The sequence below is a fragment of the Lucilia sericata genome, unplaced genomic scaffold, assembly GCF_015586225.1.
Source record: "Lucilia sericata isolate MDLA Ls3-8-SP2 unplaced genomic scaffold, ASM1558622v1 Contig000084F_arrow, whole genome shotgun sequence".
In the NCBI taxonomy this organism is placed as follows: Eukaryota; Metazoa; Arthropoda; class Insecta; order Diptera; family Calliphoridae; genus Lucilia; species Lucilia sericata.
In genome coordinates, this window is record NW_023994117.1 from 90,385 (window position 1) to 212,280 (window position 121,896).

At 31.9% G+C, this 121,896-nt stretch overlaps 17 protein-coding genes across 23 annotated transcripts; 10 read left to right on the plus strand and 7 right to left on the minus strand.

Annotated features, from left to right (window-relative positions):
• Positions 1 to 484: 484 nt before the first annotated feature.
• On the plus strand, positions 485 to 2,616 carry LOC119599645 (synaptic vesicle glycoprotein 2B-like). Its single transcript, XM_037949520.1, has 7 exons — positions 485 to 602; positions 666 to 990; positions 1,060 to 1,438; positions 1,512 to 1,838; positions 1,918 to 2,050; positions 2,119 to 2,275; positions 2,412 to 2,616. The coding sequence occupies exons 1-7, from the start codon at positions 485 to 487 to the stop codon at positions 2,614 to 2,616; spliced, it is 1,644 nt and encodes a 547-aa protein (XP_037805448.1).
• A 5,136-nt stretch (positions 2,617 to 7,752) lies between these two features.
• Positions 7,753 to 10,088, plus strand: LOC119599669 (synaptic vesicle glycoprotein 2B-like). Its single transcript, XM_037949543.1, has 7 exons — positions 7,753 to 8,001; positions 8,069 to 8,393; positions 8,467 to 8,845; positions 8,919 to 9,245; positions 9,324 to 9,456; positions 9,526 to 9,682; positions 9,819 to 10,088. Exons 1-7 carry the CDS (start codon positions 7,884 to 7,886, stop codon positions 10,021 to 10,023), a joined length of 1,644 nt encoding a protein of 547 aa, XP_037805471.1. The 5' UTR covers positions 7,753 to 7,883; the 3' UTR covers positions 10,024 to 10,088.
• Positions 10,089 to 17,373: 7,285 nt separating this feature from the next.
• On the plus strand, positions 17,374 to 19,628 carry LOC119599646 (synaptic vesicle glycoprotein 2B-like; the record flags this gene model as incomplete). Its single annotated transcript, XM_037949521.1, has 7 exons — positions 17,374 to 17,615; positions 17,683 to 18,007; positions 18,078 to 18,456; positions 18,530 to 18,856; positions 18,935 to 19,067; positions 19,141 to 19,297; positions 19,436 to 19,628. Coding segments are annotated over exons 1-7 (1,632 nt in total), but the record flags the coding sequence as incomplete, so codon positions are not given.
• A 10,611-nt stretch (positions 19,629 to 30,239) lies between these two features.
• Positions 30,240 to 34,628, plus strand: LOC119599648 (synaptic vesicle glycoprotein 2B-like). The gene is made up of 7 exons (XM_037949522.1): positions 30,240 to 30,468; positions 30,538 to 30,862; positions 33,166 to 33,544; positions 33,615 to 33,938; positions 34,001 to 34,133; positions 34,195 to 34,351; positions 34,424 to 34,628. The coding sequence occupies exons 1-7, from the start codon at positions 30,351 to 30,353 to the stop codon at positions 34,626 to 34,628; spliced, it is 1,641 nt and encodes a 546-aa protein (XP_037805450.1). The 5' UTR covers positions 30,240 to 30,350.
• A 3,422-nt stretch (positions 34,629 to 38,050) lies between these two features.
• On the plus strand, positions 38,051 to 45,758 carry LOC119599675 (synaptic vesicle glycoprotein 2B-like). The gene is made up of 7 exons (XM_037949550.1): positions 38,051 to 38,195; positions 38,261 to 38,585; positions 38,656 to 39,034; positions 39,093 to 39,419; positions 42,212 to 42,344; positions 42,408 to 42,564; positions 45,414 to 45,758. Exons 1-7 carry the CDS (start codon positions 38,135 to 38,137, stop codon positions 45,616 to 45,618), a joined length of 1,587 nt encoding a protein of 528 aa, XP_037805478.1. The 5' UTR covers positions 38,051 to 38,134; the 3' UTR covers positions 45,619 to 45,758.
• On the minus strand, positions 45,688 to 46,347 carry LOC119599676 (peptidyl-prolyl cis-trans isomerase-like). Its single transcript, XM_037949552.1, has one exon. It carries the CDS (start codon positions 46,036 to 46,038, stop codon positions 45,718 to 45,720), a length of 321 nt encoding a protein of 106 aa, XP_037805480.1. The 5' UTR covers positions 46,039 to 46,347; the 3' UTR covers positions 45,688 to 45,717.
• Positions 46,348 to 46,428: 81 nt separating this feature from the next.
• LOC119599688 (peptidyl-prolyl cis-trans isomerase CYP19-2-like) lies at positions 46,429 to 47,075 on the minus strand. The gene has a single exon (XM_037949571.1). It carries the CDS (start codon positions 46,945 to 46,947, stop codon positions 46,630 to 46,632), a length of 318 nt encoding a protein of 105 aa, XP_037805499.1. The 5' UTR covers positions 46,948 to 47,075; the 3' UTR covers positions 46,429 to 46,629.
• Positions 47,076 to 49,710: 2,635 nt separating this feature from the next.
• Positions 49,711 to 56,870, minus strand: LOC119599639 (peptidyl-prolyl cis-trans isomerase-like). 2 transcript variants are annotated; one of them, XM_037949504.1, is made up of 2 exons: positions 56,436 to 56,815; positions 49,711 to 50,530 (listed from the first exon to the last, which is right to left on the minus strand). In XM_037949504.1, the coding sequence occupies exons 1-2, from the start codon at positions 56,685 to 56,687 to the stop codon at positions 50,105 to 50,107; spliced, it is 678 nt and encodes a 225-aa protein (XP_037805432.1). In that variant the 5' UTR covers positions 56,688 to 56,815; the 3' UTR covers positions 49,711 to 50,104. The 2 variants fall into 2 exon arrangements, with proteins under 2 accessions (XP_037805432.1, XP_037805433.1); XM_037949505.1 differs by lacking the exon at positions 49,711 to 50,530 and adding an exon at positions 50,765 to 51,310 and having other exon boundaries at positions 56,436 to 56,870.
• Positions 56,871 to 64,376: 7,506 nt separating this feature from the next.
• LOC119599680 lies at positions 64,377 to 66,914 on the plus strand. Of its 2 annotated transcripts, none has more exons than XM_037949556.1 (4): positions 64,377 to 64,499; positions 65,010 to 65,495; positions 65,557 to 65,815; positions 66,076 to 66,914. In XM_037949556.1, exons 2-4 carry the CDS (start codon positions 65,087 to 65,089, stop codon positions 66,161 to 66,163), a joined length of 756 nt encoding a protein of 251 aa, XP_037805484.1. In that variant the 5' UTR covers positions 64,377 to 64,499; positions 65,010 to 65,086; the 3' UTR covers positions 66,164 to 66,914. The 2 variants fall into 2 exon arrangements, with proteins under 2 accessions (XP_037805484.1, XP_037805485.1); XM_037949557.1 differs by having other exon boundaries at positions 64,441 to 64,712.
• A 1,768-nt stretch (positions 66,915 to 68,682) lies between these two features.
• Positions 68,683 to 75,593, minus strand: LOC119599697 (cell division cycle and apoptosis regulator protein 1-like). Of its 2 annotated transcripts, none has more exons than XM_037949589.1 (12): positions 74,820 to 75,593; positions 74,447 to 74,763; positions 73,750 to 74,253; positions 72,325 to 72,859; positions 71,536 to 71,641; positions 71,046 to 71,473; positions 70,787 to 70,978; positions 70,133 to 70,722; positions 69,896 to 70,074; positions 69,592 to 69,827; positions 69,427 to 69,530; positions 68,683 to 69,365 (listed from the first exon to the last, which is right to left on the minus strand). In XM_037949589.1, exons 1-12 carry the CDS (start codon positions 75,459 to 75,461, stop codon positions 68,843 to 68,845), a joined length of 4,356 nt encoding a protein of 1,451 aa, XP_037805517.1. In that variant the 5' UTR covers positions 75,462 to 75,593; the 3' UTR covers positions 68,683 to 68,842. The 2 variants fall into 2 exon arrangements, with proteins under 2 accessions (XP_037805517.1, XP_037805518.1); XM_037949590.1 differs by having other exon boundaries at positions 72,337 to 72,859; positions 74,820 to 75,591.
• LOC119599702 (band 7 protein AGAP004871-like) lies at positions 75,546 to 78,089 on the plus strand. The gene is made up of 6 exons (XM_037949597.1): positions 75,546 to 75,589; positions 76,902 to 76,963; positions 77,025 to 77,172; positions 77,232 to 77,597; positions 77,666 to 77,831; positions 77,893 to 78,089. The coding sequence occupies exons 2-6, from the start codon at positions 76,906 to 76,908 to the stop codon at positions 78,007 to 78,009; spliced, it is 855 nt and encodes a 284-aa protein (XP_037805525.1). The 5' UTR covers positions 75,546 to 75,589; positions 76,902 to 76,905; the 3' UTR covers positions 78,010 to 78,089.
• Positions 78,090 to 80,915: 2,826 nt separating this feature from the next.
• On the plus strand, positions 80,916 to 82,462 carry LOC119599699 (aminoacylase-1-like). Its single transcript, XM_037949592.1, has 4 exons — positions 80,916 to 81,033; positions 81,128 to 81,622; positions 81,735 to 82,152; positions 82,212 to 82,462. The coding sequence occupies exons 1-4, from the start codon at positions 80,949 to 80,951 to the stop codon at positions 82,414 to 82,416; spliced, it is 1,203 nt and encodes a 400-aa protein (XP_037805520.1). The 5' UTR covers positions 80,916 to 80,948; the 3' UTR covers positions 82,417 to 82,462.
• A 2,070-nt stretch (positions 82,463 to 84,532) lies between these two features.
• Positions 84,533 to 86,086, plus strand: LOC119599698 (aminoacylase-1-like). The gene is made up of 4 exons (XM_037949591.1): positions 84,533 to 84,714; positions 84,808 to 85,302; positions 85,372 to 85,789; positions 85,852 to 86,086. The coding sequence occupies exons 1-4, from the start codon at positions 84,630 to 84,632 to the stop codon at positions 86,054 to 86,056; spliced, it is 1,203 nt and encodes a 400-aa protein (XP_037805519.1). The 5' UTR covers positions 84,533 to 84,629; the 3' UTR covers positions 86,057 to 86,086.
• LOC119599700 (band 7 protein AGAP004871-like) lies at positions 85,990 to 88,724 on the minus strand. Of its 4 annotated transcripts, none has more exons than XM_037949594.1 (6): positions 88,552 to 88,724; positions 88,351 to 88,498; positions 87,928 to 88,293; positions 87,693 to 87,858; positions 87,505 to 87,640; positions 85,990 to 86,193 (listed from the first exon to the last, which is right to left on the minus strand). In XM_037949594.1, exons 1-6 carry the CDS (start codon positions 88,607 to 88,609, stop codon positions 86,105 to 86,107), a joined length of 963 nt encoding a protein of 320 aa, XP_037805522.1. In that variant the 5' UTR covers positions 88,610 to 88,724; the 3' UTR covers positions 85,990 to 86,104. The 4 variants fall into 4 exon arrangements, with proteins under 4 accessions (XP_037805522.1, XP_037805521.1, XP_037805524.1 ...); XM_037949593.1 differs by having other exon boundaries at positions 86,043 to 86,176; XM_037949596.1 differs by having other exon boundaries at positions 86,043 to 86,176; positions 88,351 to 88,474; positions 88,552 to 88,596.
• Positions 88,725 to 91,454: 2,730 nt separating this feature from the next.
• Positions 91,455 to 98,115, minus strand: LOC119599679 (aminoacylase-1-like). Its single transcript, XM_037949555.1, has 7 exons — positions 98,010 to 98,115; positions 97,666 to 97,758; positions 92,867 to 93,211; positions 92,372 to 92,518; positions 92,007 to 92,290; positions 91,809 to 91,945; positions 91,455 to 91,745 (listed from the first exon to the last, which is right to left on the minus strand). Exons 2-7 carry the CDS (start codon positions 97,748 to 97,750, stop codon positions 91,541 to 91,543), a joined length of 1,203 nt encoding a protein of 400 aa, XP_037805483.1. The 5' UTR covers positions 97,751 to 97,758; positions 98,010 to 98,115; the 3' UTR covers positions 91,455 to 91,540.
• Positions 98,116 to 105,516: 7,401 nt separating this feature from the next.
• On the minus strand, positions 105,517 to 110,089 carry LOC119599685 (aminoacylase-1-like). Its single transcript, XM_037949561.1, has 7 exons — positions 109,982 to 110,089; positions 109,653 to 109,745; positions 106,883 to 107,227; positions 106,487 to 106,633; positions 106,127 to 106,410; positions 105,928 to 106,064; positions 105,517 to 105,864 (listed from the first exon to the last, which is right to left on the minus strand). The coding sequence occupies exons 2-7, from the start codon at positions 109,735 to 109,737 to the stop codon at positions 105,660 to 105,662; spliced, it is 1,203 nt and encodes a 400-aa protein (XP_037805489.1). The 5' UTR covers positions 109,738 to 109,745; positions 109,982 to 110,089; the 3' UTR covers positions 105,517 to 105,659.
• Positions 110,090 to 117,120: 7,031 nt separating this feature from the next.
• On the plus strand, positions 117,121 to 121,573 carry LOC119599683 (aminoacylase-1B). Its single transcript, XM_037949559.1, has 6 exons — positions 117,121 to 117,581; positions 120,011 to 120,355; positions 120,433 to 120,579; positions 120,650 to 120,933; positions 121,004 to 121,137; positions 121,210 to 121,573. Exons 1-6 carry the CDS (start codon positions 117,494 to 117,496, stop codon positions 121,412 to 121,414), a joined length of 1,203 nt encoding a protein of 400 aa, XP_037805487.1. The 5' UTR covers positions 117,121 to 117,493; the 3' UTR covers positions 121,415 to 121,573.
• The last annotated feature ends 323 nt before the right edge of the window (positions 121,574 to 121,896 follow it).

The following is a 121,896-nucleotide window of genomic DNA, read 5'->3' on the forward strand; positions in this document are numbered from 1 at the left end:
TTTATTTATTTTATAACATAAGTGTAATTCCACTCCCTTCACCTCGTGCCAGAGGAAAGTTTATTAAAATTCGATAAAAAAAATAACAGTTAAAAGTAAATACGAATAAACTTTATTGCTAACTATCATCGTGTGTAGACGATCGTCAAATGTTGTGTATATTTTGGCATTATGTTTGTTAAAATACTACATAAAAAAGATAATTTCAGCATCACCTAAAAATAATTGTGATAAGAAATATTTATATTTAGTAACCAGACACTAGTATTTTAAAAATAGTGCTAAGACACTCGACAAGAACAAATCTTTCGGGTATAAATAGTTAAATATTCGAGCATTTAGAAAAAAATACTCATTCGCTTTCTTCGGACAATGAAATAAACAAATAGTAGTTGTAATATAACAACATTTTCACAGTTTCCTTAACGGGTGTAGAGTTTAAATATTTTCATTATATTACAATAGTAAATATTTATAAATAAAAATGGTTATACAATCTGAACCAATTACTATTTCCCCAATTGAGGAAACTATGGAAAAGAAACCCAAAGTACCAGAACCATTAAGAATTGCCACCATCGATGAAGCTCTGGAAAAGACACGTAAATACATATCTTCAATAAAACATCAAGTTTAAAAGTTAATATTATTATTTTCTTTCACAGGTTATGGAAAATATAATACACAACTTATTATATTTTCGGGTTTGGTATTGAATAATGTGATTTTGGAATCGGTTGGCATTAGTTTTGCTTTGCCTGTTATAGCCTGTGATTTAGATTTGTCTTACCAAGAGCAAGGCATCTTAGGAGCTGTTTGCTTTTTGGGCATCATTTTTAGTTCCCATTTATGGGGATTTTTGGCAGATACCAAGGGCCGCAAGGAGACAATGAGACCAGCTCTACTGTTGGCTTTTTTGGTCACATTGATATCTAGTTTTTCCTACAATTTCCTAATGATGGCAGTGTTGAGATTTATAAATGGAATATTGTAAGTATAGAACAGTTATTTGACAGTAACATTTTATAATAATAATGTGTTGTTTCTTTTCAATTTTAGAATATCGGCTGGTTCCGCTACTATTTTTGCCTATTTGGGCGAATTCCATTCACAAAAGAATCGTAACAAAGCTATCATGTGTGCAGCATTCATAAGTGCCTTCAGTGCTGTATTTCTTCCAATTCTTGCATGGCTTTTTATTAATCAAGATTGGGAATTGGATATACCATTTCTACAGATTGTCTTTAAACCCTGGCGGTTATATCTAAATGTATGTGGTCTTTCCGGACTTGTTTGCTGTGTTATTTTAAGTTATTTACCAGAAAGTCCTAAATATTTATTGGGCTTAAGTAAATCAGATGAAGTTTTGGATATTTTAAAGAATATGCATCGCAAAAATATTAAAGGAAATAAAAATTTTCATAATGAACAATATACGGTAAGTTAGAGGAAAAACCCCCAAACAAATACTACTCTGAAGTTATTAATACTGGTATTTCTCTATCCAATAGATTACAACCATTTTACCAGATTTGGATACCCCTCAGCGCAAAAAGACCTCGGATGATCCAAAATCATTTACATCAATATTACGCTTAATATGGGATCAAACCGCTCCACTATTTATGGGTCAACACATACGCAAAACTTGCTTGGCTGCTTTAATACAATTTATTACATTTTTCACTGCTCATGGTCTTTATATGTGGTTTCCTTATATTCTCAATACTACCATGCTATATACGCAGCAATATGAGGAACCTATGTGTCTCTGTGATATTTTAAAGTTTACACAATCCTCGAATTTCTCTAATTCAAATAGTTTAGAAGATGAACAGGTAAGAATGGGGTTTTGAAAATGTCAAATTTGTGAATTCAGTCCAATAAAAACTATAATATGATTTCATTCAATTTTAGATGGAAAACACCTGCACAACAAAGTTAGAAATCTCCACCTACAAACACACGATCACATTGGAGGTTATGTATGTGATGTTGATGTTATGTGTGCTATTTGCGAGCAAAAAATTCAATCGCACTTGGATTTTATGTAAGTGTTCAGTAGCAGCGGTTTAAAACATATGCATCTTAACTAATTTTAAAAAATTTTTATTATAGTCGTAGTCCTTGCTGCTTCTGGTGTTTTCGGAGTTTTGAGCATATTGATCAAGATACCTCTAGTAGCCATTTATATGATCGCTATTATGTTGTGTTCAGGTGTAGCAACAAGTGTTATGAGTGCCATTGTAGTTGACATCTATCCAACAAATTTAAGGTACTTAGTAGGCCAGATAATATAACAAATTTATAATATATTTCATGAAAAGTTGTTCAGAATTATAGTTTTTCTGTAAATTTACTTTACTATTGATTTACATAGGGTGATTTAATTTATGTTCCTTTACTTTCAGAGCAATGGCTGTTTGCATTTCATTAATGCTGGGACGCATTGGCAGTGTCTCGGGTAGTTATATCATGGGTGCCTTAATAGAAAGTCATTGTGAATTAGCTTTCTATACATCATCATTCGCATTAATATTGGCCGGTTGTTTGGGCTTCCTGATGCCTAAAACCCAGGACAATAAAAAGCAAAACAATGACACTCAGACTATTTAAATATGTACAAATTAGTTTAATGTTAATTTAAGAGTTTAAGTTATTTAATAAAAATATTATAAAACAAACTCGTTTTTTCTGTTATGGGATCGTCAGATAGATTCATAATAGTTTATCTCGAGCCAAACGGGTTTAAATTATAGCTGAATTTTGACTCATTTATTTCCTTCTTAACAAGAATATAGTTTTCATTATCAACTTTAATATCAAATCGGAGGCATTAACATACTTGAGGCAGAATATAAAAACTATACCAATATTCGTTTGTTTTAAGTTTTTGTCATAATATTTGGTACCAACTAAAGCTAGATAAAATTGTACATCACTGCAAAAATGTCAAGTGTCTAGCTTGTCAACTGTTTTCGTAGTGAGCTAAATAATGATATATTCAATGAAAGTGTTAAAAATTTGATATCACCCAAGTATATAACGTTTATAAGAATGGAACCTTAAGGTAAACATCCTTAAATAACCTGCAAAAGTCATGGTCACTGGTAAAAGCACTAATCACCAATGAGCCGTTAAAGACCTTATCAGAATGATTAGACTACTTCTTTACAATTCAATAAGTATTTTGGCTGCCTTTTTTACATCCAGTCTTGCAAATTTACTATTCGAGGACTGGTTGATAGTATCATTGAATCTATCAGAGATTATTATATTAGATGTTATCTTTAAAATACGGGGAAATATCATTGTTGCTATTATCTTTTTGCCAATATACTAATTAAGACAATTTTGTATACCCTATTCTAGTGAAGTGAAGCGTATCTTAGAGTGCGTTCTGTATCGATATTACAACATTGTGCGAGCATCGTCATTTTGCTTTAATATCTTACCGCATATTCTGAGTGTTCTTCTGCTAATGCTCACTTCAAACGAATCAGTGGCTGTCGATAATAATAGGACTTTTTAGCCCCACCAAGCATATAGAGTACCTACTATGCACCATGGATATTTGACTATGGAATATGATCTTTTACAAGTAATGATTCGGCGATTCTTTAAAGTTAAAGCAGTATTTCGGAAATGTAAGGTTTCACGTCTCCAATTCGCTCGCTTTTGGATGAATAATGCTGCTCGCAAAAGTTTGTAAGCCCCCGTTGAGTTTGACTACAATCTTCATGGATTAATATCTTGACTGGTCTGGGCGATCATTGTTTTCTACGTTTAAATCACCACTTCTAAATTGTACCTTGAAATCAATGGAACAGATACACCATAAGATTTGATGAACCAACCATTAGTCCAAGTAAGACCCTTATCTTGGTGTATTGCAATCCTGGTGATGTCAATTGACTCCTCGAAATTTCCTTGGAATGATTTGACATGTGGTCGAACCAGAGAACCACATAATCTGGTACTACGGGTGGCCAGTTGCCCGCAGGATTTGTCCTGGCTTGTCAGTTGGTTGAGGTTCCTTCAGGATCCACGTAGTGTCTGTGGTTTAAACCCAAATTCGCGAGAAGAGTAAGTTGCGGTTAAAAGACTGATGTACGGTGAAATCTATATTTCGGGATAAGTTTGGTGCTGTTACCGAACTTATCCCGCTGTTCGGTGCTGTTGCCGAATGACAATAGATACCCCACAGAGGAGTGACTGTGGGACTAAGCGTTCGAAATGAGTTGGTGTTAATTGGATATGATACAGGATGAATGTAGGGGTATACGAACTGTTCTCCTATGAGTGTGTCCGATAAATGAAAAGTATGCAACGTTGAATGGTGATGGATGAAAGGTATCTTATACAAGTGATACCATTGAATTTTCCTTCCTTGTCCAGGTATGTTTAGAGTAAACTCTGTTCATACCAGATTTACCACAGTGACTAAGAACAAAGTCTCGGTTTATTTGATGGATTCGTATTTCGGTCTACCGGTTACGTCTCTAGGGGCAACAGCACCAAGCAACTAAACAGAGGCCATCCTATCGGTGTAAAGGGAGGTGATGTTTTTGCATCTGGGAAGTTAAGCAACGGAGCAATGGTCAGAGATTAGATAGCTCAAGTATGGACTGGAAATTCCATATACTTTAATTGCCACATCTATGTAAGAAGCACAAGAAGTGAGTCGTCACAGAAGCTCATCCAGTGGTTGAAAAAAGACCACCGTGAAATGGGCCAACACGGCAGGTATTCACGTAAAGCACTCGACATTAAGTCATTAATTTATGTTCGTGTGATTATTAAAAGAAGTTCTTTATTGGAGATATGATCAACAAATTTACGTGAGTTAAAGTGGCCTTTGAGATATGTAGGTATTTATAGCCGCTAAAGCGCCCTTCAGACGATCAGACTTTACGTACGACAAGTCTAATGAAAAAGTAACATGAAATTCTATCCGTATGACAAAAAAGAGAATAAAAGTCCTATGATTTATATTTTTTGTGTTTACACGATTGGCATAAAACAATAACAAAGTAAGATGGAAACAGTTGTTTCACTTTTTTGTATGTGTTTACATAAAAATACATCCCTGATCTAATGCGACTTGCTTGTTTTTTGAATTTTCTCCCAATGTGTGATGATTTGGTTACATATTGCGTTTAGACGATCCCATCCGTTCTCTTCTACACAAAATTTTGACAGATCATATTACTTGTGTGCTCGTGTGAAGGGGGCTTAACCAAATATAGACATTTGCAAGTAAATTAAATAGAATCCTTTGAAATTTGTATAAAAGTGGAGAATAATCAAAAAAAAATTATAAAACGTTTAATTAACATTAATTCCCCTATTCATAAAAGCTTAATTAAGTTATTGATGGTTTATTATAGGAATTTTGTACAGAAAAAGTACTTAATAAAACATAAATAAATCACTAATATCTTTATAAATACGCAAGTCAATGATTTACATAATTTTATAAACAGTTTTATAAATAATAACAATTTAAGAAAACAAAAACTAAGAAAATAAATAAACAAAGTCTAGATTAGAGAACTTAAACATAATTTAATTGTTAGCGCCACTACTTTGTTTTTTCTATATTAACAAATTGTTTATATAATTTATTTTATAAATAAAAAATTTAGCAGTTAGTACCCATTTAAAAACTATTTATAAACGGTATTTTCTTACTTATTTTTTACCAAAATAGAATGGTTGCCATGTATTGTATTATATGCTTCTTTAATATTACATTATCACTAATAAATCTTCTTACTTTAAACAAAATTGTTTATTTATTTTACTTTCACACGTTTGTTTTTGTTTACTATTTTTCGCGACAGCTCTTGTTTATTTACTTTTATTTTGAAAAATGTCTATTCTGAGCACATAGTATTTAAAATTATACTATTTTCATATCTCAAACAAACACGTTTATTAATTTATGATTGAAAAACGCAAATCGTAAATGAGTCTAGTATAGCTGTTTATATATGTAGTTATTCAAATATCAAATCACTTTAAAATTATTTCATGTATTATTAAAGATGAAACAGTGGGATCATAATTTTTGTCTATAAAGAAATGCCGACTCTATCAAGGAACCTGGAGGGTCATGATTGGATTTACGAATATGCCTGATAACACGTAATTTAGCTCTGCGTTGACAACACAGGTTTTATAGTTGATGTTTTATCAGTTATTTTAAACTGACGTATGCAGGTGGTATTAACGGGATAATAACAAAACTACTGTCTAATTGTATTATTAATATTAAAATATGTTTGGCCTTCTGCCTATTTATGTATAAAGTTGTCAATGACTTATTTTTGGTTTATTTAACAGTTTTTTTCGTAAGATTTTTCATTTAAATAGTCTACTTCATTAATTATTTATGAATATGGGGATAAGATGTACTTCCTTATGGTGTCATGGGAACCTCGACCACATGCTGGTCAGATATTAGAGACAGTACAGTATATGCGGGAATAGTAGGCATAGAGCCAGTGGCTCCATCCTGATCTCAGTTGTGACAGAGTATTCTTCTTTTCCGCTGCAAGTTTTTCTCTATTTCTTCTATAGATGGTGGGCGACCTTTAAGTATGACATTCATGCGTTAACCTTAAACCACGTTATTGATTGCCTCTTTATGAGTGTTATTTAAAGCTCCTATATACGAAGAAACAAAATACGATCCGAGGTATCATACATATAATTATTTTCGTATGCTCTCGTAGGTCCTTCCTAACATGCAACGGGGGAACATACAACTGTGTGATGTTAAAGTTGGGATGACTCCCAGTAGGAACTGTTTAGTCAGGATAGAAGTATGCTTATTGATTGATTGTCCTTAGTTTTCTTATGTAGGTGGTGTTCAAAGATCATTTGCATGCAACCTGTAGGTAGTTCGTAGAGCAGTTTTGAATATTTCTCCACTAGATATAAATAAGCGAAAAAGGCTTCACTGGAGCAGCATAAATGTTCACTGACTGTCCAATTGTTTTGTCGGCAAGCAAATGAGGTGCTGCTTTGAGGTTATTCGCAGTTCATAAGGTGGTATTTTGGTAGCTTTGAACATTTTTCCACTCAGCGAAGTAGGTCAGACTGGAGCAGCATAATTAACTACAGGCCGGCCGGTCTAACAACAAGGTTTCTTTATCCATGTCCCAAGTGCTATTGACTAGCGCTTAGAGGACCTTGTTTCTACTTTAAATCTATGAGTAATTGCAGTGGAATGAGTTGAGGAGAAAAACATTATGTCAGAGGTTACCCAAAAATAATTTTACTTTACGTCCAGTGAAGAAGTTGTGTATTTCAACAAGATAACTTTTCACAAGATCCCTAAATGATATGCGATATCAGACAGCAGTTCTCATGTGGAAAATATAATTGGCGTAGTTATTAGATCCTGAAAACCTTAAGTCAATTATTTTTATCAAAAAATTTAATATGAACAATGACTTACACAATTTTTTCTTGGGGTATTCTTAAACAGGGAAATGTTTATTTAAATTCAATAAACTTAAGTACAGTCAAGACAAACAGTACTTTTCTAAAACAATTTGTCGTGTGTAGACGATCAGCAGATGTTGTATATTTAGGAATTATATAGTTATATATTATTCCAAATAAAAAAGATAATTAAAGCATCTTCTAACTAAAAAAGAATGATAACAAATATCTACTAAATAGCACTTAGACAAGTTATTTTTGGTATAAATAGTTAAATATTCACACATTTAGAAAAAAATACTCATTCACTTTCGTATGGCTATGGATTAAAGAAATAGTAGTTGTGGATCAACATTGTCGCGGTTTCCTTAACGGGTGGATAACATTAATAATATTTTCGGCAAAATTATAAATAAATAAAAATTAAAATGGTTATACAATCGGAACCAATCACAATTTCCCCAATTGAGGAAACTATGGAAAAGAAACCCAAAGAACCAGAACCAATCAGAATTGCCACCATCGATGAAGCTCTGGAAAAGACACGTAAATTTCTTCAATAAAAACATCAGAAATCATTAAGTTTAAAAGTTAATATTATTTTCTTTTACAGGTTATGGAAAATATAATATACAACTTATTATATTTTCGGGTCTGGTATTAAATAATGTGATTTTGGAATCGGTTGGCATTAGTTTTGCTTTGCCTGTTATCGCCTGTGATTTAGATTTGTCTTACCAAGAGCAAGGCATCTTAGGAGCTGTTTGTTTTTTGGGTATCATTTTTAGTTCCCATTTATGGGGATTTTTGGCAGATACCAAGGGCCGCAAGGAGACAATGAAACCTGCTCTACTTTTGGCTTTTTTGGTCACATTGATATCTAGTTTTTCCTACAATTTCTTAATGATGGCAGTGTTAAGATTTATAAATGGAATATTGTAAGTATTGAAGAATTATTCATTACATTGTCTGGAGTAGTTATTTTTAAGAACATATTTTTCTTTATTTTAGAATATCGGCTGGTTCCGCTACTATTTTTGCCTATTTGGGCGAATTCCATTCACAAAAGAATCGTAACAAAGCTATCATGTGTGCTGCTTTCATAAGTGCCTTCAGTGCCGTATTTATTCCAATTCTTGCATGGCTTTTTATTAATCAAAATTGGGAATTGGATATACCATTTCTACAAATTGTCTTTAAACCCTGGCGGTTATATCTAATTGTATGTGGTCTTTCTGGACTTGTATGCTGTGTTATTTTAAGTTATTTACCAGAAAGCCCTAAGTTCTTATTGGGCTTGAATAAGTCAGATGAAGTTTTGGATATTTTAAAGAATATGCATCGCAAAAATACTAAAGGAAATAAAAACTTCCAAGATGAACAATATACGGTAAGTTAGAGGAAACAACTCCAAATCAATACTCCCCAGAAGTTATTAATACTGGTATTTCTCTACCCAATAGATCACAACCATTTTACCAGATTTGGATACTCCACAACGCAAAAAGTCTTCGGATGATCCAAAATCATTTACATCAATATTACGCTTAATATGGGATCAAACCGCTCCACTATTTATGGGTCAACACATACGCAAAACTTGCTTGGCTGCATTAATACAATTTATTACATTTTTCACTGCTCATGGTCTTTATATGTGGTTTCCTTATATTCTCAATACTACCATGCTATATACGCAGCAATATGAGGAACCTATGTGTCTCTGTGATATTTTAAAATTTACACAATCCTCGAATTTCTCAATTTCAAATAGTTTAGAAGATGAACAGGTAAGAATTGGTATTTAAAATTTCAAACTTCTGAATTCAAACAAATTATAACTTTAATATGATTTCATTTAATTTTAGTTGGAAAACACCTGCACAACAAAGTTAGAAATCTCCACCTACAAACACACGATCACATTGGAGGTTATGTATGTGATGTTGATGTTATGTGTGCTATTTGCGAGCAAAAAATTCAATCGCACTTGGATTTTATGTAAGTGTTCAGTAGCAGCGGTTTAAAACATATGCATCTTAACTAATTTTAAAAAAAATTTTATTATAGTCGTAGTCCTTGCTGCTTCTGGTGTTTTCGGAGTTTTGAGCATATTGATCAAGATACCTCTAGTAGCCATTTATATGATCGCTATTATGTTGTGTTCAGGTGTAGCAACAAGTGTTATGAGTGCCATTGTAGTTGACATCTATCCAACAAATTTAAGGTACTTAGTAGGCCAGATAATATAACAAATTTATAATATATTTCATGAAAAGTTGTTCAGAATTATAGTTTTTCTGTAAATTTACTTTACTATTGATTTACATAGGGTGATTTAATTTATGTTCCTTTACTTTCAGAGCAATGGCTGTTTGCATTTCATTAATGCTCGGACGCATTGGCAGTGTCTCGGGAAGTTATATCATGGGTGCCCTAATAGAAAGTCATTGTGAATTAGCTTTCTATACATCATCATTCGCATTAATATTGGCCGGTTGTTTGGGCTTCCTGATGCCTAAAACCCAGGACAATAAAAAGCAAAACAATGACACTCAGACTATTTAAATATGTACAAATTAGTTTAATGTTAATTTAAGAGTTTAAGTTATTTAATAAAAATATTATAAGCCAAAACTCTGTTCTTGTTATTTATCGGATTTGTGCTATGCTTATCGATATTAATATCCTGCTGATCTTATGGTCATTTTAAATCCAAGATTAGTTAACACTGGAAGCGTCATTTACGATTAAGTTTAATAAGAAGAGAAGAATGATATGAAAATAGTCTAAAAACTAGAAGAGCCTCAACCTAGTTCCTGTAAAGACGATATATGCAGAAGTATATGTACTAGAAAATCCGAACTGCAGCAATACTCTCAAATTTGTCTAGGAACCTATTTCATACCAATTTATTCCAGAGACTCTATATTAGGCAGGTATGGAAAATTTAAATAAAAAAGAGTACCTTTTAGGTTTAAAAGTAGTAATAATTTTCCAATAGAATATACACTAGAATGTAGCCTTCATTATAGAATAGACTACAGACTAGGCTACAGACTAGGCTACAGACTAGGCTACAGACTAGGCTATAGACTAGGCTATAGACTAGGCCATAGACTAGGCCATAGACTAGACTATAGACTAGACTTATAGGCTATACTATAGACTATACTATAGACTAGACTATAGACTAGACTATAGACTTTACTATAGACTACACTATAGACTAGACTATAGACTAGACTATAGACTAGACTATAGACTAGACTATAGACTAGACTATAGACTAGACTATAGACTAGACTGTAGACTAGACTGTAGACTAGACTGTAGACTAGACTATAGACTAGACTATAGACTATATAGACTAGACTATGGACTAGACTATAGACTAGACTATAGACTAGACTATAGCCTAGACTATAGCCTAGACTATAGCCTAGACTATAAACTGGACTATAGACTAGACTATAGACTAGACTATAGACTAGACTATAGACTAGACTATAGACTAGACTATAGACTAGACTATAGACTAGACTATAGACTAGACTATAGACTAGACTATAGACTAGACTATAGACTAGACTATAGACTAGACTATAGACTAGACTATAGACTAGACTATAGACTAGACTATAGACTAGACTATAGACTAGACTATAGACTAGACTATAGACTAGACTAGACTATAGACTAGACTATAGACTAGACTAGACTAGACTAGACTATAGACTAGACTATAGCCTAGACTATAAAATGGACTATAGACTAGACTATAGACTAGACTATAGACTAGACTATAGACTAGACTATAGACTATAGACTAGACTATAGACTAGACTATAGACTAGACTATAGACTAGACTATAGAATAGACCATAGACTAGACTATAGACTAGACTATAGACTAGACTATAGACTAGACTATAGACTAGACTAGACTAGACTAGACTATAGACTAGACTATAGACTATACTATAGACTAGACTATACACTAGACTATAGAATGTAGCGTTGTGTAACCCTATAACGGATCATATCTCGACCCATCCTTAAAACATTATATGTCCTCTTGAACACAAATGGAATCGAGCTAACCAAAAAATGGAATGGACGACTCTTGTTTGTGTTAATACGAGAGAGAGTCGCTAATTCATACAATATCAGACGTTCAAAGAACTTAAGTCTAATGTCCGCGAAGGCAGGATAGAGCCAAATAAAGTGTTCTACAGTAGTCGATGAATGGAATATTTAGTCTCCTAGCATGCACATCCATAATACAGTGTCCTGTAAGGTCTCCTACCAACAGACGTAGTCTTATCGTTGAAAGCCCAATCAAACAGAGACCTTCGCTCGTCATAGAGAAGTGATAAGTCAAGCAGTTAAGTATTTTCTGCACAAATTATCTCGTCTATGCAGACCCGTAAAATTTTTGCTGGACATCCACCAACTAATAACTTTGATATAAATTTAATAGTAAAATTTTAATATAAAAACATGATTACAATAATAAAAAATGCGTTATAAAACGTTTAAATAACATTTAACATGGAAGAGTAAATTAAGATCATTTCATAAAACTTTTTTTACGAAATTTTGAGGAAGAATATAAATAAAAATAAAATCTAGATTAGAAAACTTAATCATAATTCAATTGTTACCGCCGCTTCTTTGTTTTCTAAATATTTAAATAAATTTAGAACAATTATCTTTTCTTTTTTTATAAATAAAATTCAGCACTTAGTACCCATTTATAAACTATTTAAAAATAGTGTATTCTTAATTTAATTTTTTAACCAAAATAGAATGGTTGCCATGTTTGCAAATATATATTTTGTTTTTAATATTACATTATCACTAAAAAATCTTCCTCTATTATTTTTTCCTCTATTTATTTTGCTTTCACATGTTTACTTTTGTTTACTATTTTCGAGAGTGATCTTGTTTATTTACCTTTCCTTTGGAAAATTGTCTATTCTGAGTAAATATTTGAAATTTTACTATTTTTATAACTCAAACAAGTTTATTAATTTATGGCCTAAATAGTATATGTCTAGCATACTAGTTGTGTAAACAGTTATAAAAATATTAAAAAACCCCTTAAAAGTATTATTACATGTTGTTTTGTCTGAATACATCTTATGAATGTTTATCGTTAAGTCCAAAATATCAAAACTTTTTTTACTTTGATATTACAGTGGACGTCCACTAGTACGAATTATATAGTGTCAGGCCCTTTCGTAATACCGAAAAATTCGTATTATTGAACAACACATTTTGTATGTTTAAAATATTGGATTTTATTTATTTTTGTTTTATTTTTCATGAAAAATTACATAACGGAACAAAATATAATAAATATGTATTATTTTAAATAAATTTCTTGTACATAAACAGGCATAAAAGGGACATATTTACGTATATGAATTGTTAATTTTGAAAGTATCGTGAGTCCAATGGTTGAAATGAGATATATGTAGAAGGTTTTAAATTTTAATGTTTTTAAAAAGATGTGTGCCAAAGACAATTTGCAATTTACATATGTGTTCTAAAATGTATTAAAATGTTCAGATTACATAAAACTTTTATTAGAAACTTGAATGGAATATACCACAATTCTCTAATTTATAATTTTCTCTTAAAAATTAGAATAGTTATCCTTAAACCCATTGTTTGGAATGTGGAGTCACACTACTTTCAAAATTAACAGTTCATACATACATATGTATGTATATAAATATCATTTTACTTATTAAAAAATCCATCATTTAACATCGATGTTTATTACATTGTAAAATGATTCTTACGGCTTTTTCAATAACAGCGCTTTTGAGGCTTCAATATTGTTCTCAGCAGAGTTATTGTCGGGAACTAATAAAATACTTTCCTCATTGGCGTTATCATCCAATTTAATTTCTTCTCTTGGGTCATCAAAATTCCAATAAAATAAATTAATAACACTAAATAATTGTTGATTTGTAAATATACATGCAGTAAATTGTGTGTATAGGATTTTTAAAAATACAAAACACTTGTAATAAATACAAAAAAAACTTCAAAATTACTGAGCTTAAGGTGAATGATACCAAAATAATAAAATAAAAACATAATAAAAACTTCATTCATACGTAAATAAAACCAAAATTCCCATAAAAAATGAGTTATTCGTACTATCGAACAGAAAAATTGTGACTTTATTCGTACTATAGAGTAGACAATGCAACAATTTTGCCATTCGTATTATTGGATATTCGTAATAAAGAGTGTACGTACTATTGGACGTCCACTGTATTTACAAACTTACAGGTGTAACGTTGATATTTTTAAATTGTATATCAAAACAATTAGAAATTATATAACCACAGACTTTAGCTTTGCGCTAAGTAAATTTATGGACCTTTGGTCCAGTTGAATGACGAGTAGATAAAATACTTAACCGATTCAAATTTAATAGATTTCGTTCTTTGAATAATACCTTAAAATTGCAAAATGTAATTACAAGGCATCGGTATTGTAGAAATAGTTTTTATTTTACAAATTATCAAAATTATTTCGAGAAAAAATTTCTTTAAACTTTTATAAAAGAACTAACAGCATTGCTAATAGATCTGCGTTGACAACACTGGTTTTATAGTTATGTTTTATCAGTCATTTCAAACTGACGTATGAAGATGGAATTAACGGAATAATTGCAAACCACCTAATCTTTTAAAACTGCTGTCTTATTATTAATTTATTAATGAAAAATATCAAAATAAGTTTGGACTTTTAAGTTGTAGAAAAACACTAATCACATAGTTACAGCAAATAAATTTCATGATAATGGTAATTGAAGGACATAGGCCATGTACAATAACTATTACTAAATGTATAAATTGTTTTTTATATGTATGTAACATACTGGATTGCTAATGGACCCAGTCGTCATACGTTGTGCAGTAACGAGAATATGTCTGCTGGAGCCGAGAATATGCAACTTGTTACAAGAACATTAATTTAACAACTCGATCATGGAGGATATGAATTTGGAATATATTTTAAAGTTATTATACCCTGATGTTTGTAACGCACAAAAATATTGGTCCTACACCCACCTTAAAGTATATCGATCGACTCAATCCCACTAATCAGTTTCTGAGTCGATTAAGACATGTCTGTCCGTCCGGCTGGCTGGATGTACATGTAAACCTTATACGCAAGCTACAGGTCACAATTTTAAAGGTATTTTGATAAAATTTGGAAAAAATTTTCGGCACAAAGACGATGCCTTACCTTCTGATTTAGGAGTTTTAACTCATAACTACGTCAAATATACTACTATCTCACCAAAAATTAGTACAACTAAGTTTTATATAGGCATAAATGACCGTGCCATCGTTTGACCCTAGTCCCCATACAAACCCCCCTTTAAAAAATAACTTAAACGTCCAAAAATTTACTTATGACCATTAGTATAGCGATGAAATTCAGCATAACTAACCTTTATATAAAACTAGCTATACCCAGTGTGCTTTGCTACCCTAAAAGCAATATGTATAAATAAAAAAACCCACTTAACGATTTTGAAAATTCTAACTACAATAGTTTTCCAGATTAACAATATGTTACATATGAGAGATGCCAAGCAAATTATTGCTAGTTCGCCAATTTCTATCTATCTATGAAAAAATTGTTTTTAATTCATATATGTGGTGCCAAGCCCCCCCCCCCCCCCCCATTGAAAGTCCGCCCGTTATTTCCTAAATGTTCACATGAATGTCAAAGTTCTTCATGTAAAATTTGAAGATTCTAGCTCTAATAGTTTCTCAGATATACGAATTTTTTTATTTAATTCATGTGGGGGCTTCAAGCTCCCCGGATGAAAGTCCGCCCTTTTTCCTCCAAAATATTCAGATGAATATTAAAATAATTTGTGCAAAATTTGAAGAATCTAGTTCTATTAGTTTCCCAGTTAAACGAAATTTCGTATTTAATTCATATGGGAGGTACCAAGTACCCCATTGGAAGTCCGCCCGTTATACTCTAAATGTTCAGATGAATGTCAAAGTTCTTCAAGTAAAATTTAAAGATTCTAGCTCTAATAGTTTCTCTGATATACGAATTTTTCTATTTTTTTCATATGGGGGCTCCATGCCCCCAGATGAAAGTCCGCTTTTTTTCCTTAAAAATGTTTAGATGAATATTAAAGTTCTTCGTGCAAAATTTTAAGAATTTAGTTCTATTAGTTTCCCATATAAACGAATTTTTTTATTTAATTAATATGGGAAGTGCCGCTCCACTCATGGGTAGTCCGCCAATTTATTACCCAAAAAAATTTTGGGTAAATATTTGCAAAATTTTAAGAAATTAGTTCTAATAGTTTACCAGATAAACTAATTTTTGTATTTAATTTATATGGGAGTTACCACGCCCCCTAATGCTAGTCCGCCTACTTTTTGTCCTAAATGATCATATTGACACTAAAGTGATTCCGACAAAATTGTCACTTTAACTGTTATATTTACTCAAATATACGGATTTTATATTTTCTTAATATGGGCGTGGTTCCTCGCCCACTTGAAATTTCAAAATAAAAAGTAGCCTATTACCTATTCCAGACATGCAGGAATACGCTGTGAAAATTTCAAGAAAATCGGTTCAGCCGTTTAGTAGTCTATAACGTTCAAACATACAAACAAACACACATTCATTTTTATATATATAGATAGAAGACAGATTACATTCCTCTTCCCAATTTCTTGAGGAACAGCCTATATTTGACCCTAACTCCCATATAAAGCCTCTTTTAGAAATTTAGTTTTTCATCAATAAATTGCTTAAATACATCGGAATCAAGGTAAAATTCAACATAAAAGATTTTTTATTTAAAATAAATAATTTTCAAAATATACCCATGGTGTAGGGTATCATATAGTTGGCCATGTCCGACTATACTTTCCTACTTGTTTCCTTACTAAAATCTTCCTCTTCACTAGAGAACGTTATATACGATGCTGTACAATGCCATAGGGCCTCTTGGGATAATGAAGCGGTGGATAGAATCACAAAGATCCTATGGGGTGACACTAACGAGAGCAGGTCGAGAAACCTCCTCAAAATGGGTGGATACACAGGTTTATGATCATAGCTATACAAAATTGGACGAAAGGATTAAAGAGCATGTTGAGAGGACTGTATAACTCTGGAGCACTTTCTTTGCCATTGTCAGGTTTTTGCCAAAAAGATCAAATATCTTAGGAGTGATATTATATTATTATTATATAACATCCCTCAAGAACACTGATTGTAAAATTCCTAGGAATTACGTCCGGGAAACAGAATTTCTAGACATTGGACGATAATACATTCACTGAACACTATATAAGGCCCAATAGGGCCTAGGTATATTTCTTCGGATTTGATGTAGATACAATCTCCTATCAGCATAACATTAATTTATTTGTATTTTTGAATATTCTATGTACGTGTATACTGAGAAGATCCATACTAGACCAACTAGAGTCAAGGATGTGGTGAAAATTTCTCAAATACCCATATTTTAACAAGAAATCATAGAGCTTAGAATGAAAAACCTTGTCAATTTTTATATGCTAAAAATATGAGCAATGACTTGCAAATAATTTCTTTTGGGATATACTTAAACAAAAGTTTGTTAAAGAATACCCGACAGACATACTTAAGTACAGTCAAAACAAACAACACTTTTTTAAAACAGTTTGTCGTGTGTAGACGATCATCAGCAGATGTTGTGTATTCAGGAATTATGTAGTTATATATTAATCCACATAAAAAAAGATAATTAAAGCATCTCCATACTAAAATAATGATAACAAATATTTAAAATTAGTACAAAGGCAACACGTTCGCGGGTATAAATAGCTAAATATTCACGCATTTAGAAAAAAATACTCATTCACTTTTGTATGGCTATGGATTAAAGAAATAGTAGTTGTGGATCAACATTGTCGCGGTTTCCTTAACGGGTGGATAACATTAATAATATTTTCGGCAAAATTATAAATAAATAAAAATAAACATGGTTATACAATCGGAACCAATCACAATTTCCCCAATTGAGGAAACTATGGAAAAGAAACCCAAAGAACCAGAACCAATCAGAATTGCCACCATCGATGAAGCTCTGGAAAAGACACGTAAATTTCTTCAATAAAAACATCAGAAATCATTAAGTTTAAAAGTTAATATTATTTTCTTTTACAGGTTATGGAAAATATAATATACAACTTATTATATTTTCGGGTCTGGTATTAAATAATGTGATTTTGGAATCGGTTGGTATTAGTTTTGCTTTGCCTGTTATCGCCTGTGATTTAGATTTGTCTTACCAAGAGCAAGGCATCTTAGGAGCTGTTTGTTTTTTGGGTATCATTTTTAGTTCCCATTTATGGGGATTTTTGGCAGATACCAAGGGCCGCAAGGAGACAATGAAACCTGCTCTACTTTTGGCTTTTTTGGTCACATTGATATCTAGTTTTTCTTACAATTTCTTAATGATGGCAGTGTTAAGATTTATAAATGGAATATTGTAAGTATTGAAGTATTCATTACATTGTCTGGAGTAGTTATTTTTAAGAACATATTTTTCTTTATTTTAGAATATCGGCTGGTTCCGCTACTATTTTTGCCTATTTGGGCGAATTCCATTCACAAAAGAATCGTAACAAAGCTATCATGTGTGCTGCTTTCATAAGTGCCTTCAGTGCCGTATTTATTCCAATTCTTGCATGGCTTTTTATTAATCAGGATTGGGAATTGGATATACCATTTCTACAAATTGTTTTTAAACCCTGGCGGTTATATCTAATTGTATGTGGTCTTTCTGGACTTGTATGCTGTGTTATTTTAAGTTATTTACCAGAAAGCCCTAAGTTCTTATTGGGCTTGAATAAGTCAGATGAAGTTTTGGATATTTTAAAGAATATGCATCGCAAAAATACTAAAGGAAATAAAAATTTCCAAGATGAATCATATACAGTAAGTTAGAGGGAAAATTCCCAAACCAATACTCCATAGAAATAATTAATACTAAAATTTGTTTACCCAATAGATCACAACCATTTTACCAGATTTGGATACTCCACAACGCAAAAAGTCTTCGGATGATCCAAAATCATTTACATCAATATTACGCTTAATATGGGATCAAACCGCTCCACTATTTATGGGTCAACACATACGCAAAACTTGCTTGGCTGCATTAATACAATTTATTACATTTTTCACTGCTCATGGTCTTTATATGTGGTTTCCTTATATTCTCAATACTACCATGCTATATACGCAGCAATATGAGGAACCTATGTGTCTCTGTGATATTTTAAAATTTACACAATCCTCGAATTTCTCAATTTCAAATAGTTTAGAAGATGAACAGGTAAGAATTGGTATTTAAAATTTCAAACTTCTGAATTCAAACAAATTATAACTTTAATATGATTTCATTTAATTTTAGTTGGAAAACACCTGCACAACAAAGTTAGAAATCTCCACCTACAAACACACGATCACATTGGAGGTTATGTATGTGATGTTGATGTTATGTGTGCTATTTGCGAGCAAAAAATTCAATCGCACTTGGATTTTATGTAAGTGTTCAGTAGCAGCGGTTTAAAACATATGCATATCTTAACTAATTTTAAATAATTTTTGTTATTATAGTCGTAGTTCTTGCTGCCTCTGGTGCTTTCGGAGTTTTGAGCATATTGATTAGGATACCCCTAGTAGCTATTTATATGATCGCTATTATGTTGTGTTCAGGTGTAGCAACAAGTGTTATGAGTGCCATTGTAGTTGACATCTATCCCACAAATTTAAGGTACTTATTAAGCTATATTGTACAAAAAGCCATACTTACATATTTTGCGAAAAGTTATTTAGGATTTCAGTTTTTCTGGACTTTTACTTTTCCAATGATTTAAACAGTTTGATTTAATTTATGTTCTTTTATTTTCAGAGCAATGGCTGTTTGCATTTCATTAATGCTGGGACGCATTGGCAGTGTCTCAGGAAGTTATATCATGGGTGCCCTAATAGAAAGTCATTGTGAATTAGCTTTCTATACATCATCATTCGCATTAATATTGGCCGGTTGCTTGGGTTTTCTGATGCCTAGAACCCAGGACAATAAAAAGCAAAACAATGACAATCAAAATATTTAATTATAATTTTGTTACTGTTAATTTTACGTTTAAGTTATTTAAAAAATAAAAATTAACTATACAAATTTAAGATTTGTTGGCTATTAAGGAAAATTTATTCATTTAATGATTAAAGTGAATGTTGTTTACAACTTTTGTTATTTTAATAGGATAAATTTGCGTCAAACATACATACATGTGATCAAGTAAGAAATGGTTTTGGAAACTATTTAAAAAACAGGGATTACATTTTGAACAAATATGAGTATCAGAAGAATCCTCTTAAAGAAAGAAATATTAATAAGATAGTGCATTTCTCTTGGACTCAAGGAAAGTATTTTTCTTAGTCTTATTGTTGCCCATAATTATGCGATCAAATGTAGATCTTCCTATGACTTCCAAATATGTTGCTCACATTTTACGAAGATATGGAAGCAACTAATGGAAAAAGCCTAAGTATAAACTCGTATAATGCCCAATATGAAGTCGGGGAGGAAATTGATTCCGATCTCCAAAAAAATTTGTAGAAACAATGTCAGATCGTATTTTTGAAGTAATCCACAGCAAACGAACGATTCCCTTTATTCCGCATAGGTGTAAACGCATCTTAAGAAACACATTAGAGTTACTTAAACCAACTTGAAAGAAAGTTATATGAAAAGCCGGTTTGTTTAGGCTATCTACTCAAAAGTAATTCTAAGACGATATAGATCAAATATTTGCTTTTGTATTAAAAATCTTGTTAAAATCTATTAAAATAAATATTCTTTTCAAACACTAGTTTAAAATAGATTTTGGAATATAAAGCAATTAAAGTAATTGTTTCTTTTCCACCCACAATAAATAAAACAAAATTATTGTTGTTATGTATTATTTTGTGCTAAAAATATCGCATTATCTCTGAGTAATCTTCCTTTCTTAATTATTGTTAGTTTACTTATATATTTCTTATTTTATTTTCACACGTTTTTACTTTTATTAACATAGTTTAGCTTTGTTTATTGTATATTAAAAAAAATTGTCTGTTATGAATATTTGGAAGTGTTCATATCTAAACATTTTCAATAATTTATGACAGAAAAACTTAAATTGTAAGAAATAGCTGCATAGTAATATACAAATTAAACAAATGTAAGGTTATATCCCTTTCACACGATGCAATTATTCGTCATTCTTGCTCTCATTCATCATTCAATTCCCAATTACACACTGAATGACATGATTGTCCATACAAAATTTCAGCTGCGAATTACAAAAGCTGTACGTAATTCAGTTTGAATTACGTACGAATTACGAATGAATGAGTGTCATCTCTAATTTTTATCGAGTAATTATCATAATCAGCTGCTTGTTTTCACTGGTTGGAGACAAATAAGAAATAAAATTACAAAAAAATGCAAATAAATAGAAAATATATATCTTAATTGTTAAAATAAAGTAATAAACTTCTTTTTGTATCATACACACACACAAATATTCCAACAAAAAACAACATGGCGATGAACTGTCAAAACGAATTACGAATGTATCGTAGAAACGGGTTAATTGACTATTGTCATTAAGAGGCCGATTTAAGTAATTCAACTGCTCACGTGAACTTGGCATTAGACTGTATATGTATGCAGTAGCAAAAACCTTAAGTAAATGTTGTCATCTTATAGCGAAAAAATCTTAAAGAACATTTACGGAATATTTCGGTGGATTCCCGACCATTGTTTAACGGAAAACGGAAAATGTTCGCTACACTCACGCTTCAAAATAGTATAATAATATTCATAAAATAAGTTGACAACACTTCTTTTATAGTTAGTGTTTTATAACTGTTATCATCTTTGACTGACTGACGTATGTAGATGGAATTACTGGGATAATAACAAACATAATCGTTTAAAACTACTGTTTTATTATTTTATTGAACAACAAAATATTGCCAAGTCAATAGCAAAAGTAATAACATCAACTTCTACATCAAACTGAACAGCTGCGAAATTTTTTTGTCAAATTGAAAGAGTAAAGTTATTGATGGACTGGTGACATGTGAGAAGTGTAATCGCATACTAAAATGTAATGGAAAGCAGACGTCTGATCTAATCCCCCACAACTGTAACTATGTTGCAAGAAGCCGCAACGTTGATTTAAAACAAGTTACCAGTGCAGATAAGGATAATTATTTGTCGCAATGGTTTGTGGAGGACTGTCGTCCATTTTCAATCGTAGACGGCGAAGGTTGTAAAAGAATGACACAATTGATACTCAATATTAGAATAAGATATGGAATTTTCGTAGATATAGCCTACATAGTGCCCAATTCCAGAACAAAATCACGCCGAATAAGTGACATTGAAGAAGACAAATGATCGAAAATAAAAGAAGGAATTGAAAATTTCAATAACGAACGGAACTGCATCCATAACTACAGAACTATGGATTGACAACATTGAAGCTTAACTAATATAGGAAGAAACATTATAAAAGCTCTTAACGATCAAAATCGGGTTGACTGTGGAAATCACCTGTTGATTAATGGTTTGTTTTCACAGTTTAACAGCACAATTAAACTAAAGCCATTTTTCCAGGCTTCCAAAAAGTTGAACAAGTATTCTAAAAAGACTTCTTTTTCATTCTTATTTCAATCAATTTCTAATCATTATTTTAAAATTCAAATAATTTCTTCAATTAATACATTGCATTGAATTTTTGTTATCAATATCAGCTGATTGTAAAACACCACCTTATGTGAATTCGCCTCGATTGCATTTCCTAGAATAGTTATTTTTCTTTATTATTTTTCCTCGTCACTCATAATTGTAAAAGGATATTTTATAGGAAATTATTTCAAAACTTAAATCATCTTAAAATTCTGCGATTCTGATTACTTAATGGTAAACAATGATGATATGCAAATATTTTCATCCCTGAGTATATTTAAACAAAAGAAAGTTTATTTAATTTCGATAAAAATACAATCAAAAACAAATACAAAAATTTGACACAATATGTCGTGTGTAGACGATCAGCAGATGCTGTGTTTTTAGGAATTATAATGAATTATATAAATCCACATAAAAAGTTAATTAAAACGTCACCTAATAGCAATAATGATAACAAATATTTGGAAATAAAACACTTAGACCAAAATATTCGAAGCTTTTTCGAGTTTCATTACTAGATTTATGAGCCGGAACTCTATGGCTTTCATGTCAGGTTTGGCTTAACCAAACTTTTATATAACACATATCCAAGATCAAGGATTCATTTAATGCAAATTTCCTTTAGATAATATCCTTGACGCCTTAAAAGTTCAAACTTTTGGAAGTAATATTATTATTGTTGAACATAATAAGTGGAAAACATGCAAATATTAGGATAAATATGGGATTGCATTATCGTACGTAAAAAAGCGAGGTCTTGGTGTAATTAGAAACTAGACTATAACATGTTTGTGGCAATAAAGTTATAAATATTCAGGTATTTAAAGAGAAATGCTCATTCACCTTCGTCTGACAATGAATTAAGCAAATAGTTCAACATTATAGTTTTTTTTATCACGTATATTCTTGGTATAAATAAAACTAATCATGGTTATACAATCGAGACCAATTATAATTTCTCCAATTGGGGAAACTATAGAAAAGAAGATGGATAAACTTGAACGACTTAGAATTGCCAACATAAATGAAGCTCTAGAAAAGATCCCTAAATATCTTCAAACATAATAAATTATTATTTTAAACAAACTTTCATTCACAGGTTATGGAATATACATATAATGCCCAACTTATGTATAGTATTTTCGGGTCTGGTATTGAATAATGTGATCGGTGGGAATTAGCTTAGCTTTGCCTGTTATTGCCTGGCTGACTTTATATGTGGTTTCCTTATATTCTCAATACTACCATGCTATATACGCAGCAATATGAGGAACCTATGTATGTGTCTCTGCGATATTTTAAAATTTACACACATACAACAGGCCCTATAGTAACTGTTTAGAGAAACTATTATAAAGCTGTGATGATATATAATTCCTCTTTAATTTGAATAAGAAATTTTCAAATTTAAATGCACTAAATGTTTCTAAAGAATCAAAATTTAACACATCCGTGGATAAATAAGATAAATGTTAAGTGTGTCTGCATAATATTCTAAATATTCCGAGACAATCCTACGCTTTATTGTAAAAAAGTGCATGAAGTATCGAACATAATATAGTATATTCCATGATAAAAATAAAGAAGGTAGTGTCAATCAAAAATTTTTTTATCAAATAAGGATTTTTGAAGTTTAGTTTTTTTGTGAGCATTATATAAAGCGTTGCCACATTCTTAAAAATGATTTTGATTTTCGAGAAATTTTTTACAAAAAATGTGTAATTTAAAATTTACAATTTAAATAATAATGTACTATTACATTATTTTGGAAGTTATTTTTTCAACTCCTGACTATCGCTTTCTTATATGTAATTAAAACACGTGACTATTTTTGTTGGTATATTAAGTAATAATTTTTTTTCATTTTTTTATTACTATGCAAATATTTTGTATCATTTAAATGGCGGTTTAAAAACCGAATTCGAAAATATGTTCTCCCAATATAAAACCTTTTAACAATTTTTTTGTCCAAATTTACATTAGTTTTGTGCAACAAATTTAGCATATAATTTGGGTTACTTGTCAAAGAATTTTCATTAAATGTTAAAAATGTTGAATTTAAACGTTCCAAAAGGCTTAAAAAACTTGTGTTTGGTTTGTATAATCCACCCTCTGACAATAAATTTATATACGAATAATTTTCATCTTTTTCTTCCGATGTTCTAAATCCAAATTCGGTAAGACCCATTTTTGAAATTATATAGCCAGCAAAGTTTTCCAAACCATCAAATTCTATATCATTTAATTTATAAATATTTTCCAAAAACTGCTCAGTTTCTTGATCTTCTGTAATCTATAAAAATAATTAGATTTATATGTATGTATAAAGTAGGATCAACATTTATTTGCCTCAATTTGTTCATCATTGTCTATTGGAATTTGATTAATTGGGATAAAAATTTGATGACTTAACGTCACATCAGGATCTAATGTCTGAAGTTCCAAAATGTTTTCATCACAGTTTTGGATATTCGCTTCCGAACAAAGAATATTTTCATTGCGATCTATTTGTATAGTAAATTTTAACATTAATATATGATATATTTGAGAATTCCTTAAATGTACCTAAAAGATACGATCGAAAACGATATTTAAATTGTAATGGTGAGGGGTGATCATGCAGTCCTCCCTTCGCACGGATTGCACTAAAAAAATTCTCTAGGCCATCCTGGTTTAGTTTTGCAGTGAGCACATAAACCATTCCGTAGTTTTGCCTTAAATGATCAAGTAAAAGTGGAAGTGCATTATTATTTTGTAGAATCCCTGTTTGAAAGGGAAGATGTCCACTTTGACGGGGCGCAAATAAATTTTTCACTACATCTGACATTTTTTTTAAATATTATTTTGGTCTATAAGAGCCAGTCCATAAGCCTTGCTTAAGGGTCGGGAATCTTTCTGCGGAGTTCTGATATTAAAAATGTCAAACCAATCATTAAAAATTTGGAAAAGTTCGGAACACTCCACGAACTTTTGGTTGTCCCGACATAAACCTAGTTGTGCACAACGCTTTAGGGCAGTTGCTGTGGTGTGAGAAAACAGCTTTGTAGCAGTTTTTACTTTTTGTCTGGCTGTAGAATAAAAAGAAATTATTTTGACAATATTTGTTTTTAATTTCTCCCTATTTTGAAATTTTTAAAATGACCATAGCAAGACCTTGTAGAACACACTATATACATACCTGCGCCTTTTACGTTTAACATTTCAAGTGACAAATTTTTTGAAATATTTAAGTCAAACTCGCATAATGAAATGAGTTCTTCTATTATGGTTTTTGTTAAACGAGTATTTCCAAAAAGGTATCCGTCGTCTACAAAATGATTTAGCAACAGTTTTATTAGGTGAGGGACGTCAGCGAAAACGAAAATCAATTTGTTTTCGTCGGAAGGATGTTTAAAATAGCTTTTATTTGCGGATATATCCATTGATTTCCAAAGTTGTTGGTTCTCAGGGCCCAAATCGCTGACAGCTGCTACTACCGTGAAGCCAATTTGGTATAACTCCGAAATTATTTTTAACAGTGTGCTTTTTTGCATTTTGAAATCAAAATCATAAAATATGGGTTGTTTCCAATTCCCACGTAACCCACGAACCATTGCTACTTGAACCATTCTTTTAGGAGGTATGATAATATCTTTTTTCCTATCATAGGCCCACTCTTCTCGGCACTTCATTTCATCGAAGCAAATAACACATAGTTTTTCTTCGACACCTAGTTCAAATGACCCCATATGAGACAAAGTTTGGACCTGAATACCTGGCTCAACGCTTAGTTTTGTTGCCCACCTGCGAAGTGTTGATGGCGATGGCAATGGGTAATTATTTTTTCGCAGAAATTTGTAGCTTCGTGGGCCTGCTGAATAAAGAGAAGTTGCAAAGGAAATGTCTTCTAATGTATAGCGAGGTACTTTCGGAGGAATAGACAAACTTTTGGATTGATTTAATTTTGGTATTGCTTCACTATTTTTGATTGTATTCAGTTGAAATTCTAAACTTGCTATTTTTTCTTTTAAGTTAGATACTTGCTTATCAATTTCTAATTGGTAATCTTGAAGTGAAATGCTATATAATACGATGCAAGTTCATATAACAAATATAAAACAAGTAGATAACTATAATCGGACATGCCCGAAATATGATTAAATTTAAAGGGATTTAAATGAAGAAGATATATGTAGAATTATGGTATGTGTACCAAATTACCAAATTAAAAGTAACTTAGAACACAACTATTTCGTGGACATATAGCTTCCATGAGGACGGACTTGGTGAAGTATTAAAAACATAATAACCACTATGCTAATATTTTGTACTATTTAATTCAGAACTACTTACACAGTTTGAGTACTAACACTAGTGTAACTCTTCCTTACAACTTTTTGGGATATACCTTCGTCTTTTATTTTACGACTTCTAAATCATAGAGTTTATTTATTAGTATATAAAACTATTCTATAGTTATCTACCCACCCTTCCAAATATTCGTCTCGTTCTTTGATATATTCTTCCAGATACTCTTCATAATGTTCATTGCCAATAACATCATTCAACTCACTAAAATACTTAACATTAATAAACTATACCACTGTTAGAGGGACAGAATCGATTTTTTAGAAATAAATCTTCTTCCTTTAAGAAATGTTGTACTTTTTGTAATTGAACTTAAATAAAATGTGAGACAGGAACGGAACATAGAGATATTGGCCTAACATTTCAAATCTTTAACTTGAATTCTCCGTGGCTACGTCTAGGTCAATTTTTATCCCGATCGGACTAGCAGTTTAGAAATTTCAGATTTATTTCCAAAAAAAATTCGATTGTGATCGGAGATATGTATATACATACCTCAAAACTCAATGTTTGCAGATCAATTAGTATTTTAAAGTTACCTTGTGGTCATTGGCACAGCATTTCTATCCAATCTTACACGTTTTGCATTAACTGAAATATTACTTTTAAGGAAATGGTCGGAGCATACCATTGGCTCTTTTGGCAAATCTTCTTCGGAAATTTTACATATATCTAGCCATTGTTGTCGTTTGTTGGGTAATGTAGGGACTTTAAAAAAATGTATGCTTAAATTTTTGCAAAAATATTTGGTATTTTCGCAGTTGGGGAAAATGCAACTCATTCTTGGTTATTCTTAAAATAATGTTCACAAATTAGCTTTTTAATATTTGAAAATTAAGATCTTCCCTTTAATTCCAATTTAAAAGTAAACGTTTTTATATTTTTCAATATTTTCCAAATGAATGAAAATTATGTATTAAATTTTTTCTTAAACTTCAAATATATGGTAAAATTTTAAATTAATATGGTATTACTATTTTTTTGAAAGCGTCAAAATCCTTAAGCATGTCAGATATAGAATTTTAAAAAATATAGAGAGAATGACACTACCTTCTTTATTTTTACCATGGTATATTCAAATGCAAAAATCCCAGTATATAGTAAAAATGTTCTAAATTCTGTTGCTTTAAACCTTTCTACCTCCTGAATACTTCGGGTATTTCTTGTAAATTATTTGCGATCTGATTTTTTAAAGTTTTGATTACGACATTTAATTTACGCTAAAATCATTGATTTTACTACTCCTAAACAAATAACATGCATGTAATCGGAAGGAAAACTTTTCAAAATATCGATAGGAAGTTTCTCTATGTACATTTTGTCAAGAATTCAGTTACGATTTGGGTGTTCATAGCGTTCTAATTTGGCTCTTTTTTATTAGTTTAGCCTATGAGGTCTTTAATATCGGGTACCAATAATCTGGCAGAGGCGTCGCATATAAATGGATCAGTAAATTTGAACTCTTCGGTAATGGTAGTCCGTCTATATTTATGTTATATTTTGCTATTGGAGTTTTTTATCTATGCCAATAATGAATATATTCCCTGAATCCATTTGCACCTCTAGTGGGTTTTTCAATATGCGGATATCTCAGGAAAGACCAGAAATCTTCTTTGAAAACATTTTTAACAAATCATTATATACGATCCCATACTTTAACTATGCTGCTAATTCCTACCTAAATATAGTTCGTTAGTTCGTCAGAATCACTAAAATTAAGTAAGTGCCGGGTAACTACATACATATATTTTGGCCCGGAGAAACCCCACCGACCTCCTTATAGGAATTTTGAGCATCAAACAGAAAATTATCAGAAGTATTCCTTGGTCTCCACCAGTTTTATATTTAAATGGTCTCCACCACCAGGTTATATCGAGACTATTGTATGGTTTCCATCAGTTGAACAGACACAACTCGTATTGTTTCTTATATCGTTTATTAAAATACAGAATTCCGATATCTGCTTGCGAACAGCCAATTGTATATTTACATTGTAGAAAGCCACGTTGTAAATATAAAGAAAAAACATCTTCAATATTTATAAAAAATACAATTAAAATGAAAAACTAAATAAATTAACGCACTTATATGAATTTTTTGACAATTTATTTCACTTTAAAGCACTTTTTTGAATGTTTACTTTATGAAATAATTCTACTTCTGTTTAATCTTCTTAGAAGCTGGGCATTCATAGGAGAATGATAGTTTGACATTGAATACGAAATAAATAAACAAATGAAAAACAAACGTAAAGTTATATGAGTTTTTTTAATGGAAATTATCAGCAACATTTTTACAGTGTAAACTAATACAAATATACACACGATACGTAAATACAAAAGGGTTGTGAATTGGACAAATGTCTGAGTTATGTTAATTTTCACCGTCATTACTCAAAAAATCAAAAATTATGGAAGAAGATGGGAATAACAATGCAAAAGCCTGTTGTTTTTTGTATTGTTGTAGTGATACATATACATATCTGATTATTGTATCATGGTTAAAACTAATAAAAACGTTTTATTTTCTCTTTAACATTTCATGTTATCAACAGCGTTATCGTATTTTTTTCAATGTCTTACTCATTAGTTATCGATATAACTATCATCTCTAAGATATTTAGTTTGAAGAAAAAATAATCTTAATTCTACAGCGTCATCTAATGAGTAAACACAATTGTGTACTAAAATATTTAATAATTATATTATTTAATAGAGGGCGCTAATAAAGTATGTGTAAACCTGCACCGGAAGTGGTGTTAAATGCCCAAACAATGCACAAGCATTCTGTTATCTTTAAAAATAACATTTGGTTGTTTATATTGTAGAAACCGTTTTTCATAGATGAAGGTAATCAAAGAAAACAAATCTAGCTTCGTGAAAAGGACTAGCTTATCTTGCTTAAGGTGTTTTCATTAACAATGACGCATTCTTGGACCAGCACTCAGGGGATAACCCCTATTCATGCAATGCATTATGTTGGAACTAGGAAAAAAGGATGTGGAAGAGAGGATAGAGAGAGTAGTGTTTGTTGCAGAAATTTTCTAGTGAATCAATAGAGTTGGATACCCTATTGTCAGCAATGAGTACCTTGTCTTCTTATCTACTAGCATTATCCTTTCCACCTTTAACGAATAACCAAAGTTTGCCCCGAGGAGCAGTAACAACTTTTCTGCGGCCACTGAATGGACGAAACAGACAAAAGAACTTCTTTACTTCTATTAACAAATGTATTGAGATTTCGGTGTCAAAATTTTGACCTATGAAACATTTCTAATCTTCTGGACCAATGATGAAAAAGAATTCCAACAATATTCCCATAATATACATAAATAATAACACTTCAAAAATTAACTCCCTGTGTGCGCTAGAGGAAAGTTTTATTTAAATTCGATAAAAGTACAGTCAAAAGTAAATATGAATTAAGTTGATTACAATCTATATCGTGTGTAGACGATCAGCAGATGTTATTTGCTTAGGAATTATGTATATTGATATAAAGAGATAATTTAAACATCATCTAAATAAGAACAGTAATGATAACAAACATTCAAAAATAGTACACAGACTAAAACAAGTCTGCGGATATAAATAGTTAAAAAGAAATTTGCGCATTTAGAAAGAAATGATCATTCACTTACGTCTGACAATGGATTAATGATAGAAGTGGATTAAAAAAATTGTACTGCTTCTTACACGTATAAAACTCTATTTACGAAAATTTAACAATAACCATGGTAAAACCCACAGAACTGACCACAATTGCCACTATTGAGGGAAGTATGGAAAAGAAGCCTATAGAAGATGAACCTATTGTAATTGCCAGCATTGATGAAGCTCTGGAAAAGACACGTAAATATTCAAAATATTCTAATAACCTTTAAGAAATTAAAATTTCAAAAATTTTTCTTTATTTTATAGATTATGGAAAATATAATATACAACTTATAATATTTTCGGGCCTGGTATTGAATAATGTGATTTTGGAATCGGTGGGCATTAGTTTTGCTTTGCCGGTTATTGCCTGTGATTTAGATTTAACCTATCGAGAGCAAGGCATCTTGGGAGCAGTGTGCTTTTTGGGCATAATTTTCAGTTCCCATTTATGGGGATTTTTAGCAGATACCAAAGGACGCAAGGAGACTATGAGACCTGCTTTGCTGTTGGCTTTCTTGGTTACACTCATATCGAGTTTTTCCTTTAATTTCATAATGATAGCAGTATTAAGATTTATAAATGGAATTTTGTAAGTATTATGCAATTGTGGACTTAATTGGAAAACAGTGTTTTGGTGTTTGAAAAGTTTTACTAGAATTCTTGAATGTTTCTTCAAAAGAAAAATAGAAAATTAATGAATCTACCAGAATTGTAAAATGTTCTATGTTGTAAAAAGTACCCATACTTTGACATCAAAACAAAAATTCTGGTCTCATGTTTGCATCACTTAAATGACATTTCCAATATTAATTTGAAGTGATATTCGTGCTGAAAAACGTTGGTCACCTACATGGGGACTTAATCTCCATCGAATTACCTAACGTCTGCACTGGCAGGCTGACATTTACGTAATTATATGGCGGCGAGAAACATTCGAGAACTAATTGCCGGTTTTAACAGAGAAACTTTTTATTTTGTGTGTGAGAAAAAGAGAACGAAATATAAACCTTCTTTTTCCCCCATACACAAAATCAAAAGTTTCCCAAAAAAGTTTCCCTGTTAGAACCGCCACTAAATAGCCAATAACATATGCATATGTATATACTTACGTAGACAGTGTTGCATTTATCAAGACTCTAACGTCAAACGTATCAATATAGAAATGTATCTCAATTGAATTTATTTATAAAATTCATGAAGGTATCGGAGCAAATAAAATTATTAACAAATAGCCAATAACATTATCGACGAATTTGCTACTAAAAAATCGTCAATAGTGGTCCACTGTTATCACTAGAAGAATATCCAAAATGTTCTTTCTTTCTAGGTCCTTGATTATCCTGGCCCCTGATTGAAATTCATCAGATCGCGAATGCATAAAGGTTTTAGCCGAAAGAATCGAGCAAAACTTTTTATGTGAATGTCCGCTCTACAAGATCGAAAACTGAAATATCTTAGTAAAAGTTGTTAATAGAAATTCATAAGATCACGTTACGACAGCTACTGCAGAAAGTCCAGGCATGGAAAATTCAGTACTTTAGTACTTTTCGATACTTTCGGTTCTTTTTCTAACTTATAAACTTTTGGTAAATAGTACGCATAGTAGTCAACAGAACAGTTGTAGTCTATAGTCTAGTCTATAGTCTAGTCTAGTCTAGTCTATAGTCTAGTCTATAGTCTAGTCTATAGTCTAGTCTATAGTCTAGTCTATAGTCTAGTCTATAGTCTAGTCTATAGTCTAGTCTATAGTCTAGTCTATAGTCTAGTCTATAGTCTAGTCTATAGTCTAGTCTATAGTCTAGTCTATAGTCTAGTCTATAGTCTAGTCTATAGTCTAGTCTGTAGTCTAGTCTATAGTCTAGTCTATAGTCTAGTCTGTAGTCTAGTCTATAGTCTAGTCTATAGTCTAGTCTATAGTCTAGTCTATAGTCTAGTCTATAGTCTAGTCTATAGTCTAGTCTATAGTCTACTCTATGCTCTTGTCTACAGTCAAGTCCATACTCTAGTCTATAGTCTAGTATATAGTCTATTATATAGTGTAGTCTATGAATTAGTCTATAGTGTATTCTATAATCTAGTCTATTGTCTAACGGAAAGTTAGTTCGGTACATGCTTTAAAACCTGAAAAATACTCTTCTCTTACAAGTACTATTTCAAAATTTCAATTTTCCATGCCTGAAATATCTTACCACAAACCACGGGATATGTCACTGGCGAATGTTATAGAATTTGTTAGAATTAGGCGACAGACTGTTTTTTGGGGACCTTGAGAATAACAAGACGTTCCAAAATATTAAGGATAAATTTTAAGGGTATCGCAAAGAGCCAAATGATTTCCGAGTATTCTCGCTAAATTGCGAGCTTCCCATATAACTTAAACGACAAGTTATCAATGTGACACCCTTTAGTACACCTTTGCGTATGAATTATTGGTATTGGTACATGTGTTCTAATAACTTTTCTTTATCGCATCTTACTATTTTAAGTTCAAAATAACCATCAAGGTGCTTCATCAGGCGAGCATTTTATCTTACGATGAGAAACACCTTCTTTGACTCATACATACTTTATGCAAGCAAAATATATATTTTTTCCATTTGAAGAAGCAATATAAGTATTTTAATCACATTCATCTGACAGTGGCACGATCGCGTTAAAACTATAAACAATTAAATAATTATACATTATAATCTTTATGTGAGCAAACAAACAAACATTTTACTTTTCCTGAATTGAAAACATATGATAAAAAATACTACTGTGAAAAAATACACATAAAGGTCCAAATATTTATTTACTCATGGAATTAATCAAATTTATAATATTTCATATTTTGCATAATGTTAATATCAAAATCTTTTAACATTTTAATAATTATTTTTCCTCTTTTAGGATATCGGCTGGTTCCGCTACAATTTTTGCTTATTTGGGCGAATTCCATTCCCAAAAGAATCGCAACAAAGCTATTATGTGTTCCGCTTTAATAAGTGCTTTCAGCGCCATATTTCTACCAATTATAGCATGGCTTTTCATTAATCAAGATTGGGAACTGCAGATACCATTTCTGCAGATTGTCTTTAAACCCTGGCGTTTATACATAATCGTGTGTGGTCTTTCTGGACTTGTTTGTTGTATTATTTTGGGCTACTTGCCTGAAAGTCCTAAATATTTATTGGGTTTAAATAGGCCCAGTGAAGTTTTGGATATTTTAAAGAATATGCATCGTAAAAATACGAAGGGGAATAAAAAACTTAAAGACGATAAGTTTAAGGTAAGATTTGGTAAAAAATATATATTAATAAACATATAATTATTTATTCCTTTACTTGTATGTAATATAGATTACAACAATTTTACCTGATTTAGATACACCATTACGCAGAAAGTCTATGGGCGATAAGAAATCGATTACTTCTATATTACGCTTAATATGGGACCAAACCGCTCCCTTGTTTATGAGACAACATATTCGTAAGACCTGCCTATCGTCTCTAATACAGTTTATTACACTTTTTACTGCTCATGGCATCTATATGTGGTTTCCTTATATTCTCAATAATACCATGTTATATACACAACAATATGAGGAACCTCTATGTCTCTGTGATATTTTAAGAGTTACCCAATCCGTAAATTTTTCCAATGCTAATAGTTTAGATAGTGAGGTTAGCATCGTTATTAAATTGTTAATTTCTTTAATAACATTTTAATTTGTTTTTAATTTTAGCTGGTTAACACCTGCACAACAAAATTGGAAATATCTACCTATAAACACACGATCACATTGGAGGTAATTTATATGACTTTGATGTTATGTGTGATTTTTGCCAGCAAAAAATTCAATCGTACTCCCATTTTATGTAAGTTTTTAAATTTAATACAAATATAAACTAATCTTATATTGTAACTTCCATATTACAGTCGTTATTCTAGCATTGTCTGGTATTTTCGGCATTCTCAGCTTGATAATCAAGATACCTTTAATAGCGATTTATATGATCGCCCTAATGTTGTGTTCTGGTCTAGCTACAAGTGTCATGAGTGCAGTTGTTGTAGATATTTATCCAACAAATTTGAGGTATGTAGACAAATTGAGAAGTCATGTCTTTGGAATTGTAAAATTTTCAATATAATCAATATATATTTACAGAGCTATGGCTGTTTGTATATCATTAATGCTGGGTCGCATTGGCAGTGTATCGGGCAGCTATGTATTGGGTGCCTTAATAGAAACTCATTGTGAATTAGCATTTTATACATCATCATTTGCATTGATAATGGCTGGATGTTTGGGTTTTCTAATGCCTAAAACTCAGGATAATAAAAAGCCAAATAATGACAATGAAAATATCTAATTAAATCTATAATTCATTATTAATTAAGTTATTTATATATATACTACTTATTTACACATTTAAAAATAAACAAGTAACGGCTGTGCCGAATCATGTATACCCGCCATCAAATCATTGCCGAAAAGAAATGCTTCCTTATAAATAAACTATGATATTAAAGAATCGATGCTTTTGTTATTATCAAAACAACAAAACCATATACATATATCGAGAGGATCAATTATGCACTAATCCTCCTAAAATTTGGTAGAGAAATTTTAGGGTTAATTTGGTCCGATCCTTACAAAATTAAACAAAAATATTAAGGTTCCTATAAAATATGTTCATGTCAAATTTCATCGCTATAGAAGCTTCTTTTGGACAGTTATGAGCGTTAAAGTCATTTTCTGAAGGGGACCTTATATGGGGGATAGGGTCAATTATGGACCGATCCTTATAAAATTTAACAATGATATTAAGGTTCCTATAAAATATGTTAATGTCGAATTTCATCGCTATAGATGCTTCTTTTAGACAGTTATGAGCGTTAAAATCATTTTCTGAAGGGGACCTTATATGGGGGATAGGGTCAATTAAGGACCGATCCTTATAAAATTTAACAATGATATTAAGGTTCCTATAAGATGTTCATGTTCATTTCGAATTTCATTGCTATAGATGCTTCTATTAGACAGTTATGAGCGGTAAAGTCATTTTTAGAAGGGGTCCTTACATGGGGGGTAGGTCAATTATGGACCGATCCTTATAAAATTTTACAAAGCGATTTAGGTTTCTATAGAATATGTTCATGTCGAATTTCATCGCTATAGATGCTTCTTTTAGACAGTTATGAGCGTTAAAGTCATTTACTTAAGGGGACCTTATATGGGGGCTAGGCGAAATCGTGGACCGATATTGCCCATTTTCAATACCAAACTGCATCAATATAAAAGGTCTGTGCAAAATTTGAGCCCGTTTTCAACAGACAGACGGACGGACAGGGCTAGATCGTCTTAGAATTTAATAAGGATCCAGAATATATATACTTTTATGGGTCTTAGATGAATATTTCGATGTGTTACAAACGGAATGACAAAAACAATATACCCCTCATCTTTTTTGATGGTGGGTATATAAATTATACGTAAGAATTATTAAAAATTTTGAATTAATTTGAGTAAAAATGCTGCATGTATTCAGCTATTCCTATCAAGATTAAAAGCGTTTTCAGAAAGAATCAAGCAAAAAAATCGTTGAACAATCATCCAATATAAAGTGATATATCCTATTCTTGCTATCCAAGGTAAAGGCTTGCTTTAAAGTAGTGATTATTTCTTGGATCACCATCAACGTTTTCAGGATTGAACGCAAGTTTGATGCGATCTTTACGGAGATGGACTATGGTCCTAGAAGGCGTTTTGCGAATGTCAGGACAACCCTACTGTTTTTAACCAGACTACCACCACTAGTTGTTAGTGGTGGTTCTTTACACTCAGCAAGGATCAGTTTGTGGCTTTTAGCATTTGATGTTTCCAATAACTAAATCGCACTAGCTGCTAACTCTGGTTGAAAATTTATTGCTCTGGTGTATGTTAAAAATTTTCCATTGTGATACCCTTATATTTATTATTCCTCCCTAATTTGGAGGTCTTTCTATTAAATTTGTCCTAGCTACCGATACTTCTAACAAATTTGTGTAACTTGTTAGTCCAGAGAATAGGCTTGTGGCCAAATATCAGAGTCCGTGCTCTTGTAGATCAGGGCAGTCGCATAAAAGGTTTTGTACCAATTCATCTTTCTTACCCTCATGCAGAGTCCTATAAGTATGCCAATAAGAAACCTTAACAAATTTCTATCAAACTCATTTGCCGTTAAAGACCGTCTACAGCATTTTCGATTTCCGATTCTTAGTCTTCTTCAAAACAGTTTTGCCCGAGAACGATCCGTTAGTTGCACATTCATTGGCAATTTTATATTCCCAAATGCCATTGTGTCCTGGGACGAAAATCAATTTGACAGAAAGAAGCTAATTGTCGACGTTCTTAGATTTTTTTCTCAGATGTTTTTACAGGGCAGTATTCTCATGTTGGTATTCTGAATTAGGTCTTAACAAAGCTTGATGGAGGTAAAAATACGAAATGCTTTACGTGAACACCCGCCGTATTGGCCTTATTTCACGGCGGTACTTTTACAACCACAGGGTAGCTGATTAGACGACTCACCACTGTCCGTTTGTGTATCTTACACATGGTGCTGCCAGTCCATGTACAAACATTTTGCTCAATTACTCAAGCTATCTTATCATAAACCTTGCACATGCCCGAAATATGAAGGAAAATTCAAAACTTGTATAAGATACATTACATCCATCTCCTTGCACTTCTCATTCATCCGACACACTCACTGTGGGTATATGGATTGGTAAGAACCGCATATCCCTACATCCATCCCGTATCATATACACTTGACACGAACTCAATTCCAACGCTTCCATCCATAGTCTCGCCAGAATTATAGATTTTACCGTGTATCAGTCTTTTAACCAAAATTCACTTCGAATTTGGGTCTCAACCAATAACCGGCACAAGACAAAGTCCGAAAATCTGTCTTGTAGGTTACCGGTTCCTGTGGTACTAGATTATGTGAAAGACCGAGGATATATTTAATCGTCACCAGTTTATAGTAACGGTAGACTAGAGATATTGATATAACACCAAGATGGGGAAAGTTCATCATGGTATCTTGCCACTGGGGTTGGACTTAGATTCGGTTAACGTACATGACTGCTGCGATCATATTTCAGAGTGATTAACTGCAAAGGACAAGACAAGTTTCAGACAGATGTGATTTGGTTTCCACCAGATTAATGTGTGCAATGTAAGGTTTAAAACCTCATCACTTTCCGATGGTTAATGGGTATGACAGCTATAGGAAACGAAAGTGACATAAGTTGTATATCAAAATCTTACATTTTGACCCCTATTTTTCCCAAGAAGTATTCTAAAGTCATAGTCACTTTGCATTAAGTTAAAAAAGTTATCTAAGTGTTAACAATAGTCAATCTTAAGAGATAATAAGTTAAGGCATCAGACAGCACACTTTACTCTCAATTCTATTTTTGTAATAGATTAACGTTCATTTAACGTCTCTCGTAAAAGTCAAATTAGTGACTACTTACGCCAGAAGAAAGTTGTATTTAAATTCGATATAAAGTAAAAGTAAATAAATAAAGTTTATTACAATTTATTGTTTGTAGTTAAACAAGCGAACGTACGAACATTAGATATTTACTTAGGAATTAGATATAAATATATAGCGAAGATAATTTAAGACAATACCACATCTTGAAACAATGGTCTCTGAAAATTGTGATAACATACAACAGCCACCATACATATTAACGGGTCTGCTAGTATAAATGTTTGAAAATATCGTGCATTTAGAAAATAATACTCAATCACAGACATCTGGATGGATTAAATAAATACTCGTGTTACGTTTATAGTATTTTTAAAAGAATCATTAATATGGCAAAACAATCGGAACCAATTACAACGGCCACCATTGATGAAGCTTTGGAAAAGACACGTAAATAAAATGAATTTAAACTAATAAGTGAAACCGAACTAAAACGAATTCTCTGTTATTTGCAGATTTTGGAAAATTTAATATTAAACTTATAGTATTTTCGGGTCTTGTATTGAATAATGTGATATTGGAATCGGTGGGAGTTAGTTTTGCTTTGCCAGTTGTGGCTTGTGATTTGAATTTGTCTTATCAGGAGCAAGGTATCTTAGGTGCAGTGTGCTTTTTAGGCATCATCTTTAGTTCCCATTTATGGGGATTTTTGGCTGATACCAAAGGTCGCAAGAGGACAATGAGACCCACATTGTTTTTAGCTTTTTTAGTGACATTTGTATCGAGTTTCTCCTTCAATTTCGTAATGATGGCAATATTGCGCTTTATAAATGGAATATTGTAAGTATTTGTGATTTTAAATTTGGAACTGTGAATTGTTTCAATTGTGTGTATTATTTCATTATTCCAGAATATCAGCCGGTTCTGCTACTATTTTCGCTTATTTAGGCGAATTCCATAGTCAAAAGGATCGCAATAAAGCCATACTATGTGGAGCTTTAATGAGTGCGTTCAGTGCTGTATTTTTTCCAATTATTGCCTGGCTTTTTATTAATCAAGAATGGGAATTTGATATACCATTCTTGCCGATTGTTTATAAACCCTGGCGTTTGTATTTTCTTATGTGTGGCGTATCTGGACTTGGTTGCTGCATATTTTTAGGATACTTACCTGAAAGTCCTAAATATCTGTTGGGCGTCAATAGAACACAAGAATCTTTAGATGTTTTAAAGGAAATACATCGTAAAAATACTCATGGAAATAAAAATCTAAAAAACGACCAATTTACGGTAAAAATAATAATACTTTTAGTAATTTGATTTCTTACACTTTTTCATCTTCAATTAGATTACCACTCTATTGCCCGATTTGGATACACCCATACGCAAACAAGGTATTGATAATCCCAAATCAGCTTCGTCAATGCTAAAGCTAATATGGGATCAAACAGCTCCATTATTTATGAGACAGCATATTCGTAAAACTTGCTTGGCGGCCGTTATACAATTTATCATATTCTTTACTGCCCATGGAGTTTACATGTGGTTTCCCTATATACTTAACAATGCCATGTTGTATACACAACACTATGATGAACCTTTATGCCTTTGTGATATTTTAAGATTTACTCAATCCTCGAATTTTTCCATACCAAATAGTTTAGATGTTAATCAGGTAAGTTTTTTCTAATTAAGTATACATTTTAATAACTTTTAATTAATTTTCCATCATCCAGAAATCTTTTCATTCCGTTAGTTTAAAATGATAATGTTTGTTATTACATTAGATCATGAGAAATACGCCTAGGCTATTGGACCGGTTGTTCGTTCCTCTGATAAGAATAGACCTCCGGACTGAAAGAAACTACCAACAAGCCCACCGCAATTAATAAATCCCACTTTATTATTCTTGGGCCTCAGAGGTCTAATCCTCTGTTATTACTTCTCAGAGATCTAATCCTCTGTTACTGCTTATGTCTAAAGTATAAGTTTTGGATGTCAGTGATAAACTTAGTGCACATTATACTCTTTGTGGCTATTGCCACATTTCCTGGACCCTACTTGAGTATAACTTCTTTCGTGGTACCACTGTGAAATTCTTCAAATTATACTTATGGGTTGTTGGACCTGGCTTCAACAATTTTATCATATATTGCCTTCTTAGGCGTATCGGTTTTAACAGTTTAGCAGGGTCAAAAGACTATGACCGTTTTCATCTGCCAAAACTTGTAATTTCCTGAACTGCCCCCTTTTTTCTCAGAAGCCCTGTGGTCTGTGTTTTGTTAGAAAATTTAGTGTAACTGCAATAGTCCCTGGTCAAGACATGACCTTGCTTATGAAACCTGTGGTATAACTTTCTTTATGCCTCAGTCATTATTGTTTTTCTTTGGCGGTTCACATTCCATTTGGGAATCTTAACCGCATAATAATATTGTATGTTTGCTAAAGGATTGTTGGTCGTAGTGAATACTACATTTTTGGACACATGGCTGAGCTTTCAGGAATTCGTTGTTCCGTCGATGTTAGTTGAACTACTTGGAAAAGTTATAATGTGGACCATACCACATCTGCCAATAGGACCGTAGTATGGTCGGATTGACAAAGCTGGATGCGAAAGAAAATTCTCGAGAAGACTTGTAAATCATCGGAGGATTATCAGATTAAATTGACATATGTCCAAACGGAATTTGCGATCGATGATGTAGGAGACATTGAAACTCCCAAAAATACTTTTCTACCTTATGGGATCGCTAGCACAGCTATTACAACAGCTATGGCCCATGGTTAAGGAGGCAATCACCCCATAAGCCACAGGACCAGATGAAACTTTTGCAGATGGAGGCAGGAATAGTTTTAGTTCATCTGGCAAAGATTTTCACTGCATGCTTAAAATTCGCATTTACTCCAATTAAATGGCGGGATATTATACCCAAATCTGGAAAACCAAGTTATGCGAAACCAATGTTCTATCGACCGATAAGAATTACGTCCTTCCTACTTAAAGCCTTGAATAAAAGCAAAGACCTCAAATCAGTTTTATGTTGACCGGGTGCTCCGTAGCTGTATTAACTATATGCTAGTGAACAAATGGATACGCTGCGAGATGAACGATATAACTATTAGGAAAACTGTGTTTCGCGGTACACCACAAGGTGAAATTTTGTCGCCTTTACGAATCTGTCTGGTAGAAGTAGACCAGTCTGCTATGCAGACGATGTCATAATACTTCTATGAAAGGATCTAAACGATTTGTCTAGAAGAGCTGAATAGACTCTGAATACAGCCATGAGCTGGGCTCAACCGACAGGTCTCAATGTTAATCTCGGCGAAGAGGGAAATCTGTCTTTTCACAAGTATATTAAACCCCACTTCCTGGGCAAAAAGATAACGGTGACTAAAAGTGTAACATCAAACTAATACTGGAAGTTTATCGTACATTCTGCTTGGCTATAAGTGGTTCCTTACCTCAACCAAAACACTGGAAACGTTGCTAGATATTCCTACCATTGAAATATATATTCATATCTTATATATGTTTCAATGATGCACCATTAGGACTTACAGCCGAACAGCTCGTAACTTTAGGCAAACTGATTAAAAGCGTTTAAGAACACGTTGTCTATGTATACTGAACACATTGGAAGGTTATAAACAATCATCTGACATGTTCGATAGCATACCAGACACTTAATATTTCGCGCACTTTAAAACACTGATCACATATAGAATGTCGTGGTCTAGAGGAATATTAGAAATCCATTGCTACACGAATGGATCTAAATTTGAGGACTGAAATATACTACCCTCTACCTTACTATAATTTTATTTAGCTTCCAGACAGAAGTCCGAGCAATAACGAAATTGTAAAATGCATAAAATTAAGATATTTACCGACAACCAGACGTTAAGGTTTACATCATATAGGTACCAGAACACTCGGGAGTAGTTGGCAAAGAAAGAGCGAATGTACTAGCTTTAAAGGTAAGGGAGCTCGAGGTGGTTAACCTGACAGACGCCATGTTGAGAGAATCCCATAAGGACTCTTCGTATAATGAAACGGTGGTTATACGATGGTTAACGAGAGCAGGACAATAACCCTCCTCAAAATGAGCAACTCTTAGGTTAGTATGAGGGTACGTTTTCTGAGTGGACATACAAAACATGCGAATTCAGACAAATGTAGAGCATGTAGAAAGGACAGTGAACACTTTCTTTGGCATTGTCGGGCTTTCGTCAAAACTAGATCCAAATTTCATGAGAGTAATGTTATTCCAGATATAACATCCCCCACGAACACTGATTGGAAAACTCTTAGGAATTACATCCAGAAAAATGAGTATAAGGATTTTGTTTTACCAACAAATATATATAGGTGTATTTCATCTGATTTGATGTAGTATACATCCTCCCTCCTATCAATCTAACCTTTAATATCCTATAACAAATATGTTCTTATTATAATTTCAGAATGATAAAATGTGTACAACCAAATTGGAAATATCCACCTACAGACATACAATTACATTGGAATTCATCTATATATTTCTGCTGATATGTGTGATTTTTGCCAATAAAAAATTCAAACGTACTCCAATTTTATGTAAGTTTATTTTTTCTAATTTTTAAAATATAAATTATAATTTCAACAATTGTTTTTGTGTAGTTACAATTCTAGCAACTTGTGGTCTTTTTGGCATTCTGAGTTTGTTAATCAGCATTCCCTTGGTAGCGATTTATATGCTGGTCATTACGTTGTGTTGTGGTTTAGGCACTAGTGTCATGAATACAATTGTAGTTGATATTTATCCCACAAATTTAAGGTTTGTATGTTAGATTTCTTATCATAATACACTCATTTATTTTGTTGGCTATAGTTAATCTATATATATAAAATTCTAACGTTACTGACTGACTGACTGACTGATTGACTGACTGATTGACTGATTCATCATCGCACAGCCTAAACGGTTAAAGCTAAAGAGCTGAAATTTGGACAGGGGGTTGGTCTCCCACCAAATAGATCCACTAAGACGGGATTTTTGGAAATTCGAATGTTTAGGGGGTAAAAAAGGGTAAAAACGGGTAAAATCGGTAACCTCATATCTCCTAAACTAGAAAAGATACAAAAATAGTTTAAAGCTTATCGTCGTTCATTTAAAAAATAAGCGGACAGGTGTCTGGTACTTTTTTCAATTTCGGCCCCTTTAGGGAATAAACGGATAAAAACTGTATTTTGGTACTTTTTTTGCACCCCATGTATCTTTTAAACCAGTGAACATTCAAACAATATTTTTGACTCCTTCATAACTTGACGAAAAAATAAAAATATAAATTTAGTACTTTTTGGTTATTCGGATGTTTAAGGGGTGAAAATTGTACCTATTTTTGGTACTTTTTTCATAAAACATTGATTTTGGTTTATTAACTTATACATATAAATACATAATAGCGGGCTCCCACTACGATGTTGCAACATTTTGGAATATAATTTTTATTTCGTTAATGGGTAGAAAAAAAGTACCAAAAGGGGTAAAAACGGGAAATTTGATTTTATTCAAACACAATGATCCAGTTTAGATAAAATTTTTAGATTTAGAAACACTAAATATGCTAATGAGGTTATTTGGAACCCCGGTACCAAGTGATATTTTTTGGTACTTTTTCATTCTCCATCTGGTACTTTTTGAGTTTTCTTTGATATTGAAATCGAAACATGAAATTAATAATAATGGGACTTTTAGGTACTTTTTCGTTCTACACAGGTATTTTGTTGAGTTTTCTTTAAAATTAAACCTAGAAGCATGAAATTAAGCATGTAGAGCACGGAGTAAGTGAGAATCTATAAAAGGGGACTTTTTGGTACTTTTTCGTACTTCGACTGGTACTTTTTGAATTTTCTATAATATTGAACCTAGAAACATGAAATTAAGCATGTAGAGCCCGTAGTAAATGAGAATCTATAAAAGCGGACTTTTTGGTACTTTTTCGTTCTACAAAAGTTACTTTTTGAGTTTTCTATAAGAAATTAACATGAAATTAACTATGTAGAGCCTGGATTAAGTGAGAACCTATAAAAGGGGACTTTTGGTACTTTTTCGTCCTTCGACTGGTACTTTTTGAGTTTTTTATAAAATTTAACCTAGAAACATGAAATTAAGCATGTAAAGCCCGGAGTAAATGAGAATCTATAAAAGGGGACTTTTCGTTCATCAAAAGGTACTTTTTGAATTTTTTATAATATTGAACCTAGAAACATGAAATTAAGTATGTAGAGCCTGGATTAAGTGAGAACATATAAAGGGGACTTTTTGGAACTTTTTCTTTCTTCAAAAGGTACTTTTTGGATTTTTGTATAATATTGAACCTAGAAACGTGAAATTAAGCATGTAGAGCCCGGATTAAGTGAGGACCTATAAAAGGGGACTTTTTGGTACTTTTTCGTTCTTTAAAAGGTACGTTTTGAATTTTCTATAATATTGAACCTAGAAACATGAAATTAAGCGTTTAGAGCCTGGATTAAGTGAGAACCTATAAAAGGGCACTTTTTGGTATTTTTTCGTTCTTCAAAAGGTACTTTCTGTGTTTTTTATAATATTGATCCTAGAAACATGAAATTAAGCATGTGAAGCCCGGAGTTAATTAGAATCTATAAAAGCAATCAGGGACTTGAGTGAATGAAAATTTAAACTGGAATATTTTCTGGTACTTTTTGAATTTTCTATAATATTGAACTTAGGAACATGAAATTAAATAAAATAGGTTTTTTGGTACTTTTTCGTACTTCACTGGTATTGGTACTTTTAGAGCTTTCTAAAATATTGAATATATAAACATAAAATTAAACACGCAGTATCCCAATTGAACGAAAATTGAAAAAGGATACTCTGGTACTTTTTGTTCTTTTACTAATACTTTTCGAATTTTCTATAATATTGAACCTAAAAACATAAAATTGGACATGTAGCTTCCTGATTGTATAAAAATCTTTATGCGATTTTTTTGGTTTCTGGTTGAAAATTAAACATGCGTCATCCTGATTTAATGAAAATATATAAAATGGCACTGTCTGGTACTTTTTCGTTCTTCAACTGTTTTTTTTTTTAAATTTTCTGTAATATTGAGACTAGAATCATAAGATCAAAGAGTTCTCTAAAAGGGGAATTTTTGATATTGCAGATATATATACATTTACAATAATGATATTTATTTTATTTCATTACGATGAGGGTAGCGAAGCACACTGGGTATAGCTAGTGTTATTATAATTTTAAAAAACACGAAAATGTTTATTGGGAACAAAATGTATTGCTACATTAGTCAAGGACTCTGAATTATTAGTTTTATAGTTTACAAAACGAATTGCGGCTAATCGCATAATCTATAAAATTAGCAGTCAAACTAAAATTTTAAACTACAGTTATAAATATAATGGAACAGTAGCAGAGGTGGTGAACTAATGAACCCAAGTAATTTAGCTAATAAAACTAAATATACAATTACTGTTTGAAAACACCCAAGCTAATCCGCTTAGAGTCAATGACATACAAATTATATGATATTGACCAAAGAAATATTCTGAAATATGATTTTAAAAGAAATTTCTTAAATTATATGGAAGAGAAAGAGAAAATAATTTGAATTATGTATATCTTCTCAATTACATTTTCAGAGCCATGGCAGTGTGTATTTCATTAATGCTGGGACGCATTGGTAGTGTTACCGGAAGTAATGTAATGGGTGCCTTAATAGAAACTCATTGTGAAGCTGCTTTATACAGTTCCTCAACAGCTTTAATATTAGCAGGTTGTTTGGGTTTTCTAATGCCTAAAACCCAGGATAATAAAAAACCAATGGAAGATAATGAAAGTAGCTGATTTCAATAAATTACCTTAATAATTAAGATTTTTATAAAGAAATAAGTAGATAAAGTTATAAACTAATTGTTTTTTTTTTTTTTTTATTCAAAAAAATCTTTAATGTTGAAGTTGTCCAGAATCACTGATAACAATTGTCTTGCCAGTCTTACCCGATTGACTACCCATTGCTTCAATTTTCTTAACAATATCCATACCTTCGACCACTTTACCAAATACAACATGACGATTATCCAACCAGGAAGTTTTAACAGTGGTGATGAAAAACTGTGAGCCATTTGTATTTGGGCCAGCATTGGCCATAGACAAAATACCTGGTTCCGTATGTTTTAAAATTAAATTTTCATCATCAAATTTATTGCCATAAATCGATTTTCCACCAGTGCCATTGTGCGCCGTAAAGTCTCCGCCCTGGCACATGAAATTGGGTATGACCCGATGAAACGTTGAACCCTTATAGCCGTAACCCTTTTCGCCAGTACAAAGGGCTCTAAAATTCTCCGCAGTTTTAGGCACAATATCAGCGCGCAGCTGTAAATAAATATTTAAAAAAGTGCAAAAATAAACCAACAACTTTAAATATCTGAAACTTTCTTTATTGCCTACAATACTTAACCATAAATATATTTTATTCTACACAGAAAAAACTGAAAAACGATTTCAATTACCAAAACCTCGTTTTCAATTATTTTATTTTTTGAAGTTCAACCTATAACAAAAATTGTATATTCAATTACTACTTATAATTGATTTCGTACACAAAATTTTTATTTTTTTCTATTTTTGTTGTTGTTAAATACGTATTTGATTATACATTTTTATGAATCAAATACAAAATGAATTGAACCCTTTTAAAATTTTTGATTAATCGTTTAATTGAAAATTTTTTAAAAATAATTTTTTCTGTGTAGAAATTTTTATTCAAAATTAAAATTCCTGCAATTATGGCCCATTTTTTGCAACAACTATAACTATTTTCATTTTCAGTAATTACCACCATAACAACTTAATCTATTTCAATTCACCACAATCCTCAATAACAATATGTTTCATGGGACGTCCTTCGGGACAACCATAAGATTCGATTTTCTTAACAACATCCATACCTTGTATAACTTGACCAAACACTACATGTAGTCCATCTAGCCAAGGTGTTTTTACGGTGCAAATGAAAAATTGCGAACCATTAGTATTAGGACCTGCATTGGCCATGGATAGAATGCCGGGACCAGTATGTTTTAGTTTAAAATTCTCATCCTTAAATGTAGTGCCATAGATTGATTTGCCCCCGGTACCATCGTTCTTTGTAAAGTCGCCACCTTGACACATAAAATTCGGTATGACACGATGGAAAGTGCAACCTTTGAATCCATAACCTTTTTTACCCGTACATAGGACACGGAAATTTTCTGCTGTCTTTGGAACCACATCTTTGCGTAACTGAAAGGAAATTTAGGTATGTACCTCAAAACTGGTCTCATATTGGTAAAAAACTGATTATGGAAAATTCTGATGAGATGAATGTTTATTAAGCAGGCATGGATCAAAAGCAGCTAATGTTAAAATCAAGGATTTCATATTTCTAAAATGTTTCTAATTTAAAACCATTTAAATATTTTCAAGAAAATCCAAAAAGAATTTGTATCAATTGCTATAGAAAAGATCCAATAACTAAAGGCCTAAGACTCACCACCACCCCTTTGTGACTTGCAAAGAACATGCACAGCGGGAAAAAGAAATATACACGCCAGGTACCAAATTGACACCAAACTGTTTATAATTTTTTTCAATAACATCCTTTGTCAAAGTATATACATGTGTACGTACGACAACACTATATACACATATATGTAATGTTGACAACACTGCAACAATTCATTGTCGAAATCTAATTTTTATACACATCCGTTGTCTAAACGTTAACAAACGTGGTAAGCTCACTATTGACAAACAATCCGTTGCCAATAGAGAGCTTACCACGTTTGTTAATATTTAGACAACGGGTGTGTATAAAATTTAGATTTCGATAACAAATTGTTGCAATGTTGGCAACGTTGATTTGTCAACATTACATAGTGTTGTCGTACGTATGTATATAATTTGGCATCGAATGTTATTGAAAAATTATAAACATTTTGATGTAAATTTGGTACCAGGCATATGTATATTTCTTTTTTCCTCTGTGTGCAAGTCACAAAGAGTCCATGTAAAAGCACTTTGCTAAAGTACTCTAGCAATTTAATCTCTGACCATTTGCTGTCCCGTTGCGGAATGTCCTGCAATCTTCAGACCATATCTGATACTTTGCACGACAAAATACTCAACCACATTGGTTGGATGGCTTCTGTTCTTTCAAACTCCATTTATAAGACAAGATATCCACACACATTGCTGTTGGTCGGGTGTAAACAGAGTAAACGCCGAAATATACCCAGACAAAGAAGGAACATTTACATTCATCACCATTCAAGCCATCACACAAACCATTCATCCGATAAACTCATGGAAACATTTATCTGACACATTCATGGCTCACTGAATCATTCTGCATCCTTTCCTTGAGATATCAACACATTCACAACATAAGTATAATACCCAGAGTCTGTGATTTCAAAAAACAACCCAAGGAATCTCAACAATGGTCTGTACAGGACGAATCCTGTGGAACACTAACTCCCTTAGTACCTTGTAGTTACCTAGTCAAACCGCAAGTCAAAAAATCCCGAAGTCATTTCACTCCTCCAAATTCTATGTATGTATGTATGTATGTATGTATGTATGTATGTATGTATGTATGTATGTATGTATGTATGTATGTATGTATGTATGTATGTATGTATGTATGTATGTATGTATGTATGTATCTATGTGATGATGATCTCTAACAGGTTATATCCTAAGTATTATATGTTCTCTATCAATTAAACACATAACCTCAGTCTGAGGTAAGACGAAAGCACGTGTTTAATGCAAACAAGGCATAACTTGGAGTGAGTGAGACGCAAGTCTGTCGAAAGCTTGGCAACAAACACAAGCTTGACCATCCTTTTAAAGTAAGACGCGAGAGTTGTTCTCCAGCTCAGATCTAACAACAACAACAACATACAGCATCATTTGGTACTTGTGAAAACAATGTAGAACGCGTTAGGTATGAAGCTTTATGTTGTTATTGCCACAATCAGAGATGAATGCTTAGAAAATTAAGCATTTTGAGATTTCTGTAGTATTAAACCTAGCCCGGAGTATTCAATAGGTGTTATTCTTAATTTTCTATAATATTCACCCCTATTCTGCATTTCGATTATGTACGTTTCCGCATTCAGTTACGCTACGATCGAAAATTTGTATTCCAACGAAAAACGGAATCGTAAGAAACAGAAGAAGCAATTGAATTTTATTTCAATGCTTTACGATTGTGTGTATTCTACATTACGATCGTAACTACGTTTCTGTAAGTTGCTATTTTAGTGACTGAGCTTCAAATCGAAATGCAGAATACGAATTGAAAGGCAGAATAGGGGTGATTGAACCTAGAAACATATCACGTTAAGAGTCCGTAGTGAATGAAAATCTGTGGGAAAGAATTTTTGGTACTTTTACGTTATTAGATTTTCCGAATTATTGAACCTAGAATGATAAAATCAGACATAGAGGATGGAATGAACTGGTATCTTTTAACGCAAACAGTAACATACAAAATAAAACTTAAACATTCAAAGATCACCAGTAATGTTTGGTTATGTACGTGCGAACTGTTCTTCTTTCCGAATGATGTGCTTTACAGAACTAATAGTGCAATTGTTTATCTTATAATAAAACCAATAAAGCAATGGAACCAACAGAAGCTTTAGATACAGCAATTTTATAACTTAAGCTTTTGCTTGTTTGATAAAAAACCATGTAAATTAAAGAAAAAATATACTACAATTGAACAGAAGCTTTCAACAAAACGTAAAAAATCAAACTACGCCCTCAAAACTAGGCAACAAAATCGATCAGCTAATAATCTAATTACTAGTGGCTTTTTCTTAGCTATTTTTCTACACGAATGTTGTCTATATAAAATATTGAATTGAATGAAACACAACATAATTTTGGACAGGAAAAAAGTAGAATGTTTTATTTTTGTAAAATAATAAAAAAAGGTTTTTTTTTGTTTTTTATCTGGGAATAATATTGAGAGAACAATATAATTTATACTTTAAGCATATTTCTTCTTTTGTTTTAATTCAATTGGTAATTTTTACGATTTCAAACTATGTTTTTGTGTGAAAGAGAGAAGAAACTGAGAACAAATTGTTTTAAATGATTTTCATTTTTTTTTTTTTTTTGTTTAACATTTTATTTGTTCTAAATGATTTAGTTTAAATGCTTTTTCATCTTTCATTTGTTGTATTTGCTGTTGCGATTACTCTTAAAATTACTAATATTAAAATAGTTTTTGTTGTTGTTTGTTGTCGTTTAGATGATAACGATGGCCTTCTGCTTACAGAGCACCACAGTCAGCGACAACAATCTTCTTGTTTGTCTTGCCGGATTGGGTGCCGTAACCTTCGATTTGCTTAACAACTTCCATGCCTTCAACGACTTGACCGAAGACAACGTGTTTGTTGTCCAACCAAGCGGTCTTGACGGTACAGATGAAGAATTGTGAACCGTTGGTGTTGGGTCCAGCATTGGCCATGGACAAAATACCGGGACCGGTGTGCTTCAAGGTGAAGTTCTCATCAGCGAACTTGTTGCCATAGATGGATTTACCGCCGGTACCATTGTGGTTTGTGAAATCACCACCCTGGCACATGAAGTTGGGAATGACACGATGGAAGGAGGAGCCCTTGTAGCCGAAACCCTTTTCACCGGTGCAGAGAGCACGGAAATTCTCAGCGGTCTTTGGAACAACATCGCTACGGAGCTGCAGAAAGAAGAATACGCACACACATGATGTGCAACAAATGATTATTTATGTTTTGTTCTTTTATTTTTTTAATACTATTTATTAGTAAATTTGTTTCTGATTTCTTTTTGGAAACACTGACACTTTTTAGTGGATCCATACTTGAGTTCAGCAGTGTGGACAGACACATTCTCATAACACACCCACAATAATTACTTAGTAAATAAAGTAAGTAAATAAGACAAATTAAAATAAAGTGTTTAGACTATATATTCTGCTTAATATTTGCTCTTACATATTATGACAAAGAATATTTGTAAAAAAAATTAAGAACACATTTTGTACTTGTATGTAAATTATGACTATGAACTATTGCAATTGACCACTATCGGCTATAACGATTCTCTTATTAGTCTTTCCCGATTGACTACCCATTTGCTCCATCCTTTTAACTACATCTAGGCCTTCAATAACTTTGCCAAATACAACATGGCGATCATCCAACCATGTTGTCTTAACCGTGCATATGAAAAACTGTGATCCATTCGAATTGGGCCCAGCATTGGCCATGGAAAGGGTACCAATTCCGGTGTGTTTTAAAATAAAGTTTTCATCATCGAATTTATGACCATAAATCGATTTACCGCCAGTGCCATTGTGAGCAGTAAAATCACCACCCTGACACATAAAATCCGGTATTATGCGATGAAAACATGAACCCTTATAACCGAAACCTTTCTCACCAGTGCACAGAGCACGAAAATTCTCGGCAGTCTTGGGCACAACATCGGGACGTAGCTATAATAATAGTAATTGTAATATATTTTTTTTAACAAAAGCAATGCAAACAAGTTTAAAGAGTATACGAATAAACAAAATCTATTTAAATTCATTCAAGGATTATTGATTTCTTTTGTAATAAATCCTTTTTTTTAACTACTAGGAATAGTGTCAGAGTAGTTTGAAACTATTTTTCATGGGGTTATGGAGTCTTTTATCAAGTTTTTATGAGTAATAATAAAATTTGCCTTAAAAACTTTTGAATTCTTTTCAACATCTTTTTAGTTGTGGTTGAAGTTTGCTTCACTGGAGAAAAATCTCCTTTAGATTAAATATCGTCCAAGTTATATATGTATGTATGTATTCCATTAACAGCTTTAGAATTCTAACCAGTTTTATTTGTTTATAAAAAACAAATTTAACAAAAAAAAAAAATTGACATAAAAATTGGCAACAACAGGTAAACTTGATAATGAATCATAACAGATTTATTATATCTATTCTAATAAAAATAACATACTGTTTAAAACACATTCCATTTGAAATAGTTATGACATCAGTTGAAAATACAAAACAATAGAGATTACGTGATGGTAGAAAAAAAATTAAGAAAAATTTTAGCAAATTACAAAAAAAAACCTACATTGAAATAAAAAGATTAATCAAGTTATGCTTAATTAATTTATAATAACTGCTTATTCAAACTGGTCATTCCCCCCCTTGTCATACATAACCTAATAGTTTATTTTATAATAAAACATGTAAAGCAGGTTTATAAGCTGCCAAATAAATCAAATCCCCTGCCTCTCCTTTTATCTTAGAAACCATTCCTTTTAGTTATAACAATAAAGAATTTGTTTAAAAGATTTATTTTTAAATTCTAAAGGCAAATTGTTTGGAAACTTTATTTTTCTTTTCTAATTTTAAGAAATCCTTGTGATTATCTATAACTACAACATGAAAAAATAAAAAGCTAACAAAAAAAAACAACACTTTCACATGCTTTTAACCCAATTCCAATTATTGTCTACACTTTTCAAACAAAATTAATACATTACATGGCCTTTGATTTGGTTTTATTGTTTTTTTTTATTGTCATCATTATAACTATACTTTTTTATGATTTAAGGACACGTGTGTCGTCAGATGACAACAATAACAAAGTGAAAACAAATAAAAACAAGTAAGAAAGTATAGTCGGGCGTGGCCGACCATATGATACCCTACACCAGTTATGAATATTAAATGTGATTTATTTTTCATAATATCGCATTTATCTTCAATATTCCCTTGTTCCGATACATTCAAGCAATTTATGGATGAAAAACTAATTTTCTGAAAGAGGCTTTATATGGGGGCTAGGGGCAAATATGGACCAAGCCCGATACAATTTTGTGAATATATTTATATTTACATAATATTTTATTGTGCTGAATTTCATCGCGATATTTGTGTTTATAAGTTAATTTGGGAGATTCAAATAATTTTCTGAAGGGGACTTTGTATGGGAGCTAGGGTCAAATGGGGCCCGATCTTTATGAAATTTGGCAGGGTTATCAAGACTTCTATAAATCTTAGTTATGCCGTATTTTATCGATATATCTGTATATTTAACATAATTATGAGCTCAGAAGCCCTTTTCGGGGGGTTCTGTGCTATGGGGGCTAGGTGAAATAATGGACCGATTTTAACCATTTTCAATAGGCTTCGTCCTTGGGTCAAATAAAACATGCGTGCCAAATTTCATCCAATTATCTTGAAAATTGCGACCTGTAGCTTGCGCACAAGGTTTACATGGACAGCCAGCCAGCCAGACGGACGGACGGACGGACATAGCTTAATCGACTCAGAAAACGATTCTAAGCCGATTGGTATACTTTAAGGTGAGTCTAGGACGAATATTTTTATATGTTACAAACATCAGCACAAATCCAATATACCCTCCCCACTAAAGTGGTGTAGGGTATAAACAGTAGACAGTTAAATTATTGACCAACCTTTCAACTATATACAATAGTAATTAATCGATTATCTCATGCCAATATAGAAAGTATATAAAAAACTAAAAGTAGTTGTAGTTACAATAGCACAATTTTTATATTATACAGTTTGACAAGGATGATAATGATGATGATGATGGTGGTGTAGTAGCATTCTGCTTTCTACCTTTTGTCATTGTCATTTTAAATATTGTTAATAGTTTTACTATTCTAAATCATTCTTGCCATTAGAATTAATAATATGTTTGTATGTATGTATGTACTAAAAACAAACATTTAAACCTGTATAATGTTTCATTATAACAAATGAAAGTAAAATTAAAAGTTAATAGGTATATATCTGTATATACATATACACAAAGTAGACATTTAATAGTGCAAAATTACTTTCTAAAATATATAATTTTTTTATGATAAATTATATTTTCAATGTCATGTCCTTTTTTTTTTGATTTGTTTCTGGGTATTTTTTTAGCTATACGTGAGTTCGAATATTTAATCTAGTTTTATAGACAAGAGGAGGAAAGTGGGAAAGTGTGCAAGTAGTATCTAATTTGAATTTATAATTTTTCGTGGAACTATGCAAACAACAACTAGTGTTAGTATGTAGTTTATTTTCTTTAGTTTTATATTCACATGGGTGGAGTTAATGAATCCTTAATTGCTTTTGTTTGTATTTTAAGGACATTATAAATATTTTAGTTATTTGACGTTACATAAAACTTTTATAATGCTTTAATATTTAAAAAACACTTAACATTTTGCCATTTCTATTAACGTTTATAAAACAACTATTAGAACAATTTTAAATTATTAATTCATAAATCGTGAGTAATGTCGAGAGATACTATATGCAAAACTCAACTACGTAAGTTAGTACCTACTTAATTGTTAAGAAATCAAATTAAAAATGAAAATAATTTATTATTAAAAATAGAACAATTTCTCCCTATTCTAACGTTTAAGGTGGTTTTTATTGCACTTAATATCAGACAAAAATTAAATTGGAACTATGGCCTTAAAGGCCTCAAAAGAATCAGTTCCATTATGGATCACACAGTTTGAGAATATTTTCATGTTGCAAATATAATTTAACAATCCATTGACTACTTTTATCTGAAGGATCTGTTAAAAAGAGGCCGATTATAATCATATTTACCAGGGGCATATTTTATTAACACAATATGTTACTGGAGTTTATGGGTATACCTACATAATTTCCTAAAAACCAATGTTTATTAAAGGGAACATTCGAGAAAAACTTTGTAAAATTCATTTGAAAATCTAGCAGAAAATGCAAACTAAATGTAACCGTTTGGTCTTATAATGACTACGATTGTTATCGAAAACAATGGCAAATACTATAAACTTCCACGTTTTCGCAACGACATCTAAGACGTCATACCAACAGACGTAAACCGAAAGTTCTATTGCAAGTGCTCGTTGCATCTAATGACACTCTTTGAAGCATTAGTGCCGGTTCACACATATTAACTTTTGACGTTCAACTTTTTGAGTTTGTTGGAGAAAAAAGGAAAGATAGATAATTCTTTTCTTACTCTGCACTCCTATAAACAAAAAAGTTGATAAATAAACAAACACCCCAACGATATCGAATATCACAAAACTGTCACCTCATGGTTCACCCTATATAAAAAAAATAATAAAGATAAAAATGCAATTTATCGCACTTTAAATTGTTGGTGCAATTGCACCTCCCTCTTGTTTCTCCTACCCCCCGTCAAACAATTATAATCGCACAGAGATAATTGTATTGCCAAATAAAATGTAAATTAACAAATAAATCAATACCTAGTACAAAAATATATGTATATTTAGTAAACGTTATACAGACACAAAACATGTATTACAATAGGAGAAGGGCAGGACAACAGAAATTACTGATTTTTTCCCGAATTTGAAAATGTGTACTTTATTTGCAACTCATGCGCTCATGCTCAAGGTCACAACTGGTCATTTGCATTTAGGTGGAAATTCAATGTCTGTTTTTAGCAATTACTATAAAAAATTCTAATAGTTTATGTTTAATTAAATAAAACACGTTTTTTCAGCTTTTATAAAAAATATGTTGAATAAAAATAATTTTTGTATACAAAAAACATGATCAAAACGTGTATTAAGCTAAAAATGTGTACAAAAAGAAAAGAACAAAATGGAAAATTCCAAAATGAATTTATACTAGCAGCGCAGCAACCGAGCTGTCGAAACAACAAGAAAAAACAACACAAAAAAGCAAAAACTATGAAGAAAAAAACACGCGGGAAGGGGGTAAAGAAGAGAACAAAGCAAAGTGATTAGCAATAGAATTTTATTAAAATAATCAACACTATCAAACACGTACAAACACACATGTACCAACCAATTTTTTTTTTATAGAAAAAAATAATAGCACACAGTGACATCAACACAAATAGCAAGCCGGCCGGCAAGCAAAAAACGAAAATGAAGTGTGTAATGGGGGGTAAATTGTATTTGAATTGATTAAATTTTGTTGTTTAAACATTTTAAACAATGTTCCAATTATTTTCCACTAAACAACAATTGTTGTTCAGTTTACTACTCCGAGTTTGGAAAGAGAGATGCCACTATATGCTTTTTATCCGAATTCGTATACACTTTGGCTGCCTCTAGCCCGGTAATTCACACCAACACATGCGCCCACTGGTTAATCATTCCACAAACACATACGACGCTTCATAGTCATCATCGTCAATGTTTTGCTAACACATCAACCAAACGTCCGACCAACCAACCAACAACTTACAAAAATTGCAAGTTGTCTTTTTCTTTTCCTTCTTTTGCTAAATATTCTCTACTAACCTAACCTCACTTTTATAATTTGAGGAAGGAAAAAATAGAAAAAAGAAGTCAAAAATCTTTCTGTACACGGACAAAAAGCCCTAAAGATAATTAATTCATGTCAAATATGTAAGAAAAAAGTTCACACATTCGCGCACACATACACACTAACTACACTTTTATATCTTAAAAAATGACTTGACAATGCAGCAATAATAAAACTTAGGTTATAACGAGAAAAATAATTAAATAAATTTTTCAAAAATTTACGATGATAAACACAAATGATATAAATAAATTACAATTGTAACAAATTCCCTTACCTCCATAACAATACGGCCCAAAGGTTGACCGTCAGCGGTCATATCAAAGAAGACACGAGGTAAACCCATTTTTCCTTTGCTAGCAAAATTGCGTACACTGAGAAATCCAAATTGCAACTGATTCGTTTTAATTCCAGTTGTCAATGGCGAAGCTTGAATATTTGTTGTTCTGGCAAAAATGGCGATAGGCTGCGACGCGCCAACTGTCATTTGACGACAGCATCGTGCCAGTGTTGCCCCTAGGAAAGACATGTTTACCTGTATGTATTTACAACTTGATTACAGCTAAATTAACAACAGTTTTATTTAATTAAAATAATTTTGTTTTAATTCGTGTACTCTCCACAATTCACGTGCTTCAAGTGATATAAGAATAGCGGTATCTCTTTGGAAAAAAATTGCGTAATTTTTTTTGTGAGGTGCCAGACTGTTGCCACCTTATATATTAAACCAAATATCAAGATGGAAATTTCCAAAATATGGAATTTTGAAATTATTGACAATTATAATCGATGTCATTAGTTTTGAGTTTTAATTATAAAAAATAATTTGTAATACAAATTTTTAAAAATGATTAAATTAAAATAGTACTTTGGAAAAAAAAGTACTACATACTTAAAAAAAAAAGAAAAACTTTAAATACTGAATAAAAGTAAATATATGCTATGAGTATAATATATACATATTATGTATGTCTCATTTTCACAAAAAAGTTTTTATTTGCAAATAGTTTGTTATTTTCAAATAAGATTATTACATATTTGTATAATAAAGTACTTCTAGTTTTTTTTATTTTTTTTTTAATTAACGATGAAAAGTATAGTAGTATCAAAAACATTTTAAACAAATAAAATTCTGAAAATTCGTCAATTTTTCCTCAAAGAAGCGTTTTTAATATTTTAAAAATGTGAGTTGAAACAATTTTTTAAAATTTAAATTACTTTGATAAAAAACAAAGTACATATATAGTGCTTAATCATTGTCAAGTTAATCATAAATAATTTTTTTAAGAAAATTTTGATTTATTTTTAAATTGTGAAAAGATATTAATTCCCAAAAACTTTTATCGTTTCTTCCAGATTGCAAAATTTTCTTTTACAATCTGGCCATATATCTGAAAAAATGTCACCTGCATTAAAAAAGTCTGGTAGCTGTGATTTAAAAAAATAAACAAAACCCAAATTAAGCACATGGGGCACAAAATTTTCCCAGACATTTAAAATAAGTACAAGATTTATAAATAGAGTGTAGAAACGGCTTTTTAGTTGGTTATATTGCAGGGGTGGGAAATTATAAATAAAATAAATATAATACAATAATTTCTAAATCATGAGGATATATTAAAATTATAATCCCTGTTTCACTTAAGACCACAAAGTATACAGAGGTGTCACTTTTGACATTTAAAAAAGTCTAAAATCAGCTTTTGTTTGATTTTGAAATTCATTAAAATCGTTTTGTGCGAAAGAGAGGGAAATAGTTTTTTGCTCGTGAAGCCTCTGTATACCCTGTGCTTAAGACTACTTTCTTAAATTATCCAATTTGAAGTTAAAATTTTTAAAATTTCAGAATATAAAATTTGAAATAATTGAATAATATACTGCTTAAACGATATTACTTTATGAGGGTGACAATGATATTACAATATTAATAGACTAAGATCGTAAACATGGATCAAAAGAATAGACATATTAAAAAGTAAAAGTTATATACATATGTAAGTGGAAGAATCCAAAGTCTATTCCACTAACAAAATGAACGATACATCCTTCTCTCTAAGTAAATACTACTGTTTGGTGGACTAAACAAAAACTCTAACTCTATAATTCCTGACAGAGTATTAAGGAAAATTGCAATTATAATTTCAGGTTCTTTGGGGGAAAACATCGAAAAATAAAATTCCTATTCACTTAGCTTAACAGTACCTCGTTTCTGTAATTCTCGCATCGAGAAAAACTGTCGAAAAATTTATGATCATCTTGTGTAAAACAGGGTGAAAACAAAGAATTAAACTATTTCTTGTTAAATCCCGTGTCTATATTAGACAAATATTTATCACAGCACTTGACAAAACGTAGGCAGAAAAATTGTCAGTTTTTTGTTTATGTTAATGCAAAATGCTGACAACTCACAGATAATTTTACTGAAATAATGCTATATTTTATTAAAACAATTAAAATTAAATGCAAATCGTATACACATACATATACACATATATAAAGATAAAAACACGAGGTACTGGATACCGACGGATCTGCAGGCCAAAGTTGATTAACTTATAAACATTCAAACTTTTTGGACGAGATCTCAAGTCTCAGTGCCATCATTCCAAATAAACTTCAGTTTCATAATCTCGGAAAGTACGAGACTGAATGATGGATTCTCCTCACAAATTCCAAATTAATGTAATATACTGCATATACAATAACTGGCTATAGTATCACAGCATTACTGAAACAGTCGCCCTAATGTTCGACATGGTCATTGTTGATCAGTTCTGTGCAATGGGGTAGTTACATACATAGTTTGATAGAAGGATGTATATATATGTATATCAAAGTATTGTGCACTCTTTAACCAGTGCCTCAGGTGGGAATCGAACCCACCACCTCCGGTCTACCAGATTAGAACACTGACCTATCGGAAGCACAAACTATACAGAGGGGTCACTTTTGACATTAAAAAAAAAGTTTCTTTGATTTTTAAATTGTTTGGTAAGAAGAGGTATGCATATAAATACAACTAAAACAAATTAATGAAATCGTTCTTTTGCGAGAGGGAACTAGTTTTTTGTTCGTGACGCCTCTGTATACCCTGTGCCGGAGGTCACATTAGTTAGGAATACTTTTAAAAATTGGGTTAACTTGTTGACATGCTTTTCTCTATGCCAATCGTGACCAGAAAGAGCGCACTCATAAATATGCAACAAATTATATTTACCCCCTTATTTTGTAAAACACATCACCTTGCGTTAATATTTTCATACAAATTTTTGAAAATACAAAAACAATTTATATGAAAAATGAAGTGAAGTGAAGGGAAGGGATTTACAAAATAACCCCCTTAGATCTATTTATTGTATAACGGGAATAACTTGAGTTGTCATAGAATCCAATCATTGTCGGAATTAGATTTGAAAACGACAAATAACATATCGTCACCTGAAATGCAAAAGTTCGTAACAACACTAAAGAATTTTACAAGAATGACAAATACTAAATAAAATATAAACAATTTTGGTTTTGGAATGTATCCTGAAAATGTATTAATTCGCAATAGTAATTCAGAGCGCAAATTAAGTAATTAAACTAGCTGTGACAATATGGTTGATTTTTTTTTAATAGAAGAATACTTAGCCGCCTTACAGCAGATTTTAAGCCGCCGTCGAAGCTTTTGGTGTCAGCCACCGCCGCCGTTAATAATATATTTGCTAAATTTCCAACACTGTCGAAGAAAAGTCGGAAAATTCAATATATGAAGAAGCAGAGACTTGCGCCGATTCGGCTTAAGCCGAACGAAATGTCAAAGCCGCCGCCGCCGAAGATTTTTCAGCTTAATACGGCTTGAAAATTTCGCCATATTTTGTACAATTTACAGAATACTTTCGCTAAATTTGTGGAATTTTACAATATAAAATTAATTTGTTTTCATTTAAGCAAGTTTTCTTTTATCTAAGCCGCTCATTGAAATTTGGCCGGTGTAGAACTTTGCTCAACCTTCGATGTATATGCTTCGCCTCAGATATTTTCGTGTTTTCGCGCCTAATTCGAGTCGCTGCTTTGACTTCAAACCAGCTTCGTTGACGTCAACGGAGCTGGTATGTCATACCGTAAAGGGCTAGAGGGTATCGAACATGTGTATTTCAAATGGGAAGTGCAGTTGATGTCAATTCTGCCGACTGCGAAAAGAAATTCTGCTAGAATTTTTCGCGCCAAACTGTTTTCTGCATTTTTTATTTGCCAAAGGCAAAAAAATCTGTTGTTGTGTGTGTGCGAAAATCTAAAATGACAGAAATGATATTCTTTAAATAAAAAAATAATTTTTTTACTAAAAATTGAAATTAATAAGGTTGTATGCTATAATACTACTATACCGAGGATCATTGTACAAAGAAACAGCAAGTGTTGGGTTGAATTTAGTTAAATTGTTAATAAATATGATGAAATTTTTTTAAGGCAGGGTTTGTTTTCGTTTAACACCCAAAAGTGTTTATCGAAATCTATATTTGGCATATTTGTGAGATCTAGAAGATTAAAAAATGTAAGTAATGGTGTTAATTAATTATTTATTTGTCTATAAAGAACGTCTTTCTTTTTAAGAAAGAGGAGGCATCATGATGGTCTCCTGGAAGAATGCCCACAAGAGAGTGGCAATTGTATACCTCCCTAGTAGACTAGGCGGGTGGTGGTCGGTCGGCTAGTGGTGACATGTTATATTATCACCTAGAGGCAATGGAAGGAAGCTGATTGCCGTATTCAGGGGGTATCCTTGAGATACATACTTATTATTATACCATTGATCTTAGCAGAATCACTACCATACACCCATAATAGAGCGCGATGTCTGTCAGGTGTGTCTTTCAGTGAAGCTCTTGTTGTCTCCAAACACTATGGTGGCCGAATATTTACAAGAAACAATTGTTAAGCCGTCTTTTATACAAATTTATAGCTTTGTAGAGAATGTCTTCACGGGCCTAGAGGATATAACCTGGCTAGGTATGTAGATGTTGTTTGGGCAAAATATTGGTACTAACCATTGTGGGCTTTATGTCGACTTTAGATCCCTTATAGTTGTCACACTATACCAAATAAGCATTCTTGCTGGAATTAAAGTTTAAAACAAGTTTAATTCCAGTCAAACATTCAAATTTCAAGTGTTGAAATTCACTTTCATTACACTTTAATTCAATAGCATTCTCCAGTGAAAACGAAACTTCAATTCAAGTCGAACATTAGAATGTTTTTACAGTATAATTCAATGCACGAAATCTATATATGTACATACATACATACATATATAAAATTCTAACGTTACTGACTGACTGATTCATCATCGCACAGCCTAAACGATTTTAGCTGAAGAGCTTAAATTTGTACAGGAGGTTGGTCTCCCACCAAATAGATCCACTAAGACGGAATTTTTGGAAATTCGAATGATTAGGGGGTTAAAAATGGTAAAAACGGGTAAATTCGGTAACCTCATATCTCCTAAACTATAAAGGATACAAAAACAGTTTAAAGCTTATCGTCATTCATTTAAAATATAAGCGGGCAGGTGTCCGGTAATTTTTTCAAATTCGGCCCCTTTGGGGATTAAACGATTAAAAACTGTAATTTGGTACTTCTTTTGCACCCCATGTATCTTTTAAACCAGAGAACATTCAAAAAATATTTTTGAATCCTTCATAACTTGACGAACAAATAAAAATATGAATTTAGTACTTTTTGGATATTCGGACGTTTAAGGGGTGAAAATTGTACCTATTTTTGGTACTTTTTTTTATAAAACATTGTTTTTGGTTTATTAACTTAACATATGAATACATAATAACGGGCTCCCAATACGATGTTGCAACTGGTACTTTTTTGACTTAGAATTTAGAAACATGTAATTAAGCACTTGAGAATCTATAAAAGTGGACTTTTTGGTACTTTTTAGTTCTTCAAAAGGCACTTTTTGAGTTTTCTATTAAATTGAACATAGAAACATGAAATTATGCACGTAGAGCCTGGAGTAAATGAGAATCTATAAAATGGCACTTTTTGGTACTTTTTCGTTCTTTGACTGGTACTTTTTGAGCTTGCTACAAAATTTGAACCTCGAAACATAAAATTAAGCACTTAGAGCCTGGAGTAAATGAGAATCTATAAAATGGGAACTTTATCGTACTTCGACTGGTACTTTTTGAGTTTTTTATAAAATTAAACCTAGAAACATAAAAATAAATATGTAGAGCCCGGAGTAAATTATAATCTATAAAAAGGGACTTTTTAGTACTTTTTCGTTCTTCGACTGGTACTTTTTGAATTTTTTATAATATTGAACCTAGAAAAATGAAATTAAGAATGTACAGCCCGAATTAAGTGATAACATTTAAAAGGGGACTTTTTGGAACTTTTTCGTTCTTCAACTGGTTCTATTTGAATTTTCTATTACATATAATGAACCTAAAAACATAAAACTAAGCAATCAGGGACTTGAGTGAATGAAAATTTAAACTGGAGTATTTCTGGTAATTTTTCGTTCTTTAACTGGTACTTTTTGAATTTTCTAAAATATTGAATATATAAACATAAAATTAAACACGCATTATCCTAATTGAACGAAAATGTATCTCGCTTACGTCCATTTTGCAAAAATGGCTCGATATCAATCGAAATTTCTATAGGCCATAATTGACCCTGCCCCCTTCAATAATTGATTTTAACGTTTTTTACGTACTTAATAATACCATAATAAAACAATTTTTGTTGGAACGAAAATATGTAATGCAAATATGTATATGAAATCTTCTTGAGAAAATGACTTAAACGCACATAAATGGATTTCAAATGTCGATGTCGACGAAAAAAACATTTTTAGGAACCGAAAAATAAAGTTATGAGGATCGGTCCGCCAATATAACCCTCTTACAGAAAATCAGTTTATAGCTAATACATCATTCCAAAAGTTATCATTATGATAGAATTATAGTAGAATTAAAAAAAAATACTTTAAATTATATATATTATTGATCCAAATCCACATTTAAGTGCCTAATCTGAAAATCACGGTGACGTTCTTATTAATCTAATGATCGGACCACTTCCGAAATTTGTTTTTTTACGACATATGATTTGCCGAATATAACTCTTACTTCTTACTTATTTTAATCATAAATTACCGCTAAAATAGGAATAGTCTGCCTTTAAAGTTGCGAGTTTTCATACATTCTAATAATGTTTTCAAAGTGAAACTTTTGGAATATTTTTCAATCTCTTTGTGATCCCTTTAAATGATGTTGTTCTGGAAGAACTTTAACATCCATGTAAACATTTTGGGTAATAAATTGGGGGACTACCAATGAGGGGAGCGGAACCTCCCATATGAATTAAATACAAAAATTCGTTTATCTGGGAAACTAATATAACTAAATTCTTCAAATTTTGCCCGAACAACTTTAATATTCATCTGAACATTTTGGAGAAAAAAGGGCGGACTTTCATCTGGGTGGCTTGGAGCTCCCATATGAATTAAATAGAAAAAATCGTATATCTGAGAAACTATTAGAGCTAGAATCTTCAAATTTTACTGAAGAACATTTAGAGAATAACGGGCGAACTTTCAATGGGGGGCTTGGCACTTCCCATATGAATTAAATACAAAATTTTGTATATCTGGAAACTATTAGATTATTCAAATTTTTCATAGATTAAATTAAACGTGGAATCTCCCATATGTAACAAATTGTATATCTGGAAAACTATTGTAGTTAGAATCATCAAAATTGTTAAGTAGGTTTCTTATTTATATTGCTTTTAGGGTAGCACAGCACACTGGGTATAGCTAGTAAATAAACAAATAAAATATCTTTGTTTTTACGTGATTGATCATTTTCTTAATGCAAAATTTTTTAGAAACTGATTTTCTGCAAGATGTTTTATATGGAAGATAGGGTTAAATATCGGCAGATCCTAGTAAAAGGAAAGGATTTGTTTTTAATTTTTAAGAATTTTTTATTCATCCCTGCATAATTTCTCATACAACTTTTGAGTTTGCTCTGTTTTGTTGTTATAAACAATATATTTGCTTCCAAAATCCTACTTTCTGATCTCTCGGATTCCGTTTTTATTTAAAATCGTTGAAAAATTAAAAACTAAACGTAGTTGCAAACTTAGCCGGCTTACAGTCGATTTTAAGCCGCCGCCGACATATTTAGTGTCAGTCGCCGCCGCCGTTAATATTTGTCGGCGCAGGGCTCTGTACACTTCTAGTGTACAATTGCAATAAAATAGTTCTTAGATTGCAAAAAAAATGCAATTTATTTAAAGAAATTAAATATTTTATTTACGGAAGCAATTAAAGGTAAAAAGGAATTTAAATTTTAAAAATTCTAAAAGTATTTCAGCCACCGCCGCCGTTAATAATATATTTGCTAAATTTCCAACACTGTCGAAGAAAAGTCGGAAAATTCAATAGATGAAGAAGTGTACAATTGCAATAAAATAGTTCTTAGATTGCAAAAAAATGCAATTTATTTAAAGAAATTAAACATTTTATTTACGGAAGCAATTAAAGGTAAAAAGGAATTTAAATTTTAAAAATTCTAAAAGTATTTCAATTGATTGTGAAAAAATAATCAACCTTCAAAGATGACAAAAAATCAAAATAAAAAAGGAAGTGTGAAAAAAGGATAATAAATAATGTGAAAAGCAATAATAAAATGAAATAATACGTGTCATGTTGTGTTGTTATTGACAAAAGATGTGAGATTTTATTTTTCTTTAGAATTTCTAGTCTATTTATAAATTTAAATTTTTATTTATAAAATTGCAAATTTATTTTATTTTTTGCTAAAATGTATATTGACTGTAGCCAACAACTATTGAAGGAAAAGAAACGAAAACAATTCAAGCAGAAAATACATATAAACGTTAATCAAAACATACACAATGCCATCTTGTGGTGGTCCAGTGTATCAACCCACAACGGTCTCATATGAGCCACGTTCAGGAGGCGGCAATGGTTCAGGAGGTGGTTTAGGATTTTTGGGACCAGCCTCTTCCATTGGAGTTGATTCTCCCCTGCGTATATTTCGTAAACCGAAACCACAATTGGCTCTACTTTTGTTCTCTTTAATATCCTTGGCCGCCGGAATTGCTATGCTAGCCAGCGGTGCAGCTGACTGGATTGAAGACCAAGAATTCGTTAGACAACAACAGCAGCAGTTACCCATTGAACAAACCACTGACGATGAAGTAAGTGAAACACAAACAGAAGCTGTAACACCCTGTGTCAATATACCATTGGGCATATTGTTGGGTGGTGTATTTATGACTTGTCTAGGCATAGTTGGAATGGGTAAGTTTAGTTTTCTATTGTATAAAAAGAAAATTTAAGCAAAATATGTTAACTTTTACAGGACTCTATTTAAAAGTTGCTGACTGGCGCCGCAACTGTGTATGTCCTTGTCCGTGTCCATTTTTCGATAAAAAACAGTCGTTGGCTCGTCAATTACAATGTCAAAATGTTGATGGTGGTTGTGGCCAAGGCATAATGGCCTTGAATCCTTCCACAGATCCTTTAGTTTCGCACACACAATATGCTCCGGTTTCGGAGTTGCCCTCGTTGCGTGCCGATGATGAGGAACGTCGTAATTTGATGCCCGATAATAAAGATTGGTAAGTTTTTTTTTTTGTAAAAAATCAATACTCGTTTTATACGATATGACAGATGTCTGGTACATTTTTGAAATACAAATCTTATAAATAAAAAAAAGTATTTATTAAAGTAGTAAACAGACCGCAATGGTGCTTTTGGAATTTACTATATATATTGTTTATAGTCATGGGTTTTTATGGTACTTTAATGGGATAAATATAAATAAAATAAACTTTTTTATTTACATTTTAATATTATAATTATAATTTCTATATTACAGTCTCAGCAGTGCTGAAGAATCTGATCGCATGCTTGAACCAGATCCAAGAATTGTTTTACGTCCTGTGGGTCGTGTTGAAGATGCTTAAATGATAATTAACACAATAATTAATAATAATTCAAATAGCAGCGAATGAAAAATATAAATGTAACAAGAAATCTCAACAATCAACACCAACAAACAACTCTTAATATCTATTTTAATTATTTACATTGTCTTGTAAATTTAGTTTCATACATTTTATTAAAATATTTAGTTTATTTTAATTGTAACGTTGTCTCAAAACAAACAAACAATATTAATTATATTCGAATTTATATGCAAACAAAAATAATAATTTATTAAAAAAACATTATTAAAATTCATATAAGATATGAATTAAAAACCCAAGATTAATAACAAAAACAAATTTGTTTGAAAAAATTGTAATTTAAAATATTTCAAACAGTACAACTACTAGTGCTGCTTTAAACATGATTTATATTTTTGCTAGTATTATTACTTATGCCATGATGACTAAATATGTATGAAACTTTTTAAGTTCTTATAACTGTTTTTAATATGTCCATGAATTTTAATTGAATAATTTTCCCTTTATTAAGGATGAGGGTAGATTTACTTTTGAATTGTAATGTACAAATAACAATTAACAAATATGTATGAAAATTTAAAGACATTCGATATATATTTTGCCAGGCTTTTGTACTTAAATTTTTTAGTATATTTTTTTGTACTATTTTTGTTAAGATTTTACTTTTATTACTAAGAATCTCGTTTTAATTAAATTTAAATATAATGAATATTCACTACGTCGTTCTTTTTTATTCGAAGACTTAATACATATTTGTTTTTATTTTAATACTTAATACTTTTAGCTGTACTATATCAATGGCCGAATATAAATAATTTTACTTAAGTAGAAGATTAACAAACACAAGTCATTTACAATTAAACTTTTTGCAAATTAGCTTAATAATTTTTTGAAAATTTAATTGATACAACTAATACACTTGTATTTGTATTTCGTCATTCATTTTATCATTATTAATTTTAATTTTTAAGATTACAATTACAAAAACAAAATAACACGTACCAATTTAAATGCAGTTTGTTAATAAAGCACGTCCATTGCAAGCAAGAAATAAAAAAACAAAAATAATAAAATAAAAATTAAAAAATGCTTTTATTTAAGAAATTTTATGGGTAAGTGAACATTGTTTTCTTTACAACACATTTATTGTTTTGCTATTCAGCAAGCTGAATTAGACTTTAACTTAATTTAGTAAAATAAAAGTGGTGATAAATAAATATCTAGCTATTTTTTTTTAAATTCAGCTAGCTGAATTAAGGTGAAATAGAAAATTGTAACGAGAAAACAATCAAAAACTATAAAATAATATAAATTCCAGCTGAATTAGACTTTATTATTATAAAATTAAAGAACTTACTGTTTAAATTTGTTAAACAAATATTTTTTTAAAATTCAGCTGGATGAATTTGGTTGAAATTGAAAATAGTACCAATAAAACATGTTCTCAAATCCAGCCAGCTGAATTAGACTTTATTAATATAAAATGAAAGAATTTACTATTTAAATTTGTTAAACAATTATTTTTTTAAAATTCAGCTGGCTGAATTTGGTTGAAATTGAAAATAGTACCAATAAAACAAGTTTAAATAATAAAATATTAAATTTATTTAAAATTCAACTTGCTGAATTGAAAAGAAAAGGCTGTTCAAATTAAATTTTTATATTTCTTCATTTTAAATTCTACAAGCTGAATTAAGTTAAAATAGAAAATTTTATTGAAAAAACCTTGTCCAAAAAGGTAAAAAAATATATTTTCTCTAAGTTAGCTAGCTGAATTAGACTTAAAGGCTTTCAAAATTAAAAGTGTGCTGTTATTATTTATTCATTAAAGTTTTTTTTTAAAATTCAGCTTGCTGAAAAAGGCTGTTGAAATTTTTTGTTTAATTCAGCAAGGTATTCAGGTATTTTATACCATAAAATTAAAAATATGCTGTTTACATATAAATTGTATATATTTTTTAGAAATGTTTTTCAAATTCAGCTAGCTGAATTTAGTGGAAATAAAAAATTTTATTGAAAAAACTTGTTAAAAAAATTTAAAATATTTTTTAAATTCAGCTAACTGAATTAGTTTCAAATACAATATTTATAAAAACATAGTTTATAGTTTAACCATATATAATATTTTTTTCAATTCAGCTAAGCTTATATTTAACGTAGAAGAGGTAAATCTTGTTTAAATAGTTTTCTTGTGTTTTGTTTTTTAATTCAGCTAGCTGAATTAAGTCTAAAACGTTTTTAAAAGAACATTCTTTGTATATGTAGTATATAATCAAATTTATCTCAAATTCAGCTAGCTGAATTAGTTTTAAATGTGAAAAAGCTAAGAGGAAACTAAAGAAATAAAAGTTTTATTAGATTTCCCCAGACAAAAACAGTAAAATGTTCAATTATACCCAAAAATGATTTTAAATTAAAAAAAAGTCATATTTCCTCAGAATAATATAATAATGAAGAATCGTTGTTGCTAAAAGTATCCTACTGCGTATAAGTAATATAAACACGTGGGATTAGGATTGTATTTTTTTTTATTAAGATTTATTATGTACGTTTGTGTGTATCTTTATTAAGTTATATATGAAATTAATATGATAAATATTTTTTTTCTTTACATAAACAAATGTATTTTTTTGCTGAATGAAATTTATGTTCAAAATTACCATATAATGTAAACTTCTACTTCTTAGCGCTAACGGTGTCAGATTTTTTTGCAACTTTGCCAACTGACTTTGTATCAGTTTGTTTTTTCGCAACTGGTGTTGTGGTCTCCTTCGCCTTTGTTGATTTATCAGTGATGTTCTTTTGTGGCGTTGATTTAACTTTATCAGTTTTTATTGTTGGCTTTTCGACTTTATCGTCTTTTGGTTTTTCTTTTTCTTTATCCTCCTTGGGTTTCTCTTTTTCTTTGTCATCTTTTTTAGTTTCTTTCTCTTTTTCTTTGTCATCTTTTTTAGAATCCTTCTCTTTGTCATCTTTTTTGGACTCCTTCTCCTTTTCTTTGTCATCTTTTTTGAGCTCCTTTTCCTTTTCTTTGTCATCTTTCACTTTCTCTTTTTCTTTGTCATCTTTTTCCTTGTCGTCTTTAGGTTTCTCCTTTTCTTTATCATCCTTTTCCTTTTCTTTGTCATCTTTTGGAGTTTCCTTTGTTTTTTCAGAATCTTTAGATTTATCCTTTTCATCCTTATCTTTGTCACGGGTACTTTAGAAAAAGAATGTACATAATTATTACAAGTTAAAATCTAAAATTTATTTATGTTTACCCTTCAGTTTTAGCATCCTTGTCCTTATCCTTTTCACGTGCAAAATAAGGTGCTACCCTTGTGTAGATATATGATAAAGTGGAATTTTGATCTCGATATTTGCGCTGAATGAACAATTTTAAAAGTTAATAAAGAACAAAAACATCATAATATTTCTTGACTTACATTTAAGGAGTAGAAATCTTGATTAGCATCGGTTAATTTGCGTGAAACACTTTTAACTTCTGATTGCAAATCCTTGATCTTGGTGGTGGACTTGTTGTGTTCCTTTTGCAAATCTGTATGTTGTTTTAGCAAATCATTATAGAGTTTTTCCAAATCTGAATAGTTCTTTTCCGTACGATTGATTTGAGTTAACAATTTGCCCACATGCACAACCGTACCATTGAAGTTAATTAGTCCTATGGTGGGAAATTGAAATTTACTTAAAATATTAAATAAAGGAAACTTTTTAGGCAGGAGTTTTTACCATCTTTGTTATCATCACCATCAATAGCAGTCGTCTGTTTACAGTTATCTTTTCGGCCAAATATATTTTCATATTGATTATTGCCAGCAGCAATAAGTTGAAGTTCTTCCATGGGTAAATCATCGACATCTTCAATGGCGGGTGGTGCTTCCTGAGTTTCTTCTTTGTCAGTTAGTTTGCTAAAGTTAAATGCAATAAACTATGATAAGAGTATTTGAAACAAATGCTTTAACTTACCGATAGTATATAGCCTGACGTGTGGCCAATTTTCCTAGTACTTTTTTGATTTGTGAACGTGACAGATTCAAGCCCATGACGGTAAATAACTCTTCTAAATCCTTTTCAAAGATATAACCACAATGCGTGGTATCAAAGTAAACAAACGAAAGCAATAGCAGAGGTTTAACTACCACCATTTTCTTATCGCTAACCGATAATTCGCGATCCTTGCCATTGGCTATGGAGGTGGAAGTGCTTATTTTACGTTTTCTAGATTCAGATTTTATAGATTGTGAATCATCATTATGATGCTCCTTGCTGGATTTTTCTTCACTGTTTGTTTTGTTGTCTTTCTTTGATGTTTTTTCTTTTTCTTCTTCCTTTTCTTTACTTTCTTTTTTAATTTCTTTTTCGCTATTGGATTCTTTTTTAATTTCTTCCCCTGCTTCAGATTTCTCCTTTTTAACATCACCTTCTCCTTTAATTTCGGTGATCTCACAGCTGTTATTAGTAGCTGGGGTTTCTTCATAAAGATAAATTTCTTTATAAATGTTAAAAGCAAAGTCACGCATTAACATGTCATTAAAGAGTTCAGCAAATAATGAGACCTTGAAATTTAGCCGAGAAATTGATATTTAAAAAGTTGCTTTTATTTAATATAACAAAACCCACCTCAAAGAAACGTTCTTTAGTATCATCGGGATGATAATCTAATAAAACAGACAAAGACATAACGGCACAATCAAATTTACCACCCTTAGCCTGTCTATTGGGATGCACCACCACATGAGGAGCGGAGGGCAAAGTGTAGCGGCGTATAAGTTGAGCCTTTTCCTTTTCACTCATTTCCTTTAAGTTATTTTCCTAGTAAAATATATTGTTAGACAATTTTGTATAGTGCTGAACAGTCTATATAAAAAAATTAAATTACCTCAGGATTTTTACTCGAATCATATTCGTCGAGTATAACAATGTCACTTAATTCAAAATCTATTATGTCAGCCCAATCTTCTGGTTCTTCTTTGCCATCTTTGGCTTTAGCGGAATTCTTTTTATCGGTGGTTGCTTTGCCTTTAGCTTTTTCATCATTAACTTTAACTTCTGAACCCTTCTTTTCGGGTTTCTTTTTATTTGCCTCCGTTTGCTTTTTATCGCCAGCCTTAGAATTATTTTCAGAATCTACTTCCATTTTTTCTTCATCCTTCTTGGCTTTAGTGTTGGAATCATTTGACTTCTTGGCAGCAACCGTTTTTTGAGGTGATGACTGTTCTGGCTTGTTTTTGCGTTTATTTTTATGTTCTTCAGCCTTTTCGGTATTTAAAGCTTTAGCCAAGCGGGCCATAACAACATTACGCACTCCTTTAATAAAAAAATATTTTATAAACTAAGTTAATAATGAAGTAATTTAAATATAAACCCACCTTTGTCAGGCAAATTACGAGCCAAAAGTTCATCACGTATTTCTTGTACTTTCATACTCTTCAAATCCAATAGCGAGTAGTGGGTAGGTTCCGGAGCTGGTTCATCCTGTAATATATACATGGAATTGCATTAAAATATCTTCCTGAAGTACACACCCCATTTTAAACATGTACAATATTACATATAACAAACATATGTATTTTAATGCATCAACCAATCATAATATGATGGAAGATGTTATAAAAATACTGCCTCATTCATTAAAGTTCGAAAAAAATATAATGAAATTTATATAAACTACAGCAGCTAAGCTACGAACAGCTTAGAAATTCTGCTTAAAAGAAAGCAAAGAAGTGTAAAACTAAATAAAATTTTATATATTTTGGGAATAAAGAAAAAATTCGCGAAACTTAAAACATAATTTGTATGCAGGCAGTATTAGAAGAAGAAAAAAAGTCCTAATAATTTTAAAATGTAAATTAACAAAATAAAATTATGTTTAGTTAAATTGAATGTGTGAAGACAGACAAAAAGAGGCGATGATCTTAGTGATCATTCCCTTCGTTTTGGTTAAAAAAATTATAGACGATGAGACAATAAAGGCTTGATAAGATTTCCTAATGTCCATTCGCCAGCTGAGTGTGACTGTGAAGGACGGTTAAAAGATAAAACTGATTGATTTTGGACTAATTAATCACTTATTGTCTAGAAAACTAAAAAGTAACAAAAACTTAAGCTATTTTGAATTATTTTTTTTGTGCCTGTTCGTTAAGAATATCATCACCAACTTGGTCAGTTACATTTTCTTCTGCAGCAGCAGTTTCATCGACATTATCTCCAGCATCAGCGTCCTCAATAACGACATCTTCATCAGCAGCTGGAGCGCCACTAACATCTGCCGAAGCTGTCGAATCATCCATTTTTTCCTCGGGATCTTCTTCGTCTGCGTGTTCTTCCTGTACGTCTTCTTCGTCGTTGTTTTGTGCCGTACTTTCATCCTTGTCAGGATTTTCTTCATCGCCGCCTTCCATTGCGCTGTCGTCGGCCAACGCTGAGTCATCTGCCATTTCGACATCATTCGTTTTGTCGTTGTCTTCAGTGACGTTTGCAGCAGCAGCCGCAGCAACTAAAGCTGCCCGTCGAGCAATAACATCATCGGCGGCAGTTTTATAAACTTGGGTCAATGTTTGCCACTCTTCAATGCTGGGCATACATGAGTGCACATCAGGCAAATAGATAACAACAGTTTCTACGCGAGGTGGTCCATCTTTCTCCATATTTTTGTACTCAGTGCGATGATAGTAGAGTTCCACAAAACGATACCTAATCGAGTAGAGCAGAATTATGCAGATGGAAGAAAACAACGTTGTATTTCATTTTCATGTTCCACATCATATGATTTGAGCGGGTTTAAAACACCAACAACAGCCAAAGGATTCGTCAATAGTAGATTGTTTGTTTCAAGTTAAAAAATCAATTTGCACAAGCCAAACAAGTTGAAGTTCAAGTTAGGAAATTAAAACAGCAGCCACGGCATCGGTTAAACGGGCCATCAGAGTCCGCAAAAGCGACGAGCACCAATCACAAGTAACAGTTATGAAATAGTGATGATTTTGTATTCGTTTCATTTTGTTTTGTTTTAAATATTATTAATTTTTATTTTTGAGTTTCAGTACAACAAATTGGTCGCGTAAATAAACATGGAAAAGAAAGAAAAAAATCATAAGGAATGTGGCATAAAACTATGCATAATGCTGGTTAGAAAAAAATTAAAAACAACAACAACAACATTACAATTATTTCTATATAATTTATAAAGTAGAGAAATTAAATTTTGGTATTAGGCAATCAAATAAATTTAATTCTATATGTTGCTCTTTTCATATATACACAAGATATTTTTGGTATATATTTATAATTTTTTTCTTTTTCGCTTTAAAGTGCTCTTAGCAAAATTTAGCTGGAAATAGAAGTGGTGTTTCATTTTATAATTGTTATTATATAAAAGTAAAAATAAAAATAATAATAATAAAACTTTGTCATTAAGTTTATAACTCTCTAGATGCTTTCAATCGATTTCAAGAGGAATTATTCTTTAATTTTAAAGAACATTTCATCATGAAATTAAAACATGTTCAACTAGATTTGTAAGTAAATTCATGAACTTTTCTTTCTTTTATAAAAGAAATCTCTTAATTACTAATCATACATACCATTGGGTACAATTGGACAAATCAATACCAGTAAGAGCTTTGCAAGTACGTATGGCTGTGCGTATTAGTACAGAGGGATCTGTATCAGGATTTTCACCATCCAATGAAGGTGACCAAGGACCACCAATAGCCATTGGACCGGCACGACTCTTAACACCCACTAAAAAGTTTATCAAACGCGATGGATGAACAGTGTGATGATCGGCATCATTATCATCATATTCAAAGCATTTTTTGTAGATTTCAGCTATAGGAGGTAATGACATTAGCATTACTTTGGCCGAATACAAGTAATTGGCATCAGCCGGTTCTAATAAATCGGGATTAGGCTGAGTTGGTGGTTCAACAATTTCATGCATTATATGAAATTGGCAAGGACGTCTTAAGGAGAAGGGATTATCAGGTGTAAAGGTCTCCGACCATTTGACATTAGCATGAAAATAGTCTGAGGGAATGTAAAGATTTGTATAACGTTGACGCAAATCTTGGACATCAGCAGTTTTACTGTAAAGAAAAACATAAGTTTATAAATATAAAATTAATTTGGGGCTAATATTAAAGAAACATTTCATCATTTAACTAAATCTTTAAGAGATTCTTGCTTAAAATGGAATTTCTTCTTTTGCTAATAATATAAGAATTGTTAAAAACTTCAAACATACCTAGGATATTGTGTTAAATGCTTTTAATTACTTACATAGTTAATAAAAATTTCGGTATCTGAACTTTATAGCGTTTAATGGCTACAGCACGACGACCCTTAGCACCAGCACGGTGCAATTCAAGGTCGCGTGCACGCTCTCTTTCTCTTTCACGTTCTCGCTCTTCTCGCTCACGATCAGCTGCATCACGTTCTTTCTTTCTAGACTCGCCACGATCTCGTTCCTTTTCATTACGTGCACCATGATTACCACGACTTTCAGCAGCTGCAGCAGCACCACGGTTATTTGCTGCTGTGCCGCGATCCCGACTACGTTCATTATCTTCACGTCTACGTTTGCGATCATGTTCCGCCTGCATAAAACGAATATTATTTGTTAATTCTATTGCTAATGAATATTAACACAAACCTCATCTCTATCGCGGGAACGGTGTAAACGATCTCTTTCCCGGTGATCCCGTTCATGCCTTCCACGCACGGGAGAACGTTTTGGTGAATTTCGACGCATCTGTCCACGTTGATATTCATTGGGTGGAGCCACTGTACTATAGTTACTCTTATTCGAACCCATCAAAGGTTGTGGCTGTTGCATTAACTGAATACGAGTGGCATTCCATTTAAACTGGCCATTATTGGAATAGGTCGCCTCAAATATGACACGATCTCCCAGTTTGGGTTCTGGTCCTTTGCATACATTGCGGTAAAAGAACACCTCATCATTGACGAGACCACAATCATTACTCACTTTCGTTACAGTTCCTATGGAATTATAGTGCGACTGACCACCACCACCTTGTTGAAAAGCAACTGGATTTAAACCACTTCTAGGTTGGGGATACGAAACGGTATTACCTCCGCCACCTGCACCACCTCCTGGAAACATATTGCCACTACCAGCAGCTTGCATACCGCCATGACCGAACGCCGCCATGTTACTTTGTTGTGCATTTTGCATAAACATTTGCGTGCCCTGATGAAATCCACCAGATTGTGGATGACCTTGCATTACATTACGTTGCCAAGGTGCATTCGATTGATTACCATACGACATTTTTACAAAATATTTCAATAATTTGCAAATTTTTCTTTCTGTAGAATTTATTCAATATTTTTTTCACTTTAATTGCAGCACGAAAGAAAAAATGCCGACCACCCAGAGATGATGAATTAAGTAAAAAGGTACTTTTTGTTAGTACAACACACATACATCAAAAGTGTAGCAGTGCTGTAATGTAGGGGATTTTTGAAAATAATTGTTTTAATATTTTGTATATTCAGAAAGTGAAAAATATAAATCACAATTTATTGAAAATATTAATTAATGTTGTTAAAAAAAAGAATTTTTCATTTCAATATGAATTCTCATCTACCAGCTCTAGAAAAACATCACTGTTAAGTAAGAAATCCAAGTTGACGAAAAATATTCGCCGCCGTCGTACCGTGTTCAATATCTAAATCTAGCTGGACAAAATTATGTGGTACCTAATTTATATGAATTTGGCCCTTTGAATTCTAAAATTGGCCTTAGAAGAGATAACTAATATATTATTAACATTAATTACAATAAAAAATGTTTTAAAAATATGTATGTTGTTTTGGTGAATAACGGACCGTATATAATAAAGCAACATTCACAATGCTAGCAACAATTTTGTTTTTTATTCATCCCTTTCTTGTTTATAGTTTTTCATATATTTTCCTTTCATTTTAGTACAAAAATGTAACTCAAGTTCTGTGAAAAAGTTGAACATACTTGAACTTCAGTTTCATTTTGTATGAAAAATTTGTTGACGTTTATTTTATAATAATTTTAAAATCAAAAAATTATCAATTAAAATTTATACAAATTATATAAAAAACTTTTAGAAAATTAATAAAAATATGTACCAGATTAAATATGTAGAGTTTTAAAAAGAATTGGTTGCTAGCATTGTGAACACCCCCTGAAAATGTTGCTAGCATTGTGAATGCGGCTTAAGCCTTGTTCATCGCTTTAGATATTCTCGTTTGATCTTTATTATACTTTTAACAGTCATATATATGGACTGACGGACATAGATAGATCGTCTTATAATCCAATATGACAAAATCTTCTTTATGATGAGTATAAAAAACTACTTAAACGGAAACTTGTTAACGGCTTCATTTAAACTAAATCGGCGGCCGGGATCAAATGTCTTTTGTCTGAATCAGTGCAAATCAGCACAGGGATGTTAAAAAACATTTAACAATAAAATTTAAGTTCCGGTTTACTATTTCCTTTGTGTATAATAAATTAAAAATGAAAAAATAAATTAAAAATGAAAAATTTGTGAAAATTTTGCGAGCAAGATTTTAAAAATAGTTTTCCCTGACCTGACTTAATATTTTTGGAAATTCAAAACCTGTTTTCTAATTTGAAAAATTGTCAACTATCACTTTTTTATCCAATTTCTTTCTATTTTAAATTCATATTTTGAAATTTCGATTTTCAATTTTGTTTTATATATAGATCAATGCAACGGGAAATTCTGCCAAATGTACCAAAGCGTGGTGCCCGGGCGGTACGATCCAGTAAGTTGGAGTTGTGGGAAAATCGTCTTTTTTAAATTTAAATTAAATTTTATATCTATAGCGGACAACGTATTTGGATTTTCGGAAAAGATGTTGGTGTTTTTATCATATTTGTTATTTCTGGTAACATTTCCATTGACGATATATTTTTGTTTGAAAACCGCAACAGTTTTCCAGCGTGTGGTTATATTTCGTTTGGGACGTTTAAGGTTAGTTTAAGGGTAAATTAAAACAGAATTCTGGTTATAAATTTATATGTATATTTCAGAAAAGGTGGGGTAAGAGGTCCTGGTTTAGTTTTCATTCTGCCTTGTATAGATGAATATGTTAAGGTTGACTTACGCACCCAATCATTTGATGTACATCCCCAGGAGATATTAACTAGAGATTCAGTGACTATACAAGTGGATGCCGTTGTCTATTACAGTATACGCAATCCACTCGATTCGGTTATACAGATTTCAAATGTGCGAGATTCTACTAAACTCTTAGCCCAGACTACTTTGCGCAATGTTATTGGTACAACCAATCTAATGGAATTGTTAACGGCCAAAGGGACATTGTCGAAAAAGATTGAAAATATATTAGATGAAGCTACAGATCCATGGGGTGTTAAAGTGGAGCGTGTTGAAATGTATGAAATTGATTAAAAAATACGAAATTTTATTTAATTTTTGTTGTATGTATGTATTTTATATTTAGTAAAGACGTACGTCTGCCAGTTTCCATGCAAAGAGCCATGGCTGCTGAAGCTGAGGCCATACGTGAGGCTAAGGCTAAAATTGTTGCTGCGGAGGGTGAATTGAATGCTTCTAGAGCCTTGAAAGAAGCTTCTGATGTCATGTCCGCAAATCCCATTACATTACAGGTTTTTTTATAATATTTTATTAAAAGATTTGTTTAAGTTAATGTTATATTTTCTTTATTAGCTTCGTTATTTACAAACATTGGCGACAATTTCAAGTGAAAAGAATTCCACAATTGTTTTTCCCTTTCCCATAGAGCTAATGTCGTTTGGTGCATCATCATCTTCATCTGTAAAATAATTTTTTTTTAATATTCCTTTAATTGTTATCTATATAAAATGATATTTTATATAAAAGGTAAAAATAAATTTAGATATTTTAATGTATTGTATTTCAATAAAATCGGATGAAAATTCAAAAAGAGAATAAGAGGCATATGACTTATATATGACACAATAAAAAAGGAAGAATCTGACAGCTGTTTCACTTTTTTGTATATGCACATCCCTGATCTAATGGGACTTTCTTGTTTTTTGAATCTGTTCAAAAAATTAAGAGTCATACGACTGTCAAATTTTCCATCCGTATTTTTTCTCAATGTGTGATGGTTTTATTACATATTGCGTTTAAACGATCCCATCCGTATTCCTCTACACAAAATTTTGACAGATCATATTACATGTTACTTTGACAGATCATATTGCTTGTGTAAACGGGCTTTTACTGATATGTAATTAGATTTGCATTTATCATTATTTTAATTATGTATAATATTTAATAGTATTGTGGTAAAGTAGATATTAAAACTGTTATAATGTTATACATACATACGTATATTTAACCTTAACAAATTTAACTATTTGTGAAAAATACCCTAGACCACAACAATGATTTTGAATATTAGCTGAAACTATAGTAGAAAAATTGATTTTTATCATGGCTAAAACCACAGCTGTGATGTTTCTCTCAAAATTTTGTGTAGAAAAGAACTGAACGCAATATGTGATGAAATCATCACATATTGAGAGAAAATTCGGATGGAAAATTTGACAGTCGTATGTCTCTCTTCATTTTTTGAAATGATTTAAAAAACAAGAAAGTTGCATTAGATCAGGAATGTATTTTTATGTAAACACATACAAAAAAAGTGAAACAGTTGTTTCCATCTTAAGCTGGAGGTCCACACTACGCGTCTTCGCGGCAAAGCATTTCGTGATTTTCATACATTCTTTGCATCCTACGCTTCATACGCGTCAAATTTTTGCTTTATTTACAAAGATCTTCGTGTTTTTTTTTTAAGTTTTTCATTTATAGTTTAACAATTTAACTCGTTTTAGTTTATTAAAATTGATAAATACACATTAAAATATATACCCTTCTCACGAAGGTGAAGGGTATAAAAAGGAATATAAATTGTCAAAATCATCTGATATATTCGTGCGCCGCTTATGACGCTTACAAAAGTAGAAAGTAGATCTACTTTAAGCATTCTACGCGTCAAGACATTCTACGCTTTGGTGCTTGTAACTTCTAGCACACAACAACATTAATTCTACTTTTTTGACAGCCTCGTAGAATGCGAAGAAGCGTAGAACGCGTGGTGTGGACCTCCAGCTTTAAGGTGGAAGTACACAAAACGCATTGCCGCCTCAACTTGCGTTGTTTACTTCCACCTTTACTTACTGTCAACATAACTAATTAGACTCCATTAGAATTCTTGATTGAAGGATATCACTTGGTTGCTCTTTTTCCTATTCCTATAGGATAATATTCATTAAATTCTATAAGAAATACAAGGTCACGTTCAGCGCAATTATGTCAGCTTTGTCCATATGTTGGCGGGGGCCAGTTTACTCTCATTATAATATTTCCTGTAGTATTCCAATATCCCAATAATATCCAGATCAGTTCTAAGTTCAAATGGTTCGCTGTCAGTGTGCAATATGCTGCTTTGGACGTTTGGGATATGGAATCCGCTCCATATCCTTTAAAACTTGGATACATCAGTGTAGATTTTAATCGATTCATTTACTGAATGAACTAAGTCAGTCGTTATCAACACTGTGAAACTCTTGTTAAAAAGGAGCGAGTTGTCAATGGTCACATTAACCAAAATAGAAGCGTTAGGCCTAGTTAAATCTCCAGATACGTGCAGCTTTTGGGCTTTACAACCATGTCAATAACCGTTTAGCAGTCTTGGGGCGGTTACTTCAGGTTCTTCCCATGTCTTTCCTACAAATATGGCAATAGCTGCTTTAGAGGCTCTAGCTTGGACGAGGTGTTTCCCAGAAAAAGCCACACCATTCGCAAATGCAACAGATTTGCTATTCATATATGTAGGTATGTTGACATGCAGAAAGCAGGTCAGGATTGATCGTTGATCTAAGATGTAAATCAAGGATCCGTTCCAATGCTTTTAAGAGGAATGCTGATAGACTGATGGCGTTGGTACAGTGCGGACAGCCTTTACTCCTTAATGGTTAATGATTCGGGTGTATACAACCATATAGGCCGAATATATCCACATCAGCCAGGTGCAGAAAACCTGTATTAACTACATCAATATTATGACAAAGAATAAAGTAGAAACAATAATATTGGTGCAGTTGAATCGATTTACACTAAACATCCAAAAATAATAGATAATTTTGACCATAGATAAAACTATTTGAATTTTAACATTTTAATTAATTGTGGTAACATTTTCCAAATGTAAAAATAATAATTTTTGCGTTAATTGTAATTACAGTTGATGTGATAATGATATTTGGGAAATAATTAGTATTTTTTGACCATTTATTTTTAGACAATATGATATTGTTGCGGTTTGATAAAAGTTGTTTAAGTTTTAATTACATTTCTGTTATGTTACAAATAAACTTATCGGAACTTCATTTGGATTATTTTACTTGTAAATACAGTCGCTGCAATAATAATAGCGACACTAATATATTTTAAAATTATTCTTATTTTAATATACATATTATAAATTATATTTATTTTAATATACATATTTTTAATTAAATTAGTGCATATGAATTTAATATTTCATCTGTGGTTTGTCCTCAAAATTTAGGTGAATGACCGCCACTGCATATAAATTAATTAAAATATTAATTACAAAATATTTTTGGTCTAAATTTTAATTTTTTCGTTTTAAACAATTCAAATAAATATACCGTGATAAACAACTAAATGGTTCAGTTTATATAATATATCCATCAGAAAGTTACATTAAAATGGAAAATTGGAAAAATAATGAAGAAATTAAAATATTTCAGGAATATTTAAGAATTCCTAGTGTTCATCCCAATGTTGACTATGGTAATTCTAGAATTATTGCATATATAATTTGCTCTTAATTGGGATATAAGTAAACAACAATACAAACTATATCATAACCTTTAACCTATTTTAGAACCATGTATCAAATTTCTAAGCAAACAAGCTGAATCCTTACAACTGTCTTATAATGTTATTCATATAGATGAAAGCTTAAAATCTCCCATATTTATTGCCTCCTGGATCGGCACCAATCCAGAATTACCTTCGATTTTGGTAAATTCTCATATGGATGTTGTACCGGTGTACGAAGAGAAATGGACACATGCTCCTTTTGCTGCCGACATTGATGCTGAGGGGAGAATTTTCGCTAGAGGTGCACAGGATTGTAAATGTATTGGTATGCAATATTTTGGAGCTATACGTTCATTAAAGAAATCAAATATTCAGTTCAAACGTACTCTACACGTACTGTTTGTGCCAGATGAAGAGACTAGTGGAGAATATGGCATGAACAAATTCAGTAGAAGTAAAGAATTTCGCGATTTAAATGTTGGATTTGCTCTAGACGAAGGAGCGGCTGAAGAGGATGAGAAATTTGTGGCCTATTATGCGGAAAGGAGCATATGGCGTAAGTGTTTATTTTCTACAAAATTTTGACTTTTTAAATCTTTGTAAGAAGCAACATTTAGATCCTAAAAAATAAAATAATTTTAATACAAATTAATTTGTATTCTCTACAGAAATCAACTTTAAATTCAATGGACCTGCCGGACATGGATCGATATTGATGGAAAATACAGCTGGTGAAAAACTAGCTCTATTCCTTAATGAAATTGTCTCATTTCGATCGTCCGAGTTAAGACGTTTAAAAGAAAATTCTGCATTACAAATGGGTGATGTGACAAGTATTAATTTGACCATGTTGAAAGGAGGCATACTACCCAATATTATACCTTCACAATTGGTAGCTTGTTTCGATATTCGCATTGCAGTTGATGTTGACCTTAAAGAATTCGAACAGCTCTTACAAAACTGGTGTACTAAAGCTGGTGGTAATATTGAATGGGAATGGGTTCTTAGATGTGATACTGCACCACCCACTAAGGTTGATAAAAGTAATCCGTATTGGTGTGCTATTCAAAAAGTGTTTAATGAAATGTAAGTTAAGATTATAATAATTTTCTTAAAATTATAAAATCAATTTCTATATGTTACAGGAATTTGGTTTTAGAGCCTCATGTCTGTATGGGCGGTACTGATATTCAGTTTTTGCGTGAAATTGGTATACCATCAATAGGGCTAACTCCCATGAATAATACTCCAAGACTGATGCACGATCATGATGAAAACATTAAAGCAGATATTTATTTGCGTGGTATTGAAATCCATTGTCAAATTTTTAAGGAGTTATTGAATTTATAATATTAATTTTGAAAAATATTAATTAAACAATATTTATGAGCAAATTACGGTATTCGAATGGTCCTGATTTGGCGCTTTAATAAATTTGAATTGAACCATATACGCTATTTTTTGTCATTTACAAATTAATAGACTGTTAGATAGAGATAGATAGATAGATAGATAGATAGATAGATAGATAGATAGATAGATAGATAGATAGATAGATAGATAGATAGATAGATAGATAGATAGATAGATAGAGATAGATAGATAGATAGATAGATAGATAGATAGATAGATAGATAGATAGATAGATAGATAGATAGATAAATAGATAGATAGATAGATAGATAGATAGATAGATAGATAGATAGATAGATAGATAGATAGATTGATAGATAGATAGATAGATAGATAGATAGATAGATAGATAGATAGATAGATAGATAGATAGATAGATAGATAGATAGATAGATAGATAGATAGATAGATAGATAGATAGATAGATAGAGAGATAGATAGATAGATAGATAGATAGATAGATAGATAGATAGATAGATAGATAGATAGATAGATATATATATATATTATATAGATAGATAGATAGATAGATAGATAGATAGATAGATAGATAGATAGATAGATAGATAGATAGATATATAGATATATATATATATATATATATATAGATAGATAGATAGATAGATAGATAGATAGATAGATAGATAGATAGATAGATAGATAGATAGATAGATAGATAGATAGATAGATAGATAGATAGATAGATAGATAGATAGATAGATAGATAGATAGATAGATAGATAGATAGATAGATAGATAGATAGATAGATAGATAGATAGATAGATAGATAGATAGATAGATAGATAGATAGATAGATAGATAGATAGATAGATAGATAGATAGATAGATAGATAGATAGATAGATAGATAGATAGATAGATAGATAGATAGATAGATAGATAGATAGATAGATAGATAGATAGATAGATAGATAGATAGATAGATAGATAGATAGATAGATAGATAGATAGATAGATAGATAGATAGATAGATAGATAGATAGATAGATAGATAGATAGATAGATAGATAGATAGATAGATAGATAGATAGATAGATAGATAGATAGATAGATAGATAGATAGATAGATAGATAGATAGATAGATAGATAGATAGATAGATAGATAGATAGATAGATAGATAGATAGATAGATAGATAGATAGATAGATAGATAGATAGATAGATAGATAGATAGATAGATAGATAGATAGATAGATAGATAGATAGATAGATAGATAGATAGATAGATAGATATGGATGGATGATGGATTGATGTCTTTCCTGACACCAAAACTTAGATCCAAAAATCTTACATTTAAATCAATTTTTTTTGAACTTTCGATTTCAATCTTTAGAACTTTCTGTTTGATTTGAGTTAGAATGCATTAATTGATTGATAACTCAACTATATTTTGCGCAAATTTCCTGAACTAAATGTGAATTATTTTGTGTTCTGTGTAGTAATTGTTTGTTGGGTAATAAAAAATTTGGTATTATTATTATTATTATGAAGATTATTTAAATGATAAGATTATTTTTGTATTCAAACACAGTTGACATTGACTTTTTTGCAAGAATTTTATGAAAATCTCTCAAACAAAGATTTTGCACCTAATTTTTAATCCTACAGCACTACAGTAGGTTGATCTGTGGTGTTTATTTATGTGTTTTTTCTGAAATTTATAACTTCCAAAAGCAGTATTAATCTCTTTGTTAAAGTAAACCTAATCGTTTAAGCATTTTTTTACTCGATAGATCTACATTGTATCTATATAAATCATGAGGGAAAAGTATCAATCTGCAGGGAAAGTATGATAAAAATTGGGAAGCATACCTTATTATTTTAAAAAATCCCCGTTTTTCTTTAAAAAATTCTTTAAAAATACATCTAGCTCGTGTATGTTGGCTTGAGTGTATCGATTATGTGCTGCTTGAAAATCGCTCTTATTCTCCTCACTGTGTTTAAAATACTTGTAAAATACCATACACATTTCTCTTTATAATACTTTGATTCCAGAGAAATGTTTAAATAGTCAATGATAAGAATTAATAATTTTAGTATACTTAACAAAGTTGATCTATAAACAATTAAAAAATACTTCCAGAGTTCTGTATTATTTTTAACTTAATTTGTTGATTTAAAATTAACATGGACAAATGGCAAGATAATGAAGAAATTAAACTGTTTCGGGAATATTTAAGAATACCTAGTGTTCACCCAAATGTGGATTATGGTAAGAATTATATAAAATTTGTTTTATAAGGGGTCGATGTGTATAAGTATTTTTAATATTTGACAAAATAACTATAATTATTCCCCTTTACAGAACCATGTATCCAGTTTCTAATCCGACAAGCCCAATCTCTACAGCTGCCCTATAAAATTTATCATGTTGGTGGTAATTTGAAAACACCACTATTTATTGCCTCTTGGATTGGTACTAATCCAGAATTACCTTCGATATTGGTAAATTCGCACATGGATGTTGTACCCGTTTACGAAGATAAATGGACACATCCTCCGTTTGCGGCCGACATCGATGCTGAGGGTAAAATATTTGCCAGAGGTGCACAGGATTGTAAATGTATTGGCACGCAATATTTCGGAGCAATACGTGCCTTAAAGAGATCAAATACACAAATTAAACGAACTCTTCATGTTATGTTTGTACCAGACGAGGAGATCGGTGGAGTATATGGCATGGAAACCTTTAGTAAAACCCAAGAATTTCGTGATTTAAATGTGGGATTTGCTTTGGATGAAGGTTCGGCAACTGATAATGATAAATTTGTTGCTCATTATGCGGAGAGGAGCATTTGGCGTAGGTGTCATTTAAATTTGAACCAAAAATTGCATTTCCAATTACTTCTTCCATAATTCTTATTTATAGAAATCAATTTTAAATTCAATGGATCTGCTGGTCATGGATCTTTGTTGTTAAAAAATACTCCCGGAGAAAAACTAATAAATTTCTTGAATAATGTCGCAACTTATCGCTCATCACAAGTAAAACTTTTACAATCTAATAATAAATTAAAAATGGGTGATGTAACTAGTATTAATCTGACCATGATCAAAGGGGGTGTACAATCGAATGTTGTACCCACACAATTGGAGGCTTGTTTTGATATGCGCATTGCAGTCGATGTGGATCTTAAGGAATTCGAAAGGCTTTTACAAAAATGGTGCACTGAAGCTGGTGGCGATATAGAATGGGAATGGATTTTTAGATGTGATACTGCTCCGCCCACTAAAATTGATCAAAGCAATCCCTATTGGTGTGCTATACAAAAAGTTTTCAATGAAATGTAAGTCCGAATTCTTTCGCGTTTTATATTTTTATTATAAAATTCATATTATTTTATTAAAGGAATCTAATTTTGGAAGCACATGTTTTCACTGGTGGTACTGATAGTCAATTTTTGCGTAATATTGGTATACCTTCTATCGGCTTTTCTCCCATGAACAATACTCCAACTCTGATGCATGATCATGATGAATATCTTAAGGCTGATGTTTATTTGCGTGGCATTGAAATTTATGTTAATATTTTTAAGGAATTATTAAATTTGTAAAAAGGAATAAATTTGGTTAAAATTTTCAAACTCCACTATCGAAATTCTCTATTTTAGTTTGAAGTTTTTTGTTGACTTTAGTGTCGGGCAAGCAACATTGGGGATCATCGCAGCAATGCTCTGAAATGTTAAAAATACTTAATTATATTTATTAATTATAAATTTAACGGGTTGTGGTTTAGTAATAGCCAAACTAGAAGTATGATATTGATAAAAAAGTAATTAACTCATAACATAGACCATTAATAGGGTTATTTCGAAGACTGCGGTAATGGAAGTTAAATTATAATTATAAAGTTATCAGTAAAGGTCTCTATCATGAACTTTCTATTGCCTCTAGTTTGGACTACTTTCGTAAGTCTGGACTATAGCCAAGGCTAAAGTCTATATTATAGTGTGGTCTAAAATTTGGTCTGCAGTCCGTACAGTATTTTTTGTCTATAGTCGGGACTACAGTTTAGTCTATAGTTGCGACTTTAGTCTGGACTATAGGCTAGTCTATAGTCTCTACTATAGACTGGTCGTTAGTCTGGACTATAGTCTGGCCTTTAGTCTGAACTATAGTCTGGTGTTTAGTCCGAAATATAGTCTGATCTATAGACTGTACTACAGTATAGTTTACAGTCTGTACTATAGTGTGGTCTTTAGCCTGGTATATAGTCTGGACTATATTTTATTTAGTCTATAGTCTAGAGTGCAGTCTATTATATCGTCTGGGATAAAGTTTATGTATGGTGCTAACAATGATCTGGGTTTTAGTCTAGACTATAGTCTGATCTATAGTCTGGACTATAGTCTGATCTATAGTCAGGACTATAGTCTGATCTATAGTCAGACTTTAGTTCAGACTTCAGATATTCCAGACTATATATTACGCCAGAGAATAGACCTGCCTATAGTCTGGACTATAGTCTGGACTATAGGCTAGTCTATAGTCTGGACTATAGGCAGGTCTATAGTCTGGAAAATTGTCTGGCGTAATATATAGTCTGGAATATCTGAAGTATAATCTATAGTCTGGACAATAGTCTTGTTTAGACTATAGTTTGGTCTAGACTATATTTTGGTCTAGGTTAGACTTTATTCTAGTATATTGTCATAACTACATACATTTTGGTCTAAAGACAGATCTATGGTCTGAACTATAGTCTGTTCTATAGTAGAGACTATATTCTGAATTATAGGTCAGATTATAGTCGGTCTATAGCATTATATATTTGTAGTTCTATAGTCTGGACAATATAATGCCCAGATCTATAGTCGAGACGAATCCAGACCGAATCATGACCTTAAGATGTTATTTATCCCCATAAAATGACTGTTAGTAGTATATGTAGATCCGGTAGCATTACCCATAAGGTTAATATATATAACCAATCACATATTGGTTCATAGACACAGAAATTGATTCAAAATAGTTTTATTACAATGCGTTATTTAAAACCTACCATTAGTTCCATTTCCTCTAACAATATTACTACCAAAATTCCTCATAATTTGTCTTATCACACCCATCGGGAAAGGAAATATAACAGTGTGATTATTTTCGGCCGATATAGTATTTAGAGTTTGTAAATAACGAAGCTGTGGAAAAATTAATAAACAAATTGAAATCCATAAAATTAAATAAACATACTTGAAGAGTCATAGGATTTGATTTCATAATATCTGAAGCCGCTTTAAGGTTTATTGAGGCATCCAGTTCACCATGAGCAGCAGCTAATTTAGCTTGGGCTTCACGATCAGCCTCCTGTTCGGCCGCCATGGCTCTTTGCATATTTCTGGGTAAATGTATTTGTTTGCTAATTCCACAAAAGAGAAATATTAAAAATTAGTCCTTTATATCTTGTATGTAAATAAAAACAATTTACATTTCAACACGTTCTACCTTAACGCCCCATTTTTCGGTGGCTTCATCTAAAATTTGTTCAACAGTTTTTGACAATGCCTCCTTAGATGTTAAAAGTTCCATTAGATCTTTTGTGCCCACAACAGTGCGTAGAGTAGCTTGTGCTAATAATTTTGTAGATACGCGAACATTTGAAATTTTTACCACCGAATCCAAAGGATTTCTTATGCTATAATAGACTACGGCATCTACTTGTATGGATACCGAATCTTTTGTTATAATTTCTTGAGGATTGACATCAAAAGATCGTGTACGCAAATCTACTTTTACATATTCATCTACACAGGGTAACAAAAACACCAATCCGGGACCCATAACTCCATCTTTTCTGTAATCAAAAATCGCAAGAAGAATACCTGAGAAAGTAACAACACAACATCTTTACCTGATTTTACCCAAACGAAAAACAATAAGACGCTCAAAAACAGTTACAGTTTTTAGACAAAATATAATGGCAACAGGAAATGTAAGGATAAAAAACAGATACGATAGAAAGATGATAAAATATTCTACAATTTTATAAGTTGTTCCACCTATAAGATTATATAATTAAAAATGTAGATATCTGTTAGAATCGCAAATGTACCTGTGGTTATAATAGGATATTCAGTTTTTAATTGATTGGGTAATTGAGTCCGTTCCATTTTATTATTTAAAGAAATTTAAATTTTACAAATAATTATTTGTCAGGCTTTATATATGATGAAACATAACCCAGCAAAAACTTTAATTTTGGAGACCCACAATACAAAATAAATTCGAAAGGAAGAACATTGTTTTTTATAAATATAAAGCAATTTGGATCGTAAATAGAGATTACAAAGATAACACAGGCCGATAAAATTGAAAAAAGTCGAAACCCTGAGACCAAGTTATTATTTTCTAAACGATTGAGCAGCGCATCAAGTAAAGATATCTCGAAGAATAAAGAAGATATGTTAAGAGTTTATTTTAAATCTGACTGATTGGATTTCAGATGTCATACAACATTTTATAATAAAGTTGTTTGTGAAAAAATTCTACTTTTTTAAATTTCAGGACACGATATCTCGAATTCCAGATGTTATCAAAATAGTCTGATACCAGATTCGGCGTAGCTGAGGTAAACATTTGTCGGCCTGTGTAATTGAATTTCTTGAATTGTGTTGTCATGTGTGTCCCTATTCCTATTATAATTCACTGAACTAAAGGGTCATATTTCAGACTGATACAGTTCTGTTACTACAGTAAAATGAGAAATTTATTCAACCATTGACCAACGTATACGATTCTAAATTTTGAGCTGCGCGAAATCCTAAACTGATCTCAGAGTTTCTCAATGGCGTAGCAATTATAGCCTCTCCTAAACAACTGGCAACTTCTTTTATACTTACTAATAATAAATGAGACTCTGTAGACCGGCCATGGACGGAATAACCATAAGTAAGTAGTGACTACATCCAATACAATTCAGTAGCTTGGATGCAGGCTCGGTTCCATGATCGGATGACGTAACCTAATCAGTTACGGAACTTAAACACAACGATTATAGAAACCATAACAAATTGTAACCAACCGATTACCCCGATGACGACCTTCAGCTTCAGAAAGTGGACGTTTGCACGCATCTAAATACAACGTGTCAGCGCAAGTCTGCAGTCCTAAGCGAAACATCTGTATTGCGAAAGTCCATCAGCCCAATCAAGGATAAGTTGTCTTGGCATCCTATTATGGTGCAAACCATGGTCTGATTGGATAGTTAGAAATCGTGCCAAAAATATGAACTTCTCACAATGCTATGCACCAACTGATTTCGCTTATCTTTCAGTACGCAACAAACGTGTAGCAGATTCCGCAAGTGGTCATCATCTAGTCATCGGAAAAATTCGACTATAAGGTGCTGCTATCAGAGTTTGGAAGGATAAGAAGAGAGTGTACAATAACATAGCGATGGACAGCGATCAGATTCGGTTTCTTCTCCTAAATATGACCAAAATGTCTTGCTCCGAGATTTGAAATTTATGACATCATGAATTATTTCCTAAACAGATTTAATGACTGAAACACTTGCATGTTTTCTTCGACACTTGGAATTTTTTTGATTTCCTAATATTTATGACTATTGATATTAACTCAATTAGACCGATCCCATTCAGAGATTCAGAAGTTGTTGTTTAAGCGAATCTTTGTTATTTTAAATCATTTAGACAGAATGTCTAAGTGCTTAACGTGAACACCACTTGCCTTCACGGCCTTATTTCACGGTAGTCATTTTCATCTATTGGCTAGACTTGAGAATGGGCTACCATGCGCCCCTGAATCCTTCTATTTTTATACATGGTTGTGCCGGTCCATGTACAAGCACTTTGCTAAAGTACTCGAGCTATCTAATCTCTTGCCATAGTAGCCCCGTTGCGGAATAATAGGCAGCATGGGATCAAACCCAATGCAAACCCCGACAAGGAAAAAAGCTATCACTGGTCTATAGTCAATAGGAGGGGAGACAACCCCAACATCAGGAGAAACCAATCCTCCGGTATTGCGGAAGGTGACCCTTTAGATGTCATGAAAGACTACATTACTACCCCCATCAACTAATGACCCATTCCAGTACATTCCTTAACATTTTAAAGCGCGCGAAACCATACTACTGATATGGCCCTGTTGAATCATTTAGACAGGTAGACAGGGTTTTGCAGTGCGATATGGAAGCTCATTAAAATAAAAATGTCAAAAATTCAGAAAAGAGTAGGAGAAAGAATGTAGCATTCTTTTCATGAGATCCTACTTAGCTCTGTATTTGCAGGCGATCGTAGTAAACTAACACCCTATTTGTATTCAAATGTAATATCCGCGTTAAAATATTGACTTAAAATGGCATACATCACGAAAGTCATAGATCCGGTCAGTAACTACTTTCTTGGTCTCTAAATATTTCTCAAAATGGGAGTTTACTTCTAACCTGACGGAGGCTACTGTTTCAAGATTGAGTTTGTTACTTATTTTGGTTGGTCGTTTTCTGAACAAAATCAAAATGAAATTTTGTTAATTAAATTTCTTGAAAATTTGACTAGATAAATACATACATATAATTTTAACCACAATTACTACTTAATTACAAAATAAATTTTATCTGTGGTTATTTATGAACTAGAGTTAACATTATGATAAGTTAAAATTGATTGCATTTTAATATCCCAGCAAAAAAATAACTTCCAAAGAAGCGAAAAAGTCTGCAAAAGTGATGATTTTAACGCAGGCTTGTCATAGAAGGGATGTTCTTTTTTGATTTGATTCCAATTTCACTACTTCTGAAGTCATTCTCATGATGCAGGTTAGGTTATTGCCATAAATTCCAAATACTTCCCGGAAACAACCATAAAAACTTTATTATTACCTTTTCCGAATGGGCTCCTAATTGACCCTTAAGTATTAATAAAACATACAATTTATTTCAATAAAAATATTAATATTTTTTTATTTTAAAATTGAAATAAGTTTTTAAAACAATTGACCATCAATTTATATAAAATTTATTCACATTTTCCACAATCCATAATCAACAACATAACAATCAATTTAAAGGCAAATCCAATTTAGGCATTCAAAACGGCAGGTATAAGTTTCTTATAGATCTCAATACCCTTCAAATATGTATCAGCTTTCAAAAATTCATCGTGATCGTGCAACAAGACGGGAGTGTTATTCATGGGAGAGAAACCAATGGCAGGAACACCAACGTGACGGGTATGACGACTGTCAGTGCCACCGGGGAAGACCAATGTGGTAAGTTTTAAACCTCTGTGGAGTGAAAATATTATATATAGAGATGTCTATAATAAAATTATGTATAAAGTTACTTACAAATCTTTAACAAGACAATTATGGAATGCTACCCAGTAGGGGTTTGAGTTATCGATTTTAGTGGGCTCAACTTTAGGTTCCTTTTGCTCGAATTCTAATTCAATATCACCGCCAGCTTCGACACACCATTGGCGAACCTATGACAAATGTTTAGTAAGGTAATACTGTAATAATTTCTTAATTTCGATAAAAATCTACCTGTTTTTCAAATTCAGCATGATCTACGGTAATGGCAAGTCTTATATCAAAACCCATTTGCATGAATGGAGGAATAACATTACTTTGAACACCACCACTTAAAGTAGTTAAATTGACAGTGGTTACATCTCCAATAGTTAAATTAGGATCACTTTCTAAACGTTTCGATTCATGTTCTCTAAATGCCATCATTTTGTTTAGAATATAATGCAACTTTTCACCCACTGTATTCTTTAACAGCAACGAACCATGACCAGCTTGACCGGTAATTTTGAAGTGGATTTCTTTAAAGAATTAATACAATAATGCAAGTTAGATAAGTTAGGTTTATTATAATCAAAAAGTGTTGTACTAGATATACTCACGCCATATAGATCTTTCAGCATAATATACTTTGAAGATGTCATTTTCGGAAGCAATACCCTCATCCAAAGAGAAGCCAACATTCAGTTTTTTAAAGTCATCAGTCTTAACAAAAGCTTCCATACCCAAATGTCCGCCAATTTCCTCATCTTTAAAGAGGCATGAAAGTAAATTTGTTTGTTTGTTTATTTAATATTTATTATCTCAACACAGATTATAATCTTTAAAACAATCAACTTTAGACAAATAATCTCGTCTTTTTAATTTAAAAATAATCTCTAACCTATAATAAATAACCGGCGTAAAAAATCTTGCAATAGGTGTTATCAAACCGTAAACTAATAAAGATTATTAAGTCAAATAAAGCTTTTAAAAAATTATCACAACTTTTTTAAGATTTTCAAACATTTATCTACTCTACTTTAAACAATTAATTTTTATGACTTATTACGCCTGCCACTGCTTATTACTGCTTTATAAATAGTTCATAAACTAACCTGGTACAAACATTACATGTACAGTTCTCTTCATAGTGGCTCCACTCTTTTTCAAGGCACGTATGGCTGCCAAATATTGCATACCAACACATTTCATATCTTGTGCGCCACGGGCAAATATACGTCCCTCTTCGTCCATTTCAGCGCCGAAAGGTTGATGTTTCCACTTGTCAGCAAATACGGGCACTACGTCCATGTGGGAGTTTAATACCACAGAAGGCAATTGTGGTTGGGTACCTTGCCATGTTATAACGACAATGGGCAAAGTCTTTTTGGCAGGATAGTAAATGGTTATTGGAAGTCCCAGATCTGTAGCTTGTTTCTTGAGGAATGCAACGCAGGGTTCTGGAAATAAAATAGTTAAAAATGTTATATATTTGATGAAAGCTATATTACAGTCGACTAGTTCCTTAACATTTTTTATAGAATTACGGTCGGCCTGGAAGCTTTATTCTAAGATTTTTACGAACAGTTATTTTCCCAATGGAGCCAGCCAGTCGATATTTTAATGCAAAAGATCTTATCGACGTTCTGAGTGGGAACTATATAATCTGTTTGCTATTCTGAAGCTAGATATCGAGAGAAATGTGTTTATCTAACCAAAGATGGAGCCAGATATCTAGATATATGTGCTTTTTTGTTTGCTAGACTTTACATCTTGTAAAAATGAAGAGAAGTTTTAGGTTAAAGACACCAACTTTTCTTACAGGAAGGGGACTTACATATTGCCTAATAAAATCGAAGCTACGCATTACGTTTTTATGATAACTGACTAGACTATAGACAAAATTACAGTCCAAACTATAGGCAATACTATAGTTCAGACTTTAGACTAGACTATAGACTAGACTATAGACTAGACTATAAACTAGACTATAGACTAGACTATAGACTAGACTATAGACTAGACTATAGACTAGACTATAGACTAGACTATAGACTAGACTATAGACTAGACTATAGACTAGACTATAGACTAGACTATAGACTAGACTATAGACTAGACTATAGACTAGACTATAGACTAGACTATAGACTAGACTATAGACTAGACTATAGACTAGACTATAGACTAGACTATAGACTAGACTATAGACTAGACTATAGACTAGAGTATAGACTAGACACTAGACTATAGACTAGACTAGACTATAGACTGGACTATAGACTAGACTATAGACTAGACTATAGACTAGACTATAGACTAGACTATAGACTAGACTATAGACTAGACTATAGACTAGAGTATAGACTAGACTATAGACTAGAGTATAGACTAGACTATAGACTAGACTATAGACTAGACTATAGACTAGACTATAGACTAGACTATAGACTAGACTATAGACTAGACTATAGACTAGACTATAGACTAGACTATAGACTAGACTATAGACTAGACTATAGACTAGACTATAGACTAGACTATAGACTAGACTAGACTATAGACTAGACTAGACTATAGACTAGACTATAGACTAGACTATAGACTAGACTATAGACTAGACTATAGACTAGACTATAGACTAGACTATAGACTAGACTATAGGCTAGACTATAGACTGGACTATAGTCCAGACTTTAGATAATACTATAGTCCAAACTACAGACAAGACTATAGTCCATAATATAGTTCATAGATTATGCTATAGTATAGACTATAGACTGGTCTCTGCTGCAGACTATAGACTACAACGAAGTCAAGAATAGACTATAGTCCTGACTAAAGGACTAGACTATAGTCCTGACTAAAGGCTTTACCATAGTCTAGACTACAGACTATACTACTGCCCAGACTAGACTATACTATAGTCCAGACTATATACTAGACTATAGATTTTTTAAGATTAGAGTTTGAAAAGCGACTTTGAAGTCTTAAACTGAATTTCCAAATAAGATTTTATACCAGTCCGGATCCAGAACTATAGGAAAACTAATCGAATTGTTACAAAGCTTTTTTATTATTTTTTTTATCACAGTATCGGCCTTCGAGATTTATGAGTATAAGAATATATTTTTAAAAGGAGCAGGAGAACAGTGGTCTAGGAAAAATCATGGACCTTTACTGATCATTTTCAATACCTAAAAATCTGATCCACAAAGAAAATTTCAGCTTTCTAAGCTTTTCTTTGAAATGTCATCGCGGACAATGCTAAATTTTCTTTATAATCATTTAAGGTCCCAGATCATACATAATTCTGTATGACAATTTCTTTAAGACGAAATATTATATAAGAACGTATTAACGAATAATTTCTAAGCTGATCGTTTGTCCTAACTATTCCTATTGTTTGCAAAAATTTGTATATTGACAACACTATTGATTTTAAACTAGGAAGAAATCGAAGGAAACCAATTTGTTGTTACCAGCCAAGTCCGCCAGCTAACTTTCAGTGTAAATTTGTATTTGACTTATCACACACAACATGACTGGAGGTTACATTGATTTTATTATTAAATGTAAATATATTATTTCTTTAAAGAACATATGGACAAACCTATTCCAAAGACATCTACATACGAACGTATATATACATACATATCCATATCCTTACACACGCTTAAACAAATGTGAAAAAAAATCTTCCATTGCATGCCAAAGGTCAAGGAAGTTCTTAAAGCAATGGGTTTTTGTTGTTAAATGCGGTAAGAGTGTAAATGTATAATTCGGAGAAAGAAAAATAGGTTGTTGGTAGTGCAAATAATATATATTAAGGTGGCCCCTTAAAGGTGAGTCGCCTGTGAAAATTAACAAATTTTTCAGACTTAACAAATGTAATTTTTTTAAAAAGTAGTTATTTAACTAAACTAGTACAAGTTTTTGGTAATATATAAAACAATAACTTTAAACTTAAGCCACCCTAATATTTATATATTGTAAACAAATACTAGACCAGAAATTCAATATTTTTATTATAGTAGACAAAGACGCCGCGTTTTGACAGAGTACATATAGTGAGCTATAATGTATGAGCCAGTGTTATGTTTGAATACAAACAATTTCAACTTTATTACGAAGAAAGTTAAAAATAACTTTTTTTTTTCGAACGGATGATACTCTCACATGCTATGTACGTACTAAGTTTTTCAAAAAGGATTTTAGAAAGTAATATTTTACATAACTAAAGAATTTTAATCGTTATGCAGATACTGCAAGTAAAAAAAAGGTCCTTCGCGCTTAGTAATAATTGGAATTTTTAACAGAGTTTAACAAGGTCAATTTTATTAAACTAATTTAAACTTTATTCTAGAGCAGCGGTTCGCAAATAGTAATCTGAGGACTCTTTGACTGAGGCAATATTTGAAAATGTTTTCTAGTAATATTTGAAAGAGTTAGTAAATAGTTCGGAAGAAATATGAAAATGCAGGTTCTGAATTTAGTTGTCAATCTTTTAATAATTCTATAACTCTAAACTTTCAATACATTCAAAGGGATCGGTAGGCAAATGTAAAATCTGTAATATGACCTGTCGTAGGACTCTTTCTAAACACAACAAATAGATTAATAGGGAACTTTGAAACAGTTTATGTGATAATGAATCAACAGGCTTAATCCGAGCTAGCATTTTTATCACATTCGAATCTGCACGATTAAAATGATCATATACGAGCATATTTGCTACATTTCTATATCCCGGTAACCATAGCAGTTCTAAATTTGAATTGTTTGCCATCTCGTCAAGAGACGGCCCACATTCGAGAACCAGTCTGGATTTCGTGCAGACTGAAGATAAAGATTTCATGACAAGTTTACTGTCAGTATGGAGTCAGATTTCAATAAATTAATTTGCTGAATGAAATTAATCAGACCTTATGGATACAGTGAAACTCTTGTCAGAAAGGGGCGTGAGAAAATATGTCGATCAAACGATCTACATAATACATTATATGTTTGTTTGAGGATATGGGGTATCTTGGTTTTATCATTCTGTTTACACATGGAAATATCTGGATACTTATTAGATTCTAAAACGATTACACAAACATTCTCTACAAAATTTCATAAGGATCGGCTCATAATTGATCTTACTCTCTTTTCTGAAATCGGTATTGTTAGATTGTTAAAACTCATATGTCGATCGAACAATCTAAAGATGGGGATACCTTGGTTTAATCATTCCCTTTGTAACACATCGAAATATTTAGGGACTTATTAGATTCTTATCTGTACATGTCCGTCTGTCTGATCGTTTCTCTTTTCGTTGAAAACACGATAGGTCCTTAAAGGATCTAGCTAGAGAGCTCAAATTTTTACACAAATATTCTCTACAAAATGGAAAAAAATCGATTCACATTTAAATAAAAATCTCTTTATTAAATTTCATAGGTAGGTAGGTAGAATCGAACCATAATTGATCCTATACTCTCGATCCTAGCCCTTTTCTAGAAATTCTCTTTATCATGATATTTCATAAAAATGATTGGTTATTTATCAATCTCTCGAATTTTAAAGAATTTGAACAAGAAATTGACTATTTATTACAATTATTTTGTAGAAAATAGTAAAATTTCATAACAATAAAAAGGAACACCCTAATGTTTATTATAAAATATTTTGAAAAAATATACGTTTCCCTTTCCTGCTAATTATGTTTACAACAACATTTAAAAAGAAAATTTACAGGAAATACAACAAAATTCATACTGGCACCGGAACTCAGCAATTGTAACTTAATTGTCAATTCAATTACTACGAGCACAACTATGTATCATACAAATTAAGTCCATAAATGATAAAATAACAATTGTTATTAAAAATTTTAAAAATATTTTTTTTTTAAATATTACAAAAAACTTACCATAATCAACATTTGGATGAACACTGGGAATGCGCAAATATTCGCGAAAAATTTTAATTTCTTCATTATTTTCCCAAGCACTCATTTTGGTTACTGCAAATTATAAGATTTTATTTAATTTTTATTTTAAACAAATTTTTATACACTATACAAAATGTATGTTAATTTATTAAAGAAAAAAACTTGTGCTTTCAATTTATTATTTTTTTAATTTAATTCAAATCTACTTGTAAATATATGTATATTTTTGTGTATTAGTTGTTGTTTTGTTAAATCAGCTGTTTAGTTTTTTTGTTATTTAAAAAAAAAAAAACAACATTTATTTGAAAAACTAGCACACTCACTTCAAGTTATTACTTAGTGGATCGGCTGCTTAATGTACACTGAAATATTTTACTCTTTATCGTCGGCTTTTTAAACATATTAAGAGTGTGTTTACATTTGCTTGTTATTGGTCTCTTTATAATTTGTAGTTGCAGACACAACAACTCTTTAAATGAAATGTTTAACAAATACATATGCATAAACATATGGACCCGGCAGTTTGGGAAGTGACAATTGGCCCAATGTTATTACACTAACTATATCGCCATTTTAAAATAACTACAAAAATCGATAACAGTTTAGGATCATAATACTTTTTACTCTTAAAACTTTTTTTAAAATACCAAGTCCATTATTGAAGTGGTAATGGCTCTTCGAAATGGTAATATAATGCATTATACACTGACTGATGGAAATCTATGTTGAAAGCTAATTGTTTAAGGAAATCTTACCAAATCAATCCTCAATGAAAGCTGTTATAGGCTTAAATATTGACCATTTGTCAGCTTTTGAACTGACAAACGAGTATATGTGATTAATATGGAACTGAAATGTGACTCAATGGAAGCCGATATAGGATGAAATATACGCTATTCGAGAGTTTACAAACTAACAACGAGTATACGGAACTGATATTCTAATATATACCGAAAGTCATGCTGTCCTAATTATACGATCTATTCTACAGATTAAACAAAACATGAACGACTCTGATACTCTACACTATTATCTGAGCTGATCTTGGGCCCAGCTGACGAATATAATATCGCTAGTAAATGGTCAATATTTCTTTAATTTCGCGAAGCATGATTTCTGCAGAAAAATAGAAAGGGACCTCGGAGGGGAAGCTCACTTTCATTTTCTCCGCCATTGTGCAATGTAGGCCACCACATTTTGAACGACTTAACAGATCTATTGCGGGATTCTCAACAGGGTTCTGTCTTTAATAGCTTTAATGGCACTTTTGATATTAAACATCTGCTATTTATTAACACTTAGTGAGTGACGAAATCGAGTCGCTAAAAAAAGTAAAAATAGATCCATTACGATAATCCAAAGCTCAAGAAGTCACATGTGAATGCATACTTTGGAACATTTGAACCGCCCATAGCTGAATACACATGGCGCCAATGTAATGCTCTGTATTTGGTGGGTCCAGAAAAGTTCCATCTATTATAAGTTACTAAAAAGACACTGAAGAGCACTGAAAAACGTCTGGAATATTCGACCAGATGTGAAACCGTAATATTCCATCTTGATAACGCTCAACCACATGATGAACTCTTTCACTTCGAAAGATGATATTAAAAAATCCGGTCTATTTGCTCATGGCTTAAAAAATGAGCAGATCTTTTGGCGTGGAATCTATATATTGCCAGAAATATGGTAAAAGGTTATAGCTAACGAAGGCTGATCGTTATATCGTGAGAATATAATATATGAAATGATTTCGTTTGTGATACTTATCAGCTTGAATAGAAACTGATCTTTTTTGCTCTATATACACTGACCCATCATTCTAAGCACAGAAAAGGAACCAAATTGAAAGCCTAAGTGTTTCCGCGATATAGGAGAATCTTACTGACAAATTGATATCTGCCAGTTTCTTTCATATTTCAAACTTTCATAGGTTAGCTTAACTTTTGAAGTACATAGGTCCATATAATGTGGGTTTATTTCAATATTAGTGCTATTAGGTTAGTAGAAACCTTTTAGTACTCTAAGAATATTGCTGATACAGCTAGTTCTCCAAAATTCACCACAAATGTCTAATAAAATTTTCTGGTCGTAGCTACGTCTTTGAAGCAGTTGTTGTTTTGGTGAAAATAAAACATCTCCCAATGTAAAACTAGTTCCAAGTACTGCAGGGAGTGTGAGTAGTCATTTGTAAGTATTAGGGTGGCGTTAAATGAAAATTTTAAGGTCCAAATTCAAAATAATTTGGTATTTAGAATGATCGTTTATATTTTACTTCGACTTTAAAATAAATCGGTATTTTTATGTAATTTCAGATTTCAAAACACTTTAATCAAAATTTAAACTAATATTTCTTTTTAAAATTTTGACATTCCACTAATAACTGTGGCGATATCATGAAGTATTTATGTACATATGTAAATATATTCCGAATTTTATAGATAGTCGATTTATAGAATCATATTCAGTTTCATTCCCCTCGAAGGGAAAATTGCTATCGTGAACTTGCTGTAAACAATTTATTCACAATAGTGGCTTTTGTATGCAACAGCTGTTCATTGTTTACAAAGTTCTATTAAAAAACTTCACAACAGGGGATTTTTTCCCGTCAAAAAAGTTAGTGAACGAAATAAGTGAAAAGGAAACATATTTCACGTGAAATGTTGATTGGCGATAGGGGTGATTGTATATATGTATATGCATGTATACACTTGATTTTTAGTTTTCTTTTACTTTGAATGATCTTACCAACTTCGTTCATTTAACAAAGTGTCACCCTAATATTTATAATCTATAACATTTTATGTGTGAATATGTAGATAACAGTCATTAAAACTTGAAATGTACATGTATAGTATCCCTGTGTGTGTATGTTATTTATCATTATAAAAATAATCTCATTTATCATAAAAAGAGAAGAATTTTGTATGGAAAAATTCGAATGTTAAAATTTTGTTTAAAAATCATTCCTAAAGATTACAATACAATCCGTCAGCGTTAATGTTTTATCAATATTATTAAAAACAAAACAAATTCAAATCAAAATATGATAAAACCTTTAGATATGCTACATAAATTTGTATTAAATCACTTGCGGTTTTAAATTGTACTGATTAGTTTCAGTGAAAGTAAAGTGCAATGGAAATATTTTCAACCGATATCGTCTATACGCGTCTTATAACAACCTTAATTAGACCTTAAGATGGTTTAACTTAAAGAATTTGTTTCGAAAAATAAACGGGGACATGAGATAATGATAATGCAACTGTATTCTTCTTCGGGAAGATCCAAATTTAAGTAGAGACCATGAACATTTTGACATGATCAAGATAATTTCAGAAAATTTTTAATTTTAAATGCGGATAAAACAAAATCCCAGCGTTAAAACATTTCCAAATAAGATCATACGACTTCGTTATATTATTCAACTAGCTTTACCCAGTGTGCTTTGCTACCCTAAAAGCAGTATAAATAAAAAACCCTCTTAACGATATTGAAGATTCTAACTGCAATAGTTCTCTAGATTTACAATATGTTACATATTAGAGATGCCAAGCAAATTACTGAAAGTTCGCCAATTTCTATCTATCTATGAAAAACTTTAATAATATAATAGTTTCCAAGATATACGAAATTTTGTATTTAATTCATTTATGTGGTGCCAAGCTCCCAATTGAAAGCTCGCCCGTTATTCTCTAAATGTTCACATGAATGTCAGTAATTTTTATGTAAAATTTTAAGATTCTAGCTCTAATAGTTTCTCAGATATACAATTTTTCTATTTCATTCATGTGGGGGCTTCAAGCTCCCCAGATGAAAGTCCGATCTTTTTCCTCCAAAATATTCAGATGATTATTGAAGTAATTTCTGCAAAATTTGAAGAATCTAGTTCTATTAGTTTCCCAGATGAACAAAATTTTATATTTAAGTCATATGGGAGTTGTCAAGTTCCCCATTGAAAGTCCGCCCGTTATACTCTCATTGTTCAGATGAATGTCAAAGTTTTTCAAGTACAATTGGAAGATTCTAGCTCTAATAGTTTCACGCCCCCCATATGAAAGTCCGCTCGTTCTCCCCCAAAATGTTCAGTTGAATATTAAAGTAATTATGCAAAATTTGAAGAATCTAGTTCTATTAGTTTCCCAGATAAATGAATTTTTGTATTTAATTAATATGGGAAGTGCCAAGTCCCCCATTTAAAGTCTGCCAATTATTCCCTAAATGTTCACATTAATGTCAAAGTACTTCATGTAATATTTAAAGATTCTACATCTAATAGTTTCTCAGATATAAGAATTTTTCTATTTAATTCATGTGGGGGTTTCAAGCCCCCAAGATAAAAGCCCGCCCTTTTTTCTCCAAAATGTTTAGATGAATATTAAAGTAATTTGTGCAAATTTTGAAGAATCTAGTTCTATTAGTTTCCCAGATACGAAATTTTGTATTTAATTAATATGGGAGGTACCAAGTCCCCCATTGAAAGTCCGCCCGTTATACTCTAATTTCTCAGATATACGAATTTTTCTATTTAATTCATTAATTAATATATATATTAATTAATATGGGAGGTGCCGCTCCCCTCATGGGTAGTCCGCCAATTTATTTCCCAAAATGTTAACATGGATGTTAAAGTTATTTGTGCAAAATTTTAAGATTCTAACTGTAATTGTTTCTAAGATAAACGAATTTTTGTTTTTAATTTATATGGGAGGTGCCACGCCCCCTAATGCTAGTCCGCCCACTTTTTGTCCTAAATAATCATATTGACACTAAAGTGGCTCCGACAAAATTTGAGTACTAACTGTTATATTATCTCAAATATACGGATTTAATATTTTATAATATGGGAGTGGCACCTCGCCCACTTGAAATTTCAAAATAAAAAGTAGCCTATTACCTATTCCAGACATACAGGAATACGCTGTGAAAATTTCAAGAAAATCGGTTCAGCAGTTTTGTAGTCTATAACGTTCAAACATACAAACACACATTCATTTTTATATATATAGATGTGTTCGATTCCCTTTCCCACATCTTTAAATCTGCTTTATTAGACCGCTTGGTTACCGATAATTCCAGAATGACCTAGTACTACTGGAAGAAAAGTCGATTGTGGCTTTCTTAAAATCTAATATAGTTTTAGACTTAACTGAGATAACGCCCTACTTTACACATTTAATAAAAGCACGGACTTTCACCTGAAAGCTAATATTATGATCTGGAAATAGTAATATACATATACGTACATATTTCAGTTTCTGTATTTTCAATGTAGATTTCCATGCCTGTTCTATCTCTTGTTCTTAGCTCAAAAGTACTACTTGATCATGATCATTTATCTGAAATCACTGTCTCGCAATTGCTGACAATATATTATTGAAGTGTCACTAGTAAACACCAGTTTTTGCTTTATGGTTCTTTTACATAGCACCCAACAACAACATTGTTGATTCTAACCACTACTATATGTGATATTTCAATTTCCGATCAAGAATCATGCTAAAGTATACAATCCTGACATCGACATTTTGCCCTTTTGGTTGAGCCCTGCCGAACTATCTTATACCCAACGATATGTAAAAAACGTTTTCAATTCCTTGAAGAAAATAGCTTGAGATCATGGAATGTGTTATAAGTGCTTTCCAAAAGGTAATAGATTACTCTCATTATGTACGTTTAAGATTATTTCTGTTGTCTTTTGATCATTAGTATAAATTTCATGGGAAGCCCTTACAAAATTCTATATTATACTATATCAGGCCCTCGATGACAAGCAATTTTTAACATCTATAGACTATTAGGAGATTTTAAATTTAGATTTCTTTTGTTTTATCTAAATTACTTGTTATTGTTTAAATTAATATGCATTTTATTATAATCTTAACTTTATCAAAGTTTTAATAAAATATATACATATGTATGTATGTACATATATTAGACCGACTCACTTTGTATGGGAAGCAAAAACGTGTTTTTGTTACCCCTCTCAAAATTTACCTTGCTCTGTTTTATGATGATTCCCAAAATATTTTAAGTCTAGCGATGACCGTTCGTGACCGAATTAAAAAAAGGTATTTTGAATTATTTTTTTTTTTTTTGAATTGTAGTATTGTTTTGAAACAATATATTCAATATGGGGTAACGTTTGAAAGGGGGTTTAAAGCCGCGTCCAATGACGTATTAATCATAGAAAACCGAATATTTTGAGGGGGGTAATCCAAGCACCATTTTTTGTGAGTCGGTCTAATATATATGCATAACGACCACATAGATACTTAGGGTTTCTGATTCTGGAAAAAGTACCAAAATAATTCGGTTTATATCCCTAAAAGTGCAGTAAGAACTAAACTAGTCTATATATATACTAGCCTATAGAGACTTCTATAGCCTTGACTACAGATCAGTCTATAGTGTTGTCTATAGAGCAGTTTATAGTCTTGACTATGGAACAGTCTATAGTCTTGACTATAGAGCAGTCTATAGTCTTGACTACAGAGTAGTCTAAAGTCTTGACTATAGAGAAGTCTATAATCTTGACTATAGAGCAATCAATAGTCTTCACTATAGAGCAATCTATAGTCTTGACTATAGAGCAATCTATAGTCTTGACTATAGAGCAATCTACAGTCTTGACTATAGAGCAATCTATAGTCTTGATTATAGAGCAATCTATAGTCTTGACTATAGAGCAATCTATAGTCTTGACAATAGAGCAGTCTATAGTCTTGACTATAGAACAGTCTATAGTCTTGACTACAGAGTAGTCTAAAGTCTTGACTATAGAGAAGTCTATAATCTTGACTATAGAGCAATCAATAGTCTTCACTATAGAGCAATCTATAGTCTTGACTATAGAGCAATCTATAGTCTTGATTATAGAGCAATCTATAGTCTTGACTATAGAGCAGTCTATAGTCTTGACTATAGAGCAGTCTATAGTCTTGACTATAGAGTAGTCTATAGTCTTGACTATAGAAGAAGTCTATAGTCTTGACGATAGAGCAGTCTATAGTCTTGACGAAAGAGCAGTCTATTGTCTTGACTACAGATCAGTCTATAGTCTTGACGAAAGAACAGTCTATTGTCTTGACTACAGATCAGTCTATAGTCTTGACTACAGATCAGTCTATAGTCTTCACTACAGATCAGTCTATAGTCTTGACTATAGAGCAGTCTATAGTGTTGACTATGAAGAAGTCTATAGTGTTGACTATGAAGAAGTCTATAGTATAGACTATAGAAACGTCTGTAGTCTTGACTATAGAGAGGTCTATATGTAGTCTTGAATATAGAGAAGCCTATTAAGGTCTTTACTATAGAGAAGAAATACTACAGCTCCGCATTCGTTTTTTAGTTAACTTCCGTAAATTGCCTCCCCTGTAATAGGAAGTGGATTAGGTATAACATTACTTTCTATTCCCGATTTCTCTGGTCTCTGATGATGTAAAGCTTATCCCCTACAATCTCCCCAATTACCATCTATCTCTCAGAAAATGTGTTCATATCCGTTGTTTCCATTTTCAATCAAATTCATGTTACACATTTCGTAATAACTTGGACTTACACTGGGAAGCTAGTGTTGCGATTTGCTATACCGCAATAGATCTCGGTTTCATGATTTTCAATATAGATCCCATGATCGATTTATCTTCCAGTTTAGCACTTTTAGTCCAACAACTTTCACTACTTCTTAAGTCATTCTCAAGATGCAGGTTAGGTTATTGCCATAAATTCCAAATACTTCCCGGAAACAACTATAAAAACTTTATCATTACTTTTGCCGAATGGGCTCTTAATTGACCCTTAAGTATTAATAAAGCATACAATTTATTTCAATAAAAATCTTAATATTTTTTATTTTAAAATTGAGATAAGTTTTGAAAAGAATTGACTATCAATTTATATAAAATTTATTCACATTTTCCACAATCCATAATCAGCAACATAACAATCAATTTAAAGCCAAATCCAATTTAGGCATTCAAAACGGCAGGTATAAGTTTCTTATAGATCTCAATACCCTTCAAATATGTATCAGCTTTCAAAAATTCATCGTGATCGTGCAACAAGATGGGAGTGTTATTCATGGGAGAGAAACCAATGGCAGGAACACCAACACGACGGATATGACGACTGTCAGTGCCACCGGGTAAGACCAATGTGGTATGTTTTAAACCTCTGTGGAGAGAAAATATTAGATATAGAGATGTCTATATTAAAATTATGTTTAAAGTTACTTACAAATCTTTGACAAGACAATTATGGAATGCTACCCAGTAGGGGTTTGAGTTATCGATTTTAGTGGGCTCAACTTTAGGTTCCTTTTGCTCGAATTCTAATTCAATATCACCTCCAGCTTCGACACACCATTGGCGAACCTATGACAAAATGTTATGTAAGGTAATACTGTAATAATTTCTTAATTTAGATAAAAGACTACCTGTTTTTCAAATTCAGCATGATCTACGGTAATGGCAAGTCTTATATCAAAACCCATTTGCATGAATGGAGGAATAACATTACTTTGAACACCACCACTTAAAGTAGTTAAATTGACAGTGGTTACATCTCCAATAGTTAAATTAGGATCACTTTCCAAACGTTTCGATTCATGTTCTCTAAATGCCATCATTTTGTTTAGAATATAATGCAACTTTTCACCCACTGTATTCTTTAACAGTAACGAACCATGACCAGCTTGACCGGTAATTTTGAAGTGGATTTCTTTAAAGAATTAATACAATAATAGTGAATTTAGATTTATTATAATTAAAAGAAGTATTGTAGGCAAAATACTCACGCCATATAGATTTTTCAGCATAATATACGTTGAAGATGTCATTTTCGGAAGCAATACCCTCATCCAAAGAGAAGCCAACATTCAGTTTTTTAAAGTCATCAGTCTTAACAAAAGCTTCCATACCCAAATGTCCACCAATTTCCTCATCTTTAAAGAGGCATGAAAGTAAATTTGTTTGTTTATTTAATATTTATTATCTCAATACAGAGTATAATCTTTAAAACATTCAACTTTAGACAAATTATCTCGTCTTTTTAATTCAAATTCTCGAATAATAATCTCTAACCTATAATAAATAACCGGCGTAAAAAATCTTGCAATAGGTGTTATCAAACCGTAAACTAATAAAGATTATTAGCAGCTTATTACTGCTTTATAAATAGTTCATAAACTAACCTGGTACAAACATTACATGTACAGTTCTCTTCATAGTGGCACCACTCTTTTTCAAGGCACGTATGGCTGCCAAATATTGCATACCAACACATTTCATATCTTGTGCGCCACGGGCAAATATACGTCCCTCTTCGTCCATTTCAGCGCCGAAAGGTTGATGTTTCCACTTGTCAGCAAATACGGGCACTACGTCCATGTGGGAGTTTAATACCACAGAAGGCAATTGTGGTTGGGTACCTTGCCATGTTATAACGACAATGGGCAAAGTCTTTTTGGCAGGATAGTAAATGGTTATTGGAAGTCCCAGATCTGTAGCTTGTTTCTTGAGGAATGCAACGCAGGGTTCTGGAAATAAAATAGTTAAAAATGTTATATATTTAATGAAAGTTATATTACAGTCGACTAGTTCCTAAAATTTTTTATAGAATTACGGTCGGCCTGGAATCTTTATTCTGAGATTTTTTCGAACAGTGATTTTCTCAATGGAGCCAGCCAGTCGATATTCTAATGCAAAAGATCTTATCGATGTTCTGAGTGGGAACTATATTATCTGTTTGCTATATAGATGAAGCTAGATATCGACTAGCTAGATACCAACTTTTCTTAAAGGAAGGGAATTTACAAATTGCCTATAAAATCGTAGCTACGTTTTCTAGACTATAGACTAGACTATAGACTAGACTATAGACTAGACTATAGACTAGACTATAGACTAGACTATAGAATAGACTATAGACTAGACTATAGACTAGACTATAGACTACACTATAGACTAGACTATAGACTAGACTGTAGACTGGACTATAGACTTAACTATAGGCTAGGCTATAAACTAGACTATAGACTAGCAATAATTGAAAATGTTTTCTAGTAATATTTGAAAGAGTTCGTAAATAGTTCGGAAGAAATATGAAAATGCAGGTTCTGGATTTAGTTGTCAATCTTTTAATAATTCTATAATTATAAACTTTCAATACATTCAAAGGGATCGGTAGGCAAATGTAAAATCTGTAATATGACCTGTCGTAGGACTTTTGAACTTTGAAACTGTTTATGCGATAATGAATCCACATGCTTCATGCCAGCTAGCAGGTTTTATCACATTCGTATCATTTATGACTCTTCTGCATGATTAAAATGATAATATACGAGCTTATTTTCTGATCATTAATGATACTTTTGACAGGAGAAGATGGTACCTATCTTCTAAAATGTAATTTTTAGGAGTCAAAAAAAGACTCAGTTTACTGATTAACATCCAACAATCTTCCAAAATCTAGCTGGGATATTGACATAACTAATCTTGAAACAAGTTCTGGAGATCAACATATTTATAAAGCTGGAGATTGTATAAATGTCTAAAGAGGTTCGTGCTGCATAATATGTTGGAAGCTTCTATTCTATTTGTTGTATCTAAGATATATAATTTCCTTGACATTATGAATTTAAATTTTAGGTTAGATTTATGAGGCAGTTTACAAGATAGGCGACTTACTTGGATTACTCCTCGACCCTACCATAGCACACTACATGTTCAACATAAAATCGAATCAATCCGATTCAGGAACAAACGATAGAGATAAAAGAATTTGAGATTTCCAGCAAAATAGAGGAACACAGATTTGTCCGTTATGTATTCGGAGCCAATTTTCGCTAACTTGTTCGCTATAATATTCCCTGGAACATTTCAGTATCCCGGTAACCACAGCTGTTCTAGATTTGAATTGTTTGCCACCAGGTTCGCGAACCAGCCGGGATGTCGTGCAGACTCCAGATAAAGATTTGAGATCAGGTTTTTTTCTAAATAATATGTCGATCGAATGATCTACATGTACCGACTATCAGAGAATATCTTGGGTATCTTGGTTTTATCATTCTGTTTATAACACATCAAAATATCTGGGGACTTATTAGATTCTAAAACGATCTAGACGCGATAGGGCCAAAATGATCTAGCTAGAGAGCTAAAATCGGTCCACATATAAATCAAATTTCTGCCCTCTTTTCTGAAATCGGTATTGTTAGATTGTTGAAAGTCACATTTGTCGATCGAACGATCTACATAATATTTTAATACCGACCATTAAAGAAAATGGAGGAATCTGGGTTTTATTATTTCCTTTTTAACACATCGAAATATCTGGGTACTTCTTAGAATTTTAAGCGATCTATACATGTCCGTCAGTCTGTCTGATCGTTGTTCTTTCTGTTGAAAACACATTTAGGCCTAAAAGGATCTAGCTAGAGAGCTCAAATTTTACACAAATATTCTTCACAAAATGCACAAAATTTCGATCCAGATTTAAATCAAATTTCTTTATTAAATATCATAAGGATCGACGCAGAATTCATGCTATCCTTTCGATCCTAACACTCTTCAAGAAAATCTCTTTATTATAATATTATATAAAATAATTATATTAAAGAATTTAACCAAAAAATTTACTATTTATTAGAATTATTTTGTAGAAAATAGTAAAATTCCATAACAATAAAAAGGAACACCCTAATGTTTATTATAAAATATTTTGAAAAAAATATACGTTTCCCTTCCCTGCTAATTATGTTTACAACAACATTTAAAATGAAAATTTACAGGAAATACAACAAAATTCATACTGGCACTGGAACTCATCAATTGTAACTTAATTGTCAATTCAATTACTACGAGCACAACTATGTATCATACAAATTAAGTCCATAAATGATAAAATAACAATTGTTATTAAAACGTTTTAAAATATTTTTTTAAATATTACAAAAAAATTACCATAATCAACATTTGGATGAACACTGGGAATGCGCAAATATTCGCGAAAAATTTTAATTTCTTCATTATTTTCCCAAGCACTCATTTTGGTTACTGCAAATTATAAGATTTTATTTAATTAAAAAAAAATGTTTGTACTCTATACAAAATGTATGTTAATTTATTAAAAAAAAAAAAACTTTTGCTTTCAATTTATTATTTTTTTTTTAATTTAATTCAAATCTACATGTAAATATATGTATATTTTTGTGTATTAGTTATTGTTTTGTTAAATCAGCTGTTTAGTTTTGTTATTTAAACAACATTTATTTGAAAACTAGCACACTCACTTCAAGTTATTACTTAGTGGATCGGTTTTTTAATGTACACTGAAATATTTTACTCTTTATCGTCGGCTTTTTAAACATATTAAGAGTGTGTTTACATTTGCTTGTTATTGGTCTCTTTATAATTTGTAGTTGCAGACACAACAACTCTTTAAATGAAATGTTTAACAAATACATATGCATAAACATATGGACCCGGCAGTTTGGGAAGTGACAATTGGCCCAATGTTATTACACTAACTATATCGCCATTTTAAAATAACTACAAAAATCGATAACAGTTTTGGATCATAATACTTTTTACTCTTAAAACTTTTTTTAAAATACCAAGTCCATTATTGAAGTGGTAATTAATGGCTCTTCGAAATGGTAATATAATGCATTATACACTTGACTGATGGAAATCTATGTTGAAAGCTAATTTTTTGAGGAAATCTTAGACTTTAGCACTTGATAACAGGTATCTCACTTATTAGGTCATAAAGGCATTTTTGCGTTGATGATGTTTAAATATAATAGCTCATAGAGTTGCTCCCAGCTTTGTAACTTGAGAATTTCGAGACAATATTGACTGCATCCCTCGACCATGAACCAACTGAGACGGAAATAACAAAGCTGTTATTGGCTTAAATATTGACCATTTGGGAGCTTTTGAACTGACAAACGAGTATATGTGAGTATATGGAACTGATATGTGACTCAATGGAAGCCGATATAGGATGAAATATACGCTATTCGAGAGTTTACAAACTAACAGATTAAACAAAACATGAACGACTCTGATACTCTACACTAGTATCTGAGCTGATCTTGAGCCTAGCTGACGAATATAATAATCCTAGCAAATGGTCAATGTCCCTTTGATTTCGCGAAGCACGATTTCTGCAGAAAAATTGAAAAGCAACAGGGAGAGGAAGCTCACATTCACTTTCTCCGCCATTGTGCAATTTAGGCTACTACATTTTGAACGACTTAACAGATCTATTGCGGGATTCTCAACAGGGTTTCTGTCTTTAATAGCTTTTATAGCACTATGATATTAAACATCTGCTATTTATTAACACTTAGTGAGTGACGAATTGGAGTCGCTGAAAAAATGAAAAATAAATCCATTACGATAATCCAAAGCTCAAGAACATTGGAACATTTGAACCGCCCATAGCTGAATACACATGGCGCCAATGTAATGCTCTGTATTTAGTGGGTTCAGAAAAGTACCATCTATTATGAGTTACTAAAAAGACAATCACAGAGGACCTCTGCAGAATACAATTTAAAGTGAGCACTGAAAAACTTCTGGAATATGCGACCAGATGTGAAACCGTAATATTCCATCTTGATAACGCTCAACCACATGATGAACTCTTTCACTTCGAAAGATGATATTAGAAAATGCGGTCTATTTGCTCAAGGCTTAAAAAATGGGCCGTTCTTTTGGCGTGGAATCTATATATTGCCAGAAATATGGGAAAAGGTTATAGCTAACGAAGGCTGATCGTTATATCGTGAGAATATATGAAATGATTTCGTTTGTGATACTTATCAGCTTGAATAGAAACTGATTTTTTTTTGCTCTATACACACTGACCCATCATTCTAAGCACAGAAAAGGAACCAAATTGAAAGCCTAAGTGTTTCCGCGATATAGGAGAATCTTACTGACAAATTGATATCTGCCAGTTTCTTTCATATTTCAAACTTTCATAGGTTAGCTTAACTTTTGAAGTACATAGGTCCATATAATATAATATTAGTTATATTAGCTAGATCTCCAAAATTCACTACAAATGTCTAATAAAATTTTCTGGTCGTAGCTACGTCTTTGAAGCAGTTGTTGTTTTGGTGAAAATAAAACATTTCCCAATGTGACAATGTTCCAAGTACTGCAGGGAGTGTGAATAGTCATTTGTAAGTATTAGGGTGGCATTAAATGAAAATTTTAAGGTCCAAATTCAAAATAATTTGGTATTTAGAATGATCGTTTATATTTTACTTCGACTATAAAATAAATCGGCATTTTTATGTAATTTCAGAATTTTGACATTCCTCTAAATACTGTGGCGATATCATGAAGTATTTATGTACATAAATATATTCCGAATCTTATAGATAGTCGATTTATAGAATCATATTTCGGTTTCATTCCCCTTAAAGGGGAATTTTTTTCACGTCAAAAAAGTTAGTGAACGAAATAAGTGAAAAGAAAACATATTTCACGTGAAATGTTGATTGGCGATAGGGGTGATTGTATATATGTATATGTCTGTATACACTTGATTTTTAGTTTTCTCTTACTTTGAATGATCTTACCAACTTCGTTCATTTAACAAAGTGTCACCCTAATATTTATAATCTATAACATTTTATGTATGAAATGTAGTCATTAAAACTTAAAATCTACAAGTATAGTATTCCTGTGTGTGTGTGATTTATCATTATGAAAATAATCCCATTTATCATAAAAAGAGAAGAATTTTGTATGGAAAAATTTTAATGTTAAAATTTTTTTTTATTTTTTTGAAAATCATTCCTAAAGATTACAATTCAACAATAACACTCACTATTCCGTCAGTGTTAATCTTATGTCAATATTATTAAAAACAAAACAAATTCAAATCAAAATATGATAAAACCTTTAGATATGCTACATAAATTTGCATTAAATCACTTGCGGTTTTAAATTGTACTGAAAGTAAAGTGCAATGGAAAAATTTTCAACCGATATCGTCTAGAGTCTAGACGTGTCTAAAAACAACCTTAATTAGACCTTAAGATGGTTTAACTTAAGGATTTATTACGAAAAATCAAGCGGGGACATGAGATAATGATAATGCAACTGTATTCTTCTTCGGGAAGATCCAAATTTAAATAGAGATCATGAACATTTTGACATGATCAAGATAATTTCGGAAAATTTTTAATTTTAAATGCCGATAAAACAAAATCCCAGCGTTAAAACATTTCCAAATAAGATCATACGACTTCCTTGTATTATTCATTGTGTTCGATTCCTTTTCCCACACCTTTAAATCTGCTTTCGATGCCCCCAATTCCTCAAGTTCCCCGTCTTTATTAGACCGCTTGGTTACCGATAATTCCAGAATGACCTGGTACTACTGGAAGAATAGTCGATTGCGGCTTTTTTAAAATCTAATATAGTTTTAGACTTAACTGAGATAACGCCTACTTTACACATTTAATAAAAGCACGGACTTTCACCTGAAAGCTAATATTATGATCTGGAAATGGTAATATAAATATATGTACATATTTCAGTTTCTGTATTTTCAATGTAGATTTCCATGTCTGTTCTATCTCTTGTTCTTAGCTCAAAAGTACTACTTGATCATGATCATTTATCTGAAATCGCTGTCTCGCAATTTCTGACAATAAATTATTGAAGTTCCACTATATAGTTAACAAAATCCTAGCGTTAAAACATTTCCAAATACGATCATACGACTTCGTTGTATTATTCAATGTGTTCTATTCCCTTTCCCACACTTTTAAATCTGCTTTCGATGCCCCCAACGGTTCCCCACTTATTATGTTAATTCCCTAAGTTTCCCGTCTTTATTAGACAGATTGGTTATCGATAATGGCCTGGTACTACTGGAAGAAGAGTCGATTGTGGCTTTCTTAAAATCTAATATAGTTTTAGACTTAACTTAGATAATGCCCTACTATACACATTTAATAAAAGCACGGATTTTCACCTGAAAGCTAATGTTATCATCTGTAAATGGTAATATGTATACATATTTCACTTTCTGTGGTTTCAATGTAGATTCCCATGTAAGTTCTATCTCTTGTTCTTAGCTCAAAAGTACTACTTGATCATGATCATTTATCTGAAATCATTGTCTCGCAATTTCTGACAATAAATTATTGAAGTGCCACTATATAGTTAACCACACTTTTTGCTTTATGGTTCTTCTACATAGCACCCAACATAGCTGTACATTGTTGGTTTTAATCCCTGTGTAGTATTGCTCTTATTATGTATGTTAAAGATCATTTCTGTTGTCTTTTGATCATTAGTATAAATTTCATGGAAAGCCCATAGCAATTTCTCTATTATACTATATCAGGCTTTCGATGACAAGCAATTTTTAACATCTATAGACTATTGGGAGATTTTAAATTTTGTTTTATTTTGTTTTATCTAAATTACTTGTTTTTGTTTAAATTAATATGCATTTTATTGTAATCTTATCTTTATCAAAGTTTAAATAAAATATAAGTATGTATAACGACCACATAGATACTTAGGGTTTCTGATACTAGAAAAAGTCGCAAAATAATTCTGTATTTATCCCTTAAAGTGCATTAAGAACTACTAACTAGACTAGTATATATACTAGACTAGATGGAGCAATCTATAGTCTTGACAATAGAGTAATCTATAGTCTTGACTATAGAGCAATATATAGTCTTGACTATAGAGCAATCTTTAGTCTTGACTATAGAGCAATCTATAGTCTTGACTATAGAGCAATCTATAGACTTGACAATAGAACAATCTATAGTCATGACTATAGAGCAATCTATGGTCATGACTCTAAAGCAATCTATAGCCATGACTGTAGAGCAATTTATAGTCTCGACTATAGAGCAATCTATAGTCTTGACTATAGAGCAATCTATAGGCTTGACTATAGAGCAATCTATAGGCTTGACTATAGAGCAATCTATAGTCTTGACTATCACACGATAGATGGTCTACAAATGGAAAACGTGACGGCTGTTACATTTTCGGTATTAAGAAAGGAGTATGTTAAAGGTATATATAGTCTGGTTCGCCAATGTCGGGCGTCTCTTGATGATATAACGACAATCTAACAGACTTTGTTAGTTGGTGTTCTGCCTTAATGCTATAAATAATGAATAATGACGGAATTATTCGGGGCTGCTCTGCCCAGATCAAATGAATATCGGTGACCAAAGAAACGCTATCGAGACCAAGACTATGATTGCCGTGGATTAGAGGCCAGATGCTTCGATTTAATGACTGTTGTAGAAGCTGACAATGAGAACAAAGAAAAAACTGCTGAACAGTTGTCGGAGTTAATCCATAAGAAAGATATGTAAATTCGCTCCCCGGATTAGTTCGAGTCAGTATCAGACGTGAGCACATATATAGTGGGACAGATGGAAGAACTATAGAGAAATCTATAATAGTCTTGACTATAGAGAAGTCTATAATTCTTCCATCTGTCCCACTGTGCATTATAGTGATAAAATTGTCAGGGTTCGAGATTTTGTATTTCATTTCCCAGAATTTTGACATTTATTCTGCCCACATTTCTTATCTGATGTGACTTAACCAATATGACAGTTCTAAACACGAAGTGATATTTTATGATATTTTTTTATTACTAATCCACATATCCATACAAATAAAAATAAATGCACAGATATTTACATTACTCAAACACAATCTTAAAGCTGGTATCTACAATTTGTATTGTCTTATATAAATTTTCATAAAAACACAGAAATTACGTGTACGAGGGCATTATGAAAATTATTTTACAACTCTTACATATTCAAAATGTTTTTATGCGGGACAAATTTCTAGGGAATTTTCCGCATGATAACTATGTACATATGTATGTGTTCATGTCTGATATTGATTCGAACTAATCCGAGGAGCGAATTTACATATCTTTTCTATGGATTAACTCCGACAACTGCTCAACAGTTGTTTCTTTGTTCTCATTATCAGCTTCTAGAACAGTCATTAAATCGAAGCCTCTGACATGATGCCGCATCATGGCATCTAATCTAAGGCAAGCATAACGTTGGTCTCGAAATCGATTCTTTGGTCATGGATGTTCATCTGATCTGAGCAGGCCCGAATAATTACATATTTATTTGTAGCATGAAGGCAGAACACCAACTAACAAAGTCAGTTAGATTGTCGTTATATCGTCAAGAGACTCCCGACATTCGCGAATTAGACTTCATGTACCTGAAACACACTCCTTTCTTAATACGGAAAATTTAACAGTCGCTTTCCATATAAACCACACCGTCAAAAATCGCCTATACAAATGCTATAAAGGAAAGCTTCAGAGTCTTGTACGAAAACCAATTAAGCGAGAAAATCAAAATTGGCATTGCTGTACATCAAGGATATGTAATGCACCCCACTCGTTTAATATTGTCCTAGATGTGACTATTACTCTGATGGCGGAGACAGCATTTGCCTGAAATTACGAATTAATAATCCCTGATAGAAGATCATTATCAAGCGAAACAATAACCCGAAACATTAAAACAATAACTGATACTGTTGTTGGACTGAAGGTTCTAAATTGGAAGATAAATCGATCATGGGATCTATATTGAAAATAAAGCAACCGAGATCTAATACGGTATAACAAATCACAACACTAGCTTCTGAAGTACTAAGTCCAAGTTATTACGGAATGTGTAATATGAATTGGATTGATTATTTAGACGATGGATATGAACATATTTTCTGAGAGATAGAGGGCCATTGGGCGATTGTAGGGCATAAGCTCTGCCTCATAAGGAGACCGGGAAAATCGGGAATAGAAAATAAGTTTATATCTAGTTCACTTCCTATTATAGGGTAGAGGGATTCTCTTCCCTGTTTGGTAACATAGAATACAAATTATGACCCTGAAATAATTTTACTAAATATTTTTTTTTATAATCGTATAAATACAAACAGCTGTTGCTTCTTTCAAACAAAGCAAAAAAAAAATCATTTAAAACATCTGTAGGCATTTTTTGTTGTGATTTTAAAACATTTCATAAAAACACTTGCAAATAAAAGTTGTTAAATTTTAAAAGGTAATAAAAAAAGCTAAGTTAGCCGATTCAGAGATAGGTACATACATACTAACAAAATGTGCATTTTATCCCATTTCGATCCGCCATTTAGAAAGATTTATTTGTTTTCCTAAATTTATATTCATCCTACTTTGCCTCTTCGTATACTTTATAAAATGTCTGCGGATAATATATTTAGTTTGTAAATACTTTTTAAACTGCCGTCGTACATAAACAAAACTACAAATACACACAAATACGTAATAGTTCAAATAATTTAACTGAAAAACCGTCCTATAATTTTTTCTATTTAAAAACAAAACAACAATGGAAGACATTTATTTTAACACTAGATATAGTATTACAACAAACTATCATTTGAGTTTGTCCAATTTCTCGAGTGAAATCACACCTACAAAGTGAACTTCCCCATAGTACTCAGTAAGCTGCCACACTGAGTGTAGATCATTAGTGCTAGTGAGATTATCGAAACGTTCGGACGTAGAAAAAAAAATAAATAAAAACAAAAACAAAAAAAACAACAAAAGTAAATACATACATACATACATACATACATAATCGAATTAATCGATTGATTGATAATTATTTAATAACAATAACAATAATAAATAAACAAAACAACAAACAAGTTTTAACAGTTATAATTTAGAATTCACCACCAAAAGTGCATAAATTATTAAGTCCGTTAACATGGCCAAAGATTGCAAAAATAATGAAGAAATTCAATATTTTTGTGAATATTTGCGTATACCCAGTGTTCATCCAAAGCCCGATTACAGTAAGTGGAAAATTTCAAATACTCATCATTATCATTATCATTAAGTGAAAAATAGTCGTATATATTTTGAACATTTTGACATCAACATTGATGTTGTCTAGTGATGATATCTGTTACTTTTAAATTATTTCTATAATACAGAGATAAATAAATTTACACACATTTCATGATTGCGAATTCTCGAAGGTATAAATATTCATTTGTGGGTTGCATATTATAAACAATTGAATAATTAAGTTTAAAACAAGTCACAGTGTTTTTATATAAACAAAATTTTTAATCTAGATATATAACTGTTCGCAATTGATAAGATTTAAAATGCGAGGGTTGTTTGTTAATTATAATACAGTGAATGGCTAGCTGTATGAAAAATTGTATATTAACTATTCTATAGAATGAACAAATACCCGATTTTATCTGTTATATAGTTATAAAAACAGCTGAACATAAAAAATGTTGGTGTGAAAACCCCGTTTTATGGCCATAGCTCCTTTAAATCTATCATAATATCGCTCTCATGATATTTGGATCTATATTTTGACAAAAAAAGAGTTCCAGAGTTTCACTGTCATCCCCTCATGCTCCTTACTCTTCCCCTCGGGACAATTTTACTTGATGAAAGCCCTCATCTTAGTGTATTGCAATCCCGCGGTAAGGAGGTGCTTCCAGTACCTTTAGTTTGCCGGGACTATAAACTGCTAATGTCACTTCACTCCTCGGCTAGTCCTTGGTATGATTTGGCATGGGGTCTAACCAGAGAACCACATAATCTGGTACTATGGGTGGTCAGTTGCCCACTGGCTGGTCAGTTGGTTGAGGTTCCTTCGGCTGTGGTTTAAACCCAAATTCGCGGGAACAGTAAGTTGCGGTTTAAGGACTGAGCACGATGAAATCTATATTTCGGGATAAGTTCGGTGCTGTTTACGTATGACAACAGATACCCCACAGAGGAGTGACTGTGAGACTAAGCGTTGGAAATGAGGTGGTCTTAATTCTATATGAAACAGGATGAATGAATGTAGGCCAACATGGCAGGTGTTCACGTAAAGCACATCGACATTTCTTGCCTTCCCTATACATTCCACTTATCATCTGGCTCTTGTTAGGGTCACCCCATAGGACATTTGTAGTGGGACTATCTCGTACATATTTTTAACCTCGTTGCGTCAAGATTCCTTCTTTTTATAGCAAATAAGTTCGAACCATCTTTACCAATTATTACCGAGTGGCCTGCTACCCACATGGTTGGATATCTGACAGAATATTCAGTAAAGGTTCTCTCAAAGTCAAATGCGATCGTAGATTTTGATCTTTTTAGATATTTTCAATTGTTTCAGTTAGATCTTCTTGAAACAAGGGCTATGTTGTTGTTGCAAAAGCTAAAACTATACAATAATCTGGTTGCATTAATGTCCAGGAGTAAAAATTGTGCTACTTCAAGAGTATGTGTCCATAAATCTATTGGACAGAGAGAAGTATGGTTAGTTAAGCAGTTGAATAAGTGGTGGGTACCATATGCATCTAGACATTCGTTAGGAATGGCACAGTTTATCCGCAACCAATAGGTATTAAGCCTGTTGCATCACCTCTATCTTAGTTGTTCCAGAACTTCTCTTGTTCCCCGTGGAAGATGGACAACCTCCAAGTACAACATTCTTGCGGTATTAATTGACGCGGAATTGATGGTGTCTCTATAAATGTCGTTCAAAGTGGCCGAATACGAAGATTGATCTAGTGGATCCTGCACATAGCTTCTTATGTTCTCCACGTATACGTGAAGTCCCTTCCTGATATGCCTCGGTGGAGCAAACAACTGTGTGATGTTAAATTTAGGATGATTCTTCCGATGACATCTCAAGAAGAAATGTTGAGTTAACATGACAGGAAGGATTTTCGATTTCTTGTGTAGATGATGTTCTAAGGTAATTTTTAAGCAGCCCGTTACAGTCATTAGGGTAGCATTTTGTCAGCTTTGAATGTTTCTCCACTACTCCAAGTTCTGCCGGTGCTTTGAAGACCTTGGTGAATAGTTATCTCAAGGAAATATATCAGTTCTTCTGTCACTAGCGAAGGCGTTAGCAAAACTCTTTATCACCTGGACGAAGGAAGTAAATTAAACCCTTGGCGTAGTGCTTAATGGAGTCCAGATTTTGACCGTGCTGTCAAAAGTGATCTTGGGGATCCATAAAACAAGAACTTTAATAGGCAGCACAAGCTTCTCGAGTCATGCAATAGTTGGCTTGGTAATATGGTAAAGGTTTTTATCGATTAGTACTTTTAAAATCTTTTATAGAATCCAAATGCAACTTGACTCTGAATTGCCGATTATGTAACCCACAACTATTAAATTGCGGAATAGCGTTTTTTCTGTATGTCCTAGCATTTATGAATAAATATTTTCACTGTTTTATTTTATTTTTATTTTTAAGAACCCTGTGTGGAATTCCTAAGGAAACAATCCCAATTGCTGGGCATGCCCATGCGTGTCTATTATCCAGTTAATGAAGAAAATCCCATTGTAATACTAACATGGGCTGGTACAGATTTAAGTTTACCCGGAATCTTGCTAAATTCACACATGGATGTTGTACCGGTCTTTCCGGAAAATTGGACACATCCACCATTTGGTGCTGAAATCGATGAAGAAGGTCGTATTTACGCACGTGGCACACAGGATATGAAATGTGTGGGCATGCAATATTTGGGTGCATTACGAGCACTAAAACGAAGTGGTGTACAATTTAAGAGGACTATATATTGTTCATTTGTGCCAGGTGAGGAAAATATTTAGCCCTTTTATGACTTTTAAACATTAAACATACATTTTGGATGCATTTATCTTTAATTATAGACGAGGAAATGGGAGGTGGTCTGGGCATGAGACCATTTGTTGAAACTTGTGATTTTAAGGCATTAAATATTGGTTTCTCTTTGGATGAAGGTTTGGCATCACCCACTGATGTCTATCCAGTGTTCTATGCCGAACGTAGTGTATGGCGTAAGTATTAAACATATTTATCTCCTAATAACAGTTTTTCCTGAATTTTCCAATAAATTTCCTTAATAAGGTGTATATTTTCACATCAATGGCAATGCGGGCCATGGTTCTTTATTGCTAAAAAATACGGCCGGTGAAAAACTCAATTATATTTTGCATAAAATGATGTCTTTGCGTGAAGAGCAAGTGCGACGTTTGGAAAATAATCCTCAATTAACTATTGGCGATGTGACAACTATAAATCTAACCAAAATCTCTGGTGGTGTACAAAGTAATGTCATACCGCCCAAAATGATGTTGTGTTTCGATGTTCGTTTGGATTTAAATGTTGATCATAAAGAATTTGAAGCAAAGGTAGATTTATACATTCATAATAAACCCAATGTCCTTTAACATTTTAAATAAATTTTTTTCAACCTTAAAGCTGCATCAGTGGTGCAAAGAAGCCGGTGGAGATATAGAAATTACCTATGACCAACAACGTCCTCGTGTTGCACCTACTGCTACCGATAATAGTAATTCTTATTGGGTTGCCTTTAAAAAGGCCACCGATGAAATGTAAATAGAGCTTTTAGATCACTTTAATTAGATCACTCGAATTATTGACTACTATTCTATTTCTTATTTTAGGGGCCTTAAAACAGAACCTCAAATATTTACTGGTGGCACTGACAGCCGTTACATACGCCAAGTTGGTATACCAGCTTTAGGCTTTTCACCAATGAATAATACTCCCGTATTGTTGCACGATCATGATGAGTTCATAAAAGCTGATACCTATTTACAGGGCATTGAAATTTATAAGAAAATTATTGCAAATTTGGCAAATGCCTAATTTTAATTTGAAGTTTTTTTAAGTAATTGATGATTACTGGTTGTTGAACATATAATTCAGTTACTAAGTTCCTAAGTGTCCTCATAGGTGTGTATTGTAAATCAGCCAAATTCAAGTATTTATTTTTAAATAAAGATATTATAATAATAAACATTCAAATAAGACAAAGTGAAATTTTAGAAATCTTAGATTAAAGCAGCTTTACTATTCACTAGGAACACTACCAGGATAATACTAACGAAATCATTTAAAAACATTTGCTTCTATACTTCAATAATGGTTCTTGGGAAATGTCAATTTTTCGCTCCATATACCACTATAGAAGGGAGGGTATTATGCGATTGGTCCTACACTTACCTTAAAGAATACTAATCGGCCCAAAATGACTTTCTGAATCGATTAAGCTATAACCGTCTGTTCTCTACAAAAATCTGCACAGTTTTATGTAATTGGGACTAATTTCATGACTTGACCTAAGAATT

What these genes read in the sequence shown, in the direction of transcription:
- LOC119599645 (XM_037949520.1), top strand. Translation starts at nt 485, where the DNA reads ATGGTTATACAATCTGAACCAATTACTATTTCCCCAATTGAGGAAACT. An exon ending in TGAAGCTCTGGAAAAGACAC is followed by an intron (nt 603 to 665) that starts GTAAATACATAT and finishes TTTCTTTCACAG; the next exon opens with GTTATGGAAAATATAATACA. An exon ending in ATAGTTTAGAAGATGAACAG is followed by an intron (nt 1,839 to 1,917) that starts GTAAGAATGGGG and finishes ATTCAATTTTAG; the next exon opens with ATGGAAAACACCTGCACAAC.
- LOC119599669 (XM_037949543.1), top strand. Translation starts at nt 7,884, where the DNA reads ATGGTTATACAATCGGAACCAATCACAATTTCCCCAATTGAGGAAACT. An exon ending in AGATTTATAAATGGAATATT is followed by an intron (nt 8,394 to 8,466) that starts GTAAGTATTGAA and finishes TCTTTATTTTAG; the next exon opens with AATATCGGCTGGTTCCGCTA. An exon ending in ATCTATCCAACAAATTTAAG is followed by an intron (nt 9,683 to 9,818) that starts GTACTTAGTAGG and finishes CTTTACTTTCAG; the next exon opens with AGCAATGGCTGTTTGCATTT.
- LOC119599648 (XM_037949522.1), top strand. Translation starts at nt 30,351, where the DNA reads ATGGTAAAACCCACAGAACTGACCACAATTGCCACTATTGAGGGAAGT. An exon ending in CTAATAGTTTAGATAGTGAG is followed by an intron (nt 33,939 to 34,000) that starts GTTAGCATCGTT and finishes TTTTAATTTTAG; the next exon opens with CTGGTTAACACCTGCACAAC. An exon ending in CAATCGTACTCCCATTTTAT is followed by an intron (nt 34,134 to 34,194) that starts GTAAGTTTTTAA and finishes TCCATATTACAG; the next exon opens with TCGTTATTCTAGCATTGTCT.
- LOC119599675 (XM_037949550.1), top strand. Translation starts at nt 38,135, where the DNA reads ATGGCAAAACAATCGGAACCAATTACAACGGCCACCATTGATGAAGCT. An exon ending in TGAAGCTTTGGAAAAGACAC is followed by an intron (nt 38,196 to 38,260) that starts GTAAATAAAATG and finishes TGTTATTTGCAG; the next exon opens with ATTTTGGAAAATTTAATATT. An exon ending in CAAACGTACTCCAATTTTAT is followed by an intron (nt 42,345 to 42,407) that starts GTAAGTTTATTT and finishes GTTTTTGTGTAG; the next exon opens with TTACAATTCTAGCAACTTGT.
- LOC119599676 (XM_037949552.1), bottom strand. Translation starts at nt 46,038, where the DNA reads ATGTGCCAGGGCGGAGACTTTACGGCGCACAATGGCACTGGTGGAAAA.
- LOC119599688 (XM_037949571.1), bottom strand. Translation starts at nt 46,947, where the DNA reads ATGTGTCAAGGTGGCGACTTTACAAAGAACGATGGTACCGGGGGCAAA.
- LOC119599639 (XM_037949505.1), bottom strand. Translation starts at nt 56,687, where the DNA reads ATGTCTTTCCTAGGGGCAACACTGGCACGATGCTGTCGTCAAATGACA. An exon ending in TGGGCCGTATTGTTATGGAG is followed by an intron (nt 51,311 to 56,435) that starts GTAAGGGAATTT and finishes CTATTATTATAG; the next exon opens with CTACGTCCCGATGTTGTGCC.
- LOC119599680 (XM_037949556.1), top strand. Translation starts at nt 65,087, where the DNA reads ATGCCATCTTGTGGTGGTCCAGTGTATCAACCCACAACGGTCTCATAT. An exon ending in TCTAGGCATAGTTGGAATGG is followed by an intron (nt 65,496 to 65,556) that starts GTAAGTTTAGTT and finishes TAACTTTTACAG; the next exon opens with GACTCTATTTAAAAGTTGCT. An exon ending in ATGCCCGATAATAAAGATTG is followed by an intron (nt 65,816 to 66,075) that starts GTAAGTTTTTTT and finishes TCTATATTACAG; the next exon opens with TCTCAGCAGTGCTGAAGAAT.
- LOC119599697 (XM_037949589.1), bottom strand. Translation starts at nt 75,461, where the DNA reads ATGTCGTATGGTAATCAATCGAATGCACCTTGGCAACGTAATGTAATG. An exon ending in CCGAAATTTTTATTAACTAT is followed by an intron (nt 74,254 to 74,446) that starts GTAAGTAATTAA and finishes TTTTCTTTACAG; the next exon opens with TAAAACTGCTGATGTCCAAG. An exon ending in CTAAAGAACGTTTCTTTGAG is followed by an intron (nt 70,723 to 70,786) that starts GTGGGTTTTGTT and finishes CTAAATTTCAAG; the next exon opens with GTCTCATTATTTGCTGAACT.
- LOC119599702 (XM_037949597.1), top strand. Translation starts at nt 76,906, where the DNA reads ATGCAACGGGAAATTCTGCCAAATGTACCAAAGCGTGGTGCCCGGGCG. An exon ending in TTTCGTTTGGGACGTTTAAG is followed by an intron (nt 77,173 to 77,231) that starts GTTAGTTTAAGG and finishes TGTATATTTCAG; the next exon opens with AAAAGGTGGGGTAAGAGGTC. An exon ending in CAAATCCCATTACATTACAG is followed by an intron (nt 77,832 to 77,892) that starts GTTTTTTTATAA and finishes TTTCTTTATTAG; the next exon opens with CTTCGTTATTTACAAACATT.
- LOC119599699 (XM_037949592.1), top strand. Translation starts at nt 80,949, where the DNA reads ATGGAAAATTGGAAAAATAATGAAGAAATTAAAATATTTCAGGAATAT. An exon ending in TCATCCCAATGTTGACTATG is followed by an intron (nt 81,034 to 81,127) that starts GTAATTCTAGAA and finishes AACCTATTTTAG; the next exon opens with AACCATGTATCAAATTTCTA. An exon ending in TGCGGAAAGGAGCATATGGC is followed by an intron (nt 81,623 to 81,734) that starts GTAAGTGTTTAT and finishes TATTCTCTACAG; the next exon opens with AAATCAACTTTAAATTCAAT.
- LOC119599698 (XM_037949591.1), top strand. Translation starts at nt 84,630, where the DNA reads ATGGACAAATGGCAAGATAATGAAGAAATTAAACTGTTTCGGGAATAT. An exon ending in TGCGGAGAGGAGCATTTGGC is followed by an intron (nt 85,303 to 85,371) that starts GTAGGTGTCATT and finishes TCTTATTTATAG; the next exon opens with AAATCAATTTTAAATTCAAT. An exon ending in CAAAAAGTTTTCAATGAAAT is followed by an intron (nt 85,790 to 85,851) that starts GTAAGTCCGAAT and finishes ATTTTATTAAAG; the next exon opens with GAATCTAATTTTGGAAGCAC.
- LOC119599700 (XM_037949593.1), bottom strand. Translation starts at nt 88,609, where the DNA reads ATGGAACGGACTCAATTACCCAATCAATTAAAAACTGAATATCCTATT. An exon ending in ATATCCTATTATAACCACAG is followed by an intron (nt 88,499 to 88,551) that starts GTACATTTGCGA and finishes ATAATCTTATAG; the next exon opens with GTGGAACAACTTATAAAATT. An exon ending in AAGGTAGAACGTGTTGAAAT is followed by an intron (nt 87,859 to 87,927) that starts GTAAATTGTTTT and finishes TTGTGGAATTAG; the next exon opens with CAAACAAATACATTTACCCA.
- LOC119599679 (XM_037949555.1), bottom strand. Translation starts at nt 97,750, where the DNA reads ATGAGTGCTTGGGAAAATAATGAAGAAATTAAAATTTTTCGCGAATAT. An exon ending in TGCTGAAAGATCTATATGGC is followed by an intron (nt 92,291 to 92,371) that starts GTGAGTATATCT and finishes AATTCTTTAAAG; the next exon opens with AAATCCACTTCAAAATTACC. An exon ending in AATTGTCTTGTTAAAGATTT is followed by an intron (nt 91,746 to 91,808) that starts GTAAGTAACTTT and finishes TTCACTCCACAG; the next exon opens with AGGTTTAAAACTTACCACAT.
- LOC119599685 (XM_037949561.1), bottom strand. Translation starts at nt 109,737, where the DNA reads ATGAGTGCTTGGGAAAATAATGAAGAAATTAAAATTTTTCGCGAATAT. An exon ending in TCATCCAAATGTTGATTATG is followed by an intron (nt 107,228 to 109,652) that starts GTAATTTTTTTG and finishes TTTTATTTCCAG; the next exon opens with AACCCTGCGTTGCATTCCTC. An exon ending in ACATGTAATGTTTGTACCAG is followed by an intron (nt 106,634 to 106,882) that starts GTTAGTTTATGA and finishes GCCTCTTTAAAG; the next exon opens with ATGAGGAAATTGGTGGACAT.
- LOC119599683 (XM_037949559.1), top strand. Translation starts at nt 117,494, where the DNA reads ATGGCCAAAGATTGCAAAAATAATGAAGAAATTCAATATTTTTGTGAA. An exon ending in TCATCCAAAGCCCGATTACA is followed by an intron (nt 117,582 to 120,010) that starts GTAAGTGGAAAA and finishes TTTATTTTTAAG; the next exon opens with AACCCTGTGTGGAATTCCTA. An exon ending in AAAAAGGCCACCGATGAAAT is followed by an intron (nt 121,138 to 121,209) that starts GTAAATAGAGCT and finishes TTCTTATTTTAG; the next exon opens with GGGCCTTAAAACAGAACCTC.